Source organism: Poecile atricapillus, chromosome Z (genome assembly GCF_030490865.1).
Source record: "Poecile atricapillus isolate bPoeAtr1 chromosome Z, bPoeAtr1.hap1, whole genome shotgun sequence".
NCBI classification, from domain to species: domain Eukaryota; kingdom Metazoa; phylum Chordata; class Aves; order Passeriformes; family Paridae; genus Poecile; species Poecile atricapillus.
In genome coordinates this window covers 27,171,859-27,288,649 of record NC_081289.1, presented here as the reverse complement: position 1 = coordinate 27,288,649, position 116,791 = coordinate 27,171,859, and the positions used below count along the sequence as shown (strand labels likewise).

Below are 116,791 nucleotides of genomic sequence, written 5' to 3'. Positions count from 1 at the left end.
TTACTCCTAATTAATTAGCTCAAACAAAGGATTTCACTTATTAATAATCTCATAGGTGAGATTTATGGCCAGTGCTGCTATCACAGCCACAGAGATAAAGGTTAGATCTGTCTTCTATGGATGTTTATTTTGTCTCATCCATTCTACCACAGCTTTTATTTTTTCATGGTATGTTTTGTTCCTCACATTTTATATATTTATATCAGTGTCAACTCATATTGCAGTAACAGAATTAGCTTTAACCAATAGACTCTACAATTAAAAATTAAATACTACATTAAAATACATAAAAACAGTGAATTGAAATAGGGGAGGAAAAGAGGCTTGAAATAGAGGCTGGATTTGAGAAATAATGTATTCTTATGTCAGCCTCAGGAGATCTGCCCAGTGTGGAAGGCTCTCGTACTTTAAATGCCAGGTTTGTTTTATGCATTTTGACCAAGTATTTTGAAAACTAAAGTTAAATAACAGCTTGAGTCACAGATCAGAATTCATATTGTGCTTGGTCTCTTTCCCACTGGCATCTCTTGGCCTGTGTGGATTTAAATGATGTGGTGGAGCTTGCCTGGGAGTTAGGGTAAGAGTCAGATAAGAGCCCATTTTTAGTATTTGTTCTATCAGAAGTGATAGGTTTTGCAGTTGCTGAAATGCTTTGTATGAAGATCAAAAAAGAAACATTTCCTTTGTGTGGGGGGGAAATCTTTCTGTGTGAATATTTGGGGCTTTTTTCTTATGTAATTTTTTTTTTTTCAATGAAATTTCTAGAACTCTCTTCTGAATGAATCAATATCTCTTCTAATTTTTTAATGTTTCTAAAATGAAAGACAAGCGAGGCTGCTATGCTGGCTCTGTGTTTGCCCTCTGTTTGTAAACTGTGTTAAGGATCCTCCATCATCTGCCCTGGACTTCAAAATTATGATCTGGACTTCATCCTCACAATGCTGGAGCGCTGACACTTTAATCAAACTCAGAAAATGCTAAAAAAAAAGAGCAAATAAAAGGCTAAAAGATTAATTTTGCTGGAAATAACTAAAGTTTCAGGGTTTTTTTGGTCTTGGTTTGGGGTTTTTTTTCCTCACCTGTTTGCTTTTCCTGGCTTTAACTTATTGAACTTTTTAGTTAAGGCAACCTGAAGGCACAAAATTACAGATGGTGCTCACTCATCCTAAAATTGAAAACGTCCTCTTTCCAAAGGTAATTGTTCCCATTTGATACTTGCCACTTGAAGAGGATAAGTCAATCATCTCTAGAATGAAAATAGCTCTTAAATTCCTGAGAAGGGAAACTCGCTGTACAGATCCCTGTCCCTGGAAAAGATTGTTCCGTCCTTCACCTATGATCAAACTTTAAGTGTCAGACCCCCACACAGAAGCTTTGGCAGAAACAGGTACAAGTAGCAAAAGTTCCTTGTTATTTATAGTCTATGAATTAAAAAATAAAAAGTGGAAAAAGTAGATTATATATTTGAAAATATGCTATATTTCAATACTTTCTTACAAAGGCCAGTCTTAGAGATTTAGATCTTGTAGCCTTTTTGAAATTTGGAGCATGTTGAACAGCAGATCATGGAACAACTGCAAGAGTATGCAAACAAAATATACCATTTACAGTGTGCTTAGTTATGTATGTAACCCACACTGGAAAAAAAAATCCTGAATAATAATAATATCTATTTAAATAAACATTTTTACAGTCAGAAATGTAAGCTAGGGTTTTTCTGTGGCTTTTTATAAGCTTCTTGAGGGCAAGCTTGCTAATAAGGATGTTCTAATTATTTAGCAGCTACAGATCTGGAGTAGGAATCTCTGGTTTTTGTCTTTACAGCTCAACACAGATGTGAGCCCAGACCTTGAAGGGAAATGAGCTGTGCCTTTTCTCACTGGGTTTAATAAATAAATGCAGACAGTAAAGGCCTGCTCGGTTTTAGGAGTTTGGCATTTATTTCAGACCTGAAGAATATCTCCGTTAGGAGATCTTAGCCTTTAGCCTTTCCCTCTGAGCAATCCCCTTTGCAGTTTCCTCTCATTGCCTTTTTCTCCCAGCCTCCCCTCTCTGACCCTTATCCCAGGCTCTTACTGTCCCTGTTTGCCCTCTTGAAAACAAACAAACAATTGACAGCTTCTATTTGTGTCTTTCAAACACAAATTTGACAGCTTTTATTTGTGCCTTTGAGCTACCTCTGACAAGCAGAAAATCTGCCATAAATGCATAGTTGCAAGTGATACAAGCAGCTTTACATGTGACCTCTCAGAAAAGTTTCTGTGACTGAGATCTGAACATCAAGACCTAAATCTGGTGCTTAATTTGAATTGTCCCAGTGAGCTGGACTCAATCAATAGTTGTCTTTGCTTTATTCAGGAACATACTTCAGGTTATTCCTGTTCCTGTCAAAACAAGGCTATTTCCTACTGTCTGTTTGCACCTTGATTTACTTTAGCTGAATCTGATAAGGTTTGCATTTTAGGACGTGAAATTAGCAGCAGCTACCTAAAATGTGTGTTCACTCAGGGAATCCAGGCGCTTATATGTCCCATTTATGACTCATTTTTTTTCAAGGGGAGCAAGGAGGAATTAGTCATGAGTCTGGCCCAAAGTACAGTTTTGTAAAATTAGTATAAAATGCTCAAGGGAAGGCATAAGAGCTGTCTTTCTAGTAAAAGGGAGGGAGGAAAAGGGAAAAAAAACCACCCCAAAACATAAGAAAAAAAAGGAACTGCAGGACCTGCTTCAGTAATGTGGAAGAGAAGGACTGAAGCTCCTGAACACACAAAATCTCCAAGTCCATGGAATACCCTGGGGCTTCCAGGGTATTACAGGGTCTGTCTCAATGCTTGGTGCAATAAAACTCAACAGAAAAACTCCTTGTGCTCTACAGAACTCCTGTATTGGAATTGAAGAAGGGCTTGCAGGCTGGAAATCTTGCCCATATTTCTTTTCTCCCAGTGTTCCAGCTGCTCTAGGAGAAGTTGTGATGACCTCCTGCAAATCTTTCTCCTCAGAAGAAAATAGTGTATTGTGTTGTTCATTTTGATTGTTTTTGGTTTTTTTTTCATTTTCAGGACTGATTCACACAAGTAAAAATCTCGTGTCTGTTTTAACAGAACTCTAAGGGATATAAAACCACTTGTAAATCCCTCTAGTTTCTGAAAAAAGGAGTTAAGGGCTAACAAAGTTAGAGGCCACTTTGAAAAGAAAATAAAAGATAAAGCACAGCATGTGCCTAAGCTTTGCTGACTGTGATGAAATCAGGCATATTCTTAAGTGAAACAGGGCCAAAGCATCCTCGTTCTCCCTGCTGGAAGGTTCAGGGGTATGGGGGTGCCAAGGGAAGGCTTTTAAACAAAGCTGTGTTAAATGAATAATTCCAGTTTCCAGGCACAATCTGTTTATGAGAGAGGGAGGCTGGCCCATGGTAAACACACTGCAAAGGATCCCTTTGGAATTATTTCATGTTTCCACTGCAAACTTTGTGAAGAATATCAATTAAAACCATGAGTGTTAAGAAATTACACATAGCCATCATTGTATATCTTCATAATATGATTTAAAGTGCTCTTTTAATTAAGTTTTCTTGATGCTGAAACTGAAAGTATGTTTAACATAATTTAAGTTTAAAGATGAAGACAAAAACCTGAGAGTTTTATTTTTTGTGCCTCCAGTTCTCCTCTCCATCCCACCCCAGGGAGGAGGGAGTGGTTTTACTGGGAGCACTAAATTGGAGATTACCATTTCCAAACAGTGACACGACCCTCTGAAAAACTGATGACTGAAATTTTGCTTTTTCTGTCTGTAGTTAAAGACAGAAGAAGCAGAACTGCATTACCTGAGCAGGGACTGCTCCAATCCAATCCAATAAAAGGGATTTATTATATATATATAATTAATGTAATTAAGCAATATATGGAGAATTTGCCCATGAATCACAGAATATTTACAAAGAGATTGAAAATCATATTCAAACAATCAATTTTAAAAAGTTGTGGTAATGGGCACCTTGTCACTCAGCACCTGTGGAAAGTAGATCTTTCTCCCAAATTTGCTTATGAAAAAGAATGCTTGGAGAAAGGCAAAACACAATTATGCCTCCCTTTTTTTTCTTTCTGTTTTTTTGTAAGTTCCAAGATGCCTCCAGAAACTGGTAATTTGGCAAGACACAAAAGTTAAACTATTTTTAAAAGCAGCTTTATTTAGTCACTGTGCTTATTCTGAGAAAGAAAATGAACAATAAAAATGGCATTAAAATCAGTCTGGTAGCTTGAAAAAGCAGCCCAGTTCAAGGCAGTGAGGGTGGTGAGTGGAGAGAAGGTGATCTCACTGATATAACAAAGCCTGGAGTGTCTTTACAGGAGGATGAATTCTGTTGACAATCAAGTGAAGGACGCACTTGAAAGGTAAAGGTGCCGCTGGGATATTTGACCGTGGTGCTTGATAAAAAAACAGAACAGCCAATCCTCAATAAAAGCAGGATTGTGTCCTGCTGCTCCCCAAACAATGTCTCCTTTATGGGCTGCCTCCTGCTCTCTGAGCCCCAGCTCTGACAGGACAGGTATGGCTTGGACCCTTGAAGATTTAAATGTTGTGTTGTTTGTTTTTTTATAAACACACTTTGGATCTCCTGAGCAACACAAAGGTTTAGCTTATTCTAAACCCAAGATTTTAAAATTCCTCTCAAGTATAAAGAGGTAAAATTAGTACTTTACTACCTGAAGTACAAATAAAGCATCATTTGACTACAATTATTGAACCCTTGCAAAATATTATTTTAAGATGTGTAATCTGATGCTATTTCCATGCTAAACAGTACTCAAGCCCTACGATAGTAATGTGGAAACTTGCTGGTTGAAGCAGGGGATGTGTGAGGGGGAATTACTGCTCATGATAAAAGCAAAGGAGTGCAGTTAAGCAGCAAGAAAGGAAAACATAAAATTAACGCATTTCCCTTGTTGTTTTAACAAAGCCTCTTTCCTGTGGAAGAAGAAAGGTTTTCAGATTAGGAAATCTTGCTTCTGGATTAGGAAAAAGCCCCCATCACATCCAGCAGCTTTTCCCATGATATATTGTTAGATTTTGCCTGAATTCTTCTCTTCTGCTATGAAAAAATTGTTGTTTTAAGTGAAAAAAACAGAACGTTTCAGTTTCCAATGTACAGAAGTTTTATTGCTTCTGTGAAATTGTTGCATTGGTCTCTGCCAGACACTTGAGTTGTCTGAACACCTAATGTCTGCACTTGCAGTGTCTCTCCTTGCAGAGATCTGGCAGAGGTCCCTCATCAGCTGAAGCCACCAGAGTTCCACACTGATGCAAGAGGAGCATCTTTGCCTTTGGAGTGGGAGCTGTGCTTGCTGTGCATCCCATGGAAATTGCCCTTCCCATGCATTTTGTTGAGTCAGCTCAAAGCACAAAGTGCTTGTTAGTTTTCCCATCCAATGTTGGACCTCAACCAATAATGAACCATGGATGTGTTGTGCTTCTTTCCTTTTTCACCTTTGCCACTTGCTAGTTTTGGAACTTGCAGTTTATAATTACAGCACTGGGCTCTTGGCTTGGGAAATGAGAATGTTTTAAGAGGAAGCTTAATAGCTCCACCTTGGTAGAATACACCATGAAGAGTTGAGTCTTACCTACAGTAAAAGCATAGAGAACTTTTCATTCTGCTAATGAATAGAGGGCCCTAATGCTGAGAGAAAAGCATCTATTAATTTCTCTGTAAACCACTGGGATCCACAGAAACAGAAGGGTTTTTGTGGGACCTCTCAGTGCTTGTTTCAGGATGTTATGTGGCAGTGCATTTTGTCAGGGTTTGAGCCAGTGCCTGCTGCAGTACCCTGCTGTAAACTGGACTAAGCAGACAATTTGATTTGTCCAAAACATCTCCAGAATGCCAGCAAATTAAAGGCCACTTCTACATTATATATTTAATTAGTAAAGTAATTGTACTTTACTGATTGTACTAAATGTACAAAAGTAACGTAGGTAAAAGAACAGCTGATTAAGTTATTTTCAAGATTTTTCTGATGTGAGTTCTGTCTTTTAAGCAGAAGACATCCTTGACACCTTGGTTCAGAGCCTGCATCTGTGATATTCTTGTCATGAAGAGGGGGATCTTTTGATTAGGGGGAAGACAATTTAAGAATAATTTCCTTTCCTGAGACTGTACCTACAACCAAAGGAGGATATAAACTATTGCAAAACCCCAAGCGTGGGGAATTTTATTCCAGAGGAAGTCAGTGGTCAGGGTTCTTCTCTCTTTTTCTTGGGATATTAAATATTCTCTCAGACTAAACTACCTATTTGATAATTTTCCACGGACTGATACTTAGCTCTGGGAAAGGACAAGCTCATTTTGCCAAAATTGCCTGTGGATTAGGATGTTGCATACCCCATTGCTAGGGACATGGCCTACTGCAGAAAACATTACAATTTAATTATATTGGTGAATGCAATATTATTTGTGAAATAAAACTGCCTTGCTAGGATATTTAGCCTTCTTGGATCTTTAGAGAATCATTAAATAAAGTAATTCCTTATTACCTCAGTGAAAAGGAATTAGTGAAAGAGTGGAGTTATCAGAAAGGTCTGAAAGGAAATGATTATGAGGTATCCTGATATCAGCAGATGGAATTCAAAAACATTTACATTTGCCATCTGGTTGGTTGCCTTTGGTAAGTCCTTTCTTTACTCCCCCTACTTTACTTATTTAATCCACGGCATCCCCTTGCCTTCCTCCCAAGCACAAAGCAGGGAAATGGATGTTTCTGACTGTTTACTAAACTGAAAAATGAAACTCTGTTCAACTGGAATAATAGTATTTTGGTCCTTCAGGTAAAAGGGCTAAAAACAAAGCCAAAAAAATCCCAACATATTTTCAGTTTTAACACTACTTGTATTGTCAATGTATTGTACATGATACTTTTAAATTTTTATTATTATTATTATTTCCCCCTTAAAAAGTAGCTTATTTGTCAAAACAAACCCCAAAACTGTGAAACCTAAAAGAACATTTCCTTTTGAAATTCTTACGTATTTTGATACTTTATAATGGAATTCTTCCTTGAAAAAAATATTTGCCATAATTGGGCTTAAAATGCTTCTCAGTGTAACTTGAATTCATGAAAATACGAATTTTTCAGTGAATTTACTGTCCATAGAACATTTGTGACCATGCCTACCTACAAACAATGAGCAACAATATACTGTTGCTCCTGTTGTTGTTGTATGATTTGTTCTTAAATTTACACTGTCTTGTTAAAGTATTTCAAAATATGTTCTGATTTCAGTAAATGCCCTAGTGCATTTGCGACAGTGCAATAAACTTTAAAATTTGAAGCCTTTGGATTTAATAGGGACATTCAAATTAATTCAGTGTTGGATTTATCTATATATCCCATGGAAATACTTTCCATCTCTTGAAATTTCTAATCTAAAGGCTATTAACAAAATAGATAATCTTGCAAGGTCTCTGCCCTATTGAATAGGAGAAATTCTTCCAACTTGCTTGCTCTCTTGAGGGCATCTTGTTTCATGGCAGATTTCAGGCTCAGCTCAAATTTGTCCTTAAACATAAATACTGTTCACCATCTGGCTGTACAACTTGGTTTTATTTATCTGAGTTCTGGTGAGATCATTGTTTGAGAGGAGTTAAAACAGCACCTGAAAAGTCATGTGCATCTTGGTTGTGCATTTCTTCATGTTGTCAAGGAAACCACCCCAGGACTCCTGGCACCAGACTTCATCTCAGTCGGTAATGGAAACACCACAGGTATTGGCCACTCAGGCACCTCCCAGCGGGTGCTACTTGGGGAACAAGTCAATGGATCAGGTTCTCCTCTCCCAGCAGCTCTGAAGCTGTGTGAGGGTTTGCAGCGTGAATTTGTCTCCACGGGGCTGGGCTCTCTGGCAGGTTCTCTGGGCACAGAGCCATCCTAGAGGTGAGGCTGTTAAACAGTGCTTTCGAGGCACAAAAAAGCCTTCAAAGCACTATGGTAAACCTGTCTCTACATTTCCTAAAGTTTGGAGTGAGGGCTAAAAATTATCAGGGGGAAGAAGGTGGTAGCCATTGTTTCAGATGGACACTCTTTCTCTTCATGTACCAAAACTGTACAAAAGTGTTTACATTTACAGACAAAAATTAATAATTGTACATTAGTAATGGATTTGTAATTTAGTCATTAAATGTCCTGAAGATGTTGACTGAGATCTCCAGTCCTGGGAATGGCAGAACACTCTGGTTATTGTTCTGGGGTCACCTGTGAGTGCTACAGACCCAGACTGAGAGTCAAAGTGCTACTGGCCTGTTCCCAAACTGAGTGTGTCCAGAGAGCATCCAGAAGGGTAAAGTGCTTTATTTTCAAGAAAGTGTGTGGGGGAGAGAACAAACATTTATTGGGATAAAATCTTACATCATGTATAGGACACAGGGGACATTTTGGAGGGAAAATCAGAGGCAGTCTTTTGTGGGGTCTGAAGTCACTGTTAGAAAACCTGAGGTCACTTACAAGAAACAAATTAGAGCCTTTTTGGAGGGTGAATTTGGGGTAATTTAGAGAGGAAAAGTGAGCACATTTGAGGGAGAATCTGTTGTAACACAGCAGTCAGAGAGAGCATCTTTGACAGAAAATCTGGGATAACTTAGAAGGGAAAGAGGTGACATTTTTAGCTGAAAACCTGGGATAGGTTTAGAACCTTTAGAACTACCCTTTAGAAGGGTAGTGTGGTGGGCAGAGAGTTGCAGACAAAATCTGTTAGGAAAGCACTCCTGATGAGTCAGTCATGAGGTGCAAAACCGACCCCTTTGCTTTCTAAACTGCTCAGAGAGGAAGCTGGGTGTACCATAATCCAATTGTAGTCCCAAACTTTGTTTGGGTTCTTCGTTTGAAAGACAGGAGTCTGCTAAGGAAGGCAGGACCTTCCCTTGGAATGAAAAATGTAAACCTCCTTCCTCCGAATTATTATAAATTTGAAATTAAGGGGCTCTCAGGCAAAGATATGAGGATAGGAACAACAGTTCTTTACTAGTAGGTATAATAAAGCAAACAAACAACAGCAGCTACGGCATTAACAACGAAAAGAACCAGGGAACCCAGTGACAGCCTTCTCAGCCGAGATGGGAAAGGATGGAAGAGAGGCTTTGCTTCACAAAACCCCTGGGGCAGTCGATCCCAGTGCCCCAGCAGGACTTACGGAAACAGCAAGCTGGGCCGGCAAGAATGAGCAAAAATCCTGGGGTGGTAGACGAGATGTATGAGAAGCTCCGGAGCTGTGGCTGGAGCCGCAGGATGTCTCGGCAGGCAGGAGGTGCCGGGGCTGCAGCGCAGCGAAAGCCGGGGCAGAGCCGGAAAGCAGAGGGGGCGGGACAGCAGCACCAGGATCCCAGCAGGGCAGAGAGGGGCGAGCCCAAGATCCCGGGCACCCGAGCAGACGGGGATAAGTCCCTCGTTTAGTGAGGTAGATGTTAATAAGGTTCCGGTCCAAAGGCTGCTCTTACGAGCAAAGGTTCACCCACAGAAAGGACAAGGCAATACAGGGCTGGGCTCCGGCGGTGACGGGGAATTCTCCCCGCAGTAAGCAACAGCTTGCCTGTCCTCTTCCGACGCCGAGAGCGAGAGAGCTGGCAGCTCTCCAGCCCATCTTTTGCCTGCCCAATTCTCGAGGTATCCCTGCCCCTCTCCCCTGAGTTTGGCCACTTCTTTAGTTTTTCTTAAGTACCCTGTCCTTAGAGTGTCCTAGCAACTAATGGAAAAGAAATTCTGTAAGTAAAAAGGAACAAAAGGAATGAAACTTAACCCCCAACATTATCCACCCCGAATTTTTCCCATATCAACATGTTGCATCAAATTTAAACCTTTAAATTATATACATACATGCACTACCTTAATTAAATGCAAATGTACATGCAGATACAGATACAAGCACAGTGTCATGGATAGTTCACCCTAAAGCAAGGTCCCCTGGAGATATGCATCAGCTCTCTCCATCCTTTTGCATCACCCACCAGGTGCAACCTGGTCCCTGAGCGAAGACAACCCCACGGATGGGATTGTCTTTGCTGGAGGAAGTATTAACCCAAAAAGTTTTTTTCCAGCATGCTTCTCTGTTATTTCCAAGAACCTTATCTGTTATTTCCAAGGGCTCAGATTGGGCAGGGCCTGCTCGGTTAGTGGAACCTCGGGTGTTCACTAACAATGTGGTCTTTGCTAAGTTAATCTCTCAGTTCTTGAAAGTCCTCCCACCCAGTGCCTTCAAGCTGGTTTGAAGCAGGCCATTGCACCGTTCAACTTTTCCAGCAGCAGGTGCATGGTAGGGGATATGGTACACCCACTCAATGCCATGTTCCCTAGCTCAGCTGTTTATAAGGCTGTTCTTGAAATGAGTCCCATTGTCTGATTCAATCCTCTCAGGGGTGCCATGCCTCCAAAGGACCTGCTTTTCAAGTCCCAGGATGGTGTTATGGGCAGTAGCATGAGGCACAGGGTAGGTTTCCAACCATCCAGTGGTGGCTTCTACCATCGTGAGCACATAGCGCTTGTTTTGGCGGGTTTGGGGCAGTGTGATGTAGTCAATCTGCCAGGCTTCCCCATACTTGTATCTGGACCACCGCCCACCGTACCAGAGGGGCTTTAACCGCTTGGCCTGCTTGATCGTTGCACACGTCTCGCAGACATGGATAACCTGAGAAATACTGTCCATGGTTAGATCCACCCTTCAGTCTCATGCCCACTTATAGGTGGCATCTCTACCCTGATGGCCTGAGACTTCATGGGCCTGTTGAGCTAGGAACAACTTGCTCTTATGTTGCCAGTCTAAATCTATCTGTGTCACCCCTGTTTTCACAGTCTGATCTACCTGCTCGTTATTTTGGTGTTCCTCATTACTCTGATCTTGGGGACATGGGCATCTACATGACGGACTTTCACAGGTAGCTTCTCTACCTGAGCGGCAATGTCTTTCCACTCATCAGCAGCCCAGATTGGTTTTCCCCTACACTGCCAATTGGCCGTTTTCCACCTGTCCAGCCATCCCCACAGGGCACTGGCCACCATTTATGGACCAGTATAAAAGTATAGCTTTGGCCACTTCTCTCTTTCAGCAATGTCCAGGGCCAGCTGAATGGTTTTAAGTTCAGCAAATTGGCTCGATCCACCTTCTCCTTCAGAGTTGTGTGGGGCTTCATACAGCTGCTTTCCACTTCTGGTTCATCCCTACGATGCGACAGGAACCATCAGAGCATAGCAGGTTTCTTCTGCTGGCAGTTGGTTGTACAGTGGAGCTTCTTCAGCCCGTGTCACTTGTTCCTGCTCCTCTTCATCAGTGAGACCAAAGTTTTCACCTTCCGGCCAGTTTGTAATTATCTCCAAAATCCCAGGGCGATTTGGGTTTCCAATGCAGGTGTGCTGCATGATGAGGGCAATCCACTTGCTCCATGTAGTGTTGGTGGCGTGGTGGGTAGCAGGAACCTTTCTTTTAAACATCCACCCCAGCACTGGCAGTCGGGGTGCCAGGGGGAGTTGTGCTTCTGTGCCAATCACTTCTGAGGCAGCTTGAACTCCTTCATAGGCAGCTAAGATTTCCTTCTCTGTGGGGGTGTAGTTGGCTTCGGACCCTCTGTAGCTTCGGCTCCAGAATCCCAGTGGTCGGCCTCGAGTGTCCCCAGGCACTTTCTGCCAAAGGCTCCAGGACAAGCCATTGTTCCTGGCTGCAGAGTAGAGCACGTTCTTCACGTCTGGTCCTGTCCTGACTGGGCCAAGGGCTACTGCATGAGCGATCTCCTGTTTGATCTGAGCAAAGGCTTGTTGCTGTTCAGGGCCCCAGAGGAAATCATTCTTTTTTCCGGTAAACAGGTAGAGAGGGCTCACGATCTGGCTGTACTCAGGAATGTGCATCCTCCAAAAACCTATGGCACCTAGGAAAGCTTGCATTTCCTTCTTGCTGGTGGGTGGAGACATTGCAGTGATCTTATTGATGACCTCAGTGGGAATCTAATGCCATCCATCTTGCCACTTTACCTCCAGGAACTGGATGTCTCAAGCAGGTCCTTTGACTTTGTTCTTTTTGATGGCAAAGCCGGCTTCCAGCAGAATCTGGATGATCTTTTCTCCTTTCTCAAATACTTCCACTGCCATGTTCCCCCGCACAATGATGCCACTGATGTACTGCAGATGTTCTGGAGCCTCACCCTTTTCAGTGCAGCCTGGATCAGTCCATGGCAGATGGTGGGGCTGTGTTTCCACCCCTTGGCTCTCCAGCTCATGGATCATCTTGTGGATAACAGCATCTCGAGTGGTTCTGTGCTGCCTGTGGTGCACTGTTAAAGTGGCGATTGGTACTCACTGTTTTTCTACTTTCAGGAGTCCTGCTGTAGATGGGTTCTCTAATAGTCCAGGCAAGGTGTTCAATTGCTTAATGTCCTCTGCCTCCACAGCAGATATTCCAAAAGCCCACCTGAGTCCCTTTGGGTCTTTGTAATAGCCATTCCGAAGGAAGTCTATGCCCAGAATACACGGGGCCTTGGGGCTGGTCACAATGGGATGTTTCTGCCACTCCTTCCCAGTCAGGCTCACCTCAGCTTCTAACAGAGTCAATTGCTGCGATCCCCCCGTCACCCCAGCAATGGAAACTGGGTCTGCCCCCACGTCCTAATGGCAATGGTTTATACCTAAAAGATTTTACAGATGTAACTGAAACTTTCAACAATTTTCTCTCTCAGGATAAAAGATTGAAAACCACATACATTCATATAAACTTACATGATTTATTATGATAACTACACAAAAATATCTTATTATTTACTACACAGTATAGGCACTATAAAAACCAGTGTAGTATGACACACTGTTTTCAACCAACAGTGATTATATTAAAACTAGCAAAAAAATCTATTCAGTGAAAGTCAGTGTAACACAGCCATGCCAAAAAGGGAGGCATATCTCTTTTGCTTATCTTTGAGAGGGAACTGAGAGGTGTCAACAATCAGGGAGGGATTGTTACACATAGCATTCCAAGAAGGAGTATGTTGCAAGACCTGCTGTTGTTAATATTTGGGATTGGGTGGCTCGAGGCTCAGCCTGTGGGACTATTGGGTGTCAGTTCCTTTCAGGCACAGAAGCTGGAGCTTCTCAGGCCTGAGTGTGTCATCGTCCACTGACAGAAGCCATGGGACAACAAGGCAGCTTCAAGCTCAAGAGTGGAATGGTGAGGCAAGAGCAAGCTTGGAGCTGAAGAGGATGCATGAGAGGCCCTCTGGGCAAAGGGCCTTCCTGGCATGGCCAGGGCACCTTTCAGGGTGCCATGGCTGGCTTTGCACTGAGCAACCTCCTTGTGTACAGGGCTGGGTCTTTGCTGTGGTTGGCCTTTTGCCATTGTGCTCCTTTGGCTGCATGGAGAGAGGGGCAATCCTGTAAGGAGGGTGAGAGCCCCTGTCTCCACAGCTGAGGGAGGAAACGGCGCTCCCCTGGCCCGCAGCCCAGCCACACTGTAAGCAGGGCAGGGCTCTTCCCCAGCCCCAGCAACTTTCTGCCTGCTGCTGGTCCCTGGCCAGCGTGACCCCCTGTACTTGGGGCACATCACAGTCTTTGTCCCTGCGCCAGCCCTGAAGCGCTTCAGCACGTCGAGGCCCCTGTTCCCTCCCTGCAGTGCAGTGCAGCGGCAGGTCTGATGCTTTCCTCTCCCACTCAGTGGCAGGAATGGCTCCCCAGAGTGGGTTGCCTGCACAGAATTTGCTCCCTCTTCTGGGACCGTCTTCTCCTCCCATGTCTCCCCCTTAGTTGGTGTGAGTGAGCAAGTGCATTTGTGCTTTACCCCCCCTTTAGAAATAGAGCAGTGTAGCTGAGACTTCCCAGGAGGGGAAGAGGAGCTCTGTGCAGCCACAGGCAGGAACTCAAAATGCACAGATGGAGAAAGTGTCTGGCCTTGTCCCTGCTTTCTGTCGAAAGTCGCTCAGCAGTAGGGCATGCCAGCCCTGTACTCAGGGCACATGTCAGGACCCTATGGTGTCCTTTGTCCCCAGGAGCAAGCCCCAGGTCACAGCAGGGCTGGGGAGGCTGCTTTAGCCAGGTGACAGGAACGAGCACTCCCAGGCCCTTGCCAGGGTGCAGGATGAAGTGCTGTGCTGCAGGTTGCGGTCCCGCCTTTGGCACTGCTTTGGGCTGATGCCACCTCCCTGCTGGCCTTGTTGAGGAGGCTCCCGGGGCTCCTGCAGATGGCTGTGTTGCTGTGCTGTGCCATGGCTGGGCTCTGGCAAGCAGGGTGCAGGCAGCAGCCTGTGCTCCGTGGTGCTTGTTGGGGTGCTGGGCTGTGGGGGGCGGCTCCGTAAGTGGGGTTGTGTGTGTCCCCTGGCCTTGGCAGGTTGTCGGAGAGACCCCCTGTAATCAGGTGGCTTTCCCTGGCCCTGGCCTTTCAGAGGCATGGGGTCAGGAGTCGTGGAGCCAGGCATGTGCCCTCCCTGTCCTCGGGGCTGGGCTCCTGGCCCCTCAGGCCCCTCAGCTTTAGGCCATAAGCTCGACTGCCTGACTGCAGAGTCTCGTTCCTGTTGCCACAGGGAAAGGCCGAGCTCTGTGGCTCCCTGGGTGTCACCAGCCTGTAAGCAGGCTGTGGGTCTGGGAGCCTTTGTGCTCCCTCAGCTGGCAGCTTGCATGGGGCACCCGCCCCGTTAATGGGGAGCACCCCAGAATTGGAGAGAAGGAACCTCCATAGGCCTTGGGGACCAGGGCTGCCCTGTAAGTCAGGGCCAGTGCTCTGCAGTCCGGGCAGCAGCTTGAGCCCCTTGTGAGCAGGGGGGCAGCCCCTTGTGAGCAGGGGGGCAGCCCCTTGCCCACTGCTTGGCATACCCAGCTTCATTTGCCTGGCTCCCAGCACCATGTGGGACTGCTCTGGACATTGCAGTGGTGAGTCAAGCTGAAGTTGGAGGCTTTTGGGCAGTTGGGGGCAGGGGGTCTGTGGGTGCTGGCTTGAGGATCTCACTGTGGGGCTGTTGGGTCGTGGTTCCTTTCAGGAGCTGGAGCTTCTCAGGCCTGATTGTGTCGTTGTTCATTGCAGAAGCCATGGGATGATGAGGTATGCAAGCACGAGCAGCAGCGGCTTCAAGCTTGAGCGGAAGGGCAAGGTAAGCGCAGCAGGAATGGCTGGCAGGTCTGGGAAGAAGCCAGTGTCTGTACTGGGACATACTGGTTCTGGCATCTGAGCTTGCTGTAGGGAGGCAGCCATTCTTTTCTCTCCCTGATAGGGCACGGGACATGAAGGTAGCATACCAAACTTCCATTCTGGCCACTGTCCAGCCCACCCTGCTCCCCTCTGCCTGGCCCTTCCATCATTTCCCCTGGCTGGGAGCCCCCTCCTCTGGCTTGTCTACAGCCTGTACAGCAAAACCTCCCTGGTGGTGGCCTCGGCTCTGCTGGAGAACCACGGGGAGGGTAAGGTGTGGTACCAGGCACTGAATGCCACATCTGGCCCTTCCCCAGCCTCACCCCATGGTTTTATTTTGCTCATTTACCCAGCAATGATCTCCCCAGCTTCAGCTTCTACTGAGGCTGCTGAATTGGGGAAGGGCTTGAAGGGGAACAAGATACTAGCATCAAATCTTCCAAGATTTTTGCCAGGCTCTGGATCTCTTCCTGTTCCCTGTGAGAATAAAACAACAGTCTGGGAGGAAAATGAATGCCTCAATGTCCTTCTGTAAGCTAATGACGTGTCATGCAGGCACTGCCACCCCAGCCTCTACTAAAGAAGCAAAAAAGCAAAATGAAGAGAGTGGAGGGCTGTAAACATGGCACATCTGGTCAGCTACCTCTCCTTTTTGATCAAGCTTACCACTGCCATTGCAATTCTGTCCGGATGTCACCTTTCTACCCTGCACCTCTGTAGCTCCTGTGACTAACACAGCCTGGAAAGGGAAGGCAGAGCCCTGGAAACGGTGAATGCAAGCCCCACATGGGCTTTGTTGGGCTGGTGCTCCCAGCCCCGGTGCATTGAGCGGGAGGCAATGTCTGGGTTGCTGCCCTCTCTCCAGGGGTGGCTTACCCTTCCTCCCCCCGTCCTTTTCCTCCTCCCCCGTCTCTGGCTCTGCCCGGTGAGAGCTGCTGGGAAAGCAACACAACGGGGCCCATTCATTTCTCACTTCTGCAAGGAGAGCAAACACCGGCACAGGAGCTCAGCAGCTGCTAGACAGGGCAGGGGACGCTTTCCTCTCTTCGACACATCTTGAAGTGCAGGTACTCCAAATCTCGGGTGTGTGAACCCTCCAGGTGTGAGGGACGGAGTGATGGCATGATGTCTGGCACGTGGCAGTGCTCCAGACACAGCATGGGGACTGAGTTTAGGGACATTACATTGGTGTCACTGGGCAGTGGGTGTGCAGGAGAGGGCTGCCCCAGTGTGTGTGGGGAGCCTGCAGCAGGACTAGATGGGGCAACAGCAGGAGGGCAGTGCTGGGGCATGGGACCACACGGGATGATGAGCTACATTGGGCATGGGGCTGTGCACTACAGCGGTTCTACAAATTTGAGCCTTGCACACCCCACTGGTGCTGTCTCGGAGCTTAGCAGGATGTATTGGTCATATCTGCAGCCTGCTGCCTCCCCTGTGTTTGCCCCAGCCTTGGCCTCTCTCTGGTACCTTCGCCCCAGGGGCTCACTCCTGCCCAGCCAAAACCAACCTGTCCTTCCTGCAACTAAACAGTGGAGTTCTATTCCAAACACTGCTATGAATAGCTTAGGGGAGAAGCAGGGAGCTTGCAGGGTATAGAGTTGGAAGGCAGATGACCAGGATGGTGGAGACATGCGACCTTTGCCATTTAAAGAAGGGAAGCAACTCAGAAGCCTGTGTGATCACATTCCCTGGATGGCTACACCTGCTTGCCTTACAAAAAAAATTGTCTCTCCCCAGCCACAGGAGCCCTCCAACATGGGGCCATGCTGGGGGCTCCTCCTGCTCGCAGCAGCCCTGGGGACAACAGCTGCTGCCCGCTGCCCTACACCCTGTGTCTGCGACAACCTCCGTGCCCACGTCCTGTGTGTCAATGGGAGCCTGACGGCCATCCCTGACACCATCCCAGAGGTGAGCAAGGGGAATAAAGGTCGAGGGATGGGGAGAGAAGATAGGTATGGGAGCCCTGGGGTAACTCCGTGTTTTATTTGTGTGACTGACAGCTCACAAAAAAACTAGATCTTCGTGGCAACAGTTTCACTGTCATCCCAGCGAGAGCCTTCCTTGCCACCCCCTACCTGACACACTTAGACCTCCAGCATTGTAAGGTGGAGAGGCTGGAAGAAGGGGCTTTCCGGGGTCTGGGGAGGCTTGTCTACCTCAACCTGGCCTCCAATGGCATAGCCCTCCTCTACCAGGAGTCCCTGGATGGGCTCTTCTCCCTCCAGCAGCTCATTCTGGAGGGGAATCGCATTGAAGAGATACAGCCTGGTGCTTTTGGCCATCTGGGATCCCTCACTGTCCTCGACCTGAGGGCAAATGCTTTGGTCTACCTCCCAGACATGGTCTTCCAGGGTCTACAGGTTCTTAGATGGCTCCGGCTGTCGCACAATGCCCTCCATGTGCTGGGCAATGAGGCCTTTGCTGCTCTGCCTGCCCTGCGCAGGCTGAGCCTGGACCACAATGAGCTGCAGACACTGCCTGGCGAGGCTCTGGCCAGGCTGGATGGGGCTACCTGGCTAGACCTGGGCCACAACCCCATCACCTATGTGGCCGAAGAAGCCCTGGCCATGGCCTCCCTGAGGCACCTCTTCCTGGATCATGCCTCCCTCCAGGATGTGGCACAGGATGCTTTTGCCCGCAGTCCCCAGCTCCGTATGCTGGACCTCCGGGAAAACCAGCTGCAGGGGATGCCACCCCTGGCTGGGGCGGGGGGGCTGGTAAGGGTCAGCCTGGATGGGAACCCTCTGCTCTGCTCCTGCCTCCTGCGCCCCTTCCACAGGTGGCTGGCAAGGGCACGGGTGCAGGCCGAGGGTGCTTGTGCTGCACCCCCTGCCCTCCGTGGCCGGTCCCTCAACTCCCTGAAGTCCCCTGAGATGAGATGCAGTCGCCTCCGGCCACCCCCTAGCCCCGCTGCACCGCCAGAACAGCCAAGGGCAGGCAGCAGCAGGCAGTGCCCCCGGGGGTGTGTCTGCTCTCCCGACTTCCATCATGGGTCCTGTGAGAACAGGGACCTGCGGGAGATTCCTCGGGACTTCCCTGAGGACACCCGCCTTCTCGACCTGCGCCGAAACCACTTCAGGACAGTGCCACCAGATGCCTTCCTCGGCCTGAAGGAGCTGGTGTCACTCCACCTGCAGAGGTGCAGCATCAGGGCATTGCACCCCGGGGCACTCCGCGGGCTGGAGAGCCTGGTCTACCTGTACCTCACCAACAACCACCTCTCCACCCTGGCAGCTGCTGCCTTTGAGGGGGCCCCGCAGCTGGCCTACCTCGACCTGGACCATAATGCCTTCACCCATGTGCCTGCAGGCACCTTCCGGCTCCTGCCCAACCTCATCTCCCTCCATCTGCAGCACAACGCCATCGGGGAACTGGCAGAGGGCGACCTGGCTGGAGCCAGGGGGCTCCGCTGGCTCTACCTAGCTGGGAATGCCATCAGGCACATTGCCCCTGCTGCCTTGGCTCCCACCAAGATGCTGGAAAAGCTGGAGCTGGAGGGAAACCACCTGTCAGAGGTGCCCACAGCAGCCCTGCAGGGCCTGCCTGCCCTGAGTGAGTTGAAGCTGTCCCGAAACCCCATCAAGCACATGGGGGATGGTGTTTTCCTGCCGGTGGCCTCCAGCCTGCAGCACCTCTACCTGGACAACATGGGCCTGGAGTGGGTGAGTGCACTATGGGGCTCCCAAGGGGAAGTGGCATCACAGGGCATATTACAGATTCCTATAGGGGAATTGAAACAGACATCCCTGAATTCCCAAGCCTTCAGGAGATGTTCTGGCTGGGAAGCCAGATCTCTTCAGGCTCAGCTATAGCATTGCCTTGCTTCAACCTTGGTCCTGGCTCCCCTGGAAGAAGCTTACTCCCTCCAGTCCTTAAACACCCAATTTCACTGGGGTCCAGACCATTCCCTAAATCACCTCCTTACCCCAGCTCTGGCCAGATTTCTCTTTCTCTTATTACAGGCTGTCCTGCAGGACTCTTCACTGCTATTAACCCAAGTATTTCCATCCTCTCAAGGAAGTGGTGTTAGCAGCACCCTCATAAAAATTGTGTGTATCTTAACAGCACCCAGGTATCACTCTGAGACCTCCTGCATATGAACTTCTTTCTAAGAAGACTGAACAGGGGTCTAATGAGTTCCAAAACATGATTGAAACTGCTTGAATTAATTAACAGTTTCCCTTCTTTAAAGCAGCTCTTTCATGGGGTTGCCAGATTCAGGACAAGTTGTCAGGTCCCCCAAGTTGATCAGAAGTGCAGGGGCAGAGATCTGCTCCCCTGCCTTGATCAGCATGTCCCTGACTTTCCCTTCTTCCATTGCAGATTTCCCCCCATGCCTTCACTGGTCTTGGTCCCAAGATCAGAAGCCTCTACCTGGAGAGCAATAAAATGAGTAACATACCCGACATGAGCAACTTCACGGGGCTGGAGATCCTCAACCTGCAGGATGTGCCTTTCCACTGTGACTGCCAGCTCCTTCCTCTGCATAGGTGAGTGTTGCGAGCTGGGAACAGCCCCAGGGATCTGCCTGGGGGACGGCTGGACCTCCCATGCTGAAGGCACAAGCTCACAGCACACTGGTTGTTTTTGGTCTTTTCCCGTGGTGGTGAGATGTAGCACACATCTATGTGCAAGGATGGAAGTTGCCTGGGCTTTCTGGCTGTAGGGAAAGCAGCCAAAAGCTGGGGTGGGCAAATTTTCAGATATTCAGAGGTCACCCAGGTGACCTGGCCTTACTTAGAAGTGATTATCCACTTACAGGCATAGACTTTTGTCCTTCCTTTTGCCCTGCCTCATTCTTTTCCCTGATCTTCTGCCACATTTCTAGGTGGATCAACAAACTCAACCTTCGCATAGGGGCCACCTGTGGGTCCCCTGCAGAAGCCCAGGGACTGAAGGTGAAGCTTTCCACCACTTTCCAAACTTGTCCTGGCTGGGGACACGGCGAGGCTGGGGAAAACAATCCTAACAAGACTAAGGCTGCAAGCAAGCCCAGCAAGAAAAAGAGGTCGGGAAAACCTCCAGCCAGAGGCTTCAGTAAGAGCAGAGCATAGGGTTTCTTAAGGTGTGTAGGACATGTGCTGGGCCATATCTACAGTCTGGCTAGAGCAGTTTTTCTAGACTTGTCCCCACCCTGGGGACATGAGTATAGCCCAAGGTGCAAAGGAGAGCCTGTGCCAACCAAAACAATGCTGATTTGCCAAAGATGCAGGGTTTGGTTTTGTAGGACACAGAGGCACATTCCATAGAGTCTGCAGCATACTTTGGTGATGCAAACAATGAAGCCAAATACTTGCTGCTTCTTTCCAAGGCTTCTTCCAGCCTTATGGAAAAGCTGATATCCACAAGGTTGGTTTTGTTTTTGAGAGCACTTTCCCAGCTTGCAAAATCATAACAGAACCCTAAGTGCGGCTGCAACCAGCACCATCCAGTAAGGTCCTGCACTGGCACAAATCCTATGCTAGAAAGCTTAAAAATTATTAGTGAAAATGTTGCCTTGATTCCCAGCAGTTCCTCAGAATTAAAAGATGCACATGGAAGCCTTTTTATTTCCTGCAGAATTTGATCAGTGATCCACAAGTAATCCCATGATAAGCAATGTGCTCAACCTATTCCCCATGACTGCATAGGTTGGGAGCCCAGGCCCCAGAAGTTTGCTTAAACTGAAAAGGCTTTAAAAGATAAATTTACAGATATGTTTTGACTAACTCTGGGTATTGGTGGCCTGGAAAGCAATATGCAAGCCTTAGGCCTCTTCCCGAAGTTGGTCACAGGGCTTCAGGGTATGACTGTAGATCAAATTTACAGTACAACTGTTCAAAAAATTAAAAACTCAAACCATGCTCCAAGTCCTCTGCAGTTCTGGGTTTAAAAGCAAGAAAAGACAGAAGCAGACACATAGTGTGGATGAACATCTGGGTTTGAGGCTGGCGCCACAGAGAAGGTTTTAGCTTTTGAGACAATGGTGTGTGCTTTAGTGATTGTAAAATTACTGTGGGTGTGCTTTAATGATTGTAACATGTTAGATGGATGGGATCCACCTGTCTATAAGGGGTAAGAAAATTTTTGGCAGCAGCTGCCTAATTTGGTGAGATGGGCTTTAAACTAAGGAACTCCGTGCAGGTGAATTCCAAAGTCCCATGGCTTCCTCTGGGGTGTAGATCATATCAATCAGTGCAGTGAAAGGTGTTCCTTGACTGTCCCTTAAGGTGAGCATCTAAGAGCCACCACTGTGTTTATGGTTGTGGTGAATCGTCCTGAACTCCTTCTTGGGTAATCCAATTGCTTGATTAAACCAGATGTGAGTGGGATAATTTCAGGTTCTTCCCTGGCAAGCTGTGGGATGGTATGAAAAGATTAGAGAGACAGGGTGCTAGCAAGTCCCTCTGCAAGTGACTTTTAGAGGTAGCAGACACAGGGGAGCACACTTGGAGTCTTACAGAAGTGAGCCAGGGAATCCTGAGGTAACAGAAGCCAACAAGGATACCAGCAGGGAAATATCTCAAAGGAATTAAGGGGTGTTCCACTAGGCAGGTGATGCAGCCAACAGCCTGGCCAAGGTGCCTTTACAGCAAAGCACGCAGCATGGGCAACAAACCAAAGGAGGGGCTGGAAACCACCAGGTTGAAGTTATGACCTTGTTGCCATTACTGAAACTTGGTGGGACAAATTGTGTGACTGGAGTGTGACTATCAATGGCCATGAGCTGTTCAGAAGAGACAGAAAGGAGGGAGAGATGGAGAGGTTGCTCTCTACATCTAGAGGTGCACTGAGTGTGAAGAGCTGTCTCTGAAGAACAGCCATGAGCAGGTTGAAAGACTGTGGGTAAAAATCAGACACTGAGGCAACAAAAGGAACCTTGCAGCTGGGCTCTCCTACAGCTGCTGGACCAAGGGGAGCCATTGACAAAGCCTTCTTGCCCCAGCTACAGGAGGCATCATGTGCACATGCTCCAGTCCCATTGGGGGAATTCAGCCACCTTGACATCTATTGGGAAAGTACCAAGGCAAGCTGCAGGAGACTCCTGCAATGCATGGAGGTCAGCTTCTTGAGCCAGGGGGACTTCTGTAAAGGTTTTGACAGAGTCCCCCACAACTACTCCCTTCAAACTGGAGCGATGGATTCCATGGGTGGACTGTTTGGTGGATTAGGAATTTGTTGGATTGTCACCTTCAGAGGCTAGAGATCAACAGCTCAGAGTCCCAATGGGCAGCAGTGACCAGTGGTGTCCCTCAGGAGTCTGTACTGGGACCAATTGTGTTATTTAATATCTTCATTAATGACACAGATGAAGGGATCAAGTGCACCCTCAGCAAGTTTGCAGATAACACCAAGCTGAGTGCTGCTCCTGACTCACCTGAAGGATGGGATGCCATACACAGGGATCTGAACAGACTCAAAAGTGGACACATGGGAATTTCATGAGGCTTAACAAGACCAAGTGCAAGGTACTGCACCTGAGTTAGGGCAATCCCCAGAATCAACACAAGCTGGGGGATGAAGGGATCAAGAGCAGTCCTGCCAAGGACTGAGGGATACATGTGCATGAGGCTGGACATGACCCAACAATGTGCACTCACAGCCCAGAAAGCCAATCAAGCATCAAGAGATGAGTGAAAGCATCAAAAGCAACATGGCCAGCAGGGTGAGGGAAGGGATTCTCCCCCTCTGCCCTGGTGAGACCCTACCTGAAGTGCTGCATCCAGCTCTGGGGTCCTCTGCACAAAAAGGACATAGACCTGTTGGAGTAAGTTCAGAGGAGGCCACCAAAATGATTAAAAGGATGAAGCACCTCTCCTATGAGGAAATGACAGAATCAGGATTGTTCAGTCTGGAAAAGAGAAGGCTTCAAGGTAACCTAACTGCAGTCTCCTGCTACCTGAAGAGAACATACAGGCAAGATGGGACAAGACCATTTACAAGAGCATGTAGTGACAGCACAAGGAGGAATGGGTTTGAACTGAAAGACAGTAGTTTTAGATTATGTATTAGGAAAAAACTCTTTACTGTGAGGGTGATGATGCACTGGAACAGGATGCCCAGGGAAGTTGTGGATACCTCATCCCTGGAAGTGTTCAAGGCCAGACTGGATGGGTTTCTGGGCAACCTGGTTTAGTGGAAGGTGTCCCTGCCCACAGCAGGGGTATCGAAACTAGATGAGGATCTTGAGATTCTTAAGGTCCTTTTCCAACCCAAACCATTCTATGATTCTATGAAAAAAGGTCTCACTTCTTCAGCAGGCACCATCATCTCTTTTTGTTTCTTCACCTCTTTCCACTCTTCCTGTCCTGATTTTCTTGGGGTTCGCAGTGCTTAGACCAAAGAGCACAGCACCGAAGTCCTACGGGGGAAGCTCCTTTCCTGATACGTCCTGCACTCATCACGTTGGACAGCAGCTCATCGTCTCCAGCCACAGCCAAGAACCCAAACTGGCCTTTTGTGCTCTGGCAGCCTCTTTCCCTGTTTTGACCTCCTGCTCCAAAAGGTGCCTTCAAAATCAGGCATGCACAACCACAGCAGCCACCCTGGTCATGCTCCTCAGCAAGCCTGCAGTCTTTCTGCTGTTTCCCAGGGCTTAATATTACAAATCTAGGGAAAATTTTCTTGCACACCAGGAAAGCAGAGCTGTGATGCTGCAGGGTGGTCTGCTTTACAAAAGGAAGGCCCTTTTGGTCCCATTTCCCTTTGCCAGGACCTTCCCTAAAGAGCCACAAGGTAAAACCGCTGTGGCCAGCTGGGGAATGCTCCAGATCAGTCTGTGTCCTCCTGCTTTATGCTGTTGATGGGAACAGGAAGCTCTGTCTCTCCAAATTCTGCATCTGAAGGATCAATGGTTTCTTCTTTCACCCGCACAGCAATGACTAGCAAGAGACAGACAGACAGAGGGAAAAGTAAATAAATACAATCAACCCATGTTGACTTGCATTACCTGCAGCATCTCCAAACCAGCTCTGTCCATACAGGTCCTCAAAATGCCCCAGGCCCTGGGGCAAGCCCACTTCCTGAGGGTCCCTCACTACAGGCAGCCCTGTTATGCCACTGCAAATCTATCACAGTCACAGCAGCAATCAGGATGGGACTAAACCCTGGCAGCATTCAGCTGCTAGCTCCCAAGAACAATTCCTAAGGGATGAAAAGCTGGTGTGGTCCATTTTCAATCTGTCTGGGTTCACATAGGGGAACTTAAATGAACAAGAGGGACCTTCATGACTCTCTAATCCCCATGTGCACAAGGCACCTCACCCACCCTCCTTCCCTCTACCCACTAGGGTTGGCAGGTAAGCTAGCTGCTCTTCTGGTCACCACAGCATGAGAGGCTGTGTTCACGTGCTGAAACAGCCCTTATGGGGATTGGGATGTGACAGCAACCTCTGACATATCCACTTTGTCTCTCCTCCCTGACCTCACACATCCAGACTGCTCAGCAGGGCAGCCAGGCCCTCAGCAGGCATTAGCAGCATTGAGATATTGAGCAGTCCTGGTTCCACCAAACTCTCTTGGGAGGCAAAAAGCAAAAGCAAGCAAATGCTTTTTTCTACTCTCTGGAGTGTCTCTGGAGGAGTAGGGAAGGACATTTGACATGCTGCTGCCTTTTCCTGCCTGAGGGTGCCCATGACTTAGTGGCCAAGAGGGTGTACTGGGAGAGGTGGATGTGGCTGCAGGGTAGAGTAACTCATTCCCTTACTCTCATCAGGTGCTGGCTCTGGCAAAGCCTGGCTGGCAGCTTTTGCTTCTCTTTTTGAATTCGTGGCAGAAGGCTTCTTGACAGTCTGCTTGACACTGCGGGCTTTGGCAGGTAACTTTTTTCCTTAACAAAGGGATAACAAAGTATGAGCAAAAGAGTGTTTCTTTTCCTCTGGAAAATCAGCAACCCTGTTCCTCTGAGAAACCACAGGCCAGAGACCAGCACAACTGAACAGAAAGCTACATGGTCATTAGCTGCCAACTGGTTATACAACAGAATTAGCCTACTGGAGAAAAAATCTATAGTCATCATCTCAAAATATGCTCCTTCATGTTCTCCTTCATTCAAGGCAAGGCATCTCAGCATGTGTTTAACTTCCAAGGAGCAGGTCCTCTTGGAATCAGTGTGGAGTCAGCTTTGCTTACCTGTCTGGGTCTAGTCCTAGGCAATGAGCATATTTGCTGCAAGGCACAGGCATTGTAACCATAATGTTCTGGTTTTTAACTGACCTTTTTATTTATGCTGAAAATCTTTATATTCTTTAGAAGTCCTTTCCCCTCCACCCCCTAGGAAGGAATTTCTTGTCTGTCTACATGATTTGCCACAGCTACTGCAACAATGACAACAACAATGACAAGATGAAACAATAAAATGGTTTATACTGGTGTCTTCAGCCATCTTAAGGCCTTCTTTCCCTCAGCACAAAGCAGAGTTGCTCTCCAGTTACCCTCCAGCTGCAGCAAACATCTCCCTCCAACATGGACACAGTAGAGAAAGCAGCACAACCTCACACCTGGAAGCAAGTGCCATATATACCTCGGCCAACAGAAAACAGACTGCAAAACAGATCCTTCCCACACACAGCTCACTGCTCTTAAGGTAACAGGGCAGGTAAGAAGGATGAAGCTGTATTGGCAAACCCACAGCCAGCTGAGGGCATCCACAGCAAGACAAGGCCTCTCTCTCCTGCTCTGATGGGACATGGACAGGGTTCCTCTAACTGGGCCCAGCCTGCGAGCGAGCGGGAGGGCACTAATCAAACATCACTCACTCTTCTTTCCATAGGATTTCTTCTTCTTCCTGGGCACCTCCTTGGCCTTCGCTGGAGTTGTGGGCTCTGTCATGGAGACGAGAGGGAAACGAAAGCCAAGTCCCATAACCAGTAGGTAACTGGGATGAAGTGACATAAGCGAGAAACAGATATACCCGTCCCCCCAAGCCAAAGCCCTCTTCCCAAGACAACCAGCTGAGGAGAAAGCAAGGCTCTAGTGCAGTTGCTGTCTGTGCTTCCAGGTGAGGGCCCAGGCTGACAGGCTGGGGCAGCACAGGGGAGAGAGGCCCAGTACAGACTTGGTAGGGGCAGTTAAGAAACAAGATTTGTAGTTTGGGACAAGAAGGAAAACATCTGCAAAGGTGAGGCAGTGGCCTCCCTGTGACAAGGGAAGGAACAAACTCTTGAGAGGATGCTCTTACCTTTTACAGACAGAGTCAGAGAGTGGATAAGAAAAGGGAGCATGAGGCGAGCTCCTGCTGCTATCTGGCTAAGGTTATAGATATGCTTAATAAAAGGGAGCTGTGCAGGGATAGGACCACCTGGAACTCTACCCAGCTTCCTCAGGAGTAATTAATTCTGTGTTGGTGTGGGGGAACAGAGCCAACCTCAAAACTCAGGCTGTTTTCTCCCCATCAGGCTCCTCCCTCTGCCAACTCCTAGAACATGGCAACAGAGGAAGATTTACGGTAGCCAGTGCAAATCAAGGAAGCCATTTGCTTCTCCCTACAAGGCCCAAAAATCAAAGGAGCCACTCACAGAGCAGGAGGAAGGAAATCTTTATCTCCAGCATTTGAAACCACAGTAAAATCTTCACTCACCTGGAACCACTGGTGGTTGAAGCTGGTAGCCTGTCAGCTCACACCACCCCACAGGATAGATGTCTGGAGACTCGCAGTCCACCCACTGGTCATATTCGTTGTCCCAGCCATCAAAATGGATGCTAAGGAGACGCTGGACTACACGCTTCACTGTGGCCACACAGATGAGCCGGGGTTCCATCAGGTCCACTGCCTCCACCTTCATGCCTGCCTTGAAGCCATGGTTTGGACAGTCCTGGGTGCATAAAAAATGGAAACATGAAAAAAGAAAAGCTAAGGCCATTGCACTCAGTCCAAACCCGTATCTGGCCAACACCACTCTCGCACAGGCTGGCCTCCCACCTAAAGCAAGCAGACAAGACAACAAGCCCATAGATCCAAAAACAGATCCAAGGCCAACTGTGTCCTTAGTCAACCTCAGCCCAGCTGTTAGAAGCACGATCGTGATGTGGGGGCAGCAGCAGTTCAGGAGCATACAGTCAAACAATTACATGACATACCCCTAGGAAATCAGAAAGACCAGCATAGGCCCAGGCACTGCAACGGTTTTGCTGATGTAAAGCAGCTCCCACCCTCCACCCAATATGCCAGCCACACATCCACAGGCAATGAGCAATGCAGAGCCCACCAGGAGCCTGGAGCTCACAGAAACACTACAGAATCTCAGGTGACACTCAGAGGGACCCACAAAGGCAGGACACTGATGTCCTAACTTGGAGAACACATACTCCTAGGCCTTTAAGCTCTCCTTAAAGTGCTTGCTTAAACCAGCAAATTGCAGCCCAGCAGAGACTGCATATATTGTGTATACTGCATATTGTCTATCCTGACTTCAGGAAGGCTTTTGACACTGTCTGCCATAAGAACCTCTTAAAGATGATTGAACTATACAGGCTGGGTGCAGAGACAGCAAGAGAGACTGAAAACTGGCTGAGTGACTGAGCCCAGAGGATGGTTATTAGTGGCACAAAATCTAGTTGGAGGCTAGTAATTAGCAGTTTACCCCAGGGGTCAATACTGGATCCAATGCTATTCAACATCTTCATTAATTATCTGGATGACATGTTATGTCAGTGTCATGTCAAACCAAACAAGCTTGGTTGTGGTAGAAAACTGGTAGGAGAGACAGAATATACTAGATGGTTGTGCTGCCCTCCAGAGGCGCCTTGACAAGCTGGAGAAATTGTAGGGTCCCATACGTGCGGAGGAAGAACCCAAGGCAGCAACACAAGCTGGGGGCAGACTAACTGGAAAGCAGTGTGGCAGAAAAGGGCCTGGGAATCCCAGTGGACATGAAGTTGAACATGGGCCAGGGATGTGCCCTTGGAACAAAAAAAGGCTAATGGTAACCTGTTCTCAGCAGATCAATGGCACTGCTCTTGATCAACCCCTCTGCTTGGCACTAATGAGGCCGCACCTGAATTGTTCCCTGGTACAAGAGAGATGTGGATATATTGGAGAGAGTCCAGCAAAGGGCCAGGAAGATGATGAGGGAACTGGAGCATCTTTTGTATGAGAAAGTTGTGACTTCATCCTGGAGAAGAAAAGGCTCAGGGGTACCTTATTTATGTATATAAATGCCTAAAATGCGGGTGCAAAGATGGAGCCAGATTCCTCTCAGTGGTGCCCAGTGCCTGGACCAGAGTTTACAGGCACAAACTGAAACACGGGAGTTTCCCTGTGAACATCAGGAGACACATTCTACCATAAGTGCCAATGAGAACTGGCACAGGTTGTCCACATAGATGTGGAGCCACCATCCATCTGGACACAGTACTGAGCAATCTGCTACAGGTGACCCTGCTATAGCAGGGGTGTTGGACAAGAAGTCACTTCCATCTCAGTGATCTTGTGACAGCCAGAGCTCTTGCACTCCTCCTTACTTACTCCAAGCATCCCTACACATAATTTCTTCCTGGCAGCACTCACTGTGTTGAAAAGCCGTGATGGAGCAGGTCTTGATTTTGTCTCTTCCAGGTAACGTTCCCAGCTGAATGTCTTTGCATCGTGCCCTGCAGAAGGAAGAAACACCAAGAGGTGAAAAGGCAATCACTGGGTTGGCCAGCTGGGACAAAAGACAGAATAGGCAGTAAGGAGGCACAGCAACTGGTTGCAGAGCAGGTCAATGAACCAGCACATACAGCCTGATCTGGGACATGAACCTAGTGCATGGATTCCATGGGAGTCCAGCACCCCTCCCCAGCAGGCAAATACAGAAAAGTGCAAGTTGCAGCTCTGAACATCTTTGTCAGCCATAGACCCAGACCACAGAGAAAGGCAAGGACCAGCAGCAAGCAGGACGTAGTATGTTCAAAACACACCACTAAAACCAATCTTTCTTTTTTCCAGCAACAGGAATATCAAAGGAAGATGGAACAGCACTGCACAAAAATGCTGCAACACAGAAATTCAGAGCAGGCTGTTTTGGGTATGGCTAGATGAGGAAGCAAAAACACTCCTAGGGTGATCATCTCTTAGGAGTTTGAAGAAATACTCATGTCAGATCTATTCATAGAGAAAAGAACAGAGCTCTGGACACTTAAGTACTGACTCCTGCAGCAATGGCTCTACTTATCCCTTCCCACCCTCCTTGTCCTTTAAAAGCTTTTATTCTGTTCAGTTTGGGCATCATACACCTCTCCCACTGATCTGCCAGGAGCTAACTAAAACTTGGTATATGGGCAGAGCTCAAACAGACTGGCTCTCTGAGCCCTGTCTCCCTGAAAAACAAACAGATTGGGACCTTGTTTTGATTTATCTGAACCTGACCCTTCTCAGAAACACACCACCCATCAGATTCTGCATGCAGGTTTGTACCACAGGGCAGAGTCCAAATCTCACCTTTTGGAGGGGTCAGCTCAATGTTGTTCCTCTTACAGAAGTTGGCAGGGAAGATGGCATGTGAGGAGGCATGATAGCAGAACCAGTCAGAGCCATCATCAGATGTTGCTCCATCAATACTGATCATGAGATACCCATCCAAGAGAACCTGAGATGGGAGTGAAGGCATGAGTGTAGAGCTCTACTTGCTCTAAAGCCTCTCTTCCTCCCAAAAGATTCTCTCAAGAGTCCCCAAATATCAATCACAATTGCCACTAGACAGTAAAATGCAATGTTATATGCCCCAAGCTTCTCCTAATATGTTAGTCAACACAAGATAATCCCCAAAGCAGCAATTTCTGCAGGACTGGGAATAACACTAAGAGCCTTGTGAAAGGACTGTGTGTAAATGGTCAGGAGCTCTGTTCTCCCCCAGAAACACTTTATTGGCAGCCCAAAAACCCTCTCCCCATCAGCAAGATCATGAATTTGTTACTGGATAGAAGGGAAGGAGCACCATCCTTGGAATTGGTACCTTGTATAGCAACAAGACTTGTCTCATCCTGTCACTCACTGGCAATTGGTGCCTACCAAAGGCAGTAGGCATACCTGTCCCAAACTCTTCCATTTCCAATCAGTGACTGAAGGGAACATTTTAAACATAAACAGCTCTCCTAGCATCCCACTGCCAAACTCCAAGTCTCAAAGTCCTCAGCTTGGGTTCTCTGAGGGCAAACAGCTTCCTGAGGAAGCAGGAAAAGCCCAGATGGATGATATACTTTCAACGTTCAACACACCTCAATGAGGAAACATGGGCAAGGAATTTACTTCTCAACACTAGCACAAGAGTAGAGCTTACAACCACCTCATCAAGAAACTGAAGGAGACACATCAATCCTCAGCTTCCTCATGCCATTCCCCACATGGAGGTCACCCCACAACTCTTCCTTTCTTTCCACAGGGGTCTCTCTGTGCACTCAGAACTGGAGAACGAATCTTCCCTACTGCATGCCCAAGGGTAGAAAGAGGGTGGTTGCCAGTCACACACACTCCACTAGCTTGCAGACCATGCAATCTAGATGAGCATGCTCATCTTCATGCTGTCCATTTCAGTACACATGGACAGCAGCTTGTTAGAACTCTGAGGTAACCCCCCAGTTCCCTCCACACAACAGCTGTCCACCTCTCTTGACAGCCCTCTCTGCTCTCCCATGCAAAATCCTACCTGGTCTTATTAATTTGAAAAGACCTGAGGAGAAGCTGCATTATCTCAAGCAAACACTGCCGATCCCTTTAGGCCCACTGAACTTACCTTGCAAACAGTGGCCACACAGATGTTGCCCAGATTCAGGGGGTCAATGGCTTCCAGTTTCATGCCTCTCTCAAACCATCCGCCTTCAGAATAGACCGCTCGTACCTAAGGGAGACTCTGGGGTACCATGTGCTGCCAGGGGTATGGGACAGTCCCATCATGACACCAAGCACAGCAAATGCAAATAAGATTAGCACTTCTTCACTTGGCTCAACTTGGAAGGGGAAAGCAAAAATATTACAAGAATATTTTCTTACAGACAAAGAGGCAGCCAAACCAACACTTTTTTGTGTCAGCAACCCCTCACCACGACTCTGGTCAGTCAGAGAGCCAAGCCCAACTGCTGCTCCACAACAAAGCAAGCCTCCTTCTCATCTCAATCCTTACCAGCATGATCCAGTTCCTTGTCAGGACTGGTCTCTCCCATGCAATTCACTTCCTTCTCCATCTCAAAGCTCCCTTGCTTGCCCTCCAATTGAGTCCCTCAATCTATCACTGTCCTTTCATTCTTTTAGCTTTCTCCTTTGACCTGGTCCTGCTTAACAACAGCCTTGACACCCCAAAGACCTTACTGCCCTTAGCTATAAGAAAGCCAACCCTCAACAACCCACATGGCAAGCATGTATGCCCAAGCAAGGAAGTGCTATCACTGCTTCTCTCTTTGTGACCCCCACAGAAAGGCAGACTTGTCCTACCTTCTTAAACAGATAGGGGACAGCATCACAGTAAATCTTCCGGAAGGTGGGATGGTTTGCCATGTCATTACGTTTTTCTTCTGTGAGGAAATTAATAAACACAGAGAAGTAAAAAACCTGCAGCAACTGCAGTTAGAAAATAGACTGGTTATTAATTTTCCTGTGAGAGCTTAACTGTTATAAACTGCCTCAATATGAGACCATTTAATAAAAATAACAGGTCTCTCTACACCTCTCATAAAACAGGCTGTGATGAAGGGCTTGCTCAAAAGCAGATAGCTCAGCTTCCTGAGCTCTACTGATAACACCTCTACACACATATGTTATCACCAGGGAGAGGCAGCAAGGAATGGAGACACAACCAAAAGAATCAGCAGAGCTCAAGTAGTGCTTTTTACTTTGTCTTACTTTGCCAGAGTAAGTTAATCAGCAATTCCTCTCGGTAAAGTCCAGAAAAATACAACCTGATGGCATCCAGTGTTACAGAAGCCTGCATGAATTTCCTCAAAAAGACTATAAACATCTGTCATGTTGCAAAGTCTGTATACCCACACTAACAGAACAGACTGCCTGTTTCAGGTAAGAAACCCTACAGTCCCCTGTTCTGACCTGTGATCACAGGGCTTTTATCTATCCAGATAAAAAAACAGCAGACACAAAACTAAGCAGACTTCACCTGTTAGGTCTTGAGGCAACTGCCTCACTCCCAGCATGTCCAGACTGGTGTCAAAGCAGGGTGCAGGCAGTTATCAGCAAATCAGAAGACGACTGCAGTGGCCTGATCCTTACCTGTTTTCTTTATGTCATGGCCCACTCTCCGTGACCAGCCCACAGGATGGATGAGGGGACTCCACATGTGGCACCAGAAGTCATCATCACTGTCACCATCCTCATAGAGGAGTCTCAGTCTGCCCCCAATCACTGTGTCCACCACTGCCATACGTGTCTGGGACACATGGTTCTTATCCACCACCTCGACCCGCATGCCCTGCCGGAATGGGTACTTCATGCTCTCTGCCATCTGGCAACAACCCACAGAGAAGGTGAGATCAACCACAGTTCTCCAAACACTTCAGAGAACAACCTCCCCCACAGACATGCATCCTGGCACTGCCCAAAGCTGACTAGGAAGGGATGCACAGGAGTGGGTTCATCAGGAGTACAAACAGCTGGCAGCCCTAGGTGACAGTGTAGTTGAGCACACACAGCCTGGGTCTCCCTTTTGTCATGTGGCCTCATAAGAGTTGCCCCCCCCAGCAGCCATGCCCAGCCACCACCTTGTGTGAATGTTCCCAATGAGAACTTCTGTTCACAAAGAACTGAGTAAGGCATTGTGTGTGCCTTTTTCAGTCATGAAAGAGATCACAAGGATTTTGAGACTGCAATTAGTTAGAGGTGTAGCTTCCCAAAGGGCAACAGGATTTTCAGTTGACTTCAAAAGAGGTCGGGTTCTTATTTTCACCGTTTTACTCTGATCAGAGTTTGAACTACACGATGATCTATCTGCCAACTCCGCATCTAAAGCCAGTTACTCTGCAGACTGACCCAAAGGCACAGGTATGTTGAGTCACTGGCTGCTTTCTGACTTTGAGACCTTTGGTTTGCTCATACATCCTTGCCCTACTCATCCACAAATGCCCAATGGTGTTTACAGAACCCCTGACATTTTAGAACTATGATCCCAAGACAGTTCCATCTCCTGTTTATTAAGTGGGAGCAGAGATGCTGAGGGGAGTAAGACCAAAGCAATGTCTGTTTCCCTTCACCACTTCCCTTCCAGCTACAAGGTGAGGCCCAGGAACAAGCAGATACAAACTTAACTCTTAACTTTCTGAGAAGTAATGGGAAGCACTAGCTACATCCAGATCTCCAGCTCAGGGTCACCACTTACCTTGCACACAGAAAAGCCTATCACCTGCTTTCCTGCCTGCTGCCTCTGGGACTGTCTTCCTTATTTGCCATTTCCAAAGCTCCTAGCCACAGAATACCCTCTTCCCTCTAACAAGACCTAATCTCAGTGCAGGCTACACAAAAACAATCATGAGAGCTATAAAGATGCTAAGGCCATGGCACTTAAAGGAAGCCTGTGCCCTTCTCACTCCCTGCAGGCTGCTTTGCTACCAACATTGAAGACAAGTGTTTTGACTCTCAGAGCTATTCCCTGGCACTGAAGCAGGGTAGGAAAAGGCCAGGTTGGAGCTTCACTGGCCTCTCCCTCCAGCAAAATGCCAAACATCATCCCCAGTATTTCCCAGCAGACCATGTGACAACAGATTTTAAAGCTTACTGTGACACAAAGCAGAAACTGTTGTGCTGAGAGGGCATGGAGGTTGTGACATCCATTACCCACAGTATCACGACAGTTCTCTCAGGAGCATGTGGAAGCACTCACTGCCCCTGCCCAGGTTTCAAGGCACACAAAAGTCACACAGATCAGAACCAGAAGAGACACGTTGAGCACATGTCTTGACTTCAGCTTCATTTCCCCCATGCAAAATGGCAGCCTCCCACATTTACCTTCATGTGGAAATCCACTGGGATGGTCCTAGCTCCCACCAGTTTTTTCATGAGGTAACTTCTCCAGTCAGTGTACTTGGCATGGATAGCTACATATGGGCACGGAAAAAGTCCATCTTTATGACCAAAATAATTACAGCATCACACCTTTCATCTCTCTAACAGTCCATTAGCACAAAAAGGCCTTCTGCACACTCAGATTCTGTACTCTGTTTTGCCAGCTTGCCTCCACATCTGGCTGAAGGGATCACCATTACAGAATGAACTGGGCCAAGCAGACATTCAACTACACTGATCTAGATGAGGAAGTGGTAACAGAGCAAAAGCCATGAGCCATACCAAGCAAATCTCAGCTTGCCAGAATTCCACTAAACTGCCATCCTTCTCTGAACAGCTAGCTGTGCAGCGACTGGAGTCACTGCACTTACCAGAGATGCTGCCCAGAATATAGGACCAAAAAGTTCCCCCAAAGTTCAAGTCCAGCCTCCATGTGGGCTAGAAGGAAGAAAAGCCACCTGCATTAGCCCCCACAAGTCTGACATCAGCTCTGAATGCAGCATCCCCAGGTCAATGACAGGGGGATGCAGAGGGAGCAATCAAAGCAGTCTCCAGCTTCCCAAACTCAAACTGCTGCTTTTAACTCAAAGCACAGATAGAACTGTAGTCCTACATGCAGTGGGAGCACCTGTCCCCACGTGCTAGGCAGAAACTAAAGCTTCTCCATGCCTAGGCATATGCTGAGCCCTCTTGCCCCACACTTACTTTGTGGTGGTACCAGGATTTTGCTGTTGATGGCACACCAGCCAATGGGGTGAATATCCACTGTGCCCAAATTGCACCAGAAGTCATGACCAGCATCGTTCTCAAAGCCTTCATATCGCAGAAGGGCCCTGTATCCTGCCAGGACAGAGCAGACAGCCAAAGGCATTAGAGTCCAAGAATTTGGCACCACAGGCTTAGTACCCACCACATGGCCTTCAGAGCTCTGCACAGGTTACCAGAACTTCTCTGGCAACTTTTCTTGCAAATTGCCCAGCAACCAGAAGAAGAAACATGTGCTGGTTTCCTTTCACTCCCACACCATGGTATTTCCTGTTCCAAAATCTCTCAACAGCTCTCCGAAGAGCTGTTGTTTTGTTTGACCATCTACACTCAGCTCTCTAAAGCTTCCCTCAGAGCTTAGCTGTGCCCAGCTGTCAAAGATTACTTTGGAGATTTACCTACAATCTGGATGACGGATGCAATCCAGTACACGCGGCTGGGGAGCACAGCATCACTGTTCAGCACTTCCACTTTCATACCTTTCACCACATCATCCCACTGATCGAAGAGTGGCACCTGAAAGATTGAGACAGCCATGCTGGGAGAGGGAGCTGGAAATCACAGTAGGGTTCAGGCCCTTCTAACTTTCAGAGATGTGTCTTGGGCAGCTACACTTTCACCTTAGACACAAGCTTGCATGCCTTAGCCCTCCTAGATCTGCCAACATCTTAAAATACAGTTCAACTGTCCCAAACATCTCACTGGGATATTCACTGAGGATCCCAAAAGGCAGAATACCATATAGCAATACTTTACTGTTTCACTGCCAGATGTCCTATTATTCCAAAGTAGCTGCTGCCATTCCTCTATGGCATAAAAATACCAAACAATCATTAAAAATGCCATGTCTGCCTGACTTATCCTCAAGAAAAATGAAATGCTGTCAGTATTATTAGGCCTCAAGAGGAATATATCAAGTGTTAAAAACATTGGACATGCTGGAGGGACAGCTACTGCCAGGCTCACATAAACAGAATTCCTCTCTGCACATCACCCTAGGTCATACAAACTGCAAAATTGTGTTTGTACTCTGCCATACAAACTGCAAAATTAGCTTCTCACTATCATCCTCAGTCAGAACTAATTTTGTTCCCAGTCAGCACTGAGCCAGCGCTACTGATGCCTGGAAAATAGATCTTCCCAACAATATTAGATTGAATATAAAAGCAAACCTTTACTTGAAAGCTTTCAGGTACACAATATGGCAAAAATCACATGTGGTATAGTAATTCTACATTTTTTATAAGGTTAGTCAATTAGTATATTTATCATATACCGTCCAGTTAAAATGTTAGTTGGTAAGGTAATACTCTGTGGGATTCTGACCCACTGGAAGCAGTCCAGAGGTTTCTTTTGCCCCAGTTTTGTTATGTCTGGTTCAGATTCTGGTTGGAAAATAGAACATACTAGTAGCTGGTTCTCTTCTTGGAATAAGACTACGATATGTGTATTGAAACACATCTGAATATGTTTATAAGGTTAGCTTATTGTTCCTAAATGTAGGGAAGAAAAATACTAGAAGCTACAGCCATACTTTAGCAATCTACAAAGCTACAAATACATGAAAAACATAAAAAACTAAAAACCTTAGGCATCACTACCAACAGTGTTTCTGTCAAGTCCCCTTCTGTTTCCTTCCCCCCAACTCCTGGACCCTTTATGAGACTCCCATTCTCAGCTGCAAGAAACCCCAAGTCCTTTCCTTGCATCACCTGGATCTCAATAACCCCCTGCTGGGCCCCTGCTCACCACCTGCCACAGGAGCACAGGGGGGCCCCATGCATGTGACATGCCCCATGCACCCTGCCATGCACAGCAAAGTAGGACTCACGTGTTTGAAGCAACTGACAGGAGCTGCCTTGTAGCCGTGCTCCTGCAGGTACTTTCCCCAGTCAAAGCCCAGGACGAGTGCTACAAGCAGACATCAGAGCAGAAAAATCAGATGAGATCACAGAACAGGCACAGAGATCAATTACCTCTGGACTACAGCCTGCAGTCTCCAAGCACTAGGACACAGCACACAGGGATTACACATTCCACTGCATTTTTTTCTGGTGGGAAACTAGACCCTGTGTGAGTGCGTGGTCACTAACCCCCACAAGAGGCAAAATATATTATTAATCAATATTTGCTGTCACTTGCTTTTGGAAAGGGGGGCAGAAAGAGCAATAAAAGGGGTCAAGTCCAGCCCAGGCCTAAAGCACTCCAGGGAGAGTGCATCCTTTCAGGGTTAAACCACTTCACATCTTTGCCTCTCAGCAGCGACACTGCAGGGTCATAACAGCAGTGCTTGCTTTCCCAGAGGGTGCTGGGAAAATCAGAAATACTAATTTGAGAGATTAATACCACAGTCACTCCTGTGAAGGCTACAGCTCTGCTCCAGCAGCAGTCTGCTCAGGGATCAGTCCCTGCTGCTGCCATGCCCCAGCACTCCCCTTTTCCCCAACACAGTAAGTTGCTGCTAGTTCAGCTGCAGTCACTGTTCATTGTTCAAGTTTATCAGTGAGTGACTTGGGGCAAATGTAACTCCCCATGAGCAGTGGGGCAGTGGATGGCTGGGAGAAGCAGGACACCTTTAAGTCACCTCTGCCAGCAGAAGCCAGCACCTCGTGGGATTGGGACCACAGAACTTATGCTCCAGGTCAAGTTGTACGAGGAGTGAGGATGAGGCTACAATAGTGGATGGGCAGGAAGAGGAAAAAAATCATGTGCCCTGTGCTCTGCCAGCCTGTGTCAGAGCAATCCACACACATCATACAAGACAGTGTACCAGAGAGGAGGAGGAGGACTGTAGAGCTTTCAGTCCTCAAGGTGTCCCCATTTCTGTGACTCCAGCAGCTGCACCTCCTCACATCTCACCTACACTCACCATCCTGGCCTGTCAGTGTCCCATCCGCCAGCTGTCCCGTGCCCTGCGAATGGAGGAAGGCCCCGATCTTGGCTGACCAGGATGCCTTGTGCAGAACTTTAGCTTTCTTTGTTGGTGGTTTCCCCTACAAAAGAAGGAACATTAGAAACATTAATGACATAGGAGACTAAGTCACACCTTGCAACTGGGTATGTATCCCTTCCTTGGGACAATTTTCAGGTTACTACATTATTTATTAATGCTCACAGAAACAAGAAATAGTGTGTCCTTTTTCAGCTTTTAGGCAGAACCACTTTTAAGCTGTCATGCCTTCTCTGGGGATGTCAGGCTGGAAGCCACTGGGAATGTTAGTCTTATATTTAACTAGAAAGCAATCACCTACCCCTACATGCAGCCACATCCTGCTCCATCCGGAGGAAAGCTCACAGAATTATTGAATCTCCCTGAAGAGATGGAAGGCTGCCTTCAGCTCAGGAGTGTGACCTTACTCCTTAGCTGCCCTATATTCCTCAAGATTACAAATTCCACCAATGCATGACCACTGCAGCTGGAGCCACTCCAGTCCTGACATCCCCAATTAGTTTATTTACCTTGGTGACTATCAAATCTAGTGTTGCCTTCCCTCTGCTACAGCTGTCTATTCCCTGGCTCAAGAAATGATCCCCCATGCATTCCAGGAGTGTCCTGGATGGCCTACAGCTTGCCATGCTACTTTTTGCACGTATAGAGGTGGTTGAAGTCCCCCAGCATGACAAGAGCCTGCAAGCACAATGGAGCCTGAGAGCCACATGGAAAGGTTTTAACTCACCTGCAGTCTGGCCAGGATGCTGGCCTTTTTGGAATTTGAGGAGTAGCTTCTGGAGCAGGAGACACTGCAGAAACGCTTGGTCTTGGAGAAGAAAGCCTCCCTGGTGCCCACAATCCCACACATTTCACACACAGCTGGGAGAAGGAAGGTGAAAAGTGTGAGCAGAGTCAATGCACTACAAGGACAGAACTGAGACCAGCTAACAGTCATTATACAGAGCAGATCCCCCACATAGCCCAGAAAATGCAGTCTGAATCCAAAGCTGCTCCCAAAGCATCCCCAGGTGCAGCCACACACCCTTCAATGCCCCCAAACATGTTTCAGGCAGCACAGGCAGTACCTGGCTCGGAGCCACTGTCTTCTGTGAGCCGGCCTGTGGATGGCTGGTGCATTGGAGAGGTCGAAAGTTCTCCAGCTTCCCGGTCTGCCACCTCATCATCGCTAGACTCCTCCAGACAGGAGCTGCTGTCACTGCCCATGCTGCTGTTGTAGCACGTGAGGCTGTCATAACCCCCAAAGATGTCCAATTCATCATCATCCTCATCGTCATCGCCTTCCTCCTCCATCCGCTCCAAAGATGAAGTTTTGTGGCAGAAGGCAGACACCAACTACAAAAAGAGCCAGTTTGCTTTAAAATAGAGACTTTATACTCCAGTGCACAATAAACCTGCCTTTGCTGCTAGGGGAGCTCCTTCTTGGGCCAGGGAGTGACCTCAGGGTGAGCAAAGAGTCCACATAACAACCCCAAAGGCAGGACTCTGAATGCCTTCCCCCAAACAGGTCCCATTACTGGCATTCCACAGGCTGCTTCCCAAGAGGAAAGTACCACAGGGCTGTAGCTGGATAAAAAACAGCTTGAGAAACATGCAGAAATACAGGGCACAGCACTTCCACGCTGATGAAGGACAGATGAGACTGTGTCCTTCCAGGCAATTTTCCTCCCAACACAGTTGCACAGCACAGCAGGGCAGACACCATCACACTTCCAGAACAGAGCACAAGCCGCATATTCCCACCACCACAGCTCACAAGACCAGCACAGCCTGGAAGTCAGCAGGGCCAACTCAGTCCTGGAGACAGTTCATGTCCTCTGGAAACTTCACAGTCCACAGCTGACCTTGGTCTAGAAACTACACCAGCAGGATGGCAGAACATTTGCTATAGGTTTTTGCTTAAAACCAGATGCCTCCACAGCTAAACATCTTCACTAGCTCTTTGTCCTTGCTGTTACAGAAGGAGAACTGTGAGGCCCAGACTGAAGAAAGAGCAAAGAAAACCAGTGTGTCTCAGACTAGAAGAATCTTGAGCCAGGCTCCAAATAAGCCCAAATGAAGCTGGGAAAATGTGTTAGCAACTCATGAAGGAGCAGCAAGAAGTCAACATCAGGACAGGAAGTGATGGAACAGAAAGGCAGATTCAAACAGCTACATGAGGCAGGAGGATACAATTGTTCCTCCAAGTGCGCAACAACGAAAGATCAGCAGCAAGCCCATCACCTTCCAGTGCTAAATTCCCTCTGATCCTTAGCTCCTCGCTATCATTATAGACACGTGGACAGAAAGATCAGACTTCACTCGCTGCTGTCTCCCTGCTTTACCCTCTCTGGCTTTCACACAAAACAGACCCAAGGTTCCCAAGTTGCTCCCTGAACAACAAGTTGCTCTCCTGCGGATCCAGGCCCTCAGACAGCATTCCTTACGTCTGAAAGGCCTGAACTCCTCTAAAAAAGAAATCTTTTCATCACCTTTTAATCCCTGTGTGGGTTCACCTTACACCAGCTCGTAGGACGTGAGGACCATTGCATCGTTACTCTTCCACAACAGGTGAGTAAAACTTGCGGACATGTTACAAGTCCCCAGGGCTGCCAGGAAAGGGCAGCATCACCTGGAGACTCCTCAGGAAGCTGAGGGGGACGCATCCCGGCCCATCCCGCCGGGATCAGACAGACCCACCGCCTCCTCCAGGAGCAGCCCATCCTGGGCCCCAGCGGAGCCTCCGTCCCGTCCCGTCCCGTCCCGTCCCGTCCCGGTCCGGTCCCGTCCCCGGTCCCGCTCACCTCTCCCCGGTCCCGCTCCATTGCTCCCGGGACGCCGCCAGCCCGCCTCATGCGCGTGGAGAGCGTCCCCCGCGAGCTGTGCATCTGATTGGCGAGAGCAGCTGAAAGCACAGCAAATCAGCGGGGAGCTTGTTCCCGCCGCGCTGCTTGCGGGGCACGACGGGAGCTGTAGTTCTTTTCCCGCGGCCATGGCGCCTCGCGGCCGTCCCGCCCAGGAACAGGCCCCGCTGGCGCCTCCCCGGCTCCGTTCTTACTTGTAGCTCGGGATTGGCCCACGCGGTCCCAGAATGTCTTGGATTGGACGATACCTTAAAGATCGTCCAGTTCGAAACCCCTGCGGAGGGCGGAGTCACCTTTCACAAGGGGAGGTTGTTCGGGGCCCTGTCCAGCCTGACCTTGAGCATTCCCAGGGATGGGACATCCACAGTTTCTCTGGGCAATCTGTGCCAGTGCCTCACCACCCTCACAGCAAAGAATTTCTTCCTGTATCTAATCTCAGCCTGCCCTCTCTCAGTCTAAAACCACTGCCCCTTGTCCTGTCACTACACGCCCGTATAAAAAGTCCATCTTCCTCCTTTTCATAATCCCCCTGCAGGTACTGGAAGGCTGCAGTGAGGTCTCTCCAGAGCCTGTTCTTCTCCAGGCTGAACAATCCCAGCTCTGTCAGCCTGTCAAGAAGCTTATGTAAAGGTAAGTCCCTGGAGGCAGTTCTATTTTCCACCCTACCCCATTTATTTTGTTACCACAGTCACTGTGTTGACGTTGTAGGAGGGAAAAAAAAAAAAAAAAAAAAAAAAAAAAAAAAGGCTGTACTGTGCATTCCTAGTCTATTCCCAGTCTGTACAGGCTTTGTAGTGAGTGGCTGAACAAATAACGTGTGAAGCACAACTGTACAGACTTAACTGCAGGTGGGAGTAAAGCAGCATAGAAAAGGTTCATTCCAAAGGTTTACCTTACATATGGATTGCTCTTCCACACAATCCAAAGGCTCTAACGTGAGGCTACAGCCTGTTGATTTAAACACAAAGGACTGTCACTATCCATGTGAAACACACTGAGAATCCAGGGTAGTGGTCACAGCCTAATTACAGAGGGACAGTGGTGGGGAGCTGGCAAAACCAGTCTGCAACTTGATCAGCAAATTTCCATAGCATCAGGGATCCTCCACATTCAAGTTTTCCAAACAATCCTCCAGCAATGTTAAAAATAGAAAATTCCTTTAAAATAATATAGTTAATAATGAAATAAATCATAACTACTGTTATTCCCTTGTAAATGCTAGACATTTCATGGCATGGCAGACAGCAAAGCTGTTTCCAGAAAAGACACAATACAAAATTAAAGGCTCATTAAGTCTTTCTACTGCAATGATCTTTCATGGAGCACATCATGAGCTATAACTGGTATGCATCCCCTGCTCCCTTCCCAGAGTGGAACAAGCAGCACTGCTCCCTTAGGTCACACACAGGCTGGCTCAAGGCTGCTTGAAAGCTTAAGTAGAAACGAGTTCTGTGTTGACACAGAACAAGCTTAAAGGCAGTGCCCACACCACAGCTGTTCAATTTTCATTGTAGTTCTAAATAAGCCTTTTCAATAAATAATAGCATTTAAATAAATTCGTTTTAATGTTAATCAAGTTCAATTTGATTGAGGAATATTTATATTCTTTTCCAATAATAAAAACTTCGTTATGTAACAATAATCATAATAGTTCTGTAAGGCCAGCTCCTTTCTTTAGGGAGACAACAGCACTGACAATCTCAGGTATCTAAAACCCAACACTTAGATTAGACTTCATTTTTCCCATCTCCTTCCCTACTGTTATTCTGGGCTTGGTCTGTGTTTTGACATCATTGCAATGAAAATTGCAGAAAGATCAGCATCAAAGGGCTGCTGTCAGGAGCAATGACCAAAGGTGTCCCGGCTGCAATGGGAGGGATTATTGCTGCAGGACAGGGGGCCAGGCTGCTTCCTCAGGCACTCAGCTCCAAGGTGTGCAGCTTTGGTACTTCAGCATCTGCTCTGTCCCTCATCACCACAACTTCCTTGAGGAGCATTGTCTCACTGGCTCTTTGTGCTTGTCTACTGGCACTATCTTATCACTCATGCTCTGGGATGCAGAGCTCATTTTCCAGGTCCCCAGGCTTCATAAATTCATCTGCTGCTTCTCCAGAGCCTCCTTTTTCAGTTTTCTACTCTGTTATTTCAAAGAGCTTATGAGAATCCTGGTGCTCCAGGGGCCTTTTTTCACTTCCAGCACTAAGTGGCAGCCATTCAGTTACAGGACACCCAAATTCTTGTGTGCAGTGGGAAGTGGCACATGGCTTTTGTAAGGCTTCTCCTAGCTGACACTGTGAGTAACCAAAAGACATTGAAGGGTTTAATATCTGTCATGAGGACTGGGAAGGGAACCATTTGGAAGAAAAAGTATTTATAGACACATAAGCCTTGGCTATACATTCACAGTACTGTCTTTGAAAAAGGAAAATAGGGTAGATGAGCTTGGAAAGCCAACAAGCAAACAGAAGGAATAATAGAAGAAAACATATTCTGCTTAACCTTTGGCAGACTAATTTTATGAAGGTAACTGTGAAATGAAGAGAGGTATGTCTTGCACTATGTAAGAACAGGCAACAGCCTACTTGGAGGTAGGAGATTTGAGAGGCTGCTGTTTTCTAGACCTCTCAGATCTTGCAGAAAACCCTTGTCAGATCATCCTTAATGTTACGCTGATGTTCTTCCACATTTACAGCCACTTGTCACTAAGTTACACTGTACAATAGATACAGTAATTGAATAGTTTGTATAGTGAACAAATAAGCCAACCCCAGACCCAACAGGCAACCCAGTTAAGGGCACAAATCCTAAGTTAGCCTGTCCTTCCTTGCTCTTTTACTACCACATTAGATCTGTCAATATATGTCAGCACAACTCTACATACAAATACTAATGAAATAGTGAATAATTTTTGTCGAAATTTAAAAAAAAACTCAAAAAACAAACAAAAAACCCCAAACCAAAACAAAACCCCAAAAAGCAACTACACCCATTTCCAGGGCTATTCTGACAAGGAGAGGGAAGAGTTAACTGCCTAGGAGATAAATCTCAATTTGAAGTGCTTATCCCATCCCAGACCCCCAAGAAATCTGGCTTTTGAGAGCTGAGATGTGCTGCCTCTTGATCCTTCTGCAAACTTTTCAAGGAAGACATGGGGCACCACCATGTCCTGCCAGGTCACCTTCTCCAGCAGAAAGGGCAGCCTGGATCAGTACATCCAGGTAATGGCAGAAGATGTTACACCATCCACAAGGCCTGACACAAAATAAGCTGTTTACCAAGGTGGAAATCCCTTTACGCATCCTTTCCCGAGTCCCAGTTAAGGGCTCTCTCACTGTTTGTGGTGACATGGGAGAATTGGGCCCACCTGATAAAAGAATGCTTTAAATCCTTCAATACAAGCTCCAACTGAGATAACAGCAGGCAAACAGAAGAGCACCTGAGGTGGTTTGGGGGTTTTTTTGTTTTGTTTTTTTAACTCATGAATTTGGAGTTATAACATCTGATGGCTGTAACTCAGGCCATGAATGTGGTTACAAGCCCTGGAAGTTTGGGTGGTGGTAAGACCCAGGTCACACCTCAGCCTGCCCTGGTTTTCCATCAATGGGCCTGGTGAGATTATCCACTGTATGGCTCCCAAAGCTTTGGTCACTACAACATTGTCCTGGGGCTCATTTCAGTGCCACACTGGTGTGGGACAACACAGATAATGAAAAGTAAACGTGAAGAGAAAAAAACCAAAAGACTCCTTGCTTTTCAGGGCAACAGAAGCTCTGCACTTTCAGCCAAAGGAGCAAGGTTGGCAATGAACTTTCTTCTGGTAATGACCTTCCAATTCCTGCTATTGCCCTGGGGACTGCAGGGGCATGAGGAGAAGCAAAATACCCACTGCCAGTGCAAGTGGTTGCATCCCACATAGCTCTGTGCTCCCAAGATATGCCAGAGCCTGCCACCACCCAGCACACCTGGGAAAAACCAGAGTCTGAGCTGTGCCAACTTCACCAGGAGCTAGGAAGGGCTTTAAAGATGACTGAGGGAGATGGTGCCAACAGTAATTTCTCCACCCTCCCTACAACACACTCCCTACAACAGGGAGAGTAGACCAGAGCCATGGCTGATTGCCCATCAGCTACCCACAGCACCAGTCATGGAACAGGTTTCCTTTCTATGTCCAATATCCCCTGCTGGAGAGTTAAAACCAAGACCCTGTTCTAAGGGAGTGCAACTGATGCAACTTGAGCAAACCATCAAAACATTTTGAAACAAAATGCCAGATTGCAGTCAGGCAGGCAAATGCTGATGCTCCTGCCACACTGGCCAGGCTGACAGAGCAGCTCAGTAGCTCTTCAGCCATGATGCAAGCACAGATCCTGCTACAATTTCTGTGGATGAAGCATGTTGTGCTTTTACACTTTCAGGGGCCAGGCTAGGCTGGGATCTATGGCACACCGCTTTGACAAGCTGAGGGAAGTAATGGCTCCTTGGGCTAACTGGCAGATACCCCAGCGTTGTATTGTAGGAAGGCAGCTTCTGAGAGGGTTTGTAAAAATAAACATTGCCCAGACACAGCACCCTGTGTCTGGTCTTCAAATAAAAGCTCATTTTTAGGGTAAGAAGCCTCATCACATAGGCAGAACTGGTCTTTAGGAGCACTCTTCTGACTGCTGCTGTCTTTCATTACAGCACCTGCTCCAGACTGTCCAGAGATGATGGGCTGGAGGCCTTGAGTTTGGATGAAACTGAAAGCAGCAAAAAGACCATCTTGGAAACAGGAGATGGAGTTTCTTTCAGAGAAACTGCGTATCATACACTGGAAAAAAATGCTGGAAAAATGAAACAGAAGCGGGAATGGCTGTCGCCATCACATCATCTACCTCAGCCTTGTCATGGTGCTGCCACTGCCAGTAAGAGGCCACAAGCTCTGCATTACGTGAGGCTCTGCCAGGCTTTGCCTGGGCTTGTCTTGACCTGCCAGGAGCTGCTGTAGCTCGTTTTGCTATTAATGACTAGGTGATTGCTACCAACATTGTCTTGGGCATGGGCATAGTAAATTCAGCAAATGGGCAGCACGGTGATGTGAAGACCGAAGCCTCTGTCAGATGGGGAGAGGCTGAGAGAGCTGGGACATTGGAAGGTCAGACATTAGAAAATTTACATCACTGAACACATTATTTGAGTATAACCATTAGCATAATTGTAACTGGACAATCAATACTGATTGGATTGCTAGAACTTTGAGTGTGGATTCTTTTTGCTGATCCAAGAGTCTAATAAACCAGAGTGAAACAACCTACTCTTACTTGGACACAACTGAATGGCAAGAGAGGTAGAGATGACAACCTAATCTTGTCATCACTCTGAAATCCTACTACTACTTGAAACAGCCATAGTAGTTCCTCAAATGGTGAGATCTGGTTCTCCAGTAGAACCAGGGAAAGCAGAAGTGGGGGGATGTCAGGAAAAGAAACCCTATACAAATTTAAGACTATAGATCATCCACACCACCTCAAAAACTGAACTTGACTCAGAGTCAGCACGTACAAATGGAGACAGAGCAGCTGTGCTGTTGCACAGAATGCATCGTGGCATCTTTCAAGCAAGTCTCTATGTTGGCATTTGAAGTTGGAAGATCTGTAGCGTGCTCTGCAAGGTCCCAGGACTTCCCCACTTCAGATCCTTTGATGCAGGTCAGGAAATTCTAACCATGGTTTGTGTGCTAACTCAAATGCACAAATGAGCACAAATGAAAGCTGTTTGCACTAAAAGCGTACAAGTTAGAAGGCTGGGCACACTTTTCACTTCACTAGCCTGTATATGGTTAGAAGGAATTTTATTTATGTTCCATCCTGAGAAGTCCCCCAAGGCTGAAAGCAAAACTAGGCTTTGCTTGATGGCAGGGAAGGAAGAGGAAAGCTTACTGTGGAGACTGCAAATCTAAACAATCCCAGGCTGCTGTCTTGCCATTTGACACACGGGGTTTTTTTTGCTTTCTGCTCTCCTTTAGGTCAGGAGCAGTCCCTCCCACTGCACCAGGGTAATTGTGGGCTTGGTGCAGACCAGCTCTGCACTATACTGGGGTGAGCAGTATGAGGTTTTAGCCAAGGGCAAATACCAAAGCCCAGGGCTGCTTTCCTTAAGCCTGCCATAAACTTCCCACCATCTTGCTAAAGGCTTGCCACCAACCCCCTTTTAAATACAAGATTCATTGTCCTAATTGTGTTTATATCCAAAACCCAAGCATTTTACTCCCACTTTTGAAAATCTCTAACATCTACTCACATTGTAATACACCATTACTTTTGTTTGGCACTTGGCTCAGCTTCCCATCAATCCATGTTTACCCCCTCCATCATCTTCCACCAGCAGCCTCCTGCGGTCAGCTTACTCATGCTATTTGTCTGGCATCTGCAGATACACTGATGCTCCCAAAACAGCCGGTGTTCGACAATCGTGCTCTGGTCACATCCTTGGTCCCATCTGGATCTTCCAGGTGCGTAAGGCCCTGGTGGTGAGTTATTCCCTAGGCAGTAAGTGCAGATGCACACCATACAGCTGGATTTTGGAAAGCCCTCAATGAACCAGCCACATCCACCGCAAGCAGCTTGTGCACAACACATGACATGACCGGATTAACTGCATGTGAGTGCAGCTGCGGGCGGCACACAACTGGGGTCACTGCACACATGCTCCATGGCGACAGCACATCTGTTCGGGAATGCCCCTGCATCCAGCAGGTCACCAGATGTGACTCAGGATGACTGGGCACCCATGCACTGTCTTGATGCGGCACCTGCCTGCTTACCTCCACACCAGCTTACCTCGTGCCCACACTTCAGTGGCAAAAGGCGCACAATATACTCCAAGTGAAATAGGATCTTTTAATATCACATATCCAAACAAATAGTTCTCATTTCAAAATGCAAAATAGGTCCTTTGAAGATCAGCTGCTCCCAGGCTGTGTGAGCAGGGCGGGGCACAGCTGACTGGCACAACTGTCGAGGTCAGACCTCATTTCTTTGGTAAGATACATGCCGGGAACAACGCGAATGCAGAGTTGTACCAAAAGAGTCCATTTAGAAGACTAATTATTACTCCACATCCCTTATTAGAGATTTGCATTTTAAAACAGTCATATACATTAAATAGCTCTCCGATGTCTAGATAGCAAACATTTGAAGTAGCACATATCCCGCTACCCCCACCATTTAAAGAACAAGCAACACATGTGGGAGAGAAGGGAAACATTAAAAACAGGCTGTCTGTCTCACACAGTTTATTTAACAATAGGTAATAAGAAATCAATTTTAACAGTCTATACAGTGATCGAAAGTTCTTATTTATAAGTAACCAACTTGAATTGCATGATATACAACATTTGAGGGTTTTTTGCTTTCTATTTTCAAGTTTTACAGAAAGTGGAAGAGGATGGGAAAGGGGCACGGGAGAGAGAAAGCAAGCATAAAGAAGAAACCCCAGGGATTTTTCTCAGGTTGAAATAATCCCGTTGGAATTGTTTCTTACCCTCTTTTTTATGTTTTTTTTTTCCTTTGTTAGATGTAAAAATAACGAAAAAAATTCTTTCAAGAAAACAGAAACCACAATATATATACTACATCCATTTGGCAGCTGCCCCTGTGTATTTCCAAAAATGTTGTCTTCTCTCTACATGTACAAATTACTTTAATACTTGAAGTTTTTTTTAAGCTCAGACTCTTGTATAGAAAATTCTTGGAGGACAAAAGTAGACTTCAGGAGGGGACTGAGTTATTTAATATTTTTACATTTTTCAAAGAATTGACATATTTCCACCCAAAGAGGAAAAGATTGGTATTTATTTTTATATATATATATTTATATATGTAATGTATTTTTAAAGCAACATTAACCCCTTTTGTCCTCCGGTTTTAGGAAAAGGTTCTCCTGTGTTTTTCTGTTGTTCTGTTTTTGTGGTGGTTTTTTTTGCAGTGACATGAAGAAAAACCAGAATAGGGAAAATGTTTACCATCTGCCTCAGTAAATAATAACTATCAATATTACATATTTTCATTAATTTAAAAAAAAATAAAACCTATTGGAGGCATGAGCAGGGCATCCTTTGGTACACAACCAAAAGAACACCTTCCTCCCCCGACCTCCCCAACGCACACGAGGAAAAAAAAAAGCCAAGAAAAAGGACTGGTTATGATTCCAGCCATAACAAAAATATATTCTTTGTACTCTACTGTCCCTCAGGTTCGTTGTCGGTTTGTTTTTAAAACCATAAACTACTGCTGCAGAGTTCAGATGTGTTCCAGGGAAAAATGTCGTTTTAGCTAAGAAAGATTCAAAAAAATTTGTCTTCAGTACAAAAAGTCTTGCGAAAATAAGTTTTTTTTTTATTTTCTTTGTTTTTTAATTATTTTTTTTTTTTGCTCCCAAAATGCTACAACGTGTCTAGTGTATGTCTAGTGTACTCTGTGAAAGGTTTGAATTCAAGTCTGAGTTCTCGGAGCTGAGCCCCAGTTCCGTGGCGCTTGTACCATGGAGGCCTGCCATGCCAGGATTGCTAGTAAGCTGGGAAAGCATTGCACTCTGGTCCGGGCTGGCAAAGTGCCCTTGATCCATGGGGTTAGCCTGGGCAGCTACCAGTCCTGGATGTGGGGAGCTGGTCTGCGGGGAGACGTGGTGTGGAGAAGGCTGAGGCTGCATCCGAGGGGATGGGCTGGAATGAGGGGGCTGGGACTGGGGCCGCGGTGAGGGTACAGGCTGCGGAGAACGCACTTGATTGGTGAGCGATGAAGGGAGCTGCTGGCCCTGGAGGTGCGGGGACTGGGCCTGATTGGGGAGCATGTGCTGTTGGGGGCTCATAGGATTGGGCTGAGCTGGGGACCCCATCTGCTGCTGAAGCAGCCTTTGCTGGAAAGCCTGCTGCAAACTGGCTCCTGTCTCTGCACTCATGGCCTGTGGAAGCTGGCTTATTTGTCCCATGTTTCCTTGCTGCATCTGCTGCATGTGATGCTGCATTCGCTGCTGCTGCTGCTGGGGATACCCGACACCCTGGGGCTGCTGAAACTGGTTGTGGTTGGCCATCCCTGGCCCCAGCGCCGGTCCCGCTCCCTGCTGCTGCTGCTGCTGCTGGTGGCGCTGCTGCTCCATCATCTGGTGCCGTCTCATCAGGAGATCTCGGAACTGGGGAGCCATCCCCGAGTGATTCATATTCATCTGCTGCGCCTGAGGATTCATCCCAGCCATGGCCTGCTGTGGCTGCTGCTGCGCCTGCTGCTGGGGCATGCTGGGCCTCTGCACTCCTGCTTGCATGGGGTTCATGTTCTGCATGGCGGGGTTGGGGTGCACCCCTCCTTGCTGCCCTTGCATGGCCTGCTGCGGCTGGAGCCCCGGCTGCCCCTGCGGGATGCCAGGCTGCCCCGCCATGCCCTGTGGGTTCTGGGACCCCGCGTACTTGGCTGCCCGCTGCTTGATGAATGCAGCCAGCAGCTGAGGGTTGGAGTGAAGGATGTTAAGCACCTGCTGCTGCTGCATGGGTGAGCTGGGAGACCTGAGAGTCCGCAGTAGGTTTTGTAAGGCCGCCTGGGGCAGAGGTGGTTGTTTGGGCTGAGCAGTGCCAGGTACCTGACCCATTCCTGGCTGAGGGGCCATATTCATCGGCTGACCCGGCTGAGCTACTGACATCATGGATGGTCTCTGCATTCCCGGCTGCAGCTGAGCTTGGGGTAAGGCCCCCTGTACCCACGGTGGCTGCTGCTGAATTCCTCCTGGCCCCATTCCTTGATCTATATGGCCACCAGGACCTCTGCCTATCTGTGGGGGGTTCATTCCCATTGGTGGCATCTGGGGCATCTGGTGCTGAATCGGCCTTTGGAAGATCTGAACATGTGCCATCTGGCGCTGGGTCTCTGCCGCCCGCTGGATCTGCATGGCCATTTCCACTGCTGCCGGAGGAGGACCCTGAACTGGTGGCTGTGGTGGCTGAGGTGGAGTCGGAGGTGTCACCTGGCCACCTGCCTTGCCCTGGGACACAGCACTGGGGGGCTGAGTTCTTGGCATGGTGTAGGGTGGCATGCTGTTGGGAGGTGCAGGCTGAGGCTGTGACACAGGCTGGGGTGGAGGCTGAGGTTGCGGGGTTTGTGGTGTTGGGGGCTGCTGGCCCGTTGGAGTTGTCGGCGTGGCCGGCGTGGGTGAGGGCAATCCTTGCTGCTGGCCCGCCACACCCGTGCGCTGCATGCTCGCCATCCTCCTTCGGAGCATCTGCGCCTGCTGCAGGCGGTGCTGGAGCTGTTGCTGACGGAGCTTGTGTTTGATGTTGAGGCAGAAGGGCACGGGACACTTGTTCTCCTGGCAGTGCTTTGCGTGGTAGCAGCAGAGGGCAATGAGTTGCTTGCAGATGGGGCACCCTCCATTGGTCTTGCGTTTGCAGCCTTTGGTGTGTTGGACAACCCGTTTCATCTTCTGACAGGACGGCAGCGAGCAGTTGGCGTTGCGACACTGGCAGGCGTGGACCAGAGACTGGATACAGCGCTGGATGCTCAGGCGGCGGGAATCGCCAGGGCTCTGCGTCGTGGCCGTCTGCTGGTTGTTGCTCTCGTCGTCTAGACCGAGGCCTAATTTTTCCATCTTGTGGTCATGGTTTTTAGTGTTATAGCAGGTGATGCACAGGTCATAATCCTGAAAAGACAACAAAGGAGGAGTTATCAGTGTTCCTGAAACTCCATATGATAAATGATGTCATGCCACCTCAACAAATTACTCCCAGTCTGTTGCAGGCAAATTGTTGCTCTAGGGAAAAATTCAATCTTTCATGCCATGTTGAGGTACTAGAGAAGGAATGAATCCAAATTATAGCCAGGGAAAGTGTGTGGGTGTAAGGGTGTCTGGAAGCTACACAAATATATAAACCTTGAAAAACAAGTTGGCTCTGAGCTAGTAAATCCCACATTATTCAGCTGGGCCAGAAAAATCCCAACAGGAAAGGAGAAGAAATAGGCAGGGGACGAATAGCTGCTCATCTGCTTCTGCTTCTTCAAAAGAAGAGGGCAGAAGAGGTACCAGCTTTCAAAAAAGAATGAAAGCTGCATTTTCAGTTTGCAGATGTGAGTTAAACAACAGAGAGTGGTGAAAGAACAGAAGGCATTCAGTGAAAGCAACAGCACACGAGTTTGGGTTCCGTAATTGATCTTTAAGTAAAAAACCTAAGTTCTCAGGATTTACTAAACCATAGAAAATCCAGACTTTACTTTCTGGTATATACCAAGAAGGTAAAATCACACATGCACACGTGTGTGTGTATTTATTTATATATGTAACCAGAGGAAATAGAAGTATCAAATTGTAATTAGGATCAAATCTGAGTCAGTCATTCCCTTCCAGCAGGCTAAAAAAATAAGTTAGAAGCCAGATACATTGATAATCCAGCTTCCAGTGGGCATTGAACCACTAAAACCCCTGGACTTGATCTTCAAACACACTGGTTTTGCAAACACTTCTGAAGACACAAATGCTGTTTGCAGCATTCTACAGAGTAGTGAAGGAGTCACAGGAGTACTGGGATCTGACTTGCAGCACAGCAGAACCTCTGTGCCAGTAAACCAACAGTGCCATCTTTACAGAAATACTGCAGCCCCACACTTCTGACTCTGGAAGGAAAATGTATGCATTGCTCTTCAGAAAAATCAGCTAATCCTACCATTCCAGCTAAAGCCATGGCTACAGTGGCCAGTTTCTTAGGCGGCAGCACCTTCAGCTCTCCACAAGGCAGAAATCACACCAAGCAGCACATTAGGAGAGCCACTTGTTACAGAAAATGTTTTCCCTCCTTTGTGAACTACCAGCAGATGAGCTGCACAGATCTTTTTCTGCCAGTTACTAACGTGAAACCAGTTCAGATAAAGAACAGTCTGGGCACAAAGATACAGGAACAGAAGCAGGGAAAACTTTACCAAACATACCTCACAGACAGTGCAATGCCATCTGGTCTCCACATGATGCTTGCACTCATTGCAGGTGTAAACAAAGCGGTCTTGGCTCTGGGTATGCAGTTCCACCAGCATGCACATGGTTGACCACTGAGCCCTTCGTAGTGAGGAGAACTCCAGGTGCTTGTCTCTAGCAAGGGTTAGGAAAGCATCACGCCCATCCATCAGGTCACATGGAATGAGCGGGTCAGGCTCAATGATGGGGGGCAGGGAGTTGGCTGCAGGGCCAGCAATGAGACGGATGACAAAGAAGACCTGAAAAATAAAAAAGCTTATTATGCTAGCACTTATCAAGATGTTTTGATCACCAAACCTCATTACAGAGTGTACAGTTCCAGGATCAGCTAACACTTGAATGACCTGCCGCCAGGTGGGGTGCTTGTGAGGTCTGGGAAATCTTGGACCTGTGGGTGCCCTGCAGGTTCACTTTCCTCTGAAGAGACAGGAAAGGGGCACTGAACTGAACAGTAACAGTAGAACTGATGTGGCCATCTAGGAAGGTTAGGAAGTTTTGCATATAAAACCAATAAATGCACAGCTGCATTTATTCCCACTTCCCTTGCAGCCAAGAGCACCCAGACTTATTGGTACTGGTCTGTCTGGGTGAGCCACTCACTTCTCCAGCCAAACCTGTATAATTTACAGGGCATGACTCTGTTTGAAGTATCAAAGCTTTGTACACCTCTTTACTAAAGTAAAAAAGCGTTCCTCATTCAATCAGCTCTTACCTCCTTGTGCTTCTCCATAGTGGCATACAGCTTTTGGGAGAGGTCATTGGACACATTGGGCATGCCAGGCTTCTTCTTATTGCCACGACTCAAGCTACTCTTGTTTTTACTTGTCTTCTTATTGTTCTTCTTTTTGGCATTTTTGCTGTCTCCTTTGCTCACCTAGCAATTTTAAAGACATTTTATGTCAGGTATCTAAGCAACACCACATCACCAATTTATTATTTTTACATATTCTATAGCTGCAGGACAAAACACACTTCACAATCATTTACTCTGAAGACACATAGTAGGGTCCCCAGAAACATTAAATTAATTCCATTAGAATTACTCCAAAAATATATCAAGATCAGCAATACATACACGCAAAAAATATTAAAAGTATAGATATTCAGGATGTACAAGCAAAACATTATATAGTGAAACTTTTTTGTCTGTTACAGCTACACACCCTTGGATGACCACAAAGGGGTTCAGTAGATGAATTCTCATGCAATTCAAAGGTAAAAATAACTGCCAAGTGCAATTCATACTGAACTAAACAAAGGTAAGACAGACTTAAACCACCTAGATTTAGTTTGTTACAGCTCTGACAGATTTACTTTTAACAGACTACATTAAACTGATTTTGGAACGAAACTGTTGTTCTGCAACTTCTAGCATGCACCTGTCACATACCCTGCAGGAGTCAAACAAAACAGGTCACCTTAATTTCAACTATATTCTGTTAGCAATGAACACTTTATTCCTCACTGGGCTGCTCAGAAAACCCCTCAAAATCCCACAGCATAAGATGATCAAGGATCAAAGTAATTGCTAGCCAAACAAACACTTTTCCTAAGCTTGAAATAACTTTGCAAGAATGGAAATTCCCAGTGAACATGGATAAATATCATGTCACTTGACAGTACAGTTTATTATTGCCCCTTCTTCAAGAGTGCAACATAGGAACAATAAAGAGTTAAAAATACTTGTAGTAATAATAATAAAGTTAAATAGTAATGTACTGCAAGCTTGCCCTACCTCAGGATTTTGGAGCCAAACTGCTGTGAAGGCTCAACTTAATATTGACCAACCTCACAGACAGCTAAATGATCTTTCACAAGTGGTTTCTGGGTGTATTAGAAAGATGAGGACTTGAAGCTATACCTTGTGGGAAGCAAACAATACCTTCCTAAGAAAGATGTTACTTAATGCAAATTTGATATCATATTGCTTAATTTCCTGCACTTTGTTTAATCTAAGTCCTTGAAAGAAGGTATTGCAAAGAGCAGCACAGGAGAATCACAGGTTTTAATTGTAACATTAAACCTAACTTTTTTTGATCCAAAGATCTTTCAACAAAAAATTCTAACCTGCCAAAAAAATCTAGTAGTTGATAAGGTGACAAAGCAAAGGCGTTTAAAGAGTTAACTAACAAATACTACTGCATGAACAAAACTACTAACCTTACCCTAGATTCACAACCTCTTCCATAAAAGCTCACAGCATCCAAGGATAGGCAGATACATAAATTCTGCATCTGTTCACTTTCAAACTTATTGTTGAATTAAGAGGCATCTTTTTATTTTTGAGAGGATTTTTTGTTGAACTTGATTACACTGTTGTACATTCTCCAAAAAAAAAAAATGCACCATACACCAGCAAGAAATTTCTCTAGTTTAAAGCAGCCCAACAATAGATCAGCAGTAATTTGTGCTCCAGATCCTTAATGCCACTAAAAAAACCTATTGAGAATCAAGTACTAACTCACAGCATTCCATTACTTTCTCAGAACATTCTGCTAAGATTGTGTCATAACATCTAAGTTATAAAGAAAAGAGTGAGCCACTATTAAAAAGGTAATGCTTAAGGATAAAACTTCCAAAACAGGCTGAGGTGGCAACATGATCATTGATAACAATTGGATTTCAGCATCAAAATATTCAATTAGCAGCTGTTTCAACAAAATTACCAAGACAGGTAATTAGATAGTTTATAGCCATATGAACACCCACTGTTCATCCAAATGTAGCTTAGTGGTATTTTATCAGCTCTCGTTTCTAAACTAAAATTGAAATTTATATTAGAGTGAAAAATCCAGTTAACTGAAGTGCCTTTCCCCCCTCTTTTTTTTTTCATCATTAGCCATATATAATCAGAACTTTTACATTAGATCATGAAAAACAGAAGCATCCTTACATCTGTGCTTTCATTACTAGTGTTTTCTTCTCTCTTCCGTTCTTCTTCCTCTTGCTCTAGCTCCTTAATGCTCTCCTCCAGAACGTTAGGCCAGAAGTCCCCTTCAAAGTAAGGGAGCTCCTTTGCACTTGTTAGACGGTCTTCTGTTGCCTGCTTAAATATATCCTAAAAGACAGCAAACCCACTTTTGGTTATCACTATTACAAGTCACGTAATGAAAAGCAATGTTCTCAATGAGTGACAAGAAAAGGCATCAGCAGACTAAACAAAGGAAAGCTTACTATTTCAATGCATTTTATGAGAGCACATTCTAAGTGCAAATTTAACACTGTATCAGTTACAGTTTGTCAAATATATTTCGAATATTCCCACTCAGAAGTAAGACATCATTACTGTGTGCTAGATTTCAATGTGCGTTCTTACCAACTGGGACAATGTAATGACCATAATCTCCACTCTCATTTTAGTCTTGATAATTCCAAAGATTTTACATACTTCTAAGTGCATCAGCACCCTAACTCTGCAATTTGATCTAACACAAGATTTAAGATTCCATGTACATTCTTTTGCTCTTTTACAGTATTCCTCGAGAACGCAGTTTGTTCTAAGGCACTACTTGAAGTCTTTTGCTAGAATGATTTCAGAAGCTACATGTTTTGAAGAGAGTAAGTTTTAACTCTAAACTTTTGGTGCTCAATTCACTTAAAACTAATGCAGTAAACACCAATAAGCAGGCACAACGCTTAAGGCAAGGAAGAAATCAGAACAAGATTGGTCAATCTCCCCCAAGCACACCCTTAACAGACCTTGTAATCATGGACGATGCGCTCTGACACAGACTTGTCCAGCATCTTTTTGTACCACTCCTGCAGTCGCTTGGGTTTGGGTATCTTTTGGTCAGGAGGATGGCAGTGGAAGATGTAGTCATCTCCTTCACTGGGCGGGCACGCCCAGATGTGTCCAGTAGTATACCTGGTGTGGGCAGACAAAACCGGGATATGTGGGCTCTGACAATGGACTCGCGCACTCTCTTCTCTGGCACCAGGTGGCGCCACCACCGAGCTGGCGGCTGGTCCCGGACCTAACATTTCCATCTTTTCACTAATTTTCCAAAATCCAGCGCTATATATCGAACACTTGTACGTAAAGGGTGCACATTTTACAGTCTACATAAAAAACAAAGCCTGACACAAACCTGCAACTGCCATCTCCCAGTTAACTAACGGGAGAAAGATGCAGTCTAGGTATTCAAGTAGCGAAATCTTGAGACAGAGCAGTATTACTTCAGGTAGCAACATTTTAAAAACAGATTTACTTAAAGACAGAATTCACATTTCTATTGTAGATCCTCTGGGTTTTGAGAATTGGTTTGAAAAAGTTTTAGAATTATATCTGGGAATAAACAGGCACTGCCAAACAATAGTATTGAGTGCACAGTCTCGAGTACTATTAAGACAGATGACAGCCAATTAGCAGCAGCTGCAGCGAATATAACACCTAAGATCAGTTCTTCATCCTCAGTTCTTCTTTATTAGTTTTTGAAGAGAACTCTAGTAGGAGGAATAATCAGAGAAAAATAACCATCCTTTCCCTGTTGGGAAACAGCTCTGCAGAACCCTCCCCAAGCCCTGGGAGCTGCAGCCAGTTGTCATTCCTTCTGCCTGAGAATAGAGAGATGATACTGCATGACCAAGATTGTTTTTCCAAAATGAAAACCTGATGTTACCCATTAGCACAGAAAATAGCATTAAGTAAAGCTGAGGCTTGAATTCTATGCACCAAATGTACAGACTCAAAAGTTAGAAAATAGACAAGAAAAAAAACCAGAAAGAAGCCTAATGTATGCTTTTGAATTAATAAAGAACACACCACCTCACTGAGGTACTGAAGATAGTACTACTTACCTCCATTTCAACTCCCCTAACTTTTCTTATCAATGTTTTAAATGTAGTCCGTAACAATTTCTCCACAAATAACTTCACCAGCCTACACTAGGTACCTTGACAATAGTGGGATGTTTACTTCACTGGCCTTTCTACTTCAGTAACCATGGTCATTTAATTTCCACCCTTCTCGTTGCAGCAGTGTTCTGTGTTATTTTGTGCTGTCCAAGTATATTTTCCTCTCTCCTAACTCTTCAGTTTCTCATAATTTCAACTAAATAAGATTTCTTAGTGGCTTTATGCAACTGTTACAAAGTTATAACTTATGAGTTCATCAGTACAGACAAAATACACAACTTTCTCCTTATAAACAAGGGTAAGGACTTACTTGCTAGCCCAAAGGAATGACCTAATTAAAGCTGTGGCATTACACAATGACAGCAACATTTTATGGAGAAGAGGCTTACTGTTTCTACTTAGACTTCAAGTTTTACATAAGTTTGGAAATAAAAATATCTGAAGCAGAGGCCTCCTGTGAAAAGCCTGCAATACCTCCTTCTCTTCTTTTCAACTGTACACAGTTGTTGTCAAGTTATTCTATCACAGGTTGATACTTAGGCCCCATATTCTTTACTAGAGGATGTAGTAATTTAATTTGCTGCAAGAACTACTCAGTACAAATGTTACACAGAAGAAAATGTTGTAAGATACTTACCCTAGTTTCTTAACGTATTCTAGATATCCAATTAGTATTTCATGATAGACAGCAGTCCTCAAGCATTTAGGGCGGAAAAAATGAACACTGTCAAGGTAAGATATATACACTCGCCTAAAAAAAAAAAAAGCAACAAAAAGCATGAGAAAGAGGAGACTTTTTGAAGTAATCCTACAAGTTTATTAATGTTATTTTATACATCTGAAGCATCCATTACAACAGCAATCTGCAAAGCCTCTGATTCTAGTTTACCTTTAGAAACTTGGCCTTCTTTTGATATCCTAGCCTAAAACTATTCAACTCCTTCCTTGAGAACACAGATAAGGTGATCCTTAAGGCAAGGCTGTCTGCCAGCCAGCATCCTCAGTAAGAAACAACTCTGACATTACAGAAGCTACTTTGTTTCTAGAACCCAGCAGCACTACAGGTCTCTCATAAGCAACAGAGAATCTCTATCCAGAACTACAAGAGGTTCATCCAAAAAAGAGAGTACCGAGGTAAAACAGACTTTCACAGGGTTCCTCACCTTTGATTGGGTGGAGGGCAGTCCGAGCCATACTCCTGCACATGCATCCCAAAGAAGCACAAGTCTACTCCATCGATCTCCTCAAAGGCAAAAAGCGCTTTTGTTCGGTAAGGGAAAGACTCTGCCATCTCTCCACTGTCTACAAACCTGCAGACCAGAAGATAAAGAGGAATACCAAATATATTCACATATCAGAGACTGCATGTTACTAGGTGAAGGCAACAAAGATCAAGGCTACTCTAAGGGTAATTTTAGTGAAATTTGAAAGTAGTTTATAGACTACTCAAATATGAGTGACTCACTTTTTACTGTGAAAAAGACACTCATCACAAAAAATTATTATGCTGCTGGAACACCTGATTCCAACCAACAAACTGGCTGGTGATGAGGTTTTGAATACAAAAATATTTTTTGACTGGATATTAAGAAAAAAATTTCTTCACAAAAAGGACTGTCAAGTATAGAAAAAAGCTGCCCAGGGGAGAGTTTGAGTCACCATCTCTGGAGATATTTAGAAGATATGTAGATGTACATGGTTTAACAGTGGCTTTGGCAGTGCTAGGGTAACAGCTGGACTCAAGCTTAAAACTATTTTCCAACCTAAATGAGTCTATTTTATCAAGTGTATCATGTAAGTACAAAGAGCTCCCACTTCCACCAAAAGAAAGCAAAATTAAACAAACATACCTCGCTTTCATTCCTGGTTTTACTTCCACAGTTTTGTCAGATGCGTGTACCACCCTAACGGTGACCTCTCCTGCCTCAGGGTGATTCTGTCGTCTTAGAAAATCATTGACTCTGTTCTCCAGGAAGGTACCAAGTCTTGTAGCTGGTAACCCTGCAGAAAGAAAATACAGCTCTAAACATATACAAAACTGAACTGTTCATATGTGATTTCTCTACTCAGATATCAGATGAAAAATAACTTAACACATGCAGCATGTTAACATAAATTAAAGCTTTATCTTTAAACCCTTCCACTTCTAGATGGGGTGAGCTGCTTTTCCCCTGCAGGCACATTTATGGCTTATACATTATTTAAATGAATAAAGAATCTGTATTTCAACCCAACTTTTATCTTGTCTTAAAAGTCAATCACAATTACGGTTTCTCCTGAATAGGTGTTAAACTTACTTAAACCGGATTACAAAACACTGTTTTCAGACATATCTTCACAAGCAGACATTGCATTCGGAAGTATATCCCGTCTCTAAAGCCGTACTAGCCAAGTTAGTATCTCCACTTAACAAAAGAATATATTTCAATAATGGAAGTGGTCTAAAACAGTATGTTAGCCCTCTAAAACAGACTATTAACTAACACTCCCACCTGTGAATGCAAACACTCTGAACACTACAGAACTGATGGTCAAAACTGACCAAAAGTATCCTCCTTGAGCTCCAAAACACTTAAATACAACACAAGTTTAAAAGCCACCTCTTCCTCATTCTTAACCTATTATTTAAATTTGCTGGTGCAAAATAAATCTAAATAAGAATCTTACTTTTAGCAGAGAATTTGTTCTCTTTCCTGGTTCGTCCTGTTTTCTTTAGGCAGCCATCACAGACAAAGCTGAAGAAAAAAAAAAAGTGAAGTCACCCCAAGTCAGACCACCAAGTTCTCTAGCATCTTAGCATTAGAAGCAAACTCCTTCACCAGATCTTATCTGATCTGAAAAATACCTTAACTGAAATTTGAAATAAAAGCACAAAGAACAGCCCAACTGTTTCAGAGCTGCAAAGGAGGATCTAAGCTCCAGGTTCTGCACGCCCTATCAGTTGTCCACATCACCTCTGGAAAGCCCGGGGAAGTCTCCACTGCCAGGTCTGACAATATCAGCTCAAAGTATTCTTGGAGCAAACAGGCTCAAACTGCTGCCTCTGATCATGATAAGACACTGCAACACCAAGCACAAGGCTGATTTTTTTTTTAAATGCCCAAGTACACTGTAGACTGAAATGATTCTATGATTCTTCCTCACAGGAGTAAAAGTCTCTGCAGCATCCACAGTCTTCTGCAGCAATGTGGATGGGACAACAGAATGCTAAACTCACAGCTTTTTTGACAAGAAATGGGACATTTAAGCTCTTATAAAACTTCCTCAACATATAAGTTATCATCCTTCTTAAAGTTTTTTAATCAATTAGAAGAAAACACATACGTTGATCAAGAACCATGGAGTAAAAGAAAGTTATATTTGTTTTAATATGCAATCTGATCACTGAGGTCAAAAAAGTTGGTTCACCTGTTAAATCCTTGTTATAAAATTTTTTGAAGATGACAAAGCAGTATGATTTGTACAGAAAACAGATCAGTCTGAAACTGTTACTAGAATTAAAAACATCTTTTCATGAAGGCTGAGAATCTCTAAACATAAAAGGCCGAAATTGAAATGCTCTCTTCCACACAAAGAAACATTGGAAATATTAAAGATTAGAAAACTTCACACAAAACACTGTAAGATATACTGTCTAAATTTGATGTTACTCTATAGATTGTGTAAAATTTTCAGGGCATGTAACTTCTTCCATTAAACAGTCTTTTAAATATAACCAATATAAGGAAGTTTATGCACGAGCTTTACCAAACAGTAAACATGCTAACTACTTAATAAGGAGAAATTGCTCACCCAGAAGGCCAGATTATCTCATTATGAAGAACACAGATCTGGTGCATTTTTCTTCCACACTCTATACATTCAACAAATCTGTACGAGGCAGAAAAAGGCAAAGGGAAGCAAAGGTTAGTAGTAACACTGCTTGCTTGTATATTTTGTAATATTTTATTCAAGCACTTCTAGCATTTAGGCTTTTGAGTCTGTTTAACACAGAGAGCACATCTATGCTGAGAACAGCCTTCAGAATAAATTAAGAACCTGCCAGCTCAAGTCAGGCAGACTATGCAAGGGCATATAATTACCATTTGCATTTACCATTACCATTTGCTTGTCTTACCACTATCCACTCCTTTTTTTTTTCAAGTAAAGCCCTTTTAAGGATAAAATCTGTAAACTGCTTGTTGCTATAAAGAGTAGAGGAAAATGGATATACACATGTCAGAAAGGAAGAACCAGATTAAATACTTGGCTGTTAGTTGCCCCACTATGTTTGAACCCTGCGGTATATTACAACTATGCTGCAGAAAGGTGGGAAGGAAGAACACAGAAGCAAATACCTAAGTCACTTTCAGAAGATCAGCAGAGATTTAAGAACAGCTGAGACAAGTCATATGGTTTAGTTCCCAGATGTCAGTGAACATAATTCTCCAAAATATCTAAGGTTGCTTCTGGTATTGGGACAATCTGACTCCTTTTGAACATGCCTGTCTAAAAGCTTGAGACTTTGAATGAATAGTTGCAATCTATGTAGAGCATGTCGTATCACACTGTAAGTTAGGTTTATATTCTATCTTCACTTTAACAAAGAGAAAGAAAATTTATGAATCAAGTTACTATTCTCTCCTTCCCACAGCCCTTGCAAAACAGAAGAACTGGCTGACCCTTGTGCCTTTAGAAGGATGGTGTGGGAACAATAAATATCCTTTTTGCTCATTCATTTGAGAACTGATATGATGTTTGCAAAATAGAAGCATAGGTGTATGATGCAGGACCATGTAAAGCAGCTTCAAAAAACGGCTCAGGAATACAAAGAAAAGCAAAAGCAGCTGAGTCACCATCATCTCAATGCTACTGAATGACTACAGTTCTGCTTTCAGAGCAGTAGAGAACGGGCTGATCCAAAATATAGCAACTTTTCCTTCTACTACAGCTGCCTGTAAAATGCAGCAACTAGAAACGCCAAAGGCACTAAGAGCTACTGCCAAATGACTCAAATGAGTTCTGAGACTTGAGCATTTGCCGCAACAAAGTTTCAAAGCAGAGCTATCTGCATTCATCCTTCTGTAGAATCCACATGCAAGACAACAAAATGGAGTCATTTCAGCCCAGACATCCAGTGTTATGTATTTCTCAAGCACAGCCACAGTGGTTTGGGTTCTCAGCACTGAATGCCAGATCTGATGATTAGTGAGCAGCCCCTACCAACTAACAGAGCTACATGAAATTGGAAAACATTCAAAGACAAAGCTGACGGTGAATGAATAACATGTATCTTACAAGGGATTTATAATAAAATGAGGATCATTCAAAGAGGGACAGCAATACTTACAGCTCAGGATCCAGTGTATCATTTTTCCTTTTTGAAAACTGTTCTTTGTTTATTGTGCTATGGAGAAACAGGCAATAAAACTCAGTTTTAACACAAGACAACAAACATCCATGCAATACCACACCTATCCACAAACCAAGACAAAACTTACAAGCAGAATTTTTAAACACTCACTGGCACTACAAGGAAAGTAATTGTATTTTACAGTGACAGACAACTGAAGTGTACGCCACTCCACTTTGTCTGTGGAAAACATTACTTTTCTCTTCTGGAGAACACTGCTCCCATATTCAGTTTTACTACAGGATAAATGTTAAAGCTTGCTGACAATTCAAGTTTTGATAGGTCTTATCAGTATTTAATGGTGAAACGACTGCTTGATATGCCTCTCATGTTCTGCAGGCAGAGAATTCCAATTATCTTTGATTACTGAGAAAGGTAGGTTATCTTTTTTCAGATTCCCCTAATCCTCCTCCTCCTACATAAATTTCAAAGGATAAATTTCAGCTTCCAAACCCTGCAACCCCAGCCCAGCCACTACTATACATTATCTATACCTTCTCTACGTAATTTTCAAGGCCTAAAATTCCATCTTTTTGACAGCGAGGTCCCAAGTATCTTTTAAATGACCTGGTTCAGAACATACAAGAACACTCAAATCCATGAGAACTTGCCCCAAAGAGTGTTCTCCATAACACGAGATCAGTATGTCCCTCTCTGAAATGCAATGACACAGACTCCAATTTGCATGAGATGAATTAACTTTCCGCTTATTCTCCTCTTATTTCAGTGTTTATTCTGAATACTTGAAGCTCCTTATAAAATAAATGATGAAGTCAAAAATCTCAATTATCTTAAACTACTCTTATAATAAGGTGCAGGGAACTTAATCAGGACCCACCATGTATATTCCTATGACTCTAGAACGATTAAACTTTAGATTTTTGCTTCTACTTAGAATAGCAATCCACTTATCCACAGGGACATGACCTGGCCCATTGCACTGACTGGTATACAACATTGTTTCTTCCTTTTTCCTTCCAGAAAGGTAGATCACAGAATCCTAGGATAGTTTGGACTGGCAGGGACATTAAGAGATCATCACCCCCTGCCACTGTCAGGGACACCTTCCACTAGACCAGGTTGCTCAAAGTTCCATCCAACCTGTCATTAAACACTTCTCGTGATGGGGCATTCTGAACCTCTTTGTGCCATCTGTTCCACTGCCTCACCACCCTCAGAGTGAATAACTTCTTCCTTGTATCTAATCTCAATCTACCCTCTTTCAGTACACTTACATCATCCCAAACCCAGATACTTCCAGTACTGTTCTGTATGTATCCCTTAGTGCATCCAGAATCTGGCTCCAAATGAAAGTTAACTCAGCTTGTCCAATTACCAACTTCAGCAACTCTCCCTCTGACTTCAGACCTTCCTAAATTCCTCATTTTGTTCTACCTGGTTGTTGCACTGCCTTCCTGCAAAGGGATTTCTTGAATAGCTCAGAGTAACTGCTTGGCACTCGTTTGTCCCTCAAGGGCTTCCATAGCCTCCAAAAATTCTGTTTCAATATTTTTTGTGAGGGGAGGTATGAGGAGGATGCAGCAAAATGAGAGGCTGCCTCAACAGTTTGCCACTAACATGGTAAAATACATGCACAGCCTTTTATTGTGTCCTCAACAACCGCACAGTATTTCTTGTAGGCAGATGGCATTCCAGTAGTGAAATGTTTGTATGGCAAAAGGAGCTTGCCTGCTTCTAATTTGGATGAAAAACAACCTGATGTTGAATACAAGTTTAATAGCATAGCTAGGGTATAAAGAAAACAGTACATTTGACATTTCAAGCTATGTCTGTCACACACTTGCCTGCAGGCTTGGTTATTTTTCTGCAGTAGAATACTTCCACTTCTTTTTCAGGGAAAAAAGCCATTTTCTTCTTTCCCTTCTATTGATACAGTTGCAATTTTTAAGCACTAAGTGCTTATTTTTCACTAGTTCAGACAGTCCAGGTTTTGAAGACAAGCACAAGTCCAGGATTTTATGATGGATCTATCATCCACCTTCTACTAGCCTCAAAACCTACAGCTGAACCCCACCCCCTTCCCTACAGAAAGCATTGTAGGCCAAGACACAGGTCACAAAAGCACAGCTCAAGCAAGCACAAATAACTCACGTTTGAGGTTGTGATGGGTCATCTCCCAGAGAAACGCTCTCCCCTTGGATTTCGTTGAAGCACTTCTCACAGAAATGATACCTGTCAGCAAGAAGGCCATATTTGGGTGAACTGCTCCGTCCAAACAACACAGCCCAAGTCAAGCAACGGAGCCACCAATCACAGCAGGCCAAGGAAGGGACAGGAGCAGAGAGCAGGTCATCAACGGCGACAAGGATATTCAATGATGCAGATTTATGGGCCCCACATTGTGTTTGGTTGGTTTGGTTTTTTGGTTTGGATTTTTTTTTTGCGCAATCAAAGCCAAGTGCAGACAATGACAAGCATGAAGGAGAAATTAAAAAAATAACACACACACAAACAAAGAAATGGGGGTTTGCAGGACAAAAACAAAAACATAGAAGCAAGACAAGACAACACAAAGCAGAAAGCCAAGGCAAAGCACAGATTAGCATTAAATCTCTCAAATGGGTTCACAAGCAGCAAACGATAAAAACAAATTAAACAAGAGTATTCCATTTTAGCATACCCATACCCTCTTCATTTTAATAATCCATGCCACGTACAGCAAAGAATTAAAATGAGACAGGGAAAGAGCAGAAAGAAGGAGGAACTGCTACTCTGACTTGTACATCAGCACAGCAGTTCTGTTGGGAGGAGGATCTGCAGGAGATCAATGGAAGAGAGGTAGCCTTCCATCTTAAATGTATAAATGCTGAAAGGTCACAGAATTCTCTCCCAGTTGAAAGGGAAAGCTAAATATCAGAAACTTTAGGAACAATAAAATCTGTCCTCAGAATTCTTACAGACTAATAGAACTGTCAAACTGCATGTTAACTAACATTAACTAGACACATAATGCTCTACCATGGATATGACTGCCATAGCCCAGCCTGCACACAGAACAGTCCTGCCATCACTACAGCAAGCATTACAGAGAAAGATTTTATTTTTACTTCAATAAAATAAGAGATTAATTCATGATTCTACCCTAGCCTTCAAAAAAGGTCTAAAACTGTGGCTTCTCCATTATAAGGCATGTTAATTGAGTGCACAAGACAGCTAAAAATAGAAATAAAAATATTCAAACAAGTTCATTGTAAAGCCACACTAATCTGTGTTATTAGCAACTGTCAGGCTAAAAAGACAGGTCTCAACCTCCTTTCTCAGTTTTCATCTGAGATAATGCAGAGAACAGTACTTCTGGAATTATACATTTCAATCTATAGATAGATGCATCTGTACATATGATGCAATCTATAAGTCACACATAGGCACCTGTTGAATGCAGACATTCCCTTCTAACATTTGAAAACGTCAAATGTCAGATTTCTGAGCAAGTCTTTCGGTTCCTCTAGTACTTGCCCATGGACAAATATAAGCAGAAGATACTGACATGACAAGCTCTAGACTACATACAAGTCTAACACTACAATAGCTATTGTAGGGTATTACAGGACTAAAAAAGTAGGAGAAATTTTAAAATCACCATTTGCTGCTATAAACCTTTATAAAGCTTTAAAAGATTAAGATATAACTTGTATAATCTTTGATTGCTTTTATCAGACCAGGTGCTTAAGGAAGCTACAAATCTTGGAAAATTGGCTTTGAGGTAAAATCATACACGTTTTTGTCATTCTGGTTTGTTTTGGGGCTGGTTTTTCTGTTTGTTTGAGGTTTTTGAATGAATGGAGAGCAGGAACTAAATAAATTGGTGGATCTTGGAGTTAAGCAGTTCTCTGCTCTAATAGGGGCATTCTTGTGACAGGCAAGGGAATATGGGAATGTTAAAGCATGTGTTTGCCTGCTTCTTCCTGCCTCACTTCCTCAGCTGTCAGATTACTAGCAAGAAACTTCCTTCCAGAAGTCAAGTTTAAATCCTTTAATAAACTTCAAGTAAAAAGTATACTCAAAAGAGCTGTAGAAGGGGCAGCATTTTACAGAGCTACTGATAGCTACTGCCAAAACAATTCCCTTTAGGAAACTTTGTGAGAAAAAGCAAGCACCAATCTGCTGAAGATCTGAATACACAGATCTTCCAGTTAAGATGTGCAATACAGAGGTAAGTTTGCTCTTCAGCGTTAACATCACAAGAAAAACAAAGACTTGCCAAAACCAATATGTATTATGAGCACTAATACACTTTCTGCATAGTTTACTCAGTGTTCTGCACGAAAAATACTGCTGCACAGTAGGAAGCAAAGGCAACAGACTTGTATTATGATTTGTAGGTAACTGAACATTTAATTAAATGCAGGATCAAAATGTAATAAAACATCACATTTCTGCAAACAAAGGAGGGAAGAACAAAGGCTGCAGTGAACTTTTCCTCAAAAAAATCATTATTAACACACAAGGCAAACTATTCAAGAGCACTTCCAGCAAAAAATTTTTATCTTAAAACATAAAGGTGTGCACATATAAAGAGGGTGTCTATGTAAATACATGCATGCCTGTAACAGATTGATTGCAGCATGCACAAAACTGCACCAACTGAGTTTTCCTTACCTGTTCTGGTAACTGTAGTAAGTGGCATCTCGAGGGATCGTGCATAGCTGTTTGCCATAGCAACACAAAGTCTGTGGCGAAAACTCCAACTGCAAAGAGGAATGGGTCGTCTTAGTACTCACACATTTTCACTTGCTCTCTGTGGGAAGCAAGTGTAACCCAGACAGTGATCCACCTTACTCTGTGCATGGATCTCTCTGTACAGCAAAGGGTACGCACTGCTAGTCACAGAAGACATTAAGTGGGCTGTTATTTTCAAGTTAACTCTTCTCCAAAGACAGAAAGCACATCAAACAAGGGAAAGAGAATTTCAATATACAGTGAAATACAGAACTTCTGAAGTAATAAAAACATGTCTGTTTGCAATAGCAAACGTTTGTCCTAATCAAAATAAGCCTTCTGTTGCAGGCTTTTTTCCCCCCTCAAGGCAGGGGGATTAATCCATTTATCTTTAAATAGATTATTTAAAGACCAGATAGAATTAGAAGACCCACAAAATGCTCAAATTCAGATTACTCAGGATTGCTAAATCCTGGTAAACTTTGGAAATTTTGGACCCACCATAACTGATAACTGCAACCGCTATATTTTCCCCCTTCAATTCAAGGAAGCAAGCAACAGACTAAAGATATTTACTTTCTTACCTTTCTTCCACAGCAATAACCAAGGCTCTGCATAACTGGGTCAATTTCTTGCTCAAACACCTCTGCCAGTTTGGAACAGTACTTGTATACCCGGGATGTTTTGCGGTTATACAACCAGGCATTATTGAACATGAGCCAGATGTCATCTACATACTGCCACGGCTCCTGATACTGTCCTGTGTCCAGCTTTCTCTTGATAGTAGAAAGATCCATGGGATTCTTCACTATGTCAAAATAATCCTGCAAGAAAACGCAGCACATCAAAACCCTCCTAGAGAACTGTGTTGTGACATGAGAGCATGCGCATTCTCAGCATATAAAGTCTTCTCATCAAGAAAAACAGGTTCCTCCCTGACTTGATTGTCAAACTACTTGTGACACACAGAACGCAATCTCTAAGTAATAGCATATAATTCCTCAGTGCTTTCTTTTCATTATTCCTATATTTCCCCAGTGCTGTTGCTCATTCACAACTAATGAAATCAAGTCACTCTAATTTTAATCAACAAAACAAGTATTACAAATAGTAGAAAATGCCAATATTTTTGCAGCCATTGTGATCCAAAGACATACACAAGAACATTAATATAAAGCAACTGTTTCCAGTATCCCAGAAAACCTAACAAAAATAAAAAACTTTATTCTACAATAAAACTTAAAAATGCCTTTTTCCAATCCACCATTGATACAGTGCAACATATACAAAAGTCTGCAGAATGACAGTCAATTGAAAGCTTGCTAAAAATATTAGCAAGTGTATAAATGCTTGTAATACAGCAGGCCTTGAAGTTTCCTAGTATCTGCCTTAAAAAAAACCCCACACCAACAGCAAATCAAAACTCTTTCAGGCAAAACACGTTGTCTGAAGCACCTAAAAAGGACTTCTACATCTGTGTATTTGTTTATATTTTGTGAACTTGTGTGGTCAATTCAGAGACTATAAAAACACAGATCCTTGAAGGATAATTGTCTTCTCAAGACAATTCTAAAATGAGCAGAAAATTTAATCTAAAGAAACCTCTAACTTAAATTGTTTCTTCTTTTCCTATAACTGATAATAATCATTGATGGATATTTTAAAGTGGGTTTGATCTGCATAATTTCCCACATCTTCAGACAAGATTTATACATGATGAGAAACACCTCTGAAATTCAGCAATAAGAGCATCACAACATGAAGCAACTACCATAAAAAGGCCATACAGCACTTGGGGTTCTGCTGGTAAATCATTCCAGTGCATGCTACATCTGGCTTATTTAGTAAAATGAACAGAGAACCAAACAAACTTTCCTAAGTCAGACCTTGTATGTTCCACCGGCGAAGTTAAACCTCCCCAAACACGTCAATATGAAGACGTTAACAAGACAGATGTAAGCTCTTCTCAAACAGGTACGTCAAAATACAGTAGTTTTGAATTAAAACCAGGAAATTATCTTGCTAAGACACTCACAGGAATTCCTAGTAGCTGGGGATCCACAGGCTGTCGAAATGGAAGAGACTCCGGATCCTGACGGTAAAGTGCCTCCAGTGTTGGCATAAGCGCCTGCCGCAACTCTTCTGGCTTGAAAACTTTGGAAAACAATCAACATTAGAAAGATAGCAGAAACAGCCGGAAGGAAGAAACCTGCTAGAAAATGCAATGTCTGTGGAAAAAGACAGACAGACAATGGGTTTAAGGTACTTAGCATGGCTTGTTTATCCTCTAAAACACTGAGTCGCGAGGAGTATATTAAAATGATCACCTGAAGAAAAGGCGATCATAAGACGACATTGATGAGTAGAGATGGTTCACATTCCAGATACATCCCCTCTCAGAGGCCCCGAGAAAAAAAATTGTCTAGAGAATCTGTAACTCAGTATTTCAAATCTCCATTGTATTGACAATTTTACTACGGCTTAGTGTCTAATTCTAAAGGCTTAAAGAACTTGCCCAAAGCCAATTATAAGCACATGTATTATTAGATATTTTTGTCCAAAAGCCACAAAGAACAATCCATATAAGTACCACATAATCCACTAAGTACCAAAAAGGAAAGCCCAGGGTTTTTTTTCCCTGCAGAGATTTCTCTAGGGAGATGCAGTGAATTTAAGTAAAAACAGTCTTTCTGCTTACTTTTTTTCTTAGACTGCCCAGCTGCTGGAGAAGACTGAGTTGCTGGAGTAGTAGGTCTTTCTTCCCCCTCTGGTACTTCAGTCTTCATTTCAGGTTTCTTCTCTTCTTGCTCCATTTGGTCTGGTTTACATTCCTCCACGACTGGTTCTACTTTAACCTGGAAAGCAGATTGAAACCTGTCACTTAAATCTCCTGGGAGGCCACCCATGTACACTTCCGTCCTTTAAACCTATCTGTCACACTGCCCACCCACTCTTCTATCTCCTTTGTAGTCAAAACTTGGCCTAAAACTTGAGCAAATGTGTTAGAATGCATCTTTAAACACTGCAGTAGTAGCAATGACGAGCTGCTAACGAGTTCTGATCTGCAAGCAGACACATGGGTACATCTTCAGGCAGTTCTAACAGCCTCTCATTCAGCAGAGCTGCCAGGATGATGCGACTGGCAGCCGCACTCCAGGCTGTCCTCTGTGACAAGTTCTCAAAGCCCAGTAAAGCATCCCACCATGTACATATAGAATCATTAAGGTTAGAAAAGACCTTTAAGATTAAGTCCAGTATTAACATGGCACTGACCAGTTCACTGCTATGCCACATCCTAAAGTGCCACATCTACACATCGTCTAAATACCTCCATGAATGGTGACTCAACCACTTCCCTGGGCAGCCTGTTCCCATGCTTGCTAACCCTTTCAGTGAAGAAACTTTTCCTAATATCTAATCTAAACCTCCCCTGGCACAACCTGAAGCCATTTCCCCTCATCCTAGTATCTGCTATTTTAGCATCTATAGAACTGACCCAAGTGCGTTCTCACTCACTGGTATTTTTATATATAAAAGCTGGCATTTACCAAAGAAAAGCTTCATAGCAACCACATTATAATGGCCTTCCTGTGGCCACTGACTTCTATCACAATTTCACCAGAAAACACAAACTTTTCTTTAGGAATAAGTCAAAATACAACAATCAAAACTGCAGCAGCAGGTAGCACCTACAGCTCTCACTGAATTCTGGAAGGAATGACAGAAAGCATCCAGCAGTAATAGATGAAGGTATTCTACCCAACATCTGATCAAGACCAACAACCTCACCTCAGGTTTCTCCTCCATTTGCATCTCTGTTTGTTCTGGTTCCCCTTCATCTGTTTTAATCTCCATTTTCACTTCCTGCAAGGGTGGCTGCTGCTGTTCTGGAACAGTCTGCTGAGAATTCACCTCTGTGCTGCTGGTGGATGGGGGGTTGGATACCTGCCCATCAATGCTCACAGCTGGCTGTGAAAGCTGAGGGAACAAAACATTACAAACAGGCTTCTAATGAACCTATTTTTCTTTCCTAATCTATGTTTTACTTAGGCTACATTTCCACAGAGTTTAAAAGCACTCCAGAGCCCTTCTAATTGCTCTCCCTGAAGAATATAGTGTCCCACAACCTCAACTAGTGGAAAATTATGTATCAGAGGCATGCACTAGAAGGCCTTGTCTATAGAAATTTACATTGTTTCCCCTAATGTATAAGCCCTATGCATACATATATGTAACCAAAAACATCACCCATGTTTCACAGTGAATTTCAAAAAACGTGCAAGAATTCTGTAAAATACTTCCTCTCTGGGAACAACAGATGATCTACAGACTTGCCTTGATGGAAAAAGTTTACTCCCCACATACAAAAAATCCCGTGTTTTAATATTAAACATGCCAGAAGCACACAGCTGAAAATTAAACCTTACACACAAACATTTGCAGGGAAAGCACAATTAAAGTATTTCCTTACAGGTGTTGTGGGGTGTTGAGGTTGCAGCGGTGCTGTTGGTGTGGGAACAGACGCAGTCGTGCTCTGCTGTGACAAGGGCTGCTGCTGCTGCTCTGCAGAAGGGGTAACTGGAACTGGAGGCTGGACTTGTGGAGGCAGCTGTGCCTGCGGAGGCGTTGGAGTCTGCCTTTGAGGGGGGTGCATAGTTTGGGACTGCGGTCCAGGTGGCATTGCCTGAGGAGCAGGTGTGGGGGCAGTGGTGGCAGCAGCTGCTGCCGCCTGCTGTTGCTGTGATCCCAAGCCTGGGGGCGTGTGGTGAGGTGTTGGGGTTCGGCTAGGTACCGGAGAAGGAGAATTTTGGTGCATGGGAGGCTGTGGAAGAGGTGGGCAGTGAATATGGCTCCCTTGAGAACCTGGAGCCATTGCAGGAGAGTTGACAGGACAGGAAGCGCTGGTCATTTGTGCCTGTGGGAAAACAGGTACACATTTGGAATGACTTGAAATACAAAAGCAAGATAAATTACTGTCAAACGTCTGCTTTCCCACAGCATACTTTATAAAATGTGACAAACCATCTGCTTCACTTTTAAAAACTCTTTCAAAAAGCAGAAATGGTCTACTTGATTTATTTTGTTCTACCCAAAAATAAGGCTATTTTATAATTTATTCATCTCTTTTAGAGAAGTTTCAATAGAATAACATACTTGTTGATAAACTTAAAAGAATGGCACACCTACACTCCTGGTTTGCAAAACATTTCTTTCTAAAACTGCAGATTTGTACATCCTGGATATGGGACAATACACCACAGTGAAAAACTGCATTCAAATACACTTAGTGTGCCCATGCCTCCACCCCCAAGATTAGAAACTGAATTTATCATCACAAATAAGTACAGCTGTAACTCTACCATTATAAAATTACAAAAAAAAAATGTATTGGTCAAGATAAAAAACTGTAACTCCACAATAATCTTGCCTGCAAACTAGGAAGAAGCATCAATGAGAAGCAAACTGACGTTCCCTACTTCTTCCTGGCCTGAAAGGTTCTTGCTGAAAAGGGAGAGGGAGAGGACAGAAAGGAAACTGCTAGACTGTAAGTTCAGATCTTCAGTAGTGATAACCCTCCTAATTCCCCAAAGCCAGCAGCACACAGGCCTGGATAGACATGCCTTTTTATGACTTATTCTGCCACCTCTTAATTTCTCAGGCTCTGTTGCTTTGCTGTTCAGCAAGAGAATCTTAACTACTGCATGCTGAGTCACAATTTCTTCTTTGCTTCATAAAAATAAACCTAAAACAATTCCTCTCTAACACTTAAATTAAAGCCCGAGAACAAGTCAACAATATTTCACCCTTGCCATTCCCAGTGCTATACCAGGAATGGAAAGTCTCAATATATGAATTTGGTTGACTATAATTCCAAAAGTCTCTCAAGGAAACAAGTTCATCTCCATTACTACAAACTGAACAATCATAACCAGTATATGACAAAGGTCACTGACAGCACTTCAAGAAATCAGAAACTTACTTGAGATACTGGTGTCTGATTGCCAGGCTGAGTCATAGGCATGCTCGCTGCATTCATTCCCGGGGAAGAAGCAGGGAACTGAGTCTGTTGTAGAAATTGATTCTGACCAGAAGGCTGGCCAACTCCTGGTTGCTGCATACGTGAAGGAAATCCCATCTGGTGAAAAAAAAGCAACTCATTTCACACAATGTGCATACACCTTCAAAACATTTTACAAAAAAAAAACAAAACACCAAAAAAACCCAAAAAACAAACCCAAAAAACTTTTATCAATCAGAAATTGATGCTTGCCATATAAATGTAGGATACAACATGAAAAGCCTGCTTATAGCTCCTCTCAAAAGACACAATTTATGATGATTTCTCCCAAAAGCAAAGTAAAAGGATATTGATTTCAGATTGGGACTGTGGCTTAAGATTTATTTTGGTTCCTTGTTTTAAGAATGCAATAAAAAGCCACTTCAACTAAATTTTTAGGCAAGTCTTACCACAAAGATCTAAAGATTTACTATATATCAGGCAGATTTTAAAGCAGAAGCAAAAGACAGAAACCAAAGGGCCAAGAGAATGAAGAAGTGATGCTTGATTTATTTTCAAATTTCTTTTATTTATTGATTTTAAGGAAACCACAGACAAGAGAAGCCAACCTGTGAACTCAGCCCTGGAGGGAAGGCGCACTGACCTGGTTCATGGCCCCAGCCTGACTTAGCTGTCCAGGGTGCTGAAGAGGAGGGGTTTGTCGGGGTCCCATCGGTGACAGCTGCATGTTCATCTGGCCAAACTGATTCATTCCTGCGAGTTTGTGCCAAAAAAACATGTGTAAACAAAGGTCTGAAATCTCCCTTAGGCATCATTCAACATTCGGAGAAGAAATGCTGTTTCTTTCTAATTTTGCTTTCTAGCAACCAGCTTTCAATCAAATATTGCCTTCTATTAACTAGTTATGTGGAATTCTTTTAAATATAGTGCTCAAGCTACCTATTCTTTCAGAATACAGATCAGCTTTCCCTCCCTCAAGACATCTGTTTCCACTGTTATTAAAACTCATTAAGTTTGAGAACTACTGTAACACATGACAAATACTGATTGTCACACCTGCTGTTGAAGATAAACTTTCCACAGAAAGTTGCATTATCATAATTACATATTAGAAATTCATTTATTTTATCTCGAACTGTATCTTAAGTTCAAGTGCTTTGCATGCTGGCTGTAACACATCTTGAATATATAACAAAGGTTCTGCCCCTTTTTTCTGAGTAATAATTCTCACCACATTCCCTCTGCCACCACCATGTCCTCACCTGAGTTGGCTGGGCTCACCATGTTTGACTTATCCCACAATCCTATGCACACATGATCAAAAATTCCAAAAGCATCAAGCTCTTTATTTAATGAAGCAAGCAGCTAATGTGCAGCTCAAAATCACAAGATGAAATGCTACTAGAGATAGTATTTTATATTTATTATATAGTTATGTAAGAATTATGCTATAGAGATAGCTATTTTTCTTAATCAAATGTAAAAACCACACACGATACAAGATCTCTGATGCTTCAGTAAGAGCTATCCAAATCCAAGATTCCTTCAAAAATCACAGTAGCAAATTTTCTTCAAGTATTTACCTGGCTGTGCCTGCATGCGATTCATCATCTGGTTTGGCACATTGGCACGTATCAGGGTTGGGTCAGGAAGAGGACCATCTGGAAAAAAAAGACATTGAAATAAGATAGTGTTATTCAGAAGACCACCAGGATTTATCCACCAAACATTTTAGTGAAAATTACACATTAAAACTCATGTACAAAGAAAGTAAATGTATACAGTAACTAAACATTATTAAAGAGTCCTCAAAGTGTGAGGCAAACTCAAGAACCTCCTTGAAAATAGAAGTACATCCCAGTGACAGAAATATCCTCTGACTTAGAATCAGCTTTCAGCCACTGGGGACAAATTTGAAACACGTTATCAAAGTACAGCAATGAACAGCAGCTCACAAACAACTCAGGTACCCATGAAAGCTAAATGGTCACCAGGCTACTGAAATGACAGTACAGGATTTCCCACACCAGGCAATCAGTGACCCAAAGGTTCTTACTTGCAGACATTCCTGGCTGTGGCTGTCCCATATTGGGCCCTTGATTCATAGGAGCTTGTGGCATGCCTGGAGCATTTGGGATCATATTTTGCTTTTGCAGCCTGGTTCTTCGTTTCTCCTCCAGCTCCTTCTGAATCTTGTAGATCTTCTCTGCTAGCAAGTGATAGTACTCAGCCTGTTGCAGAGGAATAAAAGCCAAGAAAGGAAATGAGACACACATTAAGAAAAGGCAACTGGTCCCAGTGATTCGAACTTGCAAAGACACATTTTGGCTTGGGGTGGGACGTGGTCTTCCCCTTTGCAGGGACTGTCAGACAGACAGGAGGGGCAAAAGGAGCACTGCTAAGGGCACTGTTCTCAACTATTAGAATACCAGATATATTCTCTTCTTGTGTCCAACACTTCTCTGGGACAATCACAGTGAAGAGCTTCAACACTGCTTTTAGGGGACCATGACAAGTCTCAGACACAGTACATCTCAACTCCTGGCACACCCAGGCAGCAGCCTTCAACTGGCTGGTTCCTAGACTCCATCCAGCAGCCCCTAAACATTTGTTTCCTGAGCCTGGGAGTCCCTATTCCTCTTCCTCCCCAGTCACTACAGGATCAAGGTAGAAATACACAGAACTAGACAACAGGGGATGGCATCTCACCCTGCTGTTTGCTGATTCATACATGTCCCCTTCCACTTTCCGAGCATATGCCACCAGATTCTCCATACGTCGATCCTTCAGTGCTGCAGGGTCAGGAGTAGGAAATATGGCTTGGACTCTGAGTAGGAAGAAAAAAAATATTAAAGAAATGCATGCAAGTGATTAGAATGTTCCCAGAACAGCATTAAACCCAGTGGTTTGAACACAAAGCAGCAAGTAAATCTGCTGACAGACTGCAGCTACTGCTACTCTTCCAGGGGCAGTAGATGTTGTAGATGGCTTGAGCACAGAGTGGGAAACTTCCAAGACAACAGAGTCCCAAACCAGCAGACACAGCTTCATCTTTTGGGCTTCTGCTTTCCCTTCTCATGCATCCTGACAAAATTCACTCCCTGGCCCTCTAGTTTTGCAAGTCAGGTTTCCTTCTGCAACCCCTCTGCCTCCAATACACCTCTAGGGCAGCAGCTCACCTAACAGGAGATGTTTTTGATATTAGCTACTCACAATTTGTGAACAAGGTGGTTTCGGAGATCCTGAGTAATATCTTCATGCCACTGCTTTCGAATTCCAGTATTGGATGGTTGAGCTGTTGGCATGGCTCCCAAACTGGCAACATTGGCGCTTTCACTCATCATGGGGCTTCAAAAACAGAGCAAGAATTGAGTGCAAAAGTCTAGCCCCAGCTTAATCATCTTACAGTCATAGCCTCTTTTAGAATAATGTTAGGACAAAGTGCTAGTTCAGCCATTCCCTAATCAATGGACAAACTGCAGAAATAGCTGCACACACACACACCAAACAACGCCATGAAACAGTACATGCTGTTCTACCCAAGGACTTGGAAAACTGCAACAAAAGCTGCAAAATCCAAAGGGAGAGATAGCCATCAATGGCATTTACTTCACTGTTTATGCAAGAAGTGCCATGAGAGCAAAGCAAAATCACTGGGGTACAAGGGATTCAACTTACTTTTGAGAATTCATGGTTGAATGTAACATTGAGTCAGGCAGCAGATTAGGGGGTTGGACCCCTACTCCTCCATTCACTCCCATTGGATTTGCACCTAGAAAACAGAAGAATACAGAAAAAATTAAGAGCCCATTTACCACACAAAATCAGTAACTTAATAATCAATAACAAGTGTTTCAACTTTCAAGTACTTGGACTTTTGTGAAGGGAATTTAATTACCTATTGCTCTCTTCACCCTCTTTCTTTTACAAACTTAGAAAAAGCCTGAGCCACAACACTGGTGACCTCCAAGTGAAGCATTAACCCCATTATTCCTCTGCACATCCTCCTGAACTTATCAACAAAAAAGTGATTTCAATTTGCTGCAAATATTATGTTCTGTGATTCTCTAATGAAAGACTCCAACCACTTCTATTTTTTTGTTTAGAAGCAGTTGGGTTTTTTTTTTCATTCAGAATCTTAGAATATATATTCACAAAGGCCTCAAAAACTTAAACCATCAGCTACCACCTCCATCAGACAAGGTCCCTTCTCACCCACTCCATACTTAATGATCCTATAACTACAAGGCTTGTAAGAAGGAAATCTGACAATCCTTTGCAGGAAACACCTGCAATTTGTTGCATAACAAAATCTGATTTTCTGAATTATACCAGATTTCAATCACCATAAAAATTTCTTATCTTCTTCATAAACTACAGTCACCTCTCAATTAGTAAAGAAAAACGCAGCATATTTCTGTCTGGAACTTCCAAACAGATCAAGTAGCATGAAAGCAAGTAGCAAATAGCATAAAAGCCATGACCAAGCTTCACATGTATTTAGAACATTTGAATCACACAGAATCTGTATTTCAAGCAAAATTACACACTGCATACAGGAGAAAACCACAGAAGAGAACTGTATCAAGCCTGATACCTAATATCACAACCAAGTATTTAACAGATTTTTCATAAATCTGTTCAAAATCTCCCTTCCTTTAATCCTTTCCTTCTTCCCAAATCCACTTTGCCATCTGAAAGCATATTGGCATGCAAGACAATAGTCAACCTTTACCTTAACTCTCCCCTTTTCAATTGCCAAAATCCTCCATTTGTTTGAGCTACTTAGGACTGCAGCTTTTCACATAGCAGTCCTCACCAAATCCTGCAGGTCATGGCCTGGTAACTCCTACCTCACCTGTTGTAATTCCCTCCTTAGCCCACCCACTCCTAATAAGGAAGCAAGAGTCAAAAGTCTACACTCTCCATGCTTGTCCTTTCTACATTAAGCTGTAGTTCTCCAAACTCCAAGAGTTTTTTCAATCCCATTTCATTGGATTTTCTTAGCAATTGTGCAAAGAATGCCCCCTGTTCTGCAAGGAATGTGCAGGCAAAACACTGCCTATAAGTAATTACATACATAAAAAAATTGGAATCATTTTGCTTCAGAAAAGACTCTAAGGCACAATAGAAAATAATATTATTTTAACCTAACTGTTTTAAGACTAAGCTCTCACAACCCTTGCTCTTTCCTCTGTTTTTATACACTGGAAGGTAAAGTTTTAGCAAGTCATGTAATCTATGAGGGCCAGTCATCTCATTAACAAGTCTACTCTACCCAGCAGCCTTTTCCTGAGTAACTCAGGAGCAGCATTCCCTTTGCAAAGTAGCAGTTGGTTTCAGGCTGCAGTCTGTGCGTTTCTGCACCAATGTCTCATTCTGCACACAAGCTTGTCATGGGACGCGTAGGCACGATCACTGCAATCCCATACAAGCTTGTGATAAATCACTACCAGCTCTTCTTTCCTCTTTTCCACTGAAAAAGCCACATCTACTTATGCAATTCAAGCAAACAGCTGAGAGTGAGAAAAAGTCCTGTGATGTAATCTCAAAATATCAAACTTAGATTTGGTAGTTAAAGATGACTTCATTTGACACCATTGATAGCCAGGTTCCAATTAACTGCACTTTGAATTTAAATTCTTACCTAATCCTACAATGTTGCTATAAGCCACCTAGACAATTTAGAGCTATGTGAGATCACGTGACAGGATTTGGGGAGGATGTCAGTTATTTCCTATTTTTCATTTTTTTTAACAAACTTTACATATCTGAGATACAAATGTAAAATGCTGCACTCTGAGTGACAGGGAAGTACACCTGAATGCTGGCATTCCAATGCCTGCATATCCAATTAAAAACTTCCTAGTAGCCTGAGATTTGCATTACAGTACAATTATAAAGCAGGAAAAAATAAAAGAAAGAAAAAGAAAATTAAAAAAAAAAAGGAAAAAAAAATCTTGGAAAATTATAATTTTTCCAAAGAAATTAGTTTTTCCAGAGAACTTGTTTACCAGGAGAAGGCACCTGGGCCCTCTAATGTTCCACTCAGTAACTTGCTATTTCAAGTCTAAAATATCGCAAAGCCCTACCTTTTGCAAATTAACTAGCAGTATTAAGCTAGTAGGTTGAGAAAATTTGCATTAGATGTAGCATGGGGAAGTTGCCTGAAGTTTGCATTTTAACACTAACAGATAAACTTACTCATAGGATTCATAGGGCGCAGACCCTGGGGTGACTGTCCCTGTTGTTGATTCTTCACTTGAGCCTGGGGCTGTGTCTGCATCTGGTTCCCTTGATAGGTCAGTCCGAGGGCTGCATAGGCTCTCTCGATGGAGCTGGGGTCTATCTGACTGGTAGTGTTGATGCTGGGCGTTGTCTGCTGCCCCACGCCCACAGAGCCGGCATTGGCAAGTCCTACTGCAGCTCCGCCCAGCAGCGCTGCGAGAGACACACCGAGTTAGTGAGGAGAGCAGAAGGCGGCCAGAGAGGCCCACCAACACAGGGACAGACAAAGAGTGAGGCTGCTCAGAGTTAAAGCCTCTCCTTCTGGAAGCATGCAGGGAACAGATCTGAAAAATCTGTCACGAAACAGAGAGACAAATTTTGACCCAACCAGCCAATCCAACGTGTTGTTTTCCCCTTGGGCTGCTCAGAGGAAATCCCGCTCTTAAGTATTTAGGACACATCTGCTTGCTTCAAACTGAAAACAGAGGCATACCATGTCACAGAGGCTAAAGGCAGAAATGTACATATAGCTTTCCACCAGCCATTGCAATGCCTTTTCTGCCCTTTTTGGGTTTTTTCAGTTTTCTTAAGCCAAGAAATAGCTCACATTAGTTGTGAGAAGAGCCTAAAACAACATTAAAGTAGGGAGGAAAACATCCCCATACAGGTAACACAGTGACAAAAATCTTGCCAAACATTTTGTCAGGGAGACCAAGAGGACACAAAGAGAAAGGGAAAGTGACATCTGATGCAAACAAAGAACGAAGACAGAACCAAGTATCAGGGCTAAAATGACAATGTGCGTGTGTGTGCACATCTGTCTCCAGAAACTATCCAGCTGGAAGAAGCAGTAATGAAAAGCCAAACATTTGGTTGAGAGAGCTACAATTTGTTCGCCCTTACCACTCTCTTGATAGAAAAATACAATAAAGTTAGAAAGCTTTCATAAACAATAGCAATCAGAGCCAGAAAAATACTCTGAGATTAAAACAAGAGAAAAATCACATGAACATGTTCCCAGGTTTGAGAGCATCACTGCTACCATATGGGTGCAAAAAAAGTTTAACTCCAAACATGCATTTTATGGTTTATTCAACGCACAGAATTCCCCAGTAGACTTACATTGCTGATTTCTTTTGTCCCCAGCATTTTTGAGAGGCAAACATACAGGACAATCATGTCTTGTACAATTCTTCCAGTGTGAGATGATTTGTCGGGAAGATGCGCAATGTGCCACTGAGAAAAAGAAGGAATGGAAAAGCATTTACAAACTGCTGCCAGTATCTCCACATGGTTGTCACAAACTGGGTAGAGAGTGGCACTTTCTCTCAGGGCACACATCTATATCAACACAAGTCAAAAAAGTATTATTTGAAATAGTTCAGCACTAACTAGCCCTGAAAATGTAGCCAGATTTCTTCTTGGACTATTGGCTCAACCAAAGCCTACTCAAAAACCCTACATGATACACCCAAGCTTATGTCTCCATGGCTTGAAGGATAACTCCATCTAGCTCAGGTATCAGGCAGACTGTGCCAAGCAACTGAGATGTTAACAACTGGCACAATCCAGATGAGCCAAGGCTACCAAAAAGGGAGATTACATTTTAGTAGGACAGAGAGAGATTGCAAGTGCCAGTAGCAGTCAAATTCATGGCTTGGTATTGTTCGGGATTCATCTCTTCAGTTTAAGGAAGACAGGCAGACTCCTATTTGCAGATTCCTGGTTTGTGTCTACCTTTTTTTAAAGGCAAAATCCAAAATATTTTACAGTGAGTTACAAAGTTAAGCAAAAGATTTCTACTCATCTCTTTGTTTTATCTTGTCCCCTCTAACTTGCCTAAACTTTAGAGGCTCAGAATTTGCTTACAATTCCCCGTCTTAAGCAAATAAGACAGAATTTCTTTAACTTATATCCCAAGTCACTCACCAGTCCATCTCTTTCTAGGAGCCCTTCTCCTCCCTCAAACGTTGACCTCATATACATAACCACTCCCCCACTTACCTTGGCAAGATTTGCCAGCCTGACAGTGTGTCATGTGGTTCAAGACATTCTTCATGGTTCGGCAATGCGGGAGGTTGCACTGTCGCACCTCCCCGTTGGCCTGTTCTCGACGCTGACACTTGTGAGCATGTAAGAGGAGAACGAGTTGCTGCTGAATGAGTTTGCGCTTTTCTGGATCTGCTGTCGGTGCTCCAGACCCCATTCCTTGAGAAGCTGCTGGCCCCATCCCAGCTTGCTGCACCTGGGGAGCCTGCTGCTGGCCCTGAAGTTGAAAAAGAAATTCCTGGAAATAAATCTATTTTTGAAAATAATTTATCTGGCAAGTAAACAGCAACACCAGAAAAAGTCCAATAAGAGAAACAACTATTACTACATTCTCTGATTAAGGAAACAGCCCACCTATGTGTAGCTCTGGAGGACTCACTAAAAATGTCCCTTAGCAACAGTCCTGGCAATTCTCTTGCCAGCCACAATTTCCTCCCCATATCACTCTATTAGTCCTAGTTCTTGCCTTATCAATGTCCAGCAGACCTTTGCACAGGCTCACAGGTTAATTTGCAGTGCTAGACCAACCAGAAAATATTAATAGCATTTAGATCTCAAATCTCCTAATTTTGGAGGCTAAGAAGTTGCATCCACAATTCTTGCAGTAATGGAAGAAAACACATTTTAGAATTAATAGGGCTTTCCCTCTCAGTATATGGTGTCTCAAGTTGACTGCTCCTAGAAAAGGAGAAGGAAAGGGAACTTCTGTGAAGCTTTTAACCTTTTTACATCTGCAAACTTGCACACAGGCATTCAAAACAAGCATCTCCTAGTCTCTGCTAGAGATGAAGCACAACTTCAGGATAATAAACACCACAGAACTAATGTCAGGTATGGCAACATCTAGTTTGTCTTCTCTGTTACTGTTTATTTGTTCAGAACTCTTCATTTCAGGTGACATTTGAGGAATACTCAAATAAGAGAGGCTGAGGTACTCTATGTTGCCTATATCACTTCATTTCAACAGACTTCAGTTTCTAATTGACTCTCAGAGGTTCTACAGGATGATTCTGGAGATCTCCAGATCTTTAGATCCAGCTACCAGTATTTCTAAACCCCACTTCTCCCATAGCACCTGACTATCCTTCATTTTACAAGGTGACTTCACTACAATTAAGTTGGGCTCTCAGGGTCTGTGCATGCTCCAATATCCAAATATTCACAGCCTGGCATTCTAAACAACAACTGAGACAGCAACTTCAAGTTCTTACGTTCAGCTGGGTACCAGTTCAAAAGAGTTATATGCTCTGCACTGAACACAAACTTGACAGCTGGGGTTCTGAACAAGCTTTGGCTGCTTTTTTACTGATTCATACAACCAACTGGTTTGCTCATCTTCCAATGTTTCATGCTCAACTTAAAAAAAAATTAAATAAAACTCACAGGATGCAGCTCTTTTTAATTTAAAGGTACTAAAGTTAACTAGAATGGTTTTTCAGCAACAGTTAGTAAGATAAATAGACGGACCCTCCCAGGGGGTGTGTGGGAGTGAAATTTGAAGCAGAGAGAAACACAAGCTATATTCAGAAACATGAATTTGTTTCTTAAATAAAAATATCTATATATATAGGGAAAAAAAAACTGTAAGAAATGCTGCATGCCCCTAACAAATTTAACTTTGAAAATGAGGCATCAGCATTAAGCTCAAGCCAGGGAATCCAATATTAAGGCATGTGGTGAGGCACTGGCATTTACAAGCTTGGGTCATCCACTTTTCCCACCATTCTTACTTCCCCTTTCCTTAAGTCCTGCTGTAATAAGACTGGAGGTAAAAGGACAGGGTATCAAGGTATCCCAGTTGCCAGGGAATTCACCTCCAGCATCAGGACTGTTGTGCATGTTCGTAAAACTCACAAGAATGAACACACAGCTGGGGTTTCTAAGCCCTATCATGGGTAATATCCGTTGGAGAAGGGACACTTCTCTTTCCCAAAAAGCATCAGCAAGTACAACCAGGAAAACAATTCTCCAGACAGAGACTCTGAGGAGAAGGGGCCCAAGATAGCAACAACATAGGAAAGGATGGGATAGGAGAACAGAGGTACCCAAATAGGTTGCAAAGCTCATTTCAGTTAAGGAGCACCATTTCACTTTCCCTGTTAACAGGGTTTGAAGGCCAAAGAGTGGAGATGCAGTTTATCAACACGGAAAGCACAACTCAGCCCTCTCCTGCGTATCAGTCTTAGGGGTTGAAACAAGTGCATTCTGTGTGGATTCCAAGCACATATTCACACTGGGTATGACAGTTGCAAAAAACTTACAATGTGGCAAGACCAGAGCATATTGCTCCTCTTTACCACAACATTTTCTGAATACACCTTTCATTCTACTTACCATATTAGGCATTCCTGCTCCAGGAACTGGCTTCTTGTCCATTGGAAACTGTGGTAAGCTATTCTGCAGTCCAGCTTTATTCTGCATTGGAGGACCAAGTCCACTGGCTCCAATCTGCTGCCCAGTATTTTGACTATAGGGCTGGCCATAAGGGCTAGGATTGCTCATCATTCCCATCTAGGAATTAAAATGGTAAGGTGTTTAAGTCGGATAGTTTAAATTCACAATGTAAAAGGCAAATTTATACTTCAGAGAAGCAAGAACAACAGCCATGGCTGCAATGCAGTATTGATCCACATGCTTCCCCTCCTCCTTCATGTTCATAGATTTACCCATCACACAACAAACTCCTCAACTAGACAGATCCTGTAAACACAACAAAGCTAATTTAGCAATCTTTGAACCTGACTGGACAGAAGTGGTCTGATTATTTCTTTATAAAATATTTGGTTCAATAGATTTCTCATTTCACCTTTCTGAATCACAGATTTGTACAATGGACTACATAATTCTTCCAGACTTGAGTTCTCCCCCCTGTATTTGTGCAGACTCCAAATGGAGACAAACACCATCTTCATTCATATCAGCAGAGTTTATCCCAAAAACATCCTACCCAACTGCTAGCACTCCCACAGCTCCTCTCCTGACAGGCATAACAATGCATGCCTGCATTATCAGTACACAACCATTTCCAATTTAAGGATACACCACAGTCATAGGTAACACCTCACAGTCACACCAACTCATTTGCAGTACTAGAAGTCAAAGGAGAGGACAGATAGAAAGTCTGCAAACAAAACAAATCTACTGAACCATTCACCCACAGGAGAAATAGATTAATGTTTCATACAAGCCATATTCAACAGTTCTAGCATACCAGAATACCATTTGTTGTCTTGGAATGCCCAGAACTTAAAGAACAAGGAGCAATCTTGCCAATAAAGTTGTTTTTCCTCTGACATTTTTTTCCATTCCTTGCATTCCCATTTATTTTCCATGGGAAATTTGGCCTTCTAGGACCAAAAGAACTAGACAGAGGACCAGAAAAACTGGAGATTTTCGTTAAGATTACCACGTTCTCACCATTACTCAGGCAGGATCCTCAAGGAACCATAACTCAAAAACAAAGGCACAAAAATACTTTAAAGAGCTGTGTTGTTTCAACTCACATTAGCATTTGACTAGACAATGTCCAGTCTCCTTGATGCTCTTTGGTTCAAAGCATTTTCCCGCATTCAAAGAAGAACTTAACTCCTATGGCAGGCTTGTTTCTAATCACTTCTACATTTATCCTCAAAGCATCCTCCCCTAGGAGAAACACCTTGTTTCTGCTCACCAGGCTTCTTCAACCTGCACTAGAAGTAACCAACATGCCCTGAGATTACCTGCAATTAGTCACACTTCCCTTTTTCAGGCTCTAACAGCCTCCAATCCATTATAACAGCCTTCAGTTTGCATTTATAAAACAAAGCAGGATCAAACTCAAGCTACAGGAAAAGGAATACAAAATTCGCTAAAGAACCTGCCACTTTAGACATCTGATAAGCGCAAGTGAATTCACTTGAGGACAGCCCCCCTCCTCCACACATAAGCAATAACCATAATCACACAGCAGTAATTCATTAGAGAGCAATGAAAAGAATCTCTACACATGGCAGACAAACAAACTGTAATGATCAAGCAGAACTGAAAGCCTTCCTTCCCACTGCCATGTCTCGGCCACAATGAATACACCAATGGTGACCAATGAAGCAGCTGCTGCCATATCCAGGACAGGTAAGACCTGAAATCTTCCTTCTCCCTCAGAAGACTAGTAAGACCTTATGTGCAAGTTAAGCAGAAGGCAAAGGGAGAAGAAAAGCATAAGGAGCCAGCAAACACACCTTCAGAAATATTCCCCATCGTCACAGCCATCTCAAATTGACAGACAGGTTTTCAAGGCTCAGTGAAGACCTGACAGTGAGAATCAGACCCTTTAGAAAACAAGCTATGTTTTCCTGTAAGAAAGCCTGATCCCCTTGAGGGGATCTCAAAACTCCAGAGAGAGTTTTGAAAGCAAGGGCATCCCCAAAACCATAAATTTCTGAGCGAAGCTTTAAGTTCATTGACAATCACAGCTCCCAAAGTCAGTTGACATCTGAGAGTACACCAAAGCACAGACTATGCTGGCTATCACTATCAGAAGCCCCATTTGACTTCTGTAACTTATGCTGCTATCAGCCTTAAAAAACAAACCAAACAATTCAGAATTAAAGGTTGAAGGGCACATTTTCACAACTTGGTGTTACAGGGAGAAATCAAGACACCCAATTCAAACAATTGGAGACTTCACAAACAGGTATCAAAGGATTCAGAGTAACTGTGGTCTTGTGAGCCGGCTCTGTCCTGACTACAGGGTAAGAAACTCAAACTGAGACTTAAAAAAGACACTTTTGCTATGTCACTCAGAACAACTTTCTAATAAAACTCACAGATGAGGTTTCACCAAGCCAATCAACATTTATATTTGCAACAAAGCTGAAAACAAACTTTATGTGAAGCTTCTGACTTTTTCAAATTACTCATCAAGTTGGCTCAGCACAAGGATCTCTGATGCTTTCTCAAGCATCAGCCATTGGCATTGTTTGGGCTGCAAGACCAGTCCCCTCCAACAAGGCTCTCTCCATGGCAGAAACACAGGGCTCCCCTCCCCCTCCACCCCACTGTGCCAAGGGACCTGGCAGCAGAACACCACCTGTCCAGCTCAGCCTAGCTGCTCCTTACTGGGTAATATTCTCCCATTTTAGGTGGAGAGGCAAAGACCAGAGAAGCTCAGGCCAGGTTGACAGGCAAGCACACCAAAGTGACTCAAAGCCAGACACTCAAGTAACACCTAAGATGCTAAAAACCAAATTCCTCAAGGTCTCTCTAAACAAATCAGCAGCCATTACTTGATCCAGGTGAGATTGACACCTGCCAGATCCTCAGCTGAACCTCACAGCAATGTCCCCCAGTTCAGCCATCATAGACTAACCTGACAGCAACCACCTGCATGCACCTCTAGACTGAGTCAAGAGAAGGGTCATTTGGGAGATTCTCCACCTGGCACAAGGTGGCCTTGTGTTCCTGCACAAGAAGCAGGAGCATGCTCATGTTATTTGCTGTGACAAGTTGAGAAACTTGAATAAAAGAAAACATGTAACAGGAAGAAAAGTATGGCCTCATGACTACAGAAGGAAGATCAAAATCCTGTATAATTTTATCAGTATGTAACAACCAGAAAGACTAATGCACAGTTCGTCAGCACATTAGTGATCTTTGGGAGGGGACAGATAAACAACCAATTGCAGAAGAAACAGCTAAAGAACCGTGGTGTTAGTACCACTGCATAAGAGAAGTACAAGGCTTCATCTGCAATACAATGCAAAAACATACATGCCTTAATTAGAGCCATAAGTCAGCAAGTGCAACCTCTACTTACTCTTCCCCTAGCCACCACTTCCTCTCACTGCCCTTCCTACTTCTCTTCATATTCATCCAAAGCTTTTCTTCCTCACCTCACAGCTTCCACTTAATTGCATCACGTATGCAAGAACTTGCACACAAGGAAGAGCAGACCCAAATCCAATTGACAGTAAAGAAGAGGAAAACAAGGAAGATCAGAAAATGATGATAGGTGGCTAATAGAAAGCAAAGGTGATCTTAAATGATTCTACCTTTTATATACACAACAGAAAACAACATGACTTGCCTGCATCCAGGGGAAGCAGGGGCTGTCAATATCAGAATGGTGAAAGGTGTGTATCTCTCACCACAGATGACATGAGTTCAGGAAACATCGTAGTTTACAAGCAGCATCAGACAGGGCTGTTCAGGTACTCCCCCCAATCTATGAAGAATAACTACAAAAGCAGAGGAAGTTCCCCAAGGTTTTGTTCTAATGCCATGAAACACATGCATCTTCAGTTCAGAAGAAGGTCAAGTGATTAACTCTGCTTCTGGTTTTACTCTGGTTAATACCACAGAGTACAAATTGAAAATGAATACCTGCTACAGGTATGCACACAGACATTGCAAATATTCTACTGTTTCTCTGTAAGAACAACTGTGTCATTTACATTCTAATATTTGAAAGACAGCTAGATATCTGCAGTAGTACTGAACCATGACCAGCTTTTAGATTTGCAAAGATAATCATAAGCGTGGAAAAGTAAACAAATAGAATGAAGTTTTAATAACATTCTTTCAAAGAATCCCGTATCACAGCATCAACTATGTATATCTCTATCAGGGAAACTGCAGTGCACAGACTAGTTTAAGGCTATACTGATAATATCTAGTATCTTTCCGTATCCGCAGGTTCACAAGTGAAAGTTAATTAACTTTACCCAAACAGGAAATTTAGTTTTAGTAAATTCCAGCTGTGTATTTAAAAACAAGAATTTACTGTACATCACTTCCTGGTGTCATTCTACTGAATTGTAGAGCATTACTGAACTCAAGCATACCCTAACTACATTTTGCCAGTGGTGTTTGCTGCATTCTTTCCAAGGACTGTTATTGATTATTATTCTTTGCACTTAACTGCATAGTATTTTAAGATGCCTATTTCAGGACACCAGCATTATGTCACCGCTATTTCTGCAAGAAACTCCTCATTCCACTCCAGAAACTTGGACTCCAAGTCTTCACTGCTTCATTTTTCCCTCATAAACAAATATTCCTCTCTTACTCTGGTATACAGTGAGCAGTTATTCTTTTTTTCACCTTGGTTTACCAAAGAAGAGAAAGACAAGGACTGGAACTCACACTACCCTTTGAACGGATTTGTGTACTTGATCATACAGTAAGCTTAGTAACAGACTCTCAACAGTATGGATACACTTACTGTTGAATCCAATAGCTACTGAAAAAAGAAAGGCAACCAAGAACACTTACCACCTATCTAAAATGAGAGACTGAATATGCTGACACTAAGGAATATATGATGCTTTTATTTTCTTAATCTAATTTCACAATTTGAGGGTGAAATCTTCAATCCCTTCAACTTTGAACAGAAATTTATTATTATGAAATTTCTTATTGTTCAGCTCAGAGGAAGTTAAGGAGATTCTGACAAATTATGTTTGTCTTTGTAAAATATTGCCATTGAATCTTCTTAACAGATGTTAAACTGCTAAAGCAAATAACAGCAGACATCTTTGTACTTACTGAAAGAGTAAACCAAGTCACAAAGAATTACTACTGGAAGTAAACGTTTCAAGTGAAACGCTCAGATAGCGGAGGTAGTAGTAATGCCCTTACTAATCTGAACTGCCTACACATCCACTTTGTTAGTGGAGTAAGGGAATTTCTTGAATCGGAGAGGAAATGTCAGTGACCTGAAGGTCAGGTCTAGCACTCTGTGGTAGAGCACTGCTATGACAAAAATGCATGGAGCAACTCATACTGAAAATACCCTCCTCCCTTCATACAAGGCTGGACAGTTAAGACTCTAATGGGGCACCCTCAACAGAACCCAGTGGAAAAACAGAACAAAGGTTTTAACTAGATAAAATTCCAAATGAAGAATGGTTCAAAACCAGAAACATGAATCAGCTTTCAGCAAATTCGAGCTTTGTAATAAGTTACCTGCTCACATTTAAATCAAAGCTGTAAAACTATCTAGTGAAACAAAATGCCTGGAAAATACTTAAATGATGACAGAACCCAAGCATTACAAACAATTTCCAAAACACTATTTCAAGAGTAAAAGGCATGTCTGTTATCCTCTTAACTTGCACAAAACCAAGAACATAGAAAGAAAAAAAACTATCAAGAATGCAAAACTTGTTACAATTCCATCCCCTCCAAACTTCTAACACATCCTTTCAGGGCTAACACAGACTTTCACAGGCATCTTTACACCTGAACTGTCACCAATGTAGCATTCACACCCCCCTCTGACAGGCAAGATCAACTGCTTTAAAAAATCCCCTCCCTAACACAGGGATACTAGCTTTCCAACTGATGAGCATAAACTGGACCTGAAAAAAAATTGAAATTAATTTTTTTTTAATGACCACCTGAGTTTCAATTTCAGTCAGGTTTAGTTTCTCAACACAGCCTGTCATGCAACTGACACAGAGACAGCATCCAGACATAACTGCTCCTTCATATGTCAGTGACTGCTAACATCAGGACAGAAAACTACAGCATTTAACCACAGGATGGAAGCATCAGATTGTGACAGGACAAGTCTATGAATAGAAATAATTTATAGTGACATTTGGGATTTAAAGTCCTAAAAGTAATATGTACAACTAGAGAACGTTGGAGGTACATAGATAATGAGCAAAGTGTTCCACTCCATTGCTAGTCAACATTTTGGGAAAAGAGGAAGAAAATTTCAGTAACTCCACACAGTAACAGAACAAAGCAGAAACATAACTAATTTCACTTTTCCAAATTGACTAGCCCCTTGGAGTTCATCTTTCCTGTTAGAAGAGCACAACATCCTCCCTCCCAATTACTCAACATCACAGGAAACCTAAGCTGTTCCATAAAAACCATTGCACTAAACACCTCTATTTCATTGAGAGAGAACTCTCTGAAGCAACCCTCCCATCACCTAAAGGGGCTGCATTTGCCAAGCTAACATGAAGTTAAACAATCATAACCAAAGCATCTCGTCTGTTTTTTTTTTTCCTCCTACTGAAGAAGAGCTTCTGGATAATGCCCATTTTTTGCCGCAATGAAGGAAACCTACAGAAGTTATTAAACAAACTCCCACATTAACAGCAACACACTACTGAATTTACCAATTAGAAAAACTGGCTTTTAAAAACACTTTGCTTAAGGTCCTCTGTCTTCATCTACTTTTGAAGATTTGTAGGTGGATAAACCTAAAAGCAGATGGGTGGGGAGATAAAATGGTCAGACATTACTGTTGTCAGACTTTGCTAACTCTACTGTATGAAGTGAAACAGGCTCCCTGCCAACAACCAAACCAATTGAAGACATTCTGGAATTTCAGCCTCCATTTCAGACTGTTCTCTCTCATCCAACAGTTTCAACTCCTTTATGAGCACTATACCCACTATGCTTAACACCAAACGTCTCAAGATTGTTTTATCAGTAATTAAAGAACCCTAAGTATTTTTAACCAGTCTGGGACTATGAATTTCATAACAGAAGTTATTGTGTATTTGGTCTGAATATTTTCAAAAGCATAAAGTGTTCTTAATTTACATGTACAGAATTTTTGGAATTTAAGTAAGGAAAGAGGACAACTTAATTTTAGACTAAATCAGTCAAAAGCTTGATTTTATATCCTTTCTTTACTTTTAGATAAATTAGTTTATTATAGCGCATAACTCTACTTCAGCTCTGATAAGTAAGGATGAAGTTGCATTTCATCCAAACACTCAATATGTCAATTTTTGACCTCTGAAGATAGCTTTCTGACGATCAAAAATTTTTTTTGATCAAGGAATAATGAAAGAGATGTTATATAATTCCAATGCAAGAATATTTCAAGCAGCTACATATTTCTTACCACTGTGAGCTGCATATAAATTTTCTACTTTAGTAATCAAGCTTTGAATCATTTTTCTATCAGGCAAAAATACCTGAAATCACCAGACTACAGAACCAACTCATTACTAAGCATATATATATATATATATATATATATATATATATATATATATATATATGTATAGCAACTAAGACCAAAGAATTTCACAGTTAATGTTCACAAGACACAAAAGTAATTTCACTTAATATATTAAAGCATGACAAAACTATTAATACACAGCATAATTTTAATGTACATTTCAAATACATTTATAGGCTCTTACTTATCATTCCAAGTTCTCCAAGTGGACTATAGGCATTTTGAGACAGATTTAGGTATTGCAAAGCAACTTAAAAAGAACTCTCCCCTCATTAGCCAAGAAACACAAAATACCCACTTAAAGTAAACTGAAACACTGAAGTGTTTTCTAGGCTTTTGACCAAAACACAAAAAAATGGAGAATACTGGAGAATAAATGGCTCCTACTCTAAGCTGCCTAACTGTGCATGACAAGAATTAAATTCAGACATCCTTTTGCTAGTTAAACCAGTAGGTCTTCTCTCATCTTTTCAGTGACTTATGACAACAATTTTCTTGCAACCTGTTTTACAAAAGCACATTTATTTCCCTCTCTGTATTAATTTCTTTTTTCCCGGCTTTCTGGTTTACTCTCCAATAGACAAAGCCACTGCAAATTTTAGAACTAGAACTGAGTCAGATTAAGAGTCTTAAGAACACATACAGTGAGTACATCAGTTAATTCAAACCTGTGTGCATCTCTTAGCATCTGCTACAGCACAAACACTCAGCTGATCTCAGAAAACAAGTACTTGCAATAACTGTCCTACAGAAAAAAGCAGCACAACATCTAAAACATCCTGATGGATTCCCATCACACTCGCAATACCAGCATCACTTTAGATGGAAAAATACAATTGAAGACAAAGCATAAAACAGAATAAAATACAATTAAGTTACTTTTCAACGTTATGGATAATCAGTATTGTCACAAGATTGCTAAAATAGGCTTATTAATCTAGCCATAGTCTTGCTTATTGTGCAAGATTCAATTTTTGCTTCCTATGGCCATCACAAATTCCACTTTAGCACTTTATAAACTATTTAATCCATCATACAGGATTCTTAAAGAAAAAACCCTACAGACTCCACAGTGCAGAGGATTAATTTTACTAATCAAAGTCAACAATGAGGAAAACTAATAAAGTTCAGCTTGTCTTACCTTGTTCATGGCTCCAGGCTGTGGCCCTCTTAGTCCAGCCTGCCCTCCCATTTGTGGAGTGCCTTGTTGCAGTGTCTCAGCCAACAAGTTGCCAGCACTGCCCATTCCCGGGTTTGGGTATGGCATATTGGGTCGCCCTCTGCCTGCTCCAATGGAACCGTTCATGACTTGCCCCTGCATCATCCCCTGTCCGTTGCCTGCTGCCAACATCCCAGGATTCATGCCAGCATTCATCCCTGTGTTCATTCCCATGCCAGGCTGGTTAACTGGGCTGTTCACTGTTGGCATCATTGCTGCTGTGGATTGAGCAGAAGGACCCTGGTTTGGTCCACTTGCACCCATCGCCATACTGGGAGAAGTCAAGCCAGCCTGTGCCATAGGGCTTTTCACCATGCTGTTTAACATTCCCATTCCAGGACTGTTTTGTTGGGTTTGACTGGCCATGCCTTGGCCAGGGCCACCAACCCCCATATTGAGATTTGGGGAGCTACCAGCCCGTAGAAGTTCAGACAGCTGCTTGTGTTTAGAGGCAGCATCTTGTGCCAGGCCAAGACTGGTCTGCAGCTGATTAATGTCACCACCATTGGTGAGTCCAAGTTCTGTGGAGCTGATCAGTTCATCTGGCAAGTCATGTTCCAGATCAAAGAGTGATCCAAAATCTGAAAAACAAAACAGATTGTATATGAAGTCAGAGTAATTAACTGTCTTGAAGCTTCTACTTTTTAATTTCCAGTAACTAGCAAAACTTGACCTTTCAAATTTGAGCAAAATTCTCTTATCAGTTGTTACTGAAAGCTATCTAATTCATCAAGATAAAAGTAATTCTAAACTTTATGGGGTCTAAACTAGAGAAAACCATTCTACTTCAGCCTTCTACAATTTGTGTTGAAAGATCACTGGATAGCTCAGCCTATTATCTCTCAATTTGAGAATTTCAGTAACGGGGAAGTGAAAAATACATATAGAAATCTCTGAGTTCGCCAGTGGAATTAAAGAGCAATTATGGGAAAGAATTAGCAGGTTGACGGGAAAACACTGCCTTTATAACTTTCGCTAAGCCCTGTCACTTTTGGAACAGCAGTAATTAATACAGCAATATAACTTTTAAAAAAAGTTTACTATTTATAAAATAATCAGTAGAGGTTTGGTTATAGGGTTTTATGTTGAATTGGGTTTTCTGGTGTTTAGTTTGGTTGGTTGGTTTGGTTTCTTTTTTTGGCTAGCTGTTTTTTTTATTCTTCCATATGCAGTCATCACCAGCATTGAACTGCCGAATTTCATTGAAATTCAGTAAACTGGTATCTTCCCACAACAACCACTGTCAAAAAACAAAGTAACCCTCCTTGCCACAAAGCTGTGAAAAACACCAGGATGAAAAAACAAATTCCCATCTCAAGTGCCCATGAAAAGTAACTAAGTGGCGAAAGATTGCTACTTGGAATATATAGATACAAGAATATCACATTCCCAATTCCCAGAATCGATTTTTTAAAAAGAGCAAGAAGTTCCTATGTCTACGGTAGTAGTACATACATTGGTCTACTTTATCTACAGTAGTTAAACAAAAAATAACTTGGAAAGCTTATGGTTTCTGACATGCATTAATGACAACTTCCCTCTCCAAGTGAGAGAGGAGATGGTGTGCTGTTCTCACCAACAATGAGTATCTGGTGAGGAATGCAAAGCTCAAATGCAGCCTTGGCTTCAGTAATCAGAAAGAGCGGAGCTCAAGATCCAAATGGTCCAAATATTAGTGGAAAAGGAATACAGTTGAACAGTATGTAAGTCAGAAAAGTTCATCAGCATTATAGATCATCTCTTTATGTTTAAAATGTTTCTCATGATACTATATCCGAATTACCAAACATCTGGATTAAGAGAGTTCCTACAACTTCACAACTGTTATCATGGATAAGATCATGAGTTTAGAATTCTGAAAATAGGGTATGAGATTGGCAAGAATGCAGGTACACCACAACAGGGATTTTAACACTCCTTTTATACACTCTACATTACTACAAACCACCAGAGAAAGACTGAAAGTTTCCATTAAAGAACTTTTAAACAATTAAAAGCAGGTAGCCTATTCTTCATTGCCATTTATCTCGTGCTAGAAGTTGTGCTTTGCGAGACACACTATGGACTGATCATTCTTTTGCATGCTGGTATTTTTGAGGATTTAAAAGTGAAGGAACAATCAGAAGAATGAATCTTTGTCCAAGTTGTCTTTCATCTAAAATAATGAACTTAATGTTGTGTGTCAGTAGATTCATCTAAAAACACACCACACACCCCTCCATCTCCACAAAAAACACAGAACAAAAAACTAAAACCAACTTACAATGCTCAGTGTTTAGCTTAATTATGTTTTAATGAACATGGAAAGAGTTAATGGAAGAGACCCTCAAATTAGAGATCAACAAACTGGAGAATACTATAAAAAAAATTTGATGACAGCTTAAATCAGCTTCCATTGGCACCTTAAGAAGCGTGTTAGGACATGTTTCACAAACAACTGTTGAAACACTACATCCTGAAAACACCCTGCTAACATTCTGACAAAGAGCCCATGAGTGAGGAAGGAGTAGAAGATACTCAAGATCAGGAAATTCACAAATTAGTCTGTTGGCCTCAACGACGAACAAACAAAACTGAAAATGAAAGTAAAGTGACTGGAAAAGCATGACCCAGCACAAAGCCTGTACCTACAACATAACCATCATGGCAGCCCAGACACCTCCCCATCAGCACCCACACAGCCCAAGTTTTTGACTGTAGCTGAGCAAAGAATTTCTGCTCTTGAACAAACACAACTTCCAGTACAGGCTAAGTCCTCGCTTCACCTTTCCTGAGTTCAGACCATTGCATACAAAGCCCTTCACAAAACCAACTGTAAAATGACTGGTAAATGTTTAAATATGAAAAACTAATTTGTTTATCAAAATACCACACAGTATTTTCTCAGGAAGACCCATATAGATGATTTCAGATGTAACACCACAAAGAGGCAGTGCAATTCTTGTTTTGAGAGACAAAGTTTTGATCATCTTGACTCACAAGAAAATATTAATCTTCTTCTCTGAAGACCACACTTTTCTTGAAATTCTCCCTCTTCATAAATGAGGAGATAATTCCAGCTTTAAGGCGTACTTGCACATTACTAACTGGAGCATCTGGGTACAAGCTGAGCTCCTTGGGCTGGTCATTTTGTGACATCAGTGAACAAGAAGAAAAATGTCATAAAAACTGTAAGTGGCATTAATTCTTTTTATTAATGCCTTAAAACACAATGTAGCACCAACTACATTAACAAAACCCACCCCCAACCTGAATGGTTGTGAAATAATCCTAATTGGACTAGTTATTTACATCAAAACATCTAGGACATACCAATAAAACTTTCACATAAAACTAACTTGCTAGGATTTTTTAATCCTGGAGAATATGCTACAGACAATTCATGCTAAAGAATACTGTCAACTATTAGCCAGAACAGTAAGTAGTAACTACCAAGAATGTAATATTCTGGTGTGAGTTTACTCTTTTTAGAAGTCTTTTCCAAAAATAAATCTTCAAAGTCTTCTTTAGCCAGTAGATATAGGAAAAAAACTTTCAATTGTCTGGTCAGCTATGAAAAAAAACATTTTTAGTCATCTTCTGTGAGGCAGAAATTTTCTGATACAGGACTGAAACAAAATCTCAATGATCATAAAGATGAATAGGATCCTGTGTATATTTAACAATTGCAATCCATTTCAGTCTTCTACATAGAATTGGTGCCCTAAAGGCCACTGTAGAGACTTCTACCTATCACAAGCCAAAAACAGTCAAGGCTGGGCCAGGCAGCTCACAAACCATGTGAAAACAAGATCATATACACTCACACAAGAGCCAAAGGCATAGTTTAAGACAATGGTGAGAAGAATTCAGAGAACCAATTGACTTTCCAGTACACTGAGCTCACTGCTACTCTTGCAATCTGTTTCATTAAGGATATGCACAAAGATTTCTTGCTAACAAAATCAAGCTTGTGGGCAGGCAGAGGAGGAAGATTAGTCCTGCAAAGGTTTGTCCACCTGATTCATCATCTCTAGAGATCCTGACACAAAGAAAATTGGGATGTAACAGAACAGACAGTATCTGGCCTAAAGCCCAAAATCATCCAGTAATACACTGGAAGGAAGTGGCAGTGGTAAAGCTAAATCCTGATCTCAGTAGAGCAACACAGAGCGATTCCCCATTATACTGTTCATGGTATTGTTAGTGTATTTCTTTCTCCAAGTAACACGAACATATAGAATAGATTGGTGCTGCCACCCAAGAGGCAAAGAAAAAACCTCCTCCAAACAACATCTAAGTTGCAGATCCGAAAGTCTTAACCTGTGACCATCTCAACATGCAAAGGCATAATTCCATTTAGGAACTGTACCACTACTGAACACTTAGCAAGTCTTTAGGGAAAAAAAAAAAAAAAAAAAAGTCACGAAAGTCTGATCTAACTTGCCCTGGCTACATTAGATCTGTAGTGAGAAAATCAGAAAAGACAGTAGAAGCAGGCCCATCTCTATCAGAGGCAGTTCAGCTAGACTGGATTAAATGTGCCCTAAACTGCGAGAAGGCAACTTAAAAAATCAGTGTACTAACTTGCGTTGCATACTATGGACTGTCTTCTTGATTTTGGATTCTACTTCTAAAAGTCTGTCTTTGACAATGTCAAATCTGCAAAATGCAAGGAAACTTCCAGCCTGGGTTGAAAAGCCATCTGGCACCAAAATGGACTTTAAACTAATACATATGCAGAGTGTGCAATCAAAATCCTTAAGTCAATAAGACTTCAGAGTCTTATCAAGTGATCAATTTTCAAATTAGCTACAAAGTATTTATTTCAAGTTAGTTTTACTGCAAGAGCACCTGGTAGCACCAGTGATGCAACAGCTCTCAAAGCAGGCAATGTAGCAATTTATGACAGTGCTTACAAAGCAGGGAAAATATATCAATACTAACTACTTAGCAAGGAAATCAACACGTGTTCAGGTGGCACATATGAGTTTCTTTTACATGCTTTATAGCCTACAGTCAGGATTCCATCATTTTCTCATTTCTGGATTAAGAGAACAGACCTTTACTCACCTTCCAGAATAAAGCAGGAATTTCTGTCTGTATGCAAACTATCTGGTCCTAGCAAAAAGGCTGCAGTGAACAATACTAGTTTTCTAGGAACTTCCCCATGTGCTACAAAATAGCAACACTTTATTCTCACAGGTATGAACCCTCAGACTCAAGACATTACAGCATTCAGTCTTGAGAAGAGCGGGTACAAGCTGAAGGAAAAGCATCACGTGTGATCAGTCACACCTCAAGAACCCTGCACAGCAGATAGGTCAGACAGCTACGGACTCCTGAGCCTACCTCTGCCAGACCAGCAAAGAGGTAAGAAACTCAACAGCTCCTGTTCCTGTTTCCCATGTAGTATATTCCAAACAGAGACACACCAACTTAGAAAGCTGCTGAACAGTCACCTTTTTACACAAATGTTTCTGAAGCCCAGGAACCTCTTCGTGGATCAACTTTTATCACAGTCACTGGGTTCACTATGAAACAAGCAGACAGGGCTTAATACAGGACACTGAATACAAAGCATGCATGTTACAGGGTTGACAGGAACTGCAGATGATGTTGGACCACATGGAAAACACAACACCTTTGCCATGCTTTCAGACAAAGAAGGACAAAAAGGTGCTGAGGTCAGTATCTTCCCTGCATGGGGATACAAGGGCTACCTATAACTGAATAGGGCTTACAAGTAACAGAGAAAGTGCCCAGAAGATCCCACCAGTATTCCAGAGAAATCAGCCATTCAGTCAAGCACCAGCATTACAGGCCCTAAAGCACACTGTCTGAAATGCCCTCAAAAAAAACAAAACAAAAACAAAAACCAAAGAAACCCCAAAATTCAAAACATAAAACCAAAAAAAGATAGAAGATAAGGAGACACAATCTCATAGGATAATCCTCAACTATCCATGAAAATTCAGAAGAAAAGGTGAAGCACAAACTTACAACAAAGTGCTAATAAAGTCATCAATTCCCAAGGCCTCCACAATGACAGAAAATTAAGCTAGACAAGTCCAGGCAGTTTTTTCAGGGAAGAAAAAACCCAAACAAAAATCCACATGCTCAAGAAAGAAGCACACACCAATCTAGTAGGAACTTTGCTATATTGCACTTTGGAGATCAGAATATCAAATCCATTAAAAGAGGGGACTTTTCATGTAGATCCTATATGAAGCCACAATTACCCAATGATAACGCAAGCTCTGTCAAAATGTTCTAACTTAAAACACAAAATTAATTTAAATTCATCTACTGAACCGATTCAAAATGAAGGGGCAAAACAACCACATCAGCCTAACATATTAAGAGTCATCATTGCAGCTACCACTTCCAAAAATCTTCAGAGAGCACTCCCTGTAAAACCCTAATGGGAGGTGATCTCTTGCTCAACAGCAACTGAGAATTCGTGTTCTGTATTATGCTATTTGAGTAACAGTCTTCAGCATTAGACTTCAATATTAATTCTGTTCCCTGTAAGAAACTGGGAAAGCACTGCCATCTTCCTTCCCTGCCAATCCAGAAAAAAACCTGAATTTCTTCACTACATCAAGAAACATTGTATTTTGAGGTAAGAGACTGTAAATCATACAAACAGAAAACATATTTAAAAAACCTTATTCGAAACACCTGGAAGACAACAAACACAAAGGCTCAAAATATGTTGCCACATTATGGTAGCAATTTCTGGCACAAATATTTTTAAAAACGGCTAAGCATTTGTTGATCAAAGCCCAATTCACTATCTAGAATGTACATTATTCCAATATTAAGTTGTAACAACCAGGCATAAATGTAAATACAAATGTGAACAGCAACAACAAAAATCATTCTAAAGCAGCAACAGCATATCATTCAACATCTACTGAAGTCCTAAAATTAGGACTTCGCTCTCTCAATTTTTTAAGCTATTCTAATCTCTATTCAAACACTGGTGTCAAACACATCAACTTTTGCTTAAGGACAATAGTCTTAATTTCGTGAAGTCTCAATAATCTGCAAGTTTAAGTCATACTTTTCCCAAACTAATATCAACTGAAATGCCTATTTAATAGACTCTGATTGATGCATGTTTTTTGCAGCTTTAGAATAAAATAGTATTTATAACAAACTTTTCAGTTTCATATTCAAAGTTCCTCAAAAAAACAGTATTTAGAGATACAGATGATAGCAGGAGTTAACCACAGAAAACCACAGTGAAAAGACAATGGTTATGAGTCTGGAATATATAATTGTAATTGTTCTAGGGAAAGAGAAGTGGTGTAATCATATGGAAAAGACTGGGGTCAAAATTCAGGAATAGGGTATGTTTAAAGATTTAATATTACTTAAGGAGGAATTGCAGAGACATTTCTATTTATGTACCTGTTTATTCATGCTGTTATACAAAGGCACTTGTCTTGCCAACACTGATAACCCACATAATATGAAGTTTTTACATTTTAATTCCAAAATGCTCAAGTCAAACCATCATAACTTCCTTATGAACATGTTGCTATTTACATAAATTTCATTGGGCTACCTTTAACTTCAGTCAAAAGTCTCTAAATTAGTATTCTTATTCCCAGTGGCATCTGTGTATTCACACAGGTCTAGAAAGTTAGAGAAGCTGGTGAACAAAAACTGGGTACATACAGACAGGATGGGAACACCCTCATGTACACAGAACACACTGAATCCACTTTAGAAGTGATTACAAATGTTTCAAGAAATAGTAAAGTTCATTTCATTGTCAAGTTAACAACGACTTTGAAATGATGCAATCTGCATATACAATTACCAAGAAGTCAAGTCACTTTTCTGAGTTCATTCCCCATTACTCCAGAATAAAAGCAAAAAGCAATGCTGAATTTATGTACAGAAAACATACAAGTAAACAAAATAACCTAAGTCAGCAGATCAGATTTCATTATCTGAAACCAGTAATAGTCCAGATTTACTGAAATTACATTCAGCAACATGTAAAAGGGAGTTTAGCTTCAGAAAAATTTGTACTGAGCAAGCCATATATCAGCATTTTGCTGGAATTTTACTTTTTATTAGGATTCCAAAAAGGAAAAAACCCTGAAAATAGCTATCTTTTCATTCATTAAAACAGTAGGAGTGTGTTACAATCTCTCTTAAAACAAGATAAATTGTCTATTCAGTGGTATTTTGAAGTCCTACAAAACAAGAAACACCAAATCTTGATTCTGCAAGCAGAGAAAGAGGCAGTACAGAGGTGTTTCACAGCATCAAATGGGAAAGAGCTAAATCTTTATCTGCCCCATCTCACAACGACCACTAATAGAAAATAATCTGTTTTTCAAGGTTCTGTATCTAACTTGCACTTTTTAATGAAAATCTTAGACTGGTCTCCAACTTCACATGCTTGATGTCAGGTATGTTTACAGGAGCAACAAGTTACTGTGGTTTGAGACCCCAAAATTCAACACTCCTAATTTTCTTCAAAAAGATTTGGAAGAAATAGGTGCTTGAAGGAGAATATTGTACATTGAGTTTTTAAGAGAACTTTAAATACATTCATATGCTAGTGCATTTAAAGAAAACTTGTTGCTGTTTAGGAAGAGAATGATAGGTTGTCTGATACTGTTCAGGGGGAGGATCTCTGCCCTAGTTTAAGTTCTACAAATTCAAGGCAGACACAGAAGTTTTTTATCAGGCACACCACCATATGCAGAGACAGATGTATTTTACTTCAGCCTGCTGCTACAGTTTAAGTGAAGACAGAAAAACAAAATCCTTGGAGACAGGTGTGCATTGTTTAGTTGTCAGTGAAATCTATGCAGCAAAATTACTCCAATTTGTCAAACTATAAATGTAAGTTATTTTTGGGCAAACCCTCTCAGAAGGACCACAAATTCAAGAGATGAGAAAGGTTGAAATAGTATCATTACACAGTTGGAACAAGCACTGAAAGGCTGCTTCTGCTAAGCAGCTAAGAAAGACACTGAGGTGACACCCTGGAGGATGATCAAGTAGCCTACAGAGAAGATGCAGGAAATACACACTAAATCATACAAAATTCAAACTTAATAATAAAGTGGTTTTCTCCAAGTTATAATGATACAAAAAACCAGAATTCCTACAGTAGAAGTTCAGCATTTGGCCTCAGTATCTTATTAGACCCACATCCCCAAAAAACATATACTAAAACCTAGAGTCTGATAGACCCTTCCCAGATAAAATTTGGTTTTCTGCAAAAAGTGACCAATAAACTGAACTCAAGGCAAGCCCTGCTCTATGACTGTGAGGAACAAGATGTAAAAATTGGAAGATTTTTTTTTTTAACTAGGATTTAAATTCCCAAGTGTTTTCCCAAACAGAAGTTTTTCCCTGCAATATTAAACTTGCAAATCTAGTTTTAAATTGCAATTGTATACTGGTTTTCCAGTCTCAAAGGCTTTTTATTGCTAAGTGCTCAACACTCAGTTTTACATCATGGTATGTATGGTCCTTGTGTTGGAGTGAGCATTCATTTTTTTTAATTAGGTACCTTTCTAACACTGCTCAGAAAAAGTACCTACCTATGCCAGAGTCTACATGGTGAAAGACACGAAAGAATAGATACAGCACTTTGGAAACTTATAAGGCTCAGAAGTCTGCAAGATTTTCTTTAAAAAAAAATCACTAAGCACTATATGAATGACTGGTTTACTTATTTAAATAAGTCTCACAGACTTAAATTTTCTTAATTTATGTTTATTCCTAAAACAGTTACTTTGAGAGCCTGTTTAGCTACACAGAAAACATTCATTTTTGTCACACAAGCATCCACCACTACAATACTTGACTTATAGTATATGCTATCCATCATATGACATTTTAAGGCAAAACCAGCAAAAATATGGCTTTTAACAAGAAGGGATGAAAACATCATTTAAGTGATGGCTGTAAGTTAAATGTAGTTAGTCAATCTTTAACGTTCGCTAGAAAACAGATTGATGAAAAGTTGTTAATTTTAAATGTAGTACGTACAAACACCAGCAAAAACCACACAGCTTTCAGAAAGAGACTTGAAAAGGGCAGTGAGGCAAGATTAACACAACTAATTTTGAGAAAAGAAACATCCTGATCCATTCAGAACAAATGAAAGATGAGTATCAGTCAAAACTGCAATAGTCCAGAAGAGAAGTTAAAGTTACATTACAGGTCTTAGACCTTTGATGTGAGGGAAGAGTAAACTTTCAAAGGTTAGAAACAGCTCCTGACAAAAAGGAACATCCAGGCTTTACAAAAGATGGATATTTCAAGGGAGATTGAAGATGTGCTACCGCGCAGAGAAACGTGACTTTTGGATATAGTAAACTGAAGGATATTGAGGCACATACCACAAATACACAAATGCCAACTAATTGTAGACGACTGACTTCCAGTGTCCCAGCAAGCCCAAAACACTAAGCCCTTAAAATCTTATTTTCAGATCTAGCAGCCTAAAGACATGATACTATACAAACACACTGCAGCAGGGGGTGTACTCCATTTTTATTCTGTGAAGAAACACAGCAGTTCTGAACCCAGAGCCCAAATCACTTTCCCAGTTCACAGAAAACAGGTTATTTTTAAGCAAGAGAAGTACATGGGCTCTGTGTGTGTGTGTGTGTGTAAAATACAATTAAACTCTCCTGCCCTGAATATACCACATAGAAACCTGAACATAGCAATTTCAGCACAGCTGCATTAATGCAGGAAAAGTTAAGGGATTCATGAATAAAAAGACATCTTTCCCCTTCCCCCCCAAAAAAAAATCCCAAAACAAGTGATTTAAAGCATCCAATTAAGAATCTATCTTTATGAACAACTTTCACTCATTTTATTCCAAGAGGTAATTCCTCAGGATGCACTCATGGTATTCTGCTGTAGTGGGGGGACTAAAATGCACCAGTTTGCTAACATAATGTTTAAGAAAGTCTTGTTAGAGTAGGTGAAACATATCAAAAATGTTGCTACCAGTTCGGAAAGGTAAGCAAAGGAGCTACATTGGCAATGTAGCCAGTTTCATCTTCTATCAATGTAACCCAATGTAATCCTGCTGGTACAAAAGTGTGACAAAGTCATTGTTGTTACCAATAGATGATCCCACTCTAGAGTTGTATTGGCCCTCAGAAAACTTAAGACCAGGACAAGATATATTGATCATTACCATTCTTCTTCGCAACAAATTTAACACCTAAACCGGAAAGGGGGGGGGGGGGGGGGGGGGAGGGAAGTTGTAGAAAAACCTGTGTAGTTCAAGGGAATCCCACACAGTCCTGTCTCTGAAATTATTCCACAGCTACACAACGTTAAAGAAAAAATGAGACCATTCAAAAATTCTAATATACTACATTGGAAGTACCAAGACTTTCTAAACTACTTCAAAATATTTATTATAAGATGTGCTACAAACATTTCAGTTTGCCTACTAAAGTATGAACTGGCATTAATAAAACAACTTAAAAGCACACTAACACAGTATGTTCCATGGCAAAGGAAATTCTGAGCAGGGAACACATGAACCATCTATAACTTTTAAGACAGAAGATGCAGCACTGCAACAGAAGTGGGAAATGCAGCTATATTCAGCTGCTGCAAATAAATCAAGCATATTACGACAATCACTCCTTACTTTTTAGGAGAAAGCCACCAATGTTAGAGTTTAGTGTATTCCAGGCCCAGAATATGAGTATCATCCAAGTCTACAGTGAAAACATGAGTTAGAGACTCCTCTTAGTCTTCAATACAAATATACTTAACATCTGCAAGTTTGGGAATAACTTAACAGGAGTCAATCATCATCTTTACGTATCTAACAAACTAAAACGTTTGAGATTAAGAAACTAATCAAAAAGTTAACAGCAAAAACAGCACTAAGCACAGGTGCTGCAAAAAGTTTCATGAACAGTGCAAATTTCTTTCTCCTTCCCTCTGATGGTGCTGAGAAACTAACAGTTTCAAAAAGAGTGCTTGAGTAAGTACATAAGCACCATGTTACTTATTTCCTATAATTATCCAAGGAGTAGGGACAATACAAGATTCTATATGTGGAATTTACTTAATAACAGCTGCTTGCACTATTTCAAAGCAGATTTAGCAGATAGGTTAAAAAATTGTAAACTTCAAAGCCATTTCCCACAACACAAGTATGACAAAACAAACTGCAGTCACAAGCAGCAAATGAAAAAATATAACCCTCAAAATACATTCATTGGTTCATGGGTTGGATTTTATTTACAGAAATAGGTATTATATGTCATGTTAAAAAACATTGAAAGTAAAACTGTCCCATATTCATATAATTAATTGGCAATAAAAAAAAAAAAATAGCCAGAAAATTAAGAACTCTTTAATAGGTCTTATGCAGCACATATTAAGTGCTTGCAATACTATAAACCTCTGCTATCAGGTGATGACAGTCCAAATCACTTTGGGAAAAATTGAAACTGTCTGAAACTTACTGAAACTCCCCAGTCCCTAGTGTTTCACCAAAACTGTAAAAAGTTCATTTATTAACTATAAAAACCTGCCCAGTAAGTTAACAACTAAAGACTCAGAATTCTGTGAAAGAGTACACCTGATAAACTGAAATACATTCACATCCAACCCTTATTTGATCACAAATGTCCAAACTTAGATGTATGCATACATATGACATATGAATCAAAACGTGCCTTTAACTTTCATATTTTTAAAGTATCAGAACTTTTCTCACAAAATATTATTTCACCTCTCCAAACAGAGCAAAAATAACCACTATCAAGACAAATAAAAAATGATTACTATTGAATTAACCACTGTTTTCCAAATGTAGCACAAAACCAGAATACAACTAGTTCTAGTTAAGAGTAGTTTCTCCAACCCTCTTCTACTCTTACTAGAGACCTGTTGATATAAGGAATAGTCATGTCCTCCAATTACAACACAGTATTGGCTGTATTTAATATGCACTAAAAGTCACACACAAATTTTTCAAAACTAATATGTCATTCACCAAGAATAGAAAAGGCAAAATCAAAATTTTGGAGATGATCCCCAGTAGAATCACACTCACTCCTCAAAGACCTGCTGTTAAAACTTGGTGTTAACTGTCAAAGAGAGCTTTTCAGAGAGAACAAACCAAACCAAACCAACCAAAAAAACCCAACACCACCAACAACAAAACTACTCTTCCCTTTTCTTGCCAGTTGTTAACTGCATTGAACAAGAGCACTGGTGCCTTCAGAAATGCCACCACTCACCAGACTGGCAGGAGGAGGCCTCCTCCATATCCCATAGGCTAATAGGATCTAATATGAGTTCAAAGAAACTCCTGTGGGACAGGTAACAGAGTATTCTCATAGCAGAATGACACCAAATACTCACCTACTTCGCAAGAAGCATTAAAAAGCTGAACAGCCCTTTGTTACTTTCTCCCCCCTCCCAATACCACCAGTTCATATTTGCTAGGGATTGGGACACCTAAAATTTCCATTCTCTAGCTTGCCTTCGAAGCATCACCAAAGACCTTTGCAGGACTGCAGAGACGTCCCTTTTCTCTTCACAGATCTTAAGACTACAGGAGAATTTCAGACATTTTGGTCTAGCAGCAAAGAAACAGGAGATGCAAGATTAACTACACTCCATATTGATTCTTAATGCAAATAAGGTGAAATAAAATTTCATCTCTAAGAAGATAAGAGTCTCAATAAACCTTATGCTACAAGCATGGCATCTGGATTTTGGTTTTAGCTGTTTTTCCTAAAGCCGATGGGCTATTTGAATCAGAAAAGCAGTATTTTGATACACTTCTGTAAGGAAGAAGACTGTAAAAAGTAAATCATATAAGCAGACTGCACATAAGAAGGGAAAAAGAAAAATAGCAGAGAAATAAATCACTCGTTTCTAAACAAACTGTAAAAGAACCCCATATACGCAAAATAAAATACAAAACCAAGACATTTGTGTGTACACACGTGATTTAACAATAAAATATACAAAAGCACCGTCTTTAGCAGTACTTCGTTTTCTGCAACTGGCATTATGTTTAGCAAGGAGCTCGGTAATCGCTACTATTGTGAAAGACACGAAAATGACGAACTGTTAAGTTCTATCTGCAGCTGATCAAAAGCACAATAAACTGAACAGCTTTGCTTTCAATCACTTCCAAAAAAACAGAAGGGCAAAAACATCCGAACACCCTCCCTATGCCATTAACGCAAATAGCTTCAAACGGAGCGAGAACAGGCGAAACAGACGCGAAGGAGAAAGGCAGTCTCGAGCTAAGAGCAGCAAAAGGGAGGAAGAGATTTAGGCAAAATCGGGGAGAAAGGGGCAGTAATTGCGGCAACGAGAAGCGGGGAGGGTCTGGGGCCCCGAGACTGACCTGTGCCGTCGCTGGCGGACACGGAGAGCGCCGGTGAGGAGAGTTTAGGCCGCTTGGCTGAAGGCGGGCCCGGCTCCACCACATTCTCGGCCATTTTTAATTTTTTAGACAATCACTCAGAGCAGAGAGAAGGTGGGGGGTGAACCCCAAAACCTTCGCGTTCTTCTGGGGCCCCGAGTCAGCTGAAGAACAACAATAACGCCGAGAGCTAGCGAGGAGGATCTGGCGGAGAAGGGGGGCCAAGTTCCCCTTTTTCTGCTCCTCGGGCTCTGGGAGGGCGGCAGCGGAGAAGCCGGGAGAGGTGGGAGCTGGAGCGGGAGGGGGTGAGGCCTCTTCCCCCAGGCGAAAGGGCTGAACGAAGATAGGAAGAGCAGGTAAAGCCCCCGCCAAAAAAAAAAAAAAAAAAAAAAAAAAAAAAAAAAAAAAAAATTAAAAATAAAAAAAGGAGGCTGGTGATTTTTTTTTTTTTTTTTTAGTAAAATTAATCCCGGCTGTTGTGCTGGTGCTTCCTCGCCGCCGCCACCATCATCATCTTCATCCTTCGTGGGGTCTCCTCCTCCTGCTGCCTCCTCACCGCCGCCATCAGCCTCTTCCTCCTCGGCGCCGTCCTCCTCCTCCTCATCGCCACAAGGAGGCGGGCGAAGGAGGGGAGAGGAGGAGGAAAAAAGAAAAAAAGATCACCGTCCTCTAGCAGCGGCTCCTTCCCCCTCCAACACCACCCTGCGAAAAAATACCCACCGCCAGCGACAGGGCTGGGGGGGAGGCGGCGGGGGGAGTGGCACGGCGTGCGCGGGGTCCCCAGCTCCACTCGCTTCTTCCTCGCCCGTCGCTAATGGCTGCAGAAAGGGGAGCTGTAAGGATGAGGAGGGTGAGGATAAGTCCCAGGAGTCTCCGCTTCACATCTTGTTGTGCAGGGAAGGAGGAGGGGTTGTTGTCCTGATGGAGGCAGCACCGATCGCGGGATGGGAAGGTGGGGGGCGGGTTTCAACACCCTTTCTGCCCCCCCTTTTTCCTCTTCTTTCCCCTTCCTCTTTCTCTCGTTCGCAGTAGCAGGCTGCCCCCCCTCTCCGGCGCAGGCAGAGGGGCCGATCCGACAGCAGCGGCAGGAGGAGGAGGAGGAGGAGGAGGAAGAAGAAGAAGCCGGCCCCTCCCGCCCTCTCTGCCTACCTTCCCCCTTCCCGGGCGGCCGAGGACGGTGGCAGGGAGGGGGCTGCCTGTCTCAGCTCCCCCGGACCCACGGGCGATGCGGGGCACGATGAGCGAGGGAGGAGACCCTCGGGCGCGGTGGGGACTCCCCGTTCGCCTCTGCGAGGGTGGGGAAGGGAGCGAAGAGGTTTGTAGTCGGGGTGGGAGGGGAGGCCGCGCAGCGACCCCTCCGAGAAGAGGAGAGGTAAAATTAAAATAATAAAACAGGAGAAAAATCACGGCGGGGGAGGCGGGGGGAATTCGCTCCGGAATGGCCGGGCGGGGGAGGGGGTCCCCGGCGCTGCCCGGCGGGGGGGGCCGGGGCGGGACGGCGGCAGCGCGGGGGCCGAGCGCAGGCTCCCTACTGCCCCTGCCTGGCGCTCCGGGGGCGTGTGTGCGGAGCGGGCAAAGCGGGGGCGGAGGGCAGCGCGGGGAGAGAGAATTCCGGGAAAAGGAGAAGAGAGAAAAGGAAACAGAGAGAGAGGAAATAGCGAGGGGACGGGCAGGCTAGGGTTGGGGGGGGGGGGGCGTCTGGGCTCCTCGCTTCTCTCCCCGTCCCCTGTCCGAGCCCCTGGATCTCTGTGCGCTGCCCTCCCCCTGGTTCGCCCCGTCCGCTCGGCCTCTCGCTCCCTTCTCCTCCCTCCGTCGCTCACACACAAACAAAATGGCGGCTGTTGTTCCTTCGCTCTCCCGAGCCCTCGGAGGGAAGCGGCGGTGGCGGCGGCGGCCGGAAATGAGCCAAGAGAACGCGGGGGGCGGGGCCGCCACCGGGGGCGTGGTCAGCCCTGCGGGCGGGGACACGGCGGGGCGGGGCCCGGCGGCGCTAGCGCACACAATGGAACGCGGGGCGCCGGCGGGCTGGGGGGGGTGGGACCGCCCCAGCCGCCGTCACGAGACTGCGTTCATCCAATCACCGCTCGCCTCTCGCCCGGCTCTTCCGCAAACTCCTGTGGCCCCGCCCCTTAAAGGCGAAGGGTTTTTCCCTTGGAAAAAAGGGGAAAAAAAAAGGCTCCTTCTTCCTGCCCCGCCCCACACGCCCTTATCTGTCGGCCGAAAAGTGCGCGGCGTAGGCCCGGGGAAGGCTGGCCGGACCCTGCGGCCATTCTGGCCTCCTGCACCACCCGGTGTCTGCTGCCCGGCTCGGTGGGCTGAGGCGCCAGCTGGAAGAGCGCGGTTCTTTCGCCGCCGCCCTCCTTCCTTCCCTCCCGGCTGCCGGCTCCCGGCCGGTTCCCCGCGGCGCCGGCGGGCGGGGCGCTCCTGCCGCCGATCCCGGGCCGTGCTGCGCCACAGACATGGCAGCCCGGGCCGGCAGTCCCTGGCCAGCGAGCAAAGGGGCTGCGGGGCGAGGCCCGCGCCCCGAGGTGGGCGAGTGCGTGTACGAATCACAGAATAAGTTAGATTAGAAAAGACCTTTGAGATCATCGAGTCCAACCTGCGACCGAGTACCACCGTGTCAACCAGACCACGGCACTGAGTGCCACGTCCAGTCTTACGTTAAACACCCCCAGGGACGGAGACTCCACCACTCCTGGCAGCTCCCAATGCCTAATTGCCCTCTCTGTGAATAAATTCCTCCTAATCTGGGAGCGCTCTGTGCTGCCCATCCCGGGGGCGTCCAGAGCTGCCTCAGGCTCCCGTCGGCGTTATAAAACATAAACGAAAACCCCAAAACCCCACACTAGTATGCCAAAGGGTAAATAAGCGCACAAGCCCCGCGCTCTCTGCCAGGCCCCCGCGCTTGCCGGAGATGGCGCAGGGCACGGTTTGAGGGATCGCAGAGCCCTGACAGCGCACCCGCCCCTCAGAGGGGCTGTCGCAGGCACAGGTGACACTAGCGCGGTCCTTCCCCAGCCCTCTCGGCCCCTGAGCCGTCACAGAGGTTACGGACCCGCCACGAGTTTTCCTCAAATCTCTGAGGGCTCGTCCGTGAGGAAATGCCCCAACCCGGCATTTCCCTTCGGTGCGTTTGGACTCCGTCGGGCCGCACACCATTACGGGATAGGAGTGGAGGGGAAATGCAGGCACGTGCGTGTTTTTAATGGAAAATCAGGGGGTGTTGATCCAAAACCGGACATTTGCGAGGCGGACTTCCCTTGCCGCTCACCCGCAGGGCTGAGCTCTCTGCAATCCACGTAAGAGCCGAAGCAGGTATTTGGGAAGAGCCTAGACTAAACACAGAATCCCTACTGCAGCCTGCAAGAGGAGTCTACAGGCGGGAGGAGATTCACAGCCCTGTAAGTTATCCACCAGCTCCCTCACATACTCCCACTCTTCAGTTTCCCTTGTTTGGGTTTTACATTAAGCAAGATTGTTCTTGTCTCCCCCAGCACAAAAAGGAAAACACAAACCACTCCAAAAATGCCCAAAGATTGGATTAGCCTTCCTGAAAAGTCTTGAAGGCATAGGCAGTACGCTAAGAGAGGTGGAGGGAGCCTTGCAAGGACAAATAAGCCTCAGGAAAATATTCTGTAAAGCAGAAAGTCTCAGAACTAAAGCTGTCAGGGCTAACAGCCTTAAATTTACCAGTGATACCTTAGAAACTATGTTAGTGGTTCTCACAGCTTTTTTTGCCTTTTATTGTTTCTAAATTTCCCAAAATATTCCAGTTATAGAGATTTTATATTACCTCAATTTTTTTTCAGAATGACTGTTTTCCTTGTTTGCGAAGCAAGTTTTTAACACGGCTAAGTCTTATTTTAACCTTTTCGTCTCCTTAGAATTAGAAGTTGGCTGAAATAAATCAATATAAAGTTGTCAGACTATCTGGAGGCCCTTAGTCCACAGTTCAATAAGGAATCAGTGCTGGCTTTATAAAGATGCTGAAGTGCACATAAACACCTTAATGTTTTTAGAAGTCAGGTCCTTACTAAACAAGTTTGGATCAAAGAAAATGTGTCAAGTAAGAGTTTTGTGGCACTTGTTCCTGTCTAGAGACTAGATCCTCCCACATAATTCACCTGAAATTGTGCTGACAAACAAAATTGTCTTTTTTGTTTTGTTTTTGTTTTTTGGTGCAGCTTAGCCCCTGATCTGGCTACCTGTATATCTATCCTTGAAAAGACTTCAGGAAAGCATACCTGAACTGTGGGAAACTTAAACATTTACATAAATGCTACCAAAGCAACGTATGTCTTTTGAATATTAATTATATATATAAGGGATTAGCTGATACTTTAGTAAAGCCATAACTCTGCCTTGCAAGCTTCCTATCCAGTAGAATATCTTAGTTCTTTAGTCACTAGAAGGTCATATTCTGTTGGCTTTCCACATTAGAGATTTAAATGCAAGCTGAAGTATATGGAAAAGAAATAGAAAATAATGTTATTTGTGTGGTTTTTTTTTTTTCTAAAAAAGAAGGCATCAAAAATAAAAGAAGGAGGAAGAAAGAGGAAAGTCAGGAAAATAGGGTTATGATAAATCAAATATGTATGTGTATATATATATATAAACAATGACAAAAAACTCTTCAATATCTGTTAAGTTTTCTGAAATCACTGCTGTTTTCTTAAATGCACCTTAGTACACACACACAACCCATGCCAGATAACATTACTGGAAAGCAATAACAGAACACAAAACATACTAAGAAGCAAATACATAAACCTATACAAATAAAACCAGAAGGATATCAAAATATTAGAAGTAAAGTACATTTACCAAAAAACTTCTCTTTGCTTCAGTTTCCCCATTATTACAGCAAGGACAGTAATATTTATCCCTTGAAAATACCTAGAAGAATTGATTAACTCATTATTGTCAGTAATTACCATAGTCGTTACGTACTTTAAGATAACTGGATGAAACTACCATAAGTCCAGTTAAAATGAGAATCTGCTCAGGAAAGCAATCAGAGAGGAATGCAGAGCCTTGAACTCTTATCGTGGGATCTTGTTTGGCCTTATCTGGTAGTTACTGAAATTTGTAAGCATGCCCAGCTGCTTTGAGGGCTACAAAGAACAATATAAGATCCCTTTGTACTGAAAAGGTCAACGTGATGGTCAGAGCTCAGTAGCCCAGCTTGAGTGAGATGAGCAGGCAAAGGAATAATCATCTCCTTTGGCCCAGAGGGAGCTGGGACTGTGGCCTTCCCCTTCCAGCTGCTGGATGGAGAAGCAGTGTAAGATCTCAAAGTCAACCAGCCCCCTCCTGGTTGAACACTGCTCAGGAAATCACTTGTACCAAATAATACTTCCCTGCTCCCCCTCAGCAGGATTTGTCCCATAGTCCTGTGGCCCTTCGAGTGTCTCTGAGAGATGTGGACTCTTGGAATGGAAAGCAGGAGCCAGGGACAGAGCACTCCCATTTTCTCAGTCTTGTTTCTGCTTGTAGTTTCCAGCTCTATTATCTTTTTTCCCTGAGCTTTCCAAGGTTGCTGTTCATGTCTGGCAGGTAACTTCTGTTCCTTAGCTACCTCCTGCCACTCTGAGCACTCTGCTCACACAGCAGCTGGGGAGGGAGGAGGAATGTTCCCCTTCTTTGTACCAGTGAGAGGGTCCTTCCTTGCACAGGTCAGAGGGATGAGGAAATGATTTAAGGCTGCAATTTTTGCAAGTAATGCCAGGGTGCAGCAAGAAAAGCTGGAAAGCAAGAGCCAGCTGTGCCAGGGCAGAGAACATTGCTTAGTGCAGTGTCAACATTAAAACCCAGCAGCGTTTTGATATGAGAGAAATTTTATTAAAACCATAAGAAGCGACCATCCAATAGTTGGTTCTTTCTTGCTTTTAGCGTATACATAAAAGAAAGGGCTGGCGTTCTGACAGCGAGCAAAATGCTTTCAGTCCTCAGTCTCAGAAACACAGGCTTCCTCGGTCACACAGTTTTCAATAGCTGCAAACACAGAGTTATGTTGCTAAATGTTAAGGGCTCAGCTGTTTACCAGAAGAATGTTTCCTCCCTGGGACACATGGTTTCGCTTAAAAGAAGTTCTCCCAAAAACCCCACTTTATTTAATTACTAAATGCAACATTATAGTCTAACAAACATGCCATGCTGTCTTCCCTTACAAGAGCAAAATAGGAAAAGAAGACAAAAATTGACCTCTCAATTTAAGAGAGGGGCAGAAATACATTCTGCCTAGAAAATGTTGCAGCTTTGAGGTCTGGTGCCAAATCCCGTGCTTGAAATGTACGTATTTTAGTAGTCGTTTCGATGTCCTGGTTCATGCTGAAAGTACAAACATGGATTGGAGTGAGAGGCTTGTATGTTTTCCCTGCTTTTACCAAGGGCTGGTCAAATCTCTGCCTCCCACTTCCCAGGCTCAGCTCTCCCCTTTTTAAGGGAGAGGTGATCCTGCTCCCTCTTACAGAAAGTACATTCAAATCATTAAATAAAAATTTAGTACACTTGTAGCTTCTAAATGAAATTACACTGAAATTAATGCATTTACATCAGCAGTTGATTTATCCCAGAGTATTGCCAGGATGCAAGTAAGAGCTTCTAGAATGAAAGTATTACATTTTTAATTAAGGGCCCTTGAACTTGCCACATGCTTTGAGCTTGTGGAGAGTGAAATGATGGCAAATCTCTGAACAACTCAGCTCAGCAAAGTATTTACGACTATCTGCTGAAAATGATGGTTGTGAGACAGAGCTTAAGCTAACATGGGAAATCTGTGCTAAAAGAATTACAGATATTGTAGCAACCCAAAGGAAGCATACTGTTCACATTCTTCTTATTACTTTTGACTCTTGTATCCAGTAGAAAAGTTCTTGATAAGCTTTATTGCACTGCAGAGGGTATAAACAATGCATTTTGAAATCTGCTGAGTTTAAACCTAAAACTTATCTTTTCATTTTTTTTCCTGAATTGTCCCACAGACACAAATCCACACCACACATGTGTTTATAAAGAACAGAATACATTTATTACTGCCATACAATCCCTTCCTGTCTTTCTTTTTTTTTTCTCAGTATTTCCTAATTTATTTTTTTTACTTGCTACAACATTCTTCTATTTGCTGAACTGCAACGTGGTGTTTGATGTCAGCAATCAAAAGGCAAAGAGAGGGAAAAAGTTTTTTTTTTTCTGCTTTAATAGTTTTCATGTTTCAAGATTTAAACCGATTCCTTCAATGGGGTCAAGCAAAAATTTACTCTGTGACAGAGAAATGTACTGAATCAAGAGGTTTTCAGTACAGAGGGTATTGGCCTTCTGATAGAGCTAATGGGACCCTGTTGTTCACAGGATAATACACTTAGTTAACACAATGTGAGCTGGTTTTACAGCTGCCATGGAAGCAAAAGATCACACCAGAAATATAGGTCTGGTTGTGGGGGTTTTTTTCTTTTTTTCTTTTTCTGCTTTTCTCTAAAAAGATCTTGCACATTCTTGGCTTTTTGGCATGAATTCTTTCCTTCTATGTTTAAATAGAAGTCAATTATTAACCATAAACACCAAAATACAATTGATTCTAATGCAACCACTGTGTGTAAAACAATAGGGTAAATCCTCAGTTCCCTACCTTCCTAATTTATACTGACTTATCACTTCTCTTCCCAGAAGTTTCCTTGTAAACCCTCACATTTCATTGTCTATGAGGGTTTTTTTTTACTATTTGGTCTCTTGTAGCAAGGGATGCTGACATCAGGCAACACCAGACATTCAGTTCTCATTCCCTTCCTGTCCCTCATGCGAGACCTGGGAGCCTTGGAGAAGGGAACATCACCCCTGATGCTGCAAAGCTGTTAAAAGGCACCAAGAGAGAAGCCAGAATGCAGAAGCTCTGGCAGCCCCCCAGCAGCACACTTTCCCTCCTTGTGCTCCTACATTGCCTCAGTCCCTGGAAAGATCATTTTAGCAGAGCAGAGGTTTATGGGCTGATTTGTGATACTTACTCCAATCTCTTTTTCCATCTCAGATGCCTTCCCTTTGATTGCAGGACAGACATGGGAGAGGGGTGCCACAGGATTCTCCAGATTCAGTGCATGGAGGTGGTCACAAACCACATCAGTGGGGTGTCAGGGAAAGGCCAGTCACCCAGTCCAGCACAGGCACCATAATAAAGGTGCAACCACCTGGGAGTTAAACTAAAACCTTATGAGATGGCTGGACTGGTCATTGTTTCATACACCAGCAGGCCCCAATGAGAAAGGAAGGTTGTGGTTGCCACGATACTTTGTCAGCAAGGACTTGTTTATCATTCTCTAGAAGTGAAGAAACATTTAAGTAGCTTTTAGGGGAAGGCAGAGGGCTTTTCTAGTGGTCAGAAAAGTAACAATTTAAAGGTTGATGTTACTCCTCTGTCCTCAATGTTTCTGTGACTGCAACTTTGTTGCTAATTAAGAATCAGCTTCAAGAAAGCAAAACACAAAGCTCGAGGTGCACAATCAGCATCACGAAAGGCCAGAAACATTGGTTCTTTCACCAGGTAATAAATAAGTATTTTGTGCCGATGTATGGGTCCCGTGTGAAGGAGCTTGGCCATGGGTGCTCTGCACAGTGCCCAGGACAAGCTTCTCTGGGTGACCAGGACACTGAGATCCCATGGACAGAGAAAATTCTTTTGTCTCAGCAGGATAAAAAAGCGTTGTAACATCAACCACACAAAAAACCCATTTGCTGCTGCTGCTCCTGCTGCTGCCCTGCACATTGAGCATTGGCCCCCTGTTTGGGACTGGACAGAGGGGACTTTGGCTGGCTGTGCTGGATGTGCTCCTAGCATGCCTGCTGCCTGTCCCCCCTGCGACGTCCTGAGGGTGATTTCCCAAACAGCTCTCTGGCAAAAAGGACACTGCTGCTGGACAAGGGGAGATGCAAAACTTACAACACCAGAGTGAGAAGCCTAGTGAAGTCTGGCAGCTGGATGTGTCAGTTGTCTTGGCAGCTATGCAGGGTTTTTTCTTGTTTGCTGTGCTAGATGTAGGCATCTGAATTCCTGCTAAAGAGGAACAGGGGTGTTCAAAGCCTCTTGTGATTTTGCAATTTGCTGGTTCATATGTGTTCTTATCTGTGGCACTTAGAGAGATATATGGATAAATGTACATGTATATTTATATACCTCAGAGGTATCAGAATTTAATGTGTTTTGTTTTGAATATTCAAGACATCCCAGCATAGTTAGCTCCCGCAAGAAAATTCTTTAAAAATTATTTTCACCTCAGTGAGCATCTTCCACAGAGGAGTGCATCAGCTTCCAGAAGATGAGATGTGTGGAAGATTCCCTGTTGCCACGCAAAGGAACGGAGCC

General features: G+C 43.6%; 4 protein-coding genes across 5 annotated transcripts; 1 reads left to right on the top strand and 3 right to left on the bottom strand.

Moving 5' to 3' along the window:
• Positions 1-9,236: 9,236 nt before the first annotated feature.
• Positions 9,237-20,311, top strand: LOC131572558 (chondroadherin-like protein). The gene is made up of 8 exons (XM_058825807.1): positions 9,237-9,439; positions 11,087-11,158; positions 15,031-15,097; positions 15,218-15,409; positions 16,876-17,046; positions 17,139-18,800; positions 19,462-19,628; positions 19,967-20,311. Exons 1-8 carry the CDS (start codon positions 9,237-9,239, stop codon positions 20,190-20,192), a joined length of 2,760 nt encoding a protein of 919 aa, XP_058681790.1. The 3' UTR covers positions 20,193-20,311.
• Positions 20,312-22,703: 2,392 nt separating this feature from the next.
• Positions 22,704-40,708, bottom strand: L3MBTL2 (L3MBTL histone methyl-lysine binding protein 2). 2 transcript variants are annotated; one of them, XM_058827379.1, is made up of 17 exons: positions 40,595-40,708; positions 38,879-39,146; positions 38,539-38,672; positions 37,731-37,854; positions 36,693-36,772; positions 35,260-35,377; positions 34,802-34,936; positions 34,040-34,128; positions 32,312-32,543; positions 31,523-31,602; positions 30,828-30,932; positions 29,537-29,684; positions 28,625-28,707; positions 26,696-26,930; positions 25,875-25,940; positions 24,824-24,946; positions 22,704-23,999 (listed from the first exon to the last, which is right to left on the bottom strand). In XM_058827379.1, exons 1-17 carry the CDS (start codon positions 40,676-40,678, stop codon positions 23,890-23,892), a joined length of 2,214 nt encoding a protein of 737 aa, XP_058683362.1. In that variant the 5' UTR covers positions 40,679-40,708; the 3' UTR covers positions 22,704-23,889. The 2 variants fall into 2 exon arrangements, with proteins under 2 accessions (XP_058683362.1, XP_058683363.1); XM_058827380.1 differs by lacking the exon at positions 25,875-25,940 and having other exon boundaries at positions 22,705-23,999.
• Positions 40,709-47,509: 6,801 nt separating this feature from the next.
• EP300 (E1A binding protein p300) lies at positions 47,510-107,824 on the bottom strand. Its single transcript, XM_058864589.1, has 31 exons — positions 107,422-107,824; positions 92,970-93,628; positions 84,193-84,369; positions 81,814-82,075; positions 80,932-81,045; positions 79,786-80,022; positions 77,260-77,353; positions 76,795-76,929; positions 76,291-76,408; positions 75,638-75,812; positions 75,165-75,242; positions 74,225-74,334; positions 73,543-73,698; positions 72,034-72,477; positions 71,352-71,540; positions 70,261-70,417; positions 69,598-69,716; positions 68,147-68,386; positions 67,503-67,591; positions 64,995-65,075; positions 62,820-62,876; positions 61,283-61,360; positions 60,158-60,225; positions 59,341-59,491; positions 58,654-58,800; positions 58,128-58,241; positions 56,336-56,501; positions 55,530-55,694; positions 53,349-53,510; positions 52,594-52,875; positions 47,510-51,313 (listed from the first exon to the last, which is right to left on the bottom strand). Exons 1-31 carry the CDS (start codon positions 107,513-107,515, stop codon positions 49,085-49,087), a joined length of 7,347 nt encoding a protein of 2,448 aa, XP_058720572.1. The 5' UTR covers positions 107,516-107,824; the 3' UTR covers positions 47,510-49,084.
• Positions 107,825-107,828: 4 nt separating this feature from the next.
• Positions 107,829-110,028, bottom strand: LOC131572557 (uncharacterized). Its single transcript, XM_058825804.1, has 4 exons — positions 109,642-110,028; positions 108,589-109,113; positions 108,160-108,272; positions 107,829-108,038 (listed from the first exon to the last, which is right to left on the bottom strand). The coding sequence occupies exons 1-4, from the start codon at positions 110,026-110,028 to the stop codon at positions 107,903-107,905; spliced, it is 1,161 nt and encodes a 386-aa protein (XP_058681787.1). The 3' UTR covers positions 107,829-107,902.
• Between the last annotated feature and the right edge of the window lie 6,763 nt (positions 110,029-116,791).

Excerpts from the sequence above, each read along its gene's own strand:
- LOC131572557 (XM_058825804.1), bottom strand. The coding sequence starts at position 110,028 with ATGATCTCAAAGGTCTTTTCTAATCTAACTTATTCTGTGATTCGTACA. Across the intron at positions 109,114-109,641 it reads TTCGGCCGACAGATAAGGGC|CCTGCCCGTCCCCTCGCTAT; the intron begins GTGTGGGGCGGG and ends CCCCAACCCTAG. Across the intron at positions 108,039-108,159 it reads CCCCAGCCCTGTCGCTGGCG|GAGGAGGAGGACGGCGCCGA; the intron begins GTGGGTATTTTT and ends TGTGGCGATGAG.
- LOC131572558 (XM_058825807.1), top strand. The coding sequence starts at position 9,237 with ATGTATGAGAAGCTCCGGAGCTGTGGCTGGAGCCGCAGGATGTCTCGG. Across the intron at positions 18,801-19,461 it reads ACAACATGGGCCTGGAGTGG|ATTTCCCCCCATGCCTTCAC; the intron begins GTGAGTGCACTA and ends CTTCCATTGCAG. Across the intron at positions 19,629-19,966 it reads CAGCTCCTTCCTCTGCATAG|GTGGATCAACAAACTCAACC; the intron begins GTGAGTGTTGCG and ends CCACATTTCTAG.
- L3MBTL2 (XM_058827379.1), bottom strand. The coding sequence starts at position 40,678 with ATGCACAGCTCGCGGGGGACGCTCTCCACGCGCATGAGGCGGGCTGGC. Across the intron at positions 37,855-38,538 it reads GCATCCTGGCCAGACTGCAG|GGGAAACCACCAACAAAGAA; the intron begins GTGAGTTAAAAC and ends CTTCTTTTGTAG. Across the intron at positions 34,129-34,801 it reads AATCCTGGTACCACCACAAA|CTATCCATGCCAAGTACACT; the intron begins GTAAGTGTGGGG and ends GCCCATATGTAG.
- EP300 (XM_058864589.1), bottom strand. The coding sequence starts at position 107,515 with ATGGCCGAGAATGTGGTGGAGCCGGGCCCGCCTTCAGCCAAGCGGCCT. Across the intron at positions 69,717-70,260 it reads TGGGCAGTCTAAGAAAAAAA|TTTTCAAGCCAGAAGAGTTG; the intron begins GTAAGCAGAAAG and ends TGTTTTCCAAAG. Across the intron at positions 68,387-69,597 it reads CCCAGCTACTAGGAATTCCT|GATTATTTTGACATAGTGAA; the intron begins GTGAGTGTCTTA and ends GTTTTCTTGCAG.